This window comes from Oenanthe melanoleuca, chromosome 1A (genome assembly GCF_029582105.1).
Source record: "Oenanthe melanoleuca isolate GR-GAL-2019-014 chromosome 1A, OMel1.0, whole genome shotgun sequence".
NCBI lineage: Eukaryota > Metazoa > Chordata > Aves > Passeriformes > Muscicapidae > Oenanthe > Oenanthe melanoleuca.
In genome coordinates, this window is record NC_079334.1 from 30,182,763 (window position 1) to 30,326,941 (window position 144,179).

At 35.3% G+C, this 144,179-nt stretch overlaps 4 protein-coding genes across 9 annotated transcripts; 2 read left to right on the forward strand and 2 right to left on the reverse strand.

The window, feature by feature from the left end:
* Window positions 1-23,674: 23,674 nt before the first annotated feature.
* Window positions 23,675-51,040, reverse strand: TMTC3 (transmembrane O-mannosyltransferase targeting cadherins 3). Of its 2 annotated transcripts, XM_056508208.1 has the most exons (17): window positions 50,922-51,040; window positions 50,298-50,339; window positions 45,819-45,933; window positions 44,434-44,550; window positions 43,634-43,850; window positions 42,365-42,583; window positions 38,610-38,709; window positions 37,855-37,970; window positions 36,057-36,229; window positions 34,996-35,248; window positions 33,485-33,633; window positions 31,486-31,606; window positions 30,761-30,872; window positions 29,948-30,051; window positions 28,602-28,771; window positions 27,583-27,809; window positions 23,675-25,846 (listed from the first exon to the last, which is right to left on the reverse strand). In XM_056508208.1, the coding sequence occupies exons 5-17, from the start codon at window positions 43,820-43,822 to the stop codon at window positions 25,035-25,037; spliced, it is 2,745 nt and encodes a 914-aa protein (XP_056364183.1). In that variant the 5' UTR covers window positions 43,823-43,850; window positions 44,434-44,550; window positions 45,819-45,933; window positions 50,298-50,339; window positions 50,922-51,040; the 3' UTR covers window positions 23,675-25,034. The 2 variants fall into 2 exon arrangements, with proteins under 2 accessions (XP_056364183.1, XP_056364174.1); XM_056508199.1 differs by lacking the exon at window positions 45,819-45,933.
* Window positions 51,041-51,419: 379 nt separating this feature from the next.
* On the forward strand, window positions 51,420-98,726 carry CEP290 (centrosomal protein 290). The gene is made up of 55 exons (XM_056508223.1): window positions 51,420-51,683; window positions 53,240-53,295; window positions 53,834-53,959; window positions 54,093-54,170; window positions 54,559-54,628; window positions 54,869-54,915; window positions 55,294-55,437; window positions 55,664-55,717; window positions 56,275-56,295; window positions 56,441-56,593; window positions 56,936-57,118; window positions 57,464-57,553; window positions 57,629-57,751; window positions 59,514-59,637; window positions 60,166-60,338; window positions 60,741-60,903; window positions 61,538-61,638; window positions 61,731-61,818; window positions 62,288-62,400; window positions 63,059-63,143; window positions 63,822-63,964; window positions 64,139-64,303; window positions 65,250-65,399; window positions 66,400-66,515; window positions 68,064-68,166; window positions 69,842-70,072; window positions 71,201-71,374; window positions 72,499-72,610; window positions 73,404-73,609; window positions 75,685-75,836; window positions 76,821-76,932; window positions 77,709-78,164; window positions 79,225-79,389; window positions 79,609-79,716; window positions 79,795-79,929; window positions 80,548-80,811; window positions 81,937-82,044; window positions 82,574-82,764; window positions 83,407-83,620; window positions 83,811-83,948; window positions 84,039-84,260; window positions 84,802-84,918; window positions 86,274-86,419; window positions 87,270-87,425; window positions 88,032-88,155; window positions 90,424-90,558; window positions 90,841-90,927; window positions 92,614-92,778; window positions 93,098-93,220; window positions 93,526-93,686; window positions 95,290-95,431; window positions 96,408-96,481; window positions 96,620-96,723; window positions 97,550-97,653; window positions 97,950-98,726. The coding sequence occupies exons 3-55, from the start codon at window positions 53,858-53,860 to the stop codon at window positions 98,133-98,135; spliced, it is 7,401 nt and encodes a 2,466-aa protein (XP_056364198.1). The 5' UTR covers window positions 51,420-51,683; window positions 53,240-53,295; window positions 53,834-53,857; the 3' UTR covers window positions 98,136-98,726.
* On the reverse strand, window positions 98,723-104,839 carry RLIG1 (RNA 5'-phosphate and 3'-OH ligase 1). 2 transcript variants are annotated; one of them, XM_056508235.1, is made up of 7 exons: window positions 104,716-104,839; window positions 102,701-102,818; window positions 101,999-102,094; window positions 101,486-101,602; window positions 100,921-101,115; window positions 100,181-100,350; window positions 98,723-99,639 (listed from the first exon to the last, which is right to left on the reverse strand). In XM_056508235.1, exons 1-7 carry the CDS (start codon window positions 104,803-104,805, stop codon window positions 99,451-99,453), a joined length of 975 nt encoding a protein of 324 aa, XP_056364210.1. In that variant the 5' UTR covers window positions 104,806-104,839; the 3' UTR covers window positions 98,723-99,450. The 2 variants fall into 2 exon arrangements, with proteins under 2 accessions (XP_056364210.1, XP_056364219.1); XM_056508244.1 differs by lacking the exon at window positions 104,716-104,839 and adding an exon at window positions 103,907-104,144.
* Window positions 104,840-104,882: 43 nt separating this feature from the next.
* C1AH12orf50 (chromosome 1A C12orf50 homolog) lies at window positions 104,883-119,066 on the forward strand. Of its 4 annotated transcripts, none has more exons than XM_056513443.1 (12): window positions 104,883-105,631; window positions 107,018-107,141; window positions 109,052-109,228; window positions 110,421-110,498; window positions 110,603-110,716; window positions 112,069-112,188; window positions 113,379-113,486; window positions 114,744-114,851; window positions 115,077-115,274; window positions 116,709-116,798; window positions 117,344-117,435; window positions 118,028-118,657. In XM_056513443.1, exons 1-12 carry the CDS (start codon window positions 105,623-105,625, stop codon window positions 118,088-118,090), a joined length of 1,281 nt encoding a protein of 426 aa, XP_056369418.1. In that variant the 5' UTR covers window positions 104,883-105,622; the 3' UTR covers window positions 118,091-118,657. The 4 variants fall into 4 exon arrangements, with proteins under 4 accessions (XP_056369418.1, XP_056369435.1, XP_056369444.1 ...); XM_056513460.1 differs by having other exon boundaries at window positions 105,401-105,631; window positions 118,031-119,066; XM_056513469.1 differs by having other exon boundaries at window positions 105,401-105,631; window positions 116,712-116,798; window positions 118,031-119,066.
* Window positions 119,067-144,179: the final 25,113 nt, after the last annotated feature.

Sequence of the window (144,179 nt, forward strand, 5' to 3'; positions counted from 1 at the left end):
CATTAACTTGGCTGTGAGATGGACATATTCTCATCCTCTACCCCTGAGGATTTCAAATTCCAATTTATACTTTTGGGAAGTGAAGGTGACACTGTAGTCAAATATTCTGTTACTGCCATCATAAATGTTGGAAAGATTAGAAGAATAAATATTACAAAGGCTGTGGGTCTTGTGCAAGTGTGGAACAGAACTGTGACATCTTAGTGTCACTGACTCTTCCAGCTGGCTGATTACATTGCAAGTATTGTCCAGTCTCTACCTGGTAACCTCTCAGGCCCCCAGCATGCCACCATGTCCATGGGAATCCTATCACCACAGCATATCACATGGCTGTAGGTCCCATTCCCACAAGGTTCTGGAGTGCCTACCTCCATTTTACAACATGCTGCTGTAAAAAAAACTACCTTTGTACTTTGTTCAATTGAATTTTTTGCTAGTTTTTAAGATGTGTCTGCTACACACATTTACTTCTGCCCATTTTTAAACAACAGCAGCAATTGGTTTATAATCAGATTCATACAGACTTAAAGACATGAAAACTTCTCATATGTATGAGTTATCTGTTCAAACCAACTATATATATATACATATATATACTTGGAGGTATTTCAGGTAGGAGTAATATGACCAAATCCTAATAAACAATATATAAAGAAGGTTAATCTGTTCGTTTCCATTTTCTCAAAGATCATCTTGTTCAACATATATAGAAGCATTTTCAATGGAGGTTTCAAAGTACAATAATAAATATCTTAGGATTAATTATACTTTCAATTGTCATTAGTGTTCAAAATTCCTAAATCTCTACATTTGCTCCTAATTCTTTAGAAGAGAGCTATATCTCTCCATGGAAGTATCTGTGGAGAACTAAATTTCATATTTCTCTCTGACTGAGAATTGGAGCCTTTTTTGTAAGTTGTCATTTTCTCAGTCTTTATCTTCACTGCATGTCTGTGGAGAAACATTGCTCAACAGCATATGCAGAATACTGGGTTAAGGAACAAAACTGAATAAAAATTTTCAAGAATAATCTGTTTCATGGACAGTCTCCTCACCAGTAAAGGCAGACACTGTTGGTGATTTCAGCTTGCTGTGGTCAACACATGTCCTCTCTTAATTTCTTTCAGATCCCTTTTGTCTTTATTGAGAGTTTCTCTGTTCTCTGGGAGACATTTTTAATTGTCCTGGACCTCTGAACCCACAGTGAGGATATCCTTCTGACAATAGCATATGCCTTGATGCATGGCCAGTCCAATAACAGCAGCTCTTTTCCTTTGCACTACAATATATCTCTTTAAATGTGTTATTCACCAATGTACATATTCCACATACTCCTTTAGGAGGAATGTGCATATTTCAGCTTCTATTGTTTTCATCTTTAAATACACCAATAACTCAAGGTGCTGTATTCATTCACTCATTATGATTTCCATAGTTTGAAAACTTTATTTTTTATTCTAAGAATTAGTTCCAAGTCTTGCAGCAATCCTCCCCTCTCTAAATTTGTCTACAGTGTCAGATGTCAAGAAAAACAAAAACAGGACAAACTAAGCCTCTCTGGGAAAGATTGAGATTTAATTCCAATTAAATCAGTGTTGGTGTTTAAGTCTTAATATGCCACAATTCATATAAATTACTCCTTTTTTGTTCTTAAAAAGTTTCTGTATCTATTTTCACAGTTCACAAACATTCATACACACATATAAATATATACACATATATATTTATATATATATAAAATATTTCCATACATATAAATAAATACACATATGTATAAAACCAGATTATGCTTCACTAGGAGAAAAGCTTTTACACAAGATAATTATAATATATATGTATATATATTTTTATATATATACATATGGTGAATTAGTTCTTGCTTAGCCTTAAGCTCTTTAGAAATTGAACACATTTTAAAAGAAGTGTTAAGTATATGGCCAAAGTATGAAATAAGTGTGTGAATTAACTCACACATCCCAGACAAATTCTAACTCAGTCAATTATCTTCTATTGCACCTTCTCTTTCAGCTCCATCTTTTTATGCCTGAGTGAATGATTATGGAAAAGGTAAAGAAGTATTTGCAAAGTTAATTGTAAACACATCTTAAGGGCTAAAAATAGAATTAAAATTGTAAGGTACAAAAGGGGGCTGACATAATATTGCAAAGACAAATTTATTTCCAGTGATTACTAAATTTTAAGAGCATCCCTTTGCAACCTAATGATGATGTGTGAACAGAGCTGCATATAGGTGGACAAAATATAAAGATGACCCTTTGATGCAGTTAGACATGAAAGACCTACTTGTCCAACAATTCAAATGGGTTTAATTCTCTGACTTAAACTTAAACTGAAATTGGAAGTGACAACAGGGGCATGTTTTGCGTTTATAGAACAAAGGCAATGTTAACTTTTAGAACAGAGAACAAGGGACTGACTACACTAACTGCGTCTTTAAAGATGCCAGACAATTCTAGGAAGTTTATCAAAAGTATCCATTTTTAAAGAACAATAATATACAGAGCATCAAAGAAAAAAATCTTGCCAAGATTTTAATTAACTTCTGGAAATAATGAAACCTGCATTTAATTCAGATATTTTTAATTTGCCTGGTCTGGTATTGCACCTAACAAATATATTCACATATATACACTTGCCTGTGTAACTGCTTCTGCATAAATAATGTAGTCATGGCATATGTGTGTGTATTTTCAAAATGCCTACCATCTCCATTATTTGGATTAATTTTCACATGAGAGCTATACTTGCTTTTCAGTTGTCCCATAAGTAGAAATTTGTTCTTTAAAGGGGAAATCATTTGAAATGTTTCAATTTCTGCAGTTAGTCTGTTTTCCATTCTCTAAAGATGTACTTTCCTGTTGACAGTAATGGGATTATGCTAACAAAGCTTCAAGACAACTCTGTGAAAGAAAATTAGTGTTCTATTTGACATAATCAAAGAATGATGAATCATAGAATGGTCTGTGTGACTTGATGACAGGTCACTTGTAGTTGTGTGTTCTTAGCACAGAACATTGAGGGGAAAATTACTTTTCTTGAACTGAAGTTTAGAAAACTGTTAACTTTAAAACAAACAGACACATGGGCAATAATGTTTATTCACTAAATTTTGCCTCATTCAGGTGAACTGCAGGCTTTGATCACTTCTCAAATAACATCTGTCTGATAGAACTTTAGACTGGAAGATTTAATTGCTTTGACATATCTCACCTGCACATTGCTTCTAACATTCAAAACATGTCAGATCTACCATCCACTTCTCATACCAGCTTCCCATTAAAAAACCCAAACATCAAGCAGAGGTTCAGAGAATAGCTTGGATTGAAAAAGACCTTAAATGTAATCTATTTCCAACCCCTCTGCCATGGGCAGGGACACCTTCCACTAGACCAGGTTACTCAAAGCCCCATCCAACCTGGCCTTGCACACTGTGAAGAATGGGGGATCCATGGCTTCTCCAGGCTGAGGAACCCCAACTCTCTCAGCCTGTCCTTGTAGGAGAGGCTCTCCAGCCTTTTGATCATCTGCATGGCTCTCCTCTGCACTTGCTCAGCAGGTCCATGTCCTCCTGAAGCTGAGGGCCTGGGACCTGGACACTATTCCAGGTAGGGACTCATAAGAGCAGAGAAGAAGGGGAGAATTACCTGCCTTGCCCTACTGATCACTAATACTAGTTCTACTACTTAGTAGTAACACTGTTCCAAAACATGGCTGTCATATTAAGTTCTATTTTCTGTTTTTTTCTGAGTGAAGCAGAGCTTTAATTTTGTTTAAAGGCTGACCCAGTAACCAAATTATAAACCAGTACAACAAATAACTACAGGTTAATACAAGTATTAAATTGTCATTTATTAAATTAAATATTAATTTAATTTAAATAATGTTTTCTAAGAAGAGGATCAAATTGTAATTCTTAGGCAAAGGTCATTTAAAAATCAAATATTTTGAAGGAGAAAAGATAAAGCTTTCATTAGCAGGGCTAATGCACTCTGACTCAGCCATGGCCGTGCATTTTCATCCATCAAATCCTCTGCAAAATCTTTCACAGTAACACCTATGTGAAAAGCAGTGATGAACCTTTAAGTTTACAAATTCTTCATTTCATAGGATCATATTGTTTTTGGTCTTCAATAATTCTTGTTTTTTTAAAAAACAAAGTCTTAATTTTTCTTTTCCTGGAAAACATATAAACAAACAGAAGAACTGCTATGTGTCTTCATGCAGAAACATTTGTTATTATAAAGGAAAGTGCATGTTTTCTTAAAAAAATTAATAAAGGCCTCTGAGGGCAAGAGATAAGAATTTAGTAGTGTCAGAAACAGGAATTAATTTCCTTTCTTAAAATTTACTCAATAATATGCAAAGAGGGTATAGGCTTTTAAAGGATTTTCAAATTATTTTGTGTTGGCAATAATTAGTGAAACTCCTGAAAAGGATTTTTTTTTCTCACATCTCTTCCATATTATTTCTATTTATTCTGTTCTCGTAATATTCATTAAGCTGGCACTTTAATGTGAAAAGGTAATTTAAAGTGTTGTGCTTCCTCTCATCTGCACAGCTACCTATGAATTTTTTTTGTGTCAATAAAGGAGTATGTCAGAGTGCAGATCTTCCAAAAAAGTCATATATGTTCTCTGTGTTCAGGAGAATGGAGCCCATGTGATAACTGTCCTATAATTTTAAATTAATTCAGAATACTGTTCAGAAAAACAAATACTCCATTTTTAAAAAGTATTAATAATTTACAGCATAGGATTTTTTTAACAAGATCATCAGATACAATTCTGATTAAATCCATAATATTTCATGTGATTACTTCTTTTTCCAACACATCAAGTCATCAATAGAGGAGCAGCAGGCAAGAATAAGGTAAAATATATAGGAAATGAAAGGAAAAATAAAATCATAAGACCCTAAAATAAGAAATTGTGTCTCAGTGTTTAATGTAGCACAGTGTTTAAGACCAGAAATATAAACCCCATTTTTATTTCAAAGCATGGAAAAGCAAAATTTATCTTTGATTTTCTAAAAATAGGAAACAACCATCAACTGCAGAGTTAACATGTAATGCAAAGCAGTCTCATCTCTGTTGTCAATCTGCTCATCTCTGGAAGGTTGTTGTGTGCAAGCCCACTGCAGTCTGCTGTAAGAATTTAGTCTCAACATATTGGAAGTACTGAAGTTCCCACATTTTCTTAGTGAATAAAATTATTAATCTGAAGTATTGTTCATTATGCAGTCACAGTGCCAGTCTTTGGCCCAGCTTATGCTTAGTTAGTGAGGGTTTTTATGTACCTTCTGAAATTATGGCTGACAGGAAATAGCTCTCATTAGAACTGCATAGCAGATTACTCCTTTATTTTTTTCATCCAGGCCTAGTTAATAATTTTTTAAAATAAGCTCTCTTCAATGGACTTTCTAAGAATCAGATGAATTTCTGATTCCTCTAGAATATAGAATTCATACAAATTGGTTAGTTTTGTAATACTGCTTTTCATTAAAATTTCCTAGAAACTAACTTATCCTAACGATCTTAACACAATTTGGTGATAATGTGCTGCATTATTGGACTCCTTATTGACAGCTGATTGTGAAATGTGATTTCTGATCACTTTTCCAATAATTGCTTCTGATGAAGTACTCAAGCATTCCCTAGAAGCAAGCATTGGTGTAGATCATGGTAAGTGAATGCACTGACCAGTGGAACCACCACAATTCAACTAAAACTGTCACACAGGACAAGCAATGCAAGATAGACATTCTTTGCCTATGCCATCTAATCCCTCAGTTTGCAGGCTCTAATGTTTTAAATCTTCCAGGGCTGAAATTTAGGTTTGTTGGTGAAAGGGGAAAAGGCCACGACAGGTTGAAGTCCAGCTGGAGTGAGGATGTCCATGTGTTGGCCATAGCACTGGAGCAGAGCAAGCCACCAAAAGAAGCTGGCTCTGAACTGGCTTGAGGACTGGAGGAAATCAGATATTTATTCCTCTTTGTCCCTTGCACACAGACACAATCCTTGGAACATGACCTCAAAGGATCTTGAATTAGCATCTGTACAAGGTTTAATATTGTTTGGACTTGACTGAGAATTTTTGTTTGCATCCTTCATACCAGATGACTGTGGAACACTGAAATAATCTGCTTACTTTAACTTTTATTATTTTGAACATTATTTTCTGATATCAGAAAATTATGCATGCTGGACTTATATCATTAATTTAGATTTTACAGAGAAATTATTTTGTTTCCCTAAAAATATGATCATCTTGCAAAAAATACTTGTCATGATTAAAAGCATGATTGAAATGCTGCCAGGAAAAATCAGGCAATTTAGATTTCTAGCAAGATGAGGTATAGAGTTCATGGCATTAAAAAAGTTACCTAAACTCTATCTGAACTTCTTAGATCAGTAAGATAGATTTGACATATGGACAAACCACAAATAGTAAGTGGATGAAATTTATAATTACTGCTATTGTTAATAACCTAAGGATTTTCAGTTAGAACTTCTGATCTGTATTTCAGTCAGATCACAAAGTCTGTTAACAGAAAATTAGGAAATGCTTTGTAATAAATGCAAATACTATATTCAGATCCTGTTTAGCATCAATATAAATTGCATAGTTTGATTTAATGGGCTGTGCAGGAAGGCCACCTTATCTCAAAAGTCTATCAAACTCACTGTCTATTTGAAGTAGGAATTATTAGCTTCACTCAATAATAATCAATACACCTAATATATGTTGCAAAAGTTTTAAAACTGCACAGAATTAAAACTGTACAGAGCACAGAGAACAGAGCAGAATCCAGATGGATGACTTCTGATGTTTGGTATACTTTGCTCAGTGCCCAAAACCCAAATACATTAAAATAAATAAAAGTTCAAGGATATTGAAAAGGACATCTGGAAATTAAAACAGATCAGGACATTTAAGACAGAAGCAGAATTAAATTAAATATACCACATCTGGAATTTGTAGAAAAAGCAAGATCTGAAACCAAAACAAGTATTTGCTCAACTAAGACATAGAATTCTCACCAAAAAAAATTATAGTTAGTTAAAAGAAAGGTTGCTCTATACAGAAGCTGAGATAGGATAAGCATAGCCAAAGATATGGACATGTTTCAAATTCATATAATAAAAATTTTTGAAGAATGAAACTGAAGTTCTATCATTTCTGAATTTCTGCTGAAAGAGGGTAGCAATACATGGCCTAAAGTGACTCAAAAGATAAATATTTATCGAAAAAGAGCTTCATCTGCAAAGCTTGGGATTTTGCATCTGTTGGGAGATGAATCAAAACAAATCCTGTCATGCTCTAAGTGTTTCCTGTAAAAGTGCAGTATGAGCCAGTTTTTCTGTTGCAAATAGTATCACTATGTGCTGTGTTTGGATACAGCTTCTTCTCATGTCCTCCTTATCAGAAAGTGCCATAGAAAGAGACATTTTGCTGATAAGCACCAGGTAATTTTGTCCCCCAGATTAGTACTAATGTATAACCTACAGGAAAAGGCACACCATAAAAACTAAAAACCAAAAAAACACCCCAAAAAAACCAAAACCAAAACAAAAAAAAATAAATAAAAAACCACCAAAACAAAAACCAAAAGCCTCACCTACACAGATTTAAGAGATGCAGCACAAAGACAAGTAAACTACACACACCTCTTAAAAATAATACCTTACTAATAAAAATAATTTTAAAAAGGAAACAATCTAAATAGATGCTATAAAATTGGAACATAGAAGAAAATTTCCCAAATTCTTATTTATCACTTCTATGATATTTTCTGATTTTCCAATTCACAGAGATATTCTAATAGACATTACAGTTTCAGGATGTTAGAACAAGAATTAATCTGATGTCCTACAGAAAAGAGAAGACCAAAGTTTATTTCTCCATAACATATAGAAAATCTTGCTTAAGTGCAGCAGTTAAAAGGTTGGAGCATTAAAAGCTAACTTCATTCTTGTTTAACAGTTATTGACAGAAAAATTAAAATTAGTATCTCTAATTAGTAGCAGTTCTAAGCTGAACATTATATCACTAATAAGTTGATTTTTGGTACTGTACCGTGGCTTCTTTCTTCCTCTCTGTTGTTTTGCTACTGCTTATAGCTAGCTAATGAGGACTGATCTCAGTGCTAAAACAGCATGAGAAACAATTGTGTAGTACAGAAAATTGGAAATCAGGAAGCAAAACCAGATGAATTATTCATTTTCCTCCAAGGTCTCACCGAAGATGGAAGAGGTTTCTCAGCTTAGTTGTACACAGCTAATAGCCTTCAATGTTTTTCAGTTTTTGAAACTGTAATCAGAATAAGCTTTAGTGTATTCTTGACTTCAGTTTTCCTAATACAAAATCCTCCACTTCATTGCTCTTATTTTTTTATTGTTTTGTTTTGCAGTGGGATTTAATAAATTATCCCTAATGTTAATGTTCTAGCTTTATTTGTTTCATTGATGCTCTTGTAAATCTGTTGGGAAGTAATACCAATAACTTTCTTTGGACCAAGAAATAAATATATTTTAATGTAAAAAAACGTAAAAGTCTTTCTTTGTTTACCTTTTTCTTAGTGATAATTAATTAGAGTACCTAAGTGTCTTCCTATATTTGTATATCAACCACTAATTTTAAAATAAGCATTAGGCTTGCATTGCACAAAGTTTTACATTTAAATGCTTGTAAATAAATATAATAACATCAATTTGAAGAGAGGGATAATCAAATACTGGTAAATGCCATGATCTTTGACTCAGTACTTAGCTAGTACTGCTGGATACTAAGGGTTAATTTCAGAATAAACTGGGCCATAATTTCTTGTGACTACTAAAATCAAAACATCATTAACAGAACAAGAAAAGTTATGCATCAGTTTCCTACCCACACTCGCAGACAGGAATTTGTTTATCCATTAAACCCTAGTTTCTGAAATGGAAGTATTTCCCAAATATTTCTTAATCCTTACTAGCTACACAATTGAGGCTTTTTTCCTTCTTCTTTTATTTTATTTTTTTTCCAGATTTGGGTCACAATAATGCATCACTATATATATATATATATATATATATATATATATATATATATATATATATATATATATATATATATATATATTCATATCATACTTAACTGATTACTAGCTAAACCTTGCAAATGGCCCTTTTCAGTGTAACTCAAAATAACTCAAACTTACTGCTTTGGGGTTTTTGCAGGCTAACATCTTTTAGAAGAAGAAGGTAGAATGTAACCCAAACTAATGAACCTTTTACAAAGACAATAAGTATTTTCATCTGCAAGCAGAAGGTGGGCTTGGCATTACCAAGATGCCATGTAAAATACTTCAGTCATGAATGTTTTACTGCACAGTATTGAGAACCTGTGTGCACTGAGAAGCACATGTGCCTTCAAAGTACCTTTAGAATTCAGATTTATAACTAAAGGCTCTCTCTCAGTGAAGGCAAAAAATATTCACACATGGTATTTCTAATAAACACACAACGCCCCTGTAGACTGGGATTCTGCTTTGACAGAATTTGTTTACTTTTTGAAAATACTTTCCAGTAAAATGGAAGATCTTGTCCCTGACTCTCCTCCTATGTTCTTGGCTACCTCACTGCTAAGAGAATTAGCAAATCTCCAAAGAAGCTCTAATTTACAAGGTCATTTACAAGATTACTCACAAGGTCAATTACCAGGTCATTACAAGATTGGTGGCCACCCTGCTTCCAGCAGTTCAGCTTTTCTCAACCTGCTGCTCATCCACCAAACATCCTGGCAGATCTTCCCTATCCCAAAGAGACTGCTGTGTCAACATTGCCTGGAATTTATTGAATCTTCAAAAGTTCATTTGAGCAATACACAACAAAGCTCTTTAAATTCTCTTTTTTAAGAATATTTATTATCCAGGATACTGTTGAATCACTCAAATATGACTCTTAGGAATAGCATAAATCATTTTCCTATGACCCTTGATGTAATTAACTCCCATTTTAATCATAAATTTTCTGAAGCATGGGAGTAATTATTAAACAATTTATATACACATATCTCTTTTAAATGAGAATATTTGTTACAATTGAGATTGTTTATTTTTATTTACTGATTTTCCTAATATTATCTGCCAGTATGATGGCAGTGGTCCAGTAAGAATGTTGGTGTCTTGGGTTTGAAACAGAGTATTTTAAAACCTGCCTTTAGAATGCATGCATTGTATCCATTCTCTGAGCTAGAAACACGCATCACTACCACCAAGAAAGAAAGACAGACCAGTGGCCATTGACACTACAGAGATTTCTTTGGAATTTCATTATTTGATCCTTAGCTTCATCGTGAGTTGAAAATTTCTATCTCTGAAAATTCATTGAAGCAAAAGTCACAACAACTTCAATTTTTGTACAAGTTTTAAAGTCTTCAATGCAAGTTACACACACAATAAGTATGTGGAATTCAGTTTTGCTCAGAATATATAGATAATTTGGACTTCATACCGTTCACTAGCCAGCATTTCGAGGATAAGTCTACTGGAAAAGATTCCATCAAAGTTTTCATGGAGGGCAGTATTTCATACTATTTTTTTTTATATATTTTTGACCTTAAAAGCTAAGAATTTTTATTTTAGTCATATAAAAATGAAAAAAGAAAGAAAACCAAAGGTCAGATCTTCAGTGTTTTCCTCTAATCATTAAAAAGAAAAGCCTAGATTTTATTCTAACTTGAGGTCTTATAGACCTATTAGAATAATGGTCTGGTAGAAAATCAGAAGTTCTGACCTCTACTAATGCAAAATAAAAACTGAATCTCCAGTAAGGCCAAATAAACATAGGGATATGTTTATCAAGATTAAAATACTCTGAGAGTTTAACATTTTGCATACTGTTTAATACCTGCTATTAGCAGAATTAATTATTAACAGGCTAACTGCAACAAATTAATAATCAACAGATTTTCAGGATTCACCTTTCAGGTCGCTTTGAAAACTATCTGTCAGATTGTCAGTGTGTTAGGTCTGATTTCTGATATGTACCTTCTAATACATAGAAAATTATATAAATTATTATTAAAGGCTTTACAAATATTCTCCTTTTAAAGTATTGCTGTCGTCAAAGATCCCACATCCTGAAGTACAGGTCTACAGATCTTGTGATTAGCCTTATCAAAATTATATTCCCTCTACCACATTACCCATGTTTATTAAAATCTCATGACAAATTTAATCTTTAAGTAGTGTTTTACATCAAAGTTAAATGAATTCATTGTTGACTGTAATGCTCAAGTACCTGCATAGTCAGAATGCAATAAACCCACACAAATTTCTTGAGAGTTAATGTGTTTTTTCATGTATGTAATTCATTAAAGACTAAAAAATCCAAACAAATAATATTATTTAAGAGCAGAACTGTTTATATGCATGTCAGAGTCATGCAAGAAGAGATTTAACCCCAGAACCTCCTTTTCTTTCAAGCCTTCTTGCTCTAGATCCCACATTTATCTCTCTGTGTGACATACTTACACAGATTACCTGAAAATGTGTGTAAAAATTTCTATTATTAAAGGAGTTATTCTACTATAGCATTATTTTCAAATGTATTTACTCAAGAGGAATAAAAGAGCAACCAAAGTGTAAGTAGAAGCACAATTTCCATTTTGAATGTTTTCAATGTGTTTACACAATAAAATAATCTGTGGGAATAGCTGTGATCATGATTTAAGAAATCTTTTTGGAGATACTATTTGAATAGGGAATACAGTGAAAATTCCACATTCATTATACAAAATTCCACATAATCAAAGTCATATCTTGCACAACATATCTACTGAAATATTAGGACAACATTTTTCATAGTTTATTTACTTACTAATTTCAGAGATATGGCAGGCTGACAATACTATAACCAATGCTTTTATTGGCTCTCATTCCTGTATTGTGAGAAAAAGGCAGAGTATGAATCTGTAATGTGTCAGTTGATTGGAAACTGCCACCTTCAGCCTGGTGTTACACTCCTTTCATTTGCTGTGGATTGAAGACATGGGCACAATTGTGATTCAGTGAATATGCTGCAAAAACTTCTTTGGTCACACTAGACTTCCTGCTTCAGTCAAACAATAGCTTAGCCATGTAGCCAATACAAATCTTTCTGAAAATTTAAATCCCTGCAGGATCTGATCAAATGTGCTTTTTGCCTTAAAAGGAAAGGATATAGAAAAGGAAGAAAAAGATAAACTAGCTGAGCTTTGAAAAATAACATACAGGCATAGAATCTCCTAAGAAACTCATTAAAATGTATTAATAACTATGTGGGAAAACAGCCAGAAAACTTTTAAGTACATATATATTATATAATCTCTACTAGACAATGTCATATATATGTAATAGTATATGTAGGTGCATATAAATACTGCATATACATATGTAATATATATGTATATATGTATAATTTCCCCTCTTTCTGACCTCCATGGGTTTTTTCAATATACTGTTTTTGAATTACGTTCCAATCATATTCTGGAAGTAAAAATGACTCAACAGATTAACGAGAGTTCCTTTTGTCTGATAATTATTTGCCTTATTATCATTATCCTTGTATTATCTTTAACATTTCACATTAATGCTAATCTCAATAAAATGTGTTCGGTGATTACGGCTGTGACATCTAATCCATTTCTTTCTCTATCTAATATGTTCTTCTATAATTATAGAACACAAGATCTTCTTCACAAATTGGATCTTTTTTTCCTGGATTAATTAAGTATGTCTTCTACATTATGAGATAACTTACAAGCATTGATTTAAACGGACAGTTTTCCCAAAAAGAAAATTAGAGCAAAACAGTTTTTCTTCTGTAGATTCACAGTACAGAACAAAGAAACAAAAAAACATACTCTGGAACAGAAGTGACAGGAGAAGAAAGAAACACTATTTCCACAACTAGCCTTATTTATCCCACATTGGGGAAAATCTAATCAAGATTCTTTTCATCTATGAGACATATCTGGGGTCTGAGTTCAAAACAGAATGATTAAGCACTTAGTGGTTGTAGGTCAGAACCCAGAGATATTCAAAAAACAAAATCCTTACAGTTTTCCACTAGATTGTTTAAAAACTATTTTTTTTTTCCCCTTTACAAAACACATCATTCCAGCCAGGGTAAAAAAAACCCAATCCACACAAACAAGCTCTTCTCTATGAATACAGGAGAGAATTAAAAAACAAACAAACCAACACTGTCCTTTTCAATAAAGATGAGATAAAGCAGTATGAAAGATGATGCAAGTTCTCAGATGTGATGTGAATAGGTCCAGTGTCAGGGGGATTCCTGACTCCTAACAGCTTGTGGTCTAATGAAGAACTAAATCCCTATTGCTCTCAATGGAATATTTTCATGCAGAGAGTATGAGAAGCTTGCCTTAGAATGTAGCTCCTCTGCAGACTGAGGCCAGTCTCAAATCAAGAGGCTGCCTTTATATCCCAAACTTCTGCATACAAAACAAACCTGTGCTAACAGTTGCTAGACAAAAAAAAACAAAAAAACAAAACCAGCACCCCAAACAACATAAAACCCCAAACCAAAGAAAGAAACAAGCAACCCAAAACCATAAAAAAAATTAAATGTATCTTTCTTGACATATGTTTTGGGCAAAACTGAATCTTCCCAATGCATTTTAAAGATGGCAAAGGGAATAAGTGTCCATAAGAACACATAGGAGCTCGTGTGTTTCCACCTCCTGAAGGCTGAGAACTGAGCACCTGGTGCCTTTAATGGCTTGGGAACACATATGACAGCAACTTCACCCCACAAGATCTCGACAAGCAGGAGCTGAGGGTGCTGTTGAAGGGTGTGCACCAGGAAACCAGAGCAGGGTCACTGAGAACTGGCACTTCAGCCTTGCATCCCTCACCCCAGACATCTGAGCACCCCACAGGTCTAGCATGGGAATGTACAGAATTGTTCAGACACAGATGAAGCCATGCATCTTCTAAGAAATAAAAGTTTTGAAGGCAGCCAAGGCTTTCTGGAAAGATTGCAAGTAAGAGAAGAATATGATCCTTAAGGGAGGAAAAAAGTGGGAAAAGCTATAATATCATAGTAAACACACACAAAAGAAGCCTCTTTGGATTGTTAGATTAACTGTCTTTTTGTGTAATGTAAGCCTGAAATGAAGCTGTATTTACTTTTAAGAGTTTGTTGAGTAGGGATGGATGACAAAGTGCCTGTATCCTTTTTATAAAAAACAGATGCACAAGGATTTGGCTCTAGCACAGCAGGTAGAGACACAGAGGGACCTGTGCCCAGAGGGAACTCTGGGAAATAGGTTTTTATACACCAAAAAGGCACCAAGGGGTGAATATTGGGACACATTCCTAGGTTTTAGATTAAACTTTTCCTGTTCAGAAAGATTATTTTAAATTAGGCACAAATTTTATATTTAAGGATACATTTTCTATGTTCTTTGGGATTGTCATTCCTGATTTCTGAACTTAGATTTGTTTTCACTGCTCTTTTTCTTCTCCTGTTTATTTTGGTTTTGAAATTTAACAAATTACTTCAGAAACTATTTCATCCATATTTATTGAATATTGAATATTTAATTTATTGAATAACAGAATACAGTATATTCTACTATTGCATTGAAATTACTTTTTACCTTGACTAATTAATATGTTTCTGGGAAACAATTCTGTGCCTATAATTTACTTTTCATAAACACATAAAGTCAGAATTGCATATTATACTAAAAAATGAAAATATCACCCAGTACTAACAATATACTTTAATTTTGTTCAAAATTTACAACCAGTTTTTCATCATCATATTCATGTTATTATTGCTATTATTATTTTTATTATTATTGCTATTATTTAGAATAAATACCTTTTATTATATAAAACTGGCCTACCAGGTAGAAGGCATGGAAGCAAAAAAAGGAATATAGAGAACTGAATATTCTTCCCTACCTACACAATACTGGATTAGTAGATAAATAGATAAGTACTCCAGTGTTTTGTAAGGCTTTCACTACCATCTCCAATGCATATAAAAAAAGTAATTATTTGCATATTCAGAAAAAGTGAATTCTACTTCACATTTTCAGTTAACTTCATGTACTACTCCATGAAATGCACCAGTAACTTGGCACACATAACTGTGGAGTTGTACATCAAGGGATTTGTCTCAACATCATTGACTTGGTTCCTTAAAAGGTCATTTTTTCAGCCTGTATTGAGAGCATCTCAGTACAAAGGAGCAAGACGGCAAAATAATTCCAGAAGAAAATAAACATGCAAGTTTAGACAATTTTCACTGCTACATTAAGATTTCAGTAAATCATAAGCACTGAAAACAAGACATTTTAATGTGATCTATTTCTGTATTGTTCTGTGCAAAATGATTTCACATGTCAAATACATCAGTTTGCAATAGGCATTGCTGCTTTCACAAGAGTACCTCCTATTTAAACATATGCTCTAAAATAAACAGAGGATAGGATGCAAATTCCTATCATTTCTTAGCTTAGAGTGTTTCAAGGAAGCACAAAATTAGAATAAACTTCCTGGATCACAAAATTTACTTCTTTACTATTACAGGTAGCATTTAATGAATTCACTTTCAAAACTGTTCATAGTCTTAGCTTAAAATAACTTTTTTTCCTCCCCCCACCATTCTCCTTCAAAGATAGTCCCAAAATACATTGTTCCAGTAGACTGGGTCTTGCCTCATTTCCAGTTTGAGTGTATTTATAATTGTTTTCTCCCTTTTTGTTCTTGTACAAACATTGGCTTTTAGCCTAAATGGCAATATTTCTCCCAGTTTTAACTCTCCTACTGAGTATCTTAACAAAGACATGCCCTTTTGACTTGTTTAGCCTCAGATAACAAGCTCTGGCTCTTTGCAGAGAAGACATTCCTCCTGCTTTACTTATCCATTCAGCAGAGATTTTGTGTAACCATTTTAGTTTTAATTTACTGATCTCAGATATAGGCAATCAAAACAAAGAAAGCATTTCAGATAAGCATCACCAGTGTCTTTATTTCTACTGGAGTTGCCTTTTCAATACAGTCATATCATTTTCTGGCTAAATGAATTCACTAATTTGCAATCCTGCTGTTATGTAGGACAGCCAAGTACATTTCCACCTTATTTCTTTGCTGAATTCCAACTTTCAACAGAAGTGGGATACCAGTAGCAGGGTTGTGATGACCCACCCTTTAAGGGAAGGGTGCATCACTTTATATTATATATTATTGAATTTAATCTGATTTCTATTAATCCGGTTAAATAAGAGATTTTTATACAATAACACCCTGTATTGACAATGCTTATTTATTTGTATTGTCAACAAATACAATCAGAATTTTTATTGTATTTCTACCACAGTCATGACTGTCTTACTAAAGTCATGACTGCATTATTAAAGAAGTTCAGTGCCAAGTTATTTTAGGAGCATCACTGGTAACTACTGTGCTACCAGATATTGCAAACTGTCTCTCCCTGTTGGAAAGCTTATATCAATCCTCCAGTAATTCCACTAATTCTTGTCATTTGAAGTTTAGCTATTAGCTTCTCCTGAGCTGAATTTCAGAAAGATTGTATCAAGTGTTTTATTCATCTGTTAAATCAGCCAAAAAATAGCATCTCCATTTACATAGATTGAGAACATTATGGTATTTTACTTCCACGTTTTTCTGTGGTGCATTGAATTGTCTTAGTATATCTGTGCATAAAATCTGCCTTTTGCAGATCCAGACATGGATTACAGCCATTTAATTCCATTTAATTTTAAATAAATTTAAATAATTTTTTTTTCCTTTTTCATGAAAGCCCAGTTTTGATATGCTGGGTTTTCTACAGCTGTAACCTCATAAATACTCCACTTTTATCAAAAACCATGCATGATTCTTCCCTGGAAAATACTTGCATAAGTAATGCATGACTGTGCAATGCCTCTGCACTGATTTAGTTGCTGTTACCTTTCTCTGTATGTTTTTGAATCCTAACACATGTGCCAGGAGTTAGCCCCAGTGGTATCTGTCATGACAACCTCTCACTGGCTCTGCTGAGGTGGCTGGCCAGCAGAGTCCTGTCCTGGACTCGGGGGTGTGACTGCTGAGGAGCCTGAAGGAGGCAAAATGCCAAGGGGGTGATGAGCCCCTGGACAGCAGGATCAGCTGCAAGTGGGAATACTGTCCCAGAGCTGAAGATGGCAGTAAGAAGCCCCCAAAAGTCCTGTCTCTTCAGGCAAAAACGAATCAGCTGCTTCAGCCTCTCTTTACACATCACATGCTGCAGCCCTGGCCCCCTTGGATGCACTGCAGAATTCCTTCTCAGACGGCCACACCGAATGAAACCATGGTCTATGTAACCCACTTTCAGTATCTGAAAGCAAATACTTAGAAAAAGTGGAAGTGATATTAATCTAGTGTACAGTCAAGCATCCAGCAATCAGTGGAGTATACATGTCTTGACTCACTGGTGGTACTTTTGTGTGCAAAAATCTTACTCATTTTTTATTATTCCTCTTAAGCCTTTCCAGTCACATTGTACCTGCAATATTCCAAACATGGTCTTCACAGCACTTTCACTATTTGGTGCTACTATATGTATATGAGCTTCAAGATCTATGCATAATCATCTTGAATTAAAACTGAAAACATTTGATATGGAATTTGACTGTAACATTTAAAAGCAAATTAGTATTTTTTCTTTAATTATGCAGCTTCAGAAAAGCAATAAATTCTTCAAAAGAAAATCACAGGCTTTGAGCAAGGTTAACAAGCAATATCTTGAAGGCTGTCATATTTCAGAAGAATTAAGAAGCTTTGTAAGACCCTAGATGCCTTTTTGCTTGTCCCAAATATACAATGAAAATGCCATTTTTATTTATTTCCAAGTTTAGATCATCACATTCTTCCATGATGATAAGCTTCTCAGGTCAGAGGCCACATCTTACAGTGGTGTTATTTAGAGCACTGCAATTTATCCTGTAACATGGAGAACATGGGTTGGATTGTTGCTTAAGATTTATAGTTACTGGCCTAAGGTATACAAAAGTTGCTACCAGTACTGTGAGAAAAACATTTTGTAAGTAGCTGAATGCAGGACAAAAATTAAGAACAGTTCTGGCTAGTTTTGTCCTCATCCATAGATTGATACAATCACGATCTTCTGCAAATCGTGTTCTACTTTAGCCTGTTGAATGAACCCTCTGTTTAACATTTTAATGAGGTACTTACCAAGAGGTGAAGTACAAAGATAGCAGCCTCCACCTCTGAAGTGATAATGAACAGCAGTTCCAATGCCCTTGGAAGCAGGAGCTCCCACCTTCTTTCTCTCTGCCAGATCAGGAGCAAAATAAATCCAATCACAATGCACAACAGCAAAAATCAGCCACACTGTGCTATGCTCTATGTATTACACAGCTATACTGATTTATTTATGTGAGTCTCTACTTTTAGTTGATCATTTATGTGATTTATGTAGCTGCCTCACAATGGGTTACTTGGTCATCGGTTCCTGTAGGTATTTTTCTACATTGCTGTTCCAAGGACAATAATGAAAGTTTTGAATAATAGTGCAAAAGGAACACTTTTCATAGTGAATGTTGAAATAATTGTATTCCACTTATTTTTAGCAATGACTTATATATGAAATTTATATACATATATAAATACATATATTCATATGTATTAAATCAAAAGGAAAGAGCAGAACACCAGAGATGATTACATATATTTCATATTATATATTATATATTATATATTATATATTATATATTATATATTATATATTATATATTATATATAGATATGTAGACTTTAATCCTTCAGATAGCTCCTCTTTTCAGCTCTCTGTACTGGAACACTGGCAGTGTGAGAAAGTACCACTGCCACAGAAACAAAAAAAGACGAGAAAAGAAATTAAAGAGAACCTAAAGGCATTAAAAACAATACAGAGACTGTACCATTGAAATTCGATCTCACCCCCAATTCCTTTATGTAAGTTCATCTCGAGCTGAAGAGGGAACAGCTAAATACTAAAAACAGCTTTTAGGCTCTGAAGATTGAGACTGTCAGTAACTGATGAGTTAAAAGTTTGCTTTATTTCCTCATAAGCCAGAAGGCTCTTGAGACACTCAGACACAAAACAGCCCAAGATAACAGTGTTTGTCATTTTGTTACTCATTTTTAAACTAAGCCCTCGTATTTGCTTTCTTGCATTTCAGTTGCTTTCTGTTTTCTGTGGTTTTCTGCTTTTCTAGTCACAGTATATCTTGTGTTTGTAAGATGAAGCATCATTTATACTCAGTTTTATACTCAGAATTTTTTGAAAAGTTGTCCTTTAGGGGAAAAGGTCTTACAGTCAGTAAAATAATCAAAATATAAAGGATGTCAATAGAAAGAAGGATTCTTTAAAGTACAAGATAAACCACTGAAGATAATTGGAAAATCTTTGAAAAATCTTTATGCATCTTTGTAATTTCACTAGTGCTTTTATTTTTATGCAATACATCTACTTTTTGATCAAATATATAATTTTTCATGTGCATTGATCAGAAGGAAAAAACACCCTAAACACAATTATACTTATCATGCAAATTAGCTCCTTTACAACACCTGTTAAGCTGTCTGAAGGATTATTCTTGGAATGCTAAATTTAAACCTAAATATTTGTACTAAAACTCTGACTATATTCACCCAAGTAAGGGGCAGAAATACAGTGTGAATTATACAAATAATAATCAGCGTTACACATCATACTGTAACTTCATGAAAACCCTCTCAATAAATATGTCTAAAGAATTAGTACAGAATTCAGCTTCTTTTATGTTTTTGCCCAGTATTTTGAATTTCATGAGATTTAAGCTGTCACATTTCTTTCCATTCTTTTTATTTATTCATTTGTAGTTATTTATACTGGAAAATTGATAAATATAAACACACAGAGTTGAAGAGAACCCAGCATTCCAGACCTGTTTAAAATTTCAAGGGGTAGAAAGAGTGTTCAGAAGCTCTTTAAGCTGCTTTTATCAACAGAGAAAACAATTGCTGTATCTTGCAAACTGAGATAATCATCCATAATGTCTGACATTCCTGTAGATGAAACGAGCAGTGCACCCAAAAAACAAACAAGCTTGATAATTCAGCTTGAGGCTAAGGAGCAGCAACAACTGATACCCCATTCTGTCAGCTCCCTTTGTCACATCTCCTTCCAGCTCTCGGTACCGGGAGTCGGTGCCACGGATTGTGCTCGGATGATGCTCACGTACAACTGAAGGGCAGGGCTGGGTTAGCAACTGCAAATGAAATCAAGGTGAGCCCATGTTCTTGTTGGTATTTTAAAAAATCAAGATTTATGACTTCTACTTTTGGTAAGACATCCTGCGATTGTTGTATTTTCCTCCTCCACCTACTCTCATTGTGAGCAGATGAATACTCATGTAATTAAAAATACCTTGCCATGCCTATTTAAAAAGACAATACTCTGATAATTACTTGTAAGGAACAAGCATATATGCTAAATAGGCATAGGATATCAGAACAACATGCTTTATTCCAAAGCATTATTCCAATTCTTAGAGTACTATGTGGAGCTCTTAAAGGCCTCACATTCACTACAGTTACAAAATTCATAGCCTCATGAATCTTCTAAGTTGTATCACCCTCCAAAATTGCATCAAATATTTCAAATTGCCTGCCACAGTGATCTATGAGTAATTAAAATTTTGGCAAGTATATATACGTTTTTCTACAATGCCAAGGTGTAGTCTTGCATGCAACACCCCACCAAGCCAAGCTTTTAATTTCTTGGTTTCTGTCCATAACCACAAAAGACTAAGATCACCCATGCAAACAGGTAGCCCCTAAATTTGCTGCAATGTTACTGCCTCTGTATGGACATTTAGCAAAAGACATTTATAGCTCTGTAAGCATTGGAGGAAACACAAGCTGAACAAGGATTTTTTACTCCCTTTTATTGAGTAGTGTCTTATATGTGTAAAGATGTAGCAGGTAACAGTTGCTTGCATTATGCTGGAGTAATAACATGGTAATAATTTTATTCTAAACAGAATTCGTTAGTTGACAGTCAATGTATCCATAAAGTCCAATTCTCTTTCCAGGAATCTTTTAAACTATGACTGTGCCAGAGAATGTTAAATGTGATTTTCTGGGATGTTTTCCTAGCCCAGGAAAATTATGCAGTTTATTATGTTGTTCCCAAACCAGGATAATTATGCATAGAGTTCTCTGATTTTTTTTTTTTTTTCCCCGTTTTGGTTTTGTCACTGTTGCTTTTTGTTAGTTGATATGTGTATGTGATTTCCTCTGGCTGTTTATGCCAGGGACATAGTTTGTAGACAGGCACTAGACTGTAGAAAGCAGTTTTAAAATTTTTCGAAGACTATTTACTGCACTAGCAATCACTCAGAGCTATAAAAATGTCATATCTAAGATAGTTTAAAACAAAAAGTAGCATTGTAATACTTGTAACATAGTAATCTATGTTATTTTGATTTCAAGAAAGAAAGTCTAAGTTTTTATAAGCTCTGCTGGAGGTTTGGGGGACAGGCTCTTCTTGCAGTAGTTGAAATACAGCAGAGTGCTGCATTTTTGCATGGAAAGAAAGTGAGGCAAAGGGTGGGTGGAAGACGTTTACAGCCTTCCCATTGTCAAGGTTTCTAAGCAAAGCAGGATTCCTAGGCTCAAAGTGGAAGCATAGGTTTGGTTACATGGCAGTAGCTGAAGCAGGACTTTCCTGGAGCAGCAGGTTCTGCTGCAATTCTAGACATTATGCCAGGCACAAGTGAATTACAGAATTTGCAAGGAAAAGCCAATCCACACTCACCCAAACCACGACCCTTCCTGGAGCTTTTGTGCAATGCAAAGTTTGTGAGAGACAGGGACGGGCTGAAAACTTCCCAGAATTGTTTTGATCTTCATTGAGTCTTTCCATAAGAAAGTTCAGGAAGGCACAGATGCCTGCATTTTTAGCCCAAAGGTCCACACCCCTGAAGAAGGCATGTGAGCTACAAGGCACAGGCTAGGTCCTGCAAAAGCCTCCTCTGACAACAAAGTGGCAGCTGCATGAAGAGCTGTCTGCCTTCAGGTTAGTCTACAATTGTACACTGTCCCTCTGCAACTGCACAACCTCTAGGTGTCCAAGTGTCTCAACTATATGCATGCATATCCATTAATCCATATGAGTCTATGTATATACTCACCTGCAATAGACCCAAAAAAATAATCTGACAAATGCATGCATCTGTACTGAATCCACATGCACAAATACGTGTAATACTTAAAATGCTTGCTCTACAGCTGTATGTGCAAGCTGGAAAAATTTTGTGTATGGATGCAAAGATGATGTAAGACATCCATTTCACTTTTTCAGCAATCACAGCAATTGCAGTGTATGATTAGAGAGCTACCAATTATTTTATTATGCCTGTCCCACTCCTAGAAATTCCTACTTCTTGCGCATTTAGTGAAATTAGGGAATTCTGAAATGGGATGATATTCATAGTATTTTGCACATGATGTTGGCAGAGAGAGAAAAGATGGCTTGAACTGGAAAGGAAAAAATACCTGTTTTACCTGCAAGCAGAAAACACCAATTTTATTCTCTTTTTGATAGTTTTCCCATGTGCAAATGTTATTTTCACAGCTTTTCACAAGCTATGTCACTTCAATTTACTGAACAATTTTTCTTGTAAAAGCCTAATTTTAAAATGGCTGACCCATCGTAACAGGATAAATACAATTTGTTAGTCAGAATACTTGTTTTTACTAACATTTCTTTGAGAGAGATAAAGGGGGAATAGAACTTGAGAACAGACTGGAAGACATCCAGCAACCTTCAGATTATTTCCATCTGATGATTTTAGTTAAACCTGATGGCATTTCTTAGCATCAATAAAGCTAACAGCTCTTGCCAGTACCTAAAGAGCTATTTGGGTGGTCAAGATGAGACATGACAGAGGCTCAGATGCAGAAATTGAGACCGTGTCTATACTCCCCTCTTTAATTTTCACACCAAGTAAAAATGGTGTGTGTGGCAATGGCAATAATAGGAGCTCTTCATATGGAAGAGAGGAGAATCCTGACCTTCTCTATCAGAATACTTTTACATACTACTTAGTTCCTGCCATTTTCAAATGAATGCTCCTTCATCTTGCCCAGAACAATGGCTAATCCTTTTGTCAAACAAAGATTTGGATGAAGACTTAATATGGAAGTTAAAGTTTCTATTAAAGTCAACATACTTGCTATTTTAGGTGCAAGTATCTGAGTTACTCACAGACAAGTGATTTTCAAGGTGTGGTCAACAGATTCCTGTGAGCACTTCTTTACAAGTAGCACTTAAATATTCTTTTGTATGACAAACAGCTGCACACCATATACTTGCTCCTGTCAGCTGCTTGTAAATCATGTTTTTTTAAACATATTCCCCCCCCCACCCCGATCATTACCATGCAAGCAAAGGTCTTTTCAAGGAAGCCCTTTACCCATTTAAGATCTCTCCCACAGAGATAATTATTACATCTTACAGCTGGATTACTGCCTGAGGCAGAAAGTTGAGCAGGTACGGAAAGGATTAAGTTTGAACGGTAGAATTGTTATGGAATACTTGCACATCATGAAATAAGACAAAACATGAAGAGTAAGAGTTAGATTTAATGATCAGTGAAAATTACGACTGAACTCAGCTCTTACACCTTTTTTCTTTCTGAGAATCAAGGAAAACATCAGGTTTAGGTAATTGGTAGCATATTTGAACAAAAATATATGCATTGCACAAGGATAAAAGCAATACTGAAATTGCAGAGATTTTTTGTTTCCTGTAAGAAATTAAAATGATGCACTAGTGAAAAAGTGTAAATGGGAATATTTTAGTAGTCAAAATAAATATTTAATAAAAACCACATACCCAAGACAAAGTATCAAAACAACAGAACTTAGTATTTGAAAGGATACTACCTACATTGTCTTGTGTTAAACATGACTAAATTCAGTGATTTAATTATTACCACATTGCCTTGAGGAAACATTGCTTATATTAGTGTTGTAAAAAGTCATGAGAATAGAAATACTGTTGCAATGACAGAAATAGTAAAACCAGCTTGCTATAAACAAGGAAGAATTTACTACACCAAGGAGTCAATCCACAGCCATTGATACAAAGTCAACAAAATGGACTACTGCATAGCATACGGTACCAAAGTGCATTTATCAGCATTCAATGAACTGGGGAAGAAACCACCCTTTTTAATATAATTTTTAAAAACAACCAGATGATTGACAGGTGAAGAAACCCCACACATTTCCTTGAAAATAAAAAGCAGAGTCTAAAGATCTTAGGAGCACCGTAAGATTTCTTACCAGATAAAAGAGTACAAACCATTAGCATGGTAAAAGAGAACACCTAAAAGTTAATATATCATTCCATATTTAGATTGCAACTGAAAATTGTAAGTGCATTGTTGCATCCTCCTATACTACATCCAGTGGCATTTTGATGACTTTGTTAAGTTCTGGAAACAAATAATCAAAGAAAAGCTTTTTCTTGTACAGTAGTGGTCTAGAAAAAATTCAGTTGATGTGTAAACTGAAATGTAGATAATGAGAATACAAACAGATTGTTGGGGGAAAGGACTGTCTGGCTTATCCCAGTAATTCACCATTCAGTTCTTCCACTGAGTCTTTGAAAGTAGCATTACTTAATATCCCTGACTACCAACGAATTTTATGAGTGCTATTTTCTCACTATTAACAATTCTGCATTGAAGATTTTTCTCAACCCTTCATCCTTCAATTCCCACCCATCCCTCCATCATATTTAAAAGTTGTGGTTTTCTCACATAGAGCATTGTAATGCCTTTTGCTGCCTGATAAGTGATATGCAGTCAACATTATTTCTATTTTCAAAGCACTGAGAACACTTTCCAGTTGGCTTACAAATTAAACAATAATTAAAAATAGTATTCTCCCCTTTTTCTTTCGTTACATGGTAAAGACTATTCACCATTTAATATACGTTCAATTTCTTCTAGTCTTTTCAATGCAGCAACTCTCTTTTTCTCAATGTCTTTGATTTCTTTTGTAGATTTTTTTGGAGTCTCTTTGTCCACACTGCTTTTATCTGTTGCTTTCTTATTTTTTGAGTGCTCTTTATTATCAACTGTTGATTGGGAGGTTGTCTTCTCACTTTTTGCCTCTTTCAAATTCTGAAACGATTTTTTTTTTGCTTCTGTAGCTGCAGTCCCATCTGATGAAAGTGATGACTGTTCCACAGCACCGAGTGATGCAATTTTACTTCTAACTATGTTTAGATGACGCTGAATATACTCTTCATGAGGTGCCAGTGCTAGTGTTTCAACCAGACATTTTTCTGCTTTTATTAAATCTTTTTCTTCAAAATAAACCACACAAAGATTATGCTTTCCTTGCACATTGTTGGGATCCAGTTCCAAAATTTTTTCAAAACACTTTTTTGCTCCGACAATATCCTTCTTTTGGTTCATAAGGATATCTCCTTTCAAAATCAGACCTTTGGTATGATCAGGGTAATATCTCAGTAGGTCTTCCAAGACAGGCAAAGCCATCAATTCTTTTCCTGTCTGAGAATAAAGCAGGGCCAAATTGAACAAAGCACTTCGGAAGTTTGGCTGTAACCTTATAGCTTTCTTCATCCATGCCTCTGCTTCTGTGTCTTTTTTGTCATCCATTGCTAGCATACCCAAATTGAAATATCCATTTGAATCCTGAGGCTCTTCTTTCACATAATGTAGCAGCCTTTGTTTAGCTTCAGGTCTAAGTCGAGCATCACCTAAGTGACAGAAAATGCGTTTAATTCTCAAGGTATCATGGAGCATTTACTCTGAAGGATTTTTAGACTGTAAAATGCTGATCTTCATACAAATTAAAATGCAACTGTAAAAGGGAAAGGGTTTAAAATGCTACTTTTTTATCATGACTGTGTAACAGCAAAAGCAAATGCTATCTATCATCTTTATAGATAAAACTACATACAGTTGACTTCTAGCCAAAGTCAGCATCTTTACTCTATCAGCTGTTGAATGATATTTGGGTTTGGTATAACAGATACAAGAGGTTTCTCTACAAGCTTAAGAGAAATTATTTTCATGCACAGTTGAACAAACGGAATGCAGAGCAGACATAAATTGACAAACCAGCTTTTACAGAGGCAAACTCTGAGTGGAAGTTCTCATTATATTAAAGATAGATTAAAACAGTTTAGACACAGAGCACATAGGGTGGGTGACTTCTAATGTAGCCAGGCTAAGCTGCCTTCTAACACTAAAGCAATAAAACCTGTAACCCCAATTTTTCAATCTGCATCAAAGTTTTAAAAAGACTTAGTAAAACAATTTTATCTGACAATACCAGGATTAGCTAGACATGCTTGTGGTCTGTGCTGTTTTACTGAATAATACAGTGAATGTATTTTAGTAATGAATTCCAGACACAGACTTACTGAAGGATAGGGGAACTGCTTTCATCTGCCCTCTTTCCCCCTCTTGAAGCAACGCTGCACCTTCTAGAATGAATAAGTGAGTGCTAAATAGTTAATACTTCTACTTGTAATTCTACAGATAAGGAACATGGCGTGTCTTAAACTACACAACATGTGAGAAGAGATAGAAAATTATCAAGTATCCTCAGCTTCAATCAACTCTGTTCTTTCTTAGGTATGAGAAATGGATTTGCAAAGGATTCTAAAAGCCTGACTAAAAGCTCACACAGTTTTGTACATCTGTATGCAAACTCTGAGATAAGGTGCTGACTTAGAAAGGCCATGGAATAGAAAAGACATTGTTGAGAGAGAGATTGAACTAGAAACAAGTTTCAAACCATGGCCTTGCAAAAATACCAGATATTTTGAAGAATTAGAACTGTGAAAGATGCCTTTTGGTAAGACAATCCACTGTCCAACACTTAGGGGAAGTTTACCATCTCAACAAAAAGGAAACAAATCTTAGCAGTTCACTTGCCAAATAGTCTTTGTAACAGCCTTAATTCACTAAGGGCTCACCCTTACCCAGAGAGCTATACATATAAAAAAACAAACTCAGGAAAATCCAACTGAATTCATCCTAAATAGCAGTATCACAGAAAAACCTATGAAATTATTCACATTTCTAGAGCTGGATTTAAGCCCAGAGATGTAAGCTAGATTTTTGAGTTGATAATTAAATCAATCACTATAAATGCAAACCAAGTATTTAAAATATTTTACTAGATATTATCTTTAAAGATTATATAAGGCATTATTTTGAAGATGTTTGAGTAACATTATTCTTGTACATGTAAGGTATTATATTGTAAAGTAGCACTTGTATTAAAGATGCTGACCAGCTAAGGTGTATGTACACTTTGCACAAATTCCATACACTACAAATTACAAAGCTATAATAAACAGTTTCTTTTTTGATGATGCTATGTATTTCTCCTTTCCAAAAACAAAACAGTCAATAAAAAAAACCATAAATAATATAGATAAATTCAAATATGCAACATGCATAGAAGGGACAATTAACGTACCAGATTCCTGCATTAGCAGTGCTGAGTTGAATAATGCCAGTTTATGCGCTGGGTTGAGTTCCAGGGCTCGGTTGAAATTCTTCAGGGCTTCTGTTGGATCTTTCAGCTCAATGTAAACAATTGCCAAGTTGTACCACAGGTCTGCATTGGTTCTGTCTAGTTCTAGAGCTCTAAGGTAAGCTTCCTTAGCTTTCAGAGGTTTGTTCATTTTTAAAAGTAATTCTCCCCTGTTGAAGAACCATACTTTTATTGTTACCCAAATGAAAATTGACAGGTTTTTTGAAAGTTTGTCCTCCTACAGACAGTAGATGTCAGATAACAAGTGTTTTTTTAATTTTGTTAGTTTTAAGCACAAAACAATACAAGACCCTCTTTTACATTCCATTCCTAAAGTTTTAAGCTCTCAAAAACCTGTATACAACAAATGTATAAAGAAAGAGGACAAGAACAAAAAAAAGAAGTGATCAAGGGTGCCTGATTTTGCTCTGTAATTGGACTGCAAAGCTATAGTTCAGGCATCTTTAAACCTTCTTAAGTCCCAGTGGGAATCACAACAAACAAAATAGTGGACAGAAGCCTCAACACCTCATCCACATTACTCTTAACTAAAATGCAGTTAATGTCAACTAAATAGTTAGGACTTGCATTTTCTGGACCACCTTTAACAAAAGGTACACAGAAAGCTTCATGATTCACACTAACCAAAAGCTTTTTAGTTCAAAACTAAACTATGAGGTTAGAAATTTGAGGTAGAGATTCATAAATAAATCTAACAGAAGTGTCTTTTTATACCATGTTTGAATACAGAATCTACATGGAAATATACTATTTGAAGGAGGAATTTAAAAGAACAGGACTTCTAACGAATAATTATTGTCCCAAATCTTCAACTTCTCACTTGGAAACAAAACAATTTCAGCGGCTAATTGAACTGTACAAACTAATACTGCTCATACTACTGCAAATACAAAATACTAAGTTTATTCAAGAACATGGATCTCTGAAATTAGAAAATGTACCTGCTGATGTAAGCCTGCTTGAAATCTGGCCTCATACTAATCGCTTGTCGATATAACTGATCCGCTTCTTCGAGGCGAGATTCGTTTGCTCGAATTAAGTTTGCAAGATTGATATAAACATTTAGATGGTTAGGAGCAACTCTTGCTGCATACTTTTTCCCTGGAATAATCTGTCAAAGAGAATATATGCACCAAATACAGATGAGCAAAAATAGGAAAGATGATCAGTATAGAACTTCTTTTCACTCTGCCACATTTGTTTTAGGGTGCTACTGGACATTAGTGTGTAAGCTCTTAATAATGCCAAAGAGCAGTAAGTCTTTTCCAGAAAAATTATACTGAAAACTAAAGAATATTTTTTATTCTTTATGTCTGTGAAAACATAAATAACTTGTACAATGTTTAAGATACCAGTTAATTAAGCTCTGCTACTACTTTATTTAGCTCATGTAGATAGTTATTGGAAACAAAACAGACCTTGCAAAATTTCCTCAGTCAGACAAAAATATTTCCTAAAGCCTAAACTGACATTCTGTGAGGCATTTTCATTCATTTTTATAACCCTTCAGACTAAGAACAGTGTAAATAAGATTTTACAGCCCATGATTTGCCAACTGATATAGAAGATGAAGTGTAATGAGGATAGATGAAAATGCTATGACATTGCAACTACTGTACTGTTTATACTTTATCCATTTAGAATCCTTACTCTGTTTCACTGAACAAACTTTTAAATGCCATGCTTCTACTCAAAGGGCTGCTCATTTTTGTTGCCAATCTCATTTTCACCACAGTTTTTATTAGCTTCACACATTCTTCAAAATACTACTCTCTTTTTCTCTAAAGGGCTTGAACAAGTGTAATTTCCTAGGTATAAATAGAACTTAAATAGGAAAGGTAACAAAACATATGTTTATTAAAGCACGTTCAAGAAATTTTTTTTGTTGCTGCTGCGGCTACCTTCTCCAACCTCCAATAAGGCTGTATTTAAGCCTTCTCTAAAGGGCTCCAACTCAGCCACCATCAATTTATTATTACCCATTGTGACTAGAAACTGTAGGTTTTTGGCTGCTGCTTGCTTTTATAACCTCAATTTCAGGAGAAAAAAATCAAACCACAACACAGCAGTATAAAAAGTAAATTAAAACAGTTGTAGGGGAGTACCAAGTTAGCATTTTTTTAACAGCCATCAGTGTATACAGCCACTTTTTTCACAGATAGCTTTTAAATGAACACTGATAAACTCTAAAGTATACAGCCACACTGAGCAACAGGAAAAATACAAAAAAGTATCACAAATAAAGGTTCTGTCCTACAGTGGCAGATAAAATAAAGTTACCAATTACCTGTGGCATCAATGATTTAGCAATCATATATGATTCTTCAGCTTCTTTAGTTTTGTTTAGGTTCTTGTAAGTTCTTCCTACATTCATGTGGGCACCAATATCATCTTAATAAAGAAAAGAATGAAATTTTAAATATTTCCATGCACTGAGTATCCCAAAATTAAACACCTCTGCATTCAAAGCAGCGTGAAATTCAGGTACTCTGATAGAAATCCCCATCACCAAAAGAAGAAAGCAATTCTATCGTTTTTCTTCTTAATTATGAAGCTAATAATTTAACCATGAAACATGAGAGGGATTATAAAATTACGTGGGAAACCTAAAGTTTGAGGTCCTATCATACTTCCCTGTATCTAATTTCTTGCTATAATAGAGGCATATAAATTGAAGGTTATTTATTAATCTTCTAAAAGGAAAGATTATCCAGTACTACCTAGAACGTCTTTTTCAACAATATGTAAATTGGATTAAATGTGCACTTTGATATTATCAAGATTTTTTTTTATTTTCTTCCTTGGTTTTGAATAAAGAAATAAAGCAATATTTATACACCATAAGAAATCACAGTTTAAATTAATTCATAAAGAAGGTCGCACATGGAATAGTTTTGAAAGTGTTTGCAGCTTTTCATAAATAGAAACTGTTAGTGGAAGGCATTTTTAGTTTATCTCCAAAAACTCCAGATCAATTAACTTAGTATATGACATTGTTTGATGTTCAGTTGAAGCAAAACAGTCCATTGAGAAGCTGTTATGTAAGCTAAGTACACTGAAATACCAGGAGTGCAGAGACAGCAACTAGTCAAAGCTTTACCTGGTTGCACTTGTGTGGCCTGTATGAAAAACTGCAGAGCTCTTTCAAAATTTTTTTCATTTTCTAACGCATGCCCCACATTGTTCCATAGCTTTGCGTTGTTCTTATTTACCTAAAACCAGAAAAAGATAGCAAAGCAGAAGGTATTAAGCAGAAATTATGTAACAATCGAGTTTCTCTCAACAATATCTTAAGACAAAAATGTACTGCAAATGACAGATTTCATCAAGCTTCTATATGCAAAGAATAACAAAACACTACATACAGAATGATTATATTGATCTTGTTGTGCAACATAAATTTGTCTGAGTTATTTTCCCTTACAAATACCCAACATCTTAAAATTCATTGTATCTGTTATGGATGTTTTGCAAACTGCCTTATCATGCCATATGAACTTAGAAGAAATAATTCTATGCATCAAACTTTTTGTAGATTTTTGTACTGAAATGTATCTTGCTTTCATCCAGACAAGAGAATAAATTCAACTGCTTTGACACAAGAAAAATTACCATATATTTTCTGCATATGAAGTGCTATGTGTGCATCACACTGCTTTTTAAGCATTCCCAAAAGCAACTAATTAAGATGCCAATACTCTCAATATAGAAATTAATGTGCCGAAACAAGAATATTTTTTCCTCCATTTTTATCATGTTCCACTGCAGCTTCTTAAGAACAGCAACAAGAACTTCCCATTATCCTTTCCAAACAGAATACAGTACCTTTAAAGCTGACATAAACAAAGTGTACTCCGACTCCCAATCCCAGTTTCTGTGCAGTGTTTTTAAGGCATGAGTGAATAGCACCGCAGCCAAACAAACCCAAGAAATTTTTCTTAGCACACTATTAAATAAAACAAACAAAGACTTGTTGTAAGCACACCAACAATTCTAATTATTCTAATAAATATCTCATACGCTAAAAGGCAAACAAAGAACCATATTTGTGATAAGCACACTCCACAGCTTGAAAAAAAATAAAGTGTAATTTAAAATAAATTTTTTTTACCTCCTTTTGTTGTTATGCCCATGCAACTCCCTTAATAAGAACAAGTCCAATTCACATACCACAACACAAATTGTATAGAATGTTTACAGAAATTATACTTCTCTTAAAACTTATCTGTAATTTAGGACAACAAATATGATGTCAAAAAGTGAGGTTTTCCAAAACACTATGCAAAATATTAGAAAATGAAAAAAAAAAAAAATCTAAAAAAATCAGCTCATACTTCTGTTTCACATCAGACAATTCCATACATATTCTTTACTGCACACATCACCAATCTTTCCCACACTGTAGAACACATCTTAATGGAGGGCTCTGTGGAGACTACCCAATCATTGATAAGCAAATGTAATCCTAGTGCTACTGTAATATCTAAGTAGGAGAAAGGTTTAGTGTCTTTCTAGCAATTTCACATTTAAAGCTGCAAACTGGGGAAATACCACTCTCTGTTACAAGTTTGTCAAGAATAATCTTCATTTTGTGCAGTTTTTATTATTCTAGAGTTTAAACACAACAGATATAGAACATACACTTGAACATGCTGATCATTTGGTTTCTGGACTCTAATTCAATTATGAAAAAGATGTCACACAGCTTTCCCACAACTATGAATATAATTTGTTTAAAAAAAAACACCCAAAAATTCTCATTCTTGAGTGGACATACAGGTTTTCACCCTTAACAGCTATTTCTTACACTTGACTTATGGAACATTTGTTCACTCTGCTACCAAATTCACAGAGGTTTACTAAAAACTGCAAAGCTTTTCCCCCTCTACTTCTAAAATCAACAAAATACATGTTTTGACTACCATGTTTGGTTTTAAAAATATTTAAAAAGTGGAACTGTAAAATTAAGAGTAATTCTAAAACACTACCAAAGTGATTAATGAGAACTGGCAATCTTTGTGCCCATCAGGCTTATAAGCAAGCTTTTCTCTTTCCACATATTTCTAAAGCAAGGAGACCTTTCTTTCTCATTTTAGAGAACTGATTTCCTATATTTCTGTATATTAGAAATATTGTATTTTGTATTAAATGACACCTGCTGCCTAATTTTGCTCCCCAGCCATCCTCTCCTGGTTCCTTGCTTTCTTTAATATCACTTCTATTTCTACTGCCTCATAGTGGGATTTGTGAGAAATCCACACTCCTACAATACATCACTAATTTCACATTATCCAGATGCTGTCAGCTTCAGCAGCACCAGGTTAGTGTCAATTTTACTGCCAGGCCTCATCTCTAACAATAGCAGACAAAAGAGACTGCAAATTGCTGTCTTTTCATTTGTCTAACTGACATTAGGATGCCACTGGGCTAAGAAGGGTAAACCATCCAAGTCTGTGGGAGGTACATCCAGAGAAATGCAGAAGATATCAGAAAACACAAAAGCGTGTGCAAAAATGCTTTTAGAGGACAATTTTAAAGGAGAAATTGCTAACCAGAGAATTCTTTTGTTTAACAAATACTGAATAGCTTTGATATGCATTCCTAGCGTGGAACTTCTAAAAAGTTTTATCTTTTACTGATTAAATTTTCAGGAATTTTAATTTGCTGACACACATGCATTGTATAAACTTCAGTCAGTAATCAACTTTGAATAAAGTTAAACCAGTTTTGATTTATACTCATCTCTTATTTTCACAGAAGATAACCATATTTATGGCTATACAAGCTTTCCCATTAGGGTTTGAATCAGTATGAATTTATTTACCTTTTATTTGATAATTTCTTCCATCCATGTGCTACTAAAATGCAGAATCCCATGCTAGGAACATATAACACCCTTTCTGCTACTACAAATCCAACAGGAAAAAACAGGTTTGATGCAGGAATGAATGGTAGCACTATTAAGCAGAGTGCCTAGAAAGGAAATACAAATAACATTAGTAATCAAGATATTGGCAGTGACAAACAGCAGCCAAGAAAAGAGTTACAAATGACAAATACAGTTCCATAAAACCAAACATACATAGTAGATATTTGGTCTTTTTCAATTTTTAATATTCCTACTTAATATTTTCCTACTAACAGTGCAGTGGAGAAAAACTAATGTCTCAGTTTATGTCCTCAGAAGGAAAATGCAACTACTCCCTTTGTGTATTGGAAGTGTGGTAAAACTCTTTTTCCAAGCATGTCACTTTGCACATTTATGATATCAATAAGCTATCTAAATTACTTCTCTTCATACACTATTTCCAAATTCAGGACAAGAGATTTCATCAGCAATACTAGGTATCATTTTCACTGGTTTTCTAGTGAAATATACTGCCTCACTCCAGTGACAAGACAAGAAAAATATATGAGTCATAATTATAATGCTAGGTCTTTTAGAAGTGAAGCAAAATTTGTCAGCTGCTTAGCAAAGAACTACTTAAATCTTAGGTTATGCATAAATATTTCCACCCATCTGAAACTTTTGTTGCCTTATTAACATACTAAAAAAACTACACTATTTCTGAAGCAGACTAAGATAAATGCATGCAGATTTGTTGTATACATAACTGCACCACTGAACTAATAAAAAGTATGGTATCAGGTTATCATGCAGCTTGTAAAAATTTGTAATGGAATCAATAATTGATGACTGTTTTCTTTTTCAAGATCTTTGATCCTTCCCATTTTTTCCAAAATATTCTTTTCTGTTAATCCATCTCAGTTTTAAGATCATATATAACAATGAATAGACAGACAGGAATTGATCTTACAGCTAGACAAAATTAGCTTTTCCTAATATGAAAACAACTTACAGAAGAAAAACAAAACAACAACAACAAAAGTGGAAACCTTATTTCTAAATGCAAAAATGTCCTTTCTTTTACACCTATGAGAAAGAAAATCAAATCTCTTGCTAAATACACATCACGACTACTGACATTTAAATAAAGTAGACAGCTTGCAGGATGAAAATGCATTCTGGTCCTTGAAACACATTTAAATTCTATTGAAAGCCCCCATGTGCCAGTTGAGCTCTGACTAGCTGAGAAAGGCTGCAATATAGTTTACAAATACATAACAAGGGGCATACTTACTCTAATCCCTGATAGAAGCACATACTTAATTGTAATTTAGCAGTTTTTCTAGAAAATTTTCCTCTTGTATGTTCATTTTAGCCCAAACGGAGATGCACATAATATCTCTGGGTCACAGCAGATCACATATGGGGCCATGCAACCTGAACCACTTACTCTTAACAAAAGGACAAAAACAGTGCATCATTCATACCATCAATACTGTCTTGGAGGAATCCCCAGGGTATCGGAGACTGAAGACCATCAAAGATCCCAGAAAGCAAAAGAAGGTAAGGGTGGCAACATTTCTAACATCTAACAAAGACTCCACAAGAGGAATAGTTCCCATTGTCCAGTCACAGCATAATTCTGAAGGATTGAGAAGAAGCCAAGCATTTACAGGGAGGAGGTAGTTGAAAGTCAGCTGTCTTGCTGGGGATGGACTAACAGCAGCTGGGTTATCAAACCTAAAGCAAAAGAGAGGAGAAAAAGGAGCTTTTAATGAAGAAGAATATGGTCTTGATTCACTTTGCAGCAAACTTTAGAGTCATAGCTAGAACTACTAATTATAGACATGTAAAATATCCTAATCTTCCTGCATTTGTCAGGTGTGAAACCATGCACAATGATTCACTGAAGAGAGGGACAGAGCCTCCTCCATGTTCATGAAACCGTTCTGGGATATCATCAACATAAGTTTGAAGAAACAGAATGATTTACACCTTGAGTTCAGTGATCCTTGCTCATGTTTTTAGTAGTTTGTCTCATTTTCAGGGACAGTATTAGACCCTTGTATTTCTTCATTACTTAAACTTAAGATAAATTAGTCTTTCAGCTCTAATGTCATTGATATATACTTATCTTCAAGTAGTCTCTCTGAAGACAACCATGTTTTCTGCATAGTACATACTTAAAACGCAAAATACATTCTGTATGCAGAAGAGGAAAGATTTAAGAGATTTGGAGAATTCAGCCAAGGTTCAAATAGAGAGACAATAAAAAACACTTAAGCAATAAGACATTTAATTTCTGAATTCTTAAGATAAACTATCAACTGAAAACTTTTTTAAATGGCTGCCTGCTCAGATACCTCAATATTTTGGACATTTTAGTCAAGTTGCTGAAATATATCATTCAGCAATTTCACAAAAAATGCAATACATTAAAATATGCGAGTAGCAGTTAAGTTCATATATTTTTGGCAATTTCATTCCAACTTCATTAACTCACATCTTATCTATAAACAACAGTAGATAAAAACCACTTTACTATTACCTTGTAAACACTGGAAGCTGAGACTGGATAACCTGGACTCTGACAACTACAAGCAGCAGTGTACTGAACATTAGGACTATGAGCTTCAGCAATGTTTGGAGCATAGAGAAAGGAATACTGCCCTTCCCTCGAAGAATCTGTACAGCTGTGTCCAATAATGCTGGCAACGTGTACTGCAAATTAAAAAAATTGTTTATAATCAGACAGGGTACTCATTACTCCCTTAAATAAATATGGGCTACCTAATACTTTTTTCCTTTTTTTTTTTCTCTATCTGCTCCCAATAATTATTTAATTCAGCTTCTTAGTGCCTTCATGAAAGGTCCCCAAAATAAGGTCTCTATTCTAATAAACTATTCAAGTATTCCTGCTAACACTATCACAGGTGAACCTGTACACCTGTAGCTATTTTGTGCTGGCAGATCAAAAAATTTTGCCATCTTCAGAGGCTTGAACAAATGAATCAAAACCACGAAATAAACTCTCAAGAAGAAAAATCACTATTTTCAGAATTATCAACCCCTCTGAAAACTTGCCCTATAAAGAAAATTCCTTACAAATGACAGAAATACTATTCACTTCCTGATTAGCCTATTTTAGGTCTCTACTACAGTAAGGCATCACTCCTTGCCTCATGAACATCATGACCTTGCACAGTTCCCCATTAATAAGCTAATTTCCTCTCTGTGTACCTCCTTCCCTTTGTTGTCGTGACTTCTGCTGGTGATGATCTATTGCTTCACATATACTGGTTGGCTAAACCACAGAAACTGAAAGGTTTTTGAGGACTGGTAAAGCTCTAAGTTCATCTGACACCTGTGCTTTCAGAAGAAGCCTCAGTTTGCATTTTATTTTTCCTACTCAACTGACTTACACAATCTTGTCAAACTTTAGTGAAATTGAAGAAGAGATCAAAAGTTACTAAAAGAAAGGAAGACTGGGCTGAAAACCAGTGACGTACTGGTGATTTCCTTAAAAATCCAGCTAGAAAATTGTACTTTAATTCACTAGATCTGCAAAGGCAATAGTTACAAAGACATCTATGTGATTTTGGTTTTTTGGCCTGGATTATGCATCCCCAGGATAGACAGTCTTTCACCTTTTATTGGTGCATTTCTTGCAAAATTTTCCTGCAAGCAACTAAGGAATAATAACTACAAAATTTTCTTAAAATATGCAATGCTACATTTTAAATAGCATTTATTTTAATTATTTAAAAATTTAGAATTATTTAATTGCAGGAAAATCTTGTTTCTGTAAGGAAAAGTCAGTATTAGTTTAAAGGCTTATCAAAGCTTAAAAGGAAATATGTCATAATGGTATTCTTAGAACAACAAATTTTTTTAAGAATATTTCTTATTTAAATGAGACTGCTCTAAAACATCTGGTTACTCAATAGAAAACAACGAAATGAATTTGCATATAATATGTTTCCTATTTTTACTTCAGGGATTAAAACAAATTATCTCCCACCTTTATGCACCTCAAACTTTAATCAAGACTGTTACACATTAGGATTTGCAAATCTCAGCAGCTAAAACCATAGGTTTCCATTAAGACCTGTTAAGTCTTTACTGAGTATTTTGCTAACATCTCTGCATGGCATGTAAAGGACAACTTAGAAGTAATTTGATTCCCTCACTGTGTACCATCAAACATGAACTGACTTAAAAAAATCTGAAAAATGTAACAGAACTATTGAGTTAACCTGAACTGAGAAAGATCAGTGCTGAAATGTGATCCTTCGAAGTACTTAATGTCTCACAACAGAAATCCACTTTATTTTTTACCAGCTTACCCCTTGAGCAATAAAGACTTCATACACACAGCATATCCCCACCACAGTTATTCCTTGTTCTTTACACAGTGTTGCAACAGCTACTAGAAATACAGTCACTGCAATTGGAGTCCACACTGCAAATAAAGAAGATGTTATTGAAAACGTTCCATCTTACAAAAAACACAAACATTTAATAAAGTAAATTAACCAAAAAAGTGAAGGCTTTGGCACCTCATGTTTGAATATACCATGTTTTGTTTACTGTGTAATTTCTTATGAAAGACGACCAGTTTTACTCTACAAAAAATGTATCAATTTTAACACTGCCTCCCTTAAATAGAAAAAAATAAACGAAGTGAAAAAGATTAATTTATAATAAGTAAAACAAAATATCTCAGTATTTCCTAGATCAACAAAGCACTTTTCCAAACAGAATACTTTATAGGGAGTCATGACTTCTCACTCTGGCAAAGAGGAAACCCTCCTTCATCTGCACTCAAACTTTGCAGTTTACTTGTGACTGACCATCTCAGGTACCTCAGCAAACTTCCACTTAAATTGCAAAAATAAGAGTCAGTGCAATTTTAAAACTAATTTAAAAAAAGCCTTAATCTTGGGGAAAAAATGCAATTTATAATGTAAAGTAGTATTACATGAGTATCTTTGCTCTGAAGGGGCTTTGGTACACACTTGCTGAATAACCAGTACACCTCTATGATGGTCTTAAGAGAAAAAGAAATTAAAACATATCTCTATTTGTCAATCATATATACCTATGGTATTATCTGGCCCTTTAGACTTCGTATATGACAAAAAAGCAGCTAGGAAAAAAATAGATGATAAAAGCTCTGCTCTGCCCACAACTCCAGTTACCTGAAAAAAAAGAAGAAAAACCTTAATTATTATTAAATATTTATTGTTATTTGATATTTTAAGATAGTATTGATTTTTTATTAGTAATCTAAGTATGCTATTTATACATTATTAGGTACTCATTATTATATAAAGCTAAGAAATCTTTAAGGAAGTATTTCATAGAGCACAGGAGTCACCAATCCCCCAGGACCAAGAAATTGGATAAGGAAAGCAAGAGATCAGTGTTGCTGAGTAGAGAACTGCTGGTCAAACTAAAGTGAAAGAAGCAATAGCCCAGGCAGCAGAAACAAGGACAGGTAACCTAGGAAGAATAACCTGGGACAAAGCTCAGTTGTGCAGAGATGGGATGAAGAAGGCTAAGGTAAAACTGGAACTGAACATGGCAAGGGACATAAAGAACAATAAGAAAGGCTTCTACAGAAAAGGGATGTCAGAGGTGTACCTCCCCTCACCAAGAGCTGAAATACTGGCAACAATGGACAAAGAGAAAGGTGACGTTTCTGCCTCACTGTTCAATGGCAACCTCTCTTTTCTTGATGAGACATAGAAGAGTGGATTTTAAGAAATTCAGGGAAGCATTAAAATGCATATGGCAGAGGGCTGTTCCAGAATCCCCAAAGAAATACAGATTCATTCCTATTTCAAGAACTGTTTTAAAAAGCGCTAAGGTGAAACCAACAACCTGATATGGAAGACAGGTCATTATGCTCATGACTACTGCAGCAGCCACTGCATTGATAACAGTACCTTCTAGGATTACCATTCTTCCTCACTTGTTCACTTCTGTAATGCCTGATTGCTATCAAATGTTTACAAATAACATGGCTAAAAAATAGCATGCTGTCCTGAGGCAGATGGTCATATTTAGCTAAGAAAACTGCAAAGCTCATGATTTAAGTATGATGATGCTGAAAACTGAGTTTTTACCATCTGGACCCAGCTAGAAAGTTTTATTGCTAGTACATTCTTGGCCAAGCATGACTGATCCAGCACAGCATAAAATGAGAAAGTAACTCAGTACCCAAGGTCACAGTATAAAGAAAAGCATTCTAATCTGAGTCTGAAATCATACTTTAGTACTTCTCTTGGGACTACTGTATGTTTACCAAAGGATTCACTGAATCACACACACAAAGCATGTTTCACAATTAGTAAGACACCACAGTTTGTCTTAATATTTTGAAGAGCATCTAAGTATTTGTTTCCAAAATATCTTAAGATGTTTCAAAGACTTCTGGTCTAGATTCCAAAATTGTCTAGCATTAAGACATTAAAGAGAACTTTATCTGTAGATCAGTTGAAAGAGAACATTAATAAAGCACGTTGGTGCCTCCACAGTTGACTGCCAACAGAGAGGTTCTATTTCTGGATACAAACGTGACTTATGAGAGAAAATTCCAGCACTCACAAGGTTAGTTGGACATCCTGTGGTTATAGAGGTTTTACATACTTCTGGCCAGAAGAGTAGCAAAGTAGCTAGGAAGCCTGAACTGGAATCGTAAAGACAAGGACAGATGAAACTATGATGCTGTTATTCAATCAATTTCCTAAAAATTTCTTCCTCAGAAAAACAAGTATTACCACTGCAAGAGCCTAGCTTCTTTCTGAACTCAAGCAGAAAATTATCTTCTACTTCTCGTACTCTGATAATTTTTCCAGGAAAAATCTGTTTATTGTAAGACAGGAAAAGGGTTGAAATATTTACGTACTGTACCTGCTGTTTCAAACTCTTGTGCAGGTGACTAATAACTAGATTAATTTCAAGGAATTAAGACCAGATACCTTTCAAGTATAAAAGATATAAAAATCCCTGGTCCTAACATACATCTCATTCTTACCTCCTGTTTTCTGTGTAAGGAAACTTCCACTTGTTCTTCTTTTTACACACTAAAAAAGGCAGGGTAAGAAGAACCCCAGCCTTATCTGACTCTTCACTGAGTACCTAAGCACAACAGCAGGGGGATTCAGCCAGAATTGCAGCTCGCAGTTTCCAGGCCAGCACCAAGTGGCAGCGATCCCTGTGTTACAGCGCCCTCGCGTGGCCGACACCAGCCCTTACACACCCTTTGCCAAACCGCTGTCACACAGCGGGGTCTCGGTTGTGCGGTACTTTTTACTAACCCTGATGGACAGTACTAAAAGCATCTCTGCTACTTATTTCGGAAAGAGTCTGCAAATTCAGGCATAATAAAGAATCACTGGAATTTGGACTGCAAGTGATAAAATTACACCAGCTAATTCAACCTGTAAGCCACTAACATCAGTCACCGCCAACTTGCAAACGCTCCTGCAAAAATCCTAACACATTTACTACGAAGACAAAGCCAAATCTGGCAATTTAAAACATGTTTTTCAAAGAACAAGAAAGCCAAATGAAATAAAGAATTTTATTTTTTTAACCCATATTTTATCCAAATTTTTATGGGGGTTTGTGCTTCGGAGTAAGCAGAAATTTTTAGGTGCTTAACTTCTGCATTTTAAACATTCCATTAACTTCTAGCAAGGACATATTAGTAGCTTAATTAACAGTCAACTTTATCAACTCAATTCCTGTAAAACTTGCTCAAAATACATAGATGCAGGCAGGCTTCATAATTATTGCTTAAAGGGATCTGTACTATTAGGGAATAAGAGAGATGAAAACTCTTTACCAAACAAATCAGGACCAAAAAAATACAATAAAGTAAGAGCAAACCCCTCTCATTTTATTAAAATTGAAAGACTCTACTCTTCCCTTCCCCACCCAAAAAAACCTCCTTCACACAATAAAGTGGTATCACCTCCAAAGCAGCAAAAGATCCAAACATTTTCAGTTTTCTAAAAAAAAGCTAATACTATTAAAAAAAAAAAAGATAGAGCTTTGCAACACCTGTGTAGTCGAATCCAGGAGAGTAAATCGAAGGGGAGCAGAAATAACAGCAAATCTACTTTATCAGATTTTCTGGCAGAAATAAATCTAATGAATGTTGATCACAAGACTTCATTTCCTCCACAACACTGAAAGCCTGGCTGGCCACTAAAAACTATATAATCAGAAAACTTGTACAAAAAAAGTTTTGGTTTTTTTTTTTTTTTTAATTGAAGAATTGCTTCAGAATCAAAGAAAAGAGGAGAGAAATGTGTTTCTTCTTCCTTACATACTATATGTTAAAAAAGTGGAAGGTTCAAACAGAATTGGACCTAGCTAGCTATAGCATAGCAACAACAATCCTAGAAGAAGTCCCACTGAGACAGACACATTGACATAAAAGAAAGCAGACAGGACAGACATGGTGATTAGCCACAAGGGATTCTGGAAATGAATTAAGAGGCATTCATAGTATTTGCAAAATAGGATACTGGATGAATCATCATAGAATGCAAATGTCTATGTAAACTGAAGTCATAAAAGCCACTGTGCATAGCAGAGGCCTAAATTATTTAGTAACTAAATTCCTGTTTCTTTAATTATTTTCCAGTAGCTGCATGTAATGTAAAACAAATCTGAGCATGAGAATTTGTCACCTCCACCACTCACTGCAAAGGAAAAGTAAGTACAAGTAAAATCATACTTTCTGGAGTTATATATATATAGAAGCAGATATAAATACCATGAAATTTAAGTTTAATTAACACACCTTGAACAAATTAGGCACATCACAGCTGTACCTACCGCTTCAGTATGTATTGGGTGCACTGCAAAGAGCAAGCATGCAACTATGCTGCTCCTGTTGTCCAGGAAGAGCTTACAGACCTTGAGGAAGACTATGCAAACTACCACATGAAAGACCAGATTTAGAAAGTGGTACGAAACCGCATTTAACTCGCTGAACAAGTAGTTTAAGCGAAACGTTAGAACTGTGAGGGGACGATAAGATTTATGACTCCTCTCCTGAAAGAAAACAAATAAATCAATCAGTTGCCACTAATGTACAAAGTGACTTTCACTCCAAAATACCTTTCTAAACACCTATCCATACATGAATTCCCATCCACTATCAGCCTATCTACCTTCAAAATAAAGATATAAAAATAAGTAGAGACCCACCTCCTCTCCCCCCGCCCCAAAAAAAACAAAAAACCAAAACAACAAAACAAAAAGGCTTTTCCCACTAGACAAGGTTAAGGATTCTTTTTCACTACTTAAGCCTCAATGAATACACAACTAAATGGCAACTGGAAGCTTGGGTTACAGGCTTATATGAAAATTAGGTATCATAGTCTATTTGTAGAGCTAGCAAATATTATGTCACAAGGAACTAACCCCGTAGTTTATGAACATATAGAATTATAAAATGGAATGCCTTGATAAGCAGAGAACGTATGAATGGAAGAGAATTTTTTTCATTTGCTCAGTAATAACACCATGTGTGACTTTTAAAACTAGATCAAAAACCTTTAGCCTTTGCCATTTAACAATGTTTACCAAGAGCTGCAATGCCAAGTCAGCTTTTCAGATAATACATAGCCACTCTATATGGGCTACAAACCAGAAACCCTGAATCCATATCTATATATCTATATATATACACACTTAAATAAATTTAAAAGATTCAATGTCCTAATTCCAAGCTGTGTTGCTTAAATATTATCTTTCCTTCCAGATTGCATTTAGAAATAAGCATCCTTATATGTCAATATCAAACTTTTGCTGGAGAAAATAAATTGGTCAGTTGTTAAATTCTGATATTGCAATTACATAGGAAATAACATGTTGCAGCTGTGTGCTGTCAGTACAACTTTTCTTACCAGTTCTTTTATTGAACAAAGAATATAAGCTACGTGTGTTATTGATATTACTGTACAAAACACTAACACCACCAAATTCCATCAAATCCAAGCTATTCTGTTAAAACCACATCAGGAAAAAGAAGTGTAATAACACCCAGCAAGGTTTTTTTCAATTTCCAAAACATTTCAAAGTGTTTCACGAACCATTTACCTCAGACATTGGAGTGCCCCAGAAGTCATTCTGGAACAGATTTTTCAGCGGAGTAGTAGGATGCAAGTCTTTATTGTCCAAAATTGCTGAAACATCATCAAAAACAAACCCACAGAAGAGACTGTTCCAGTAGCAGGCTGCCACCACACCAACTATTAGTGCTGCTTCCTTCAGGCTTACGTCAGCCATCTTCTCTAGGAGGTTTCATGGACAAAAGCTGAAATATATGTAGAGAAACTTGAGTAGTTTTACTTACTAAACTTTAAAAAGAAAGTCAAATTAAGACATCTAAAGACAAATACTTTAGAAGTTAATGACACTCAATACCGAAAAATCCGTAAGACAGAAAAGTTTCCTTATGTCACACGTGTAACATAGTGTTTAGAGTAAATACTGTCATTAAAATATCTTACTCTTAAAAAGCCTTACAAAAGGTGAATACTCTGCTTCTTTTCAGTTTTTACTTGGGGGAAAGAAAAAAAAAGCACTGATAATAAATTGTGATGTAGTTTTCGCCAGTTATGCAGTTCAAGTGAGTGCTGCAAACTCAAACTACGAAAAATAAATTCTCTGGAATCCTGAGTAATTTAATATACACAAAATTTTAAGTTAGCAGAGGCAGAAAGTGCGTCAATTACTTATGGGGTTTAGGTTTAAAGGTGTTTCTCAAAATATTTCAAAAGCAATTAAAACTAAAACAAACTTCAAACATTCTGATGAAAAAGCTGGAAACTTGTAGAACTTCATAAATACAGGGGTTCAATGACAGGTATAGGACATTATTAATAAGTTAAACTTACCATTGAAGGTCACACTAGGCTCATCTGCATTCTTGGTAGAAGTTCACTAAAAGGTCATTTTTTCCCCTCAACTCTGCCAGCTGCTCTGATGTCATTGATTGTTCATGAGACTACTATCTAAAAAATAGCATGTAGAAAACCCAAAGTGAACTTTATCTTATTTTCTCTCATCTCGCATAAACTTCCTAGAAATTATTATTCAGCAGTTTTATAATTATTTACAAAATACTATATGGGTGAACTGATCAAAAGATGAAATTACTATGTATTGGGTTGTTCAAAAATACTGCTTTGCCTTGGAAGAATAAGAAGGTAACTACAGGTCATTTCTTTTGACCACTGGTTGGCAATGCATAGACCACTGCCAACTTTGGGGACCAAAGATACTGGAAAGTTACAGACAGTTAAACACTGACTTAATTTTCAGAAAATGGACATGACTGAATGAGACTATTTTCCCCAAGAGGGGGAGCATCTGTGAGGACACGAAGCAGCTAATATAAGCCAGATAATGTGGATCCACAAATACGTAATGACTGCAGCCTTATGTTTATCACAGCTCACACATTTATTTAAATTCAACCTTTAAGAAAAGGCATTGTTAGGTCAGTAGGGTTTTGGTGACTTCTAAATTCTTTAACAACAGTTATTCAGAAACATCTACTGTTACCCAACTAGCAAAAAACCAAAATTGATTCCTAAGTATTGCATCTTATCAAAATGAAAGGCTTAACCAGCCTTATTAGCTCTTTGAACTTTTAGTAATTTTCACTTTTTCACACGTGAAAAATATGTCAAAACATCTACTTTACTTCTCCCTTAGTCCTAGGTAATTCTGATGCTTTTACAAGTCCTTAATTTTGCTCTGAATTTCTAGTATTCCTTCCACTCAGAACTCCACACTCTACATCTCTACTGACCATGCTGCTCCCTGACAGAGCTCCACTTACCTACATGCCAGCTGTAAGGAAAAACAGTTTTCATCTGAACTAAAGGGAACTCTTAAGCATAAATAAAGTCAGATATTAGATAAATCCAAAGTTCATGTTTAAGTGGCTAGCTCACCATCAGAGAAACTTTTCAGAGAACTCTAGAAAATATTCACTTTTAACATGGAAATTTTTTATTGCAATTCACCTTCTCCTTCACATACACATTTCAATCACAGATAGAATTACACCTATATGCCAATACATGGTCTTTGGTCTTTCAAGACAAGTATTTGAATCACAGACACTCCAGGCAATCCTGAAGAGTTTTACTAAATTTACTATAAGCAACGAATATACACAACAAAAGGCCCAATTCTGGTTTTAGCAGTAAGTCACACTATGTACTGCTTGAACTGTACCAAACTTGGTAATTTCTGAAGAATCACACCATACCTCTATCAAATTCTAGTTGTGTGCTGAAGTACTAAGTCTTGCAAACGTAGTGAGAGACCTAGAGGCATAATGGACATCTGATAAAGCCCCCATATTCAAGCACTCTGCTTCCAGGCTAAGCACAAAAAGAAAAATGGGGAATGTAAGGCCACATACAACCTGTAGATTGCACAAGACTGTAGCACAGGTACTTCACTACTTCTGATTTGTATTCTGGCATTCTAAGGTCTATTTTCCTGAAATGTACTGTAAAGATACACAGAGTTAGGAAAATTACTTTCTTCCATCTGGTCTGATTACAGGGTACTTTTAATGCTCTTGCTAACTTAAAACATAAGTATGGAAAAAAAAATTGTGGCCCTTTATGTTACCATAACAATGCAGATTTTGAGGAAGTCTTGCCATCAGAACTACTATCTACAACTGTAGCTGGGTTCAGCTTCACATTCCAAGCTCCAAACCTGAGATGATCATCAAAATGTTGAGAATGCAGAACTAAAGCAGAGGTTTATAAAAGATCATCTGTATTTGGTAAGCGAGGCAAAAGTATGCCTCCCAATTAACTCAGTGGAAAACAGCAACTGCCTCTAGGCAACCAAAACTGCTTCCATGTCAACTAATATATTATCAGCTTGATGTTGGAAAGTAAGAAGCCATCTAGGGAGTGTATAACACTAAGAACCTTGGGAATCACAGATGTGCAAGAGGCTGCGGAAGCCTTGGTACGACTGGGCTGCTCATGTGAGTGGATATATGGTCCTTCTTACCCAACTGACACGTTCATCAACCCAAGTACAGTCTTGCAAGTGCCAGTACTTCACCCCCAGTGATGGATGTATTTGATAAATACCTGCAAAACACAGCCTAACAACTTTTCTGCTAAAACAGACTTGCTGCAAGGGAGAACCAAATCACTGTCTAGTTCTAAATATGAAAAAACAGACCGACCATCCCTCAAGTTATTTTTCCATCTCACCTACCAGCTACTTTCACAGCTGCTAAGACTGCCCTCAGATACCTTAACCACTCCTTGGGCTGTATGACTGCCAGCTCGTGGTCTAGTGCACAGCCACAGAGCTACCATTTGACTGGATGAAATCCAGGCAGACGTCTACTTCACATACTTTATTACACAGACTTCTGCTGGATGCTTTAATTTACAACAGTATCTGACCACATCATGAAGAATATACAGTTGAAAACAATAAACAGCAAGGTAAGTCTTGAGAGTCAGAAATTGCACAGTAGTCATGATGACCAACTGTAAAAAAAAGAATACCCAGGCTGTGAAAAACAGCCTATCATTGGACTAAATTTCTTAGGTTGTTTGGCACAGAAATCTGCACTTTGCACTGCACCATTTTCACATCTGTACAGAGACATTAAGTGGAAAGGACAGAAGAGAATCAGAACTCTCAAGCCCATTTGGCTCATAAGGCACAGTTTTCCTCTTCCAGTTTCTTGAGATCCCTCTAATAGTTCATCCAGTCTTCAAGAATAACAGACAAAAGTAAAATGTAAGAAAGTTTCACAAAACTAAAAAAATGCACTGACAAAAAACCAAATAACAACCACCAAAAGAGCCAAAGCACTTTCAAAAGGTAAGAAAACAAAATATTTCTCAACAATCGCTACTAAATCCATGACACTACAGATGGTTTAACACACCACATGCTGCAAGATGCAGTAGTCTGAATAAGAAAACCTCTGCCACAAATAAAAAATGCATAATTATGTTCTAAGAGTATCCTCAGTTGGGAAATTTGGGAGTGCAGAAGCCATTTTCTGTCCATTAGAATTTAGAAAAAATTGGCAAGTGTGCCTTGTCAAGAATACAGCTGCAATCCTGAAAACATGCAAAAGCTATTTAGCACCCCATAATTAGCTATCTGACACCTTACATTAAAAGACCCTTACAGGAACAAATATTTTTTTGTCCATTAGATACATCTATCAAACTTCAGAAACTTAAACATATATTTAAATTTTTTCTTCTACTGAGTAATGGCACTCTCACAGATTGAAAGGCATTAATAACGATGTGTTATGCTAATTTATTAAAAAAATAATCAGGCAATACTGGAGATTTATTTACTGTAGAGACACAAACTCTATTAATCGCTGAAGGTTCCAAACTGTTTAGAACACTACAGTTCACACAGAAAACCTTCAAATTATCAAAGGTGGAAGAAAATGAAGAGCTGTTAAAACAACTCCTAGGGTTATTTTTATTATTAAACATGTGAACAACTAGCTCAGCTAAGAGCTGGTAGCTGAACTGATGAATATCACCAGAAATATATAGAAACCAGTAGCACAATCACTTAAAAACAGCATTTTAATTCAGCTTCTGAGGCTCTGCTAATGTCCTGATTTGTATTGTCTACTTGCTAACCTTTGTTTTATTTTGAGTTAAGCTGAACATTCTTTCTGCTGATTTACTACAAGTGTTTACTAACAGAGATATCATAACTTTGTTTCTGCTTGCCTTTCCAACACAGCCTTAAACTTTATCTGCTCGTAAAAATCCCACTCCAAGGTACAACTCCAATATGAAAAAACTGAGATTTAAATGATTTGGCTTGATTCTGGTCTAGAAAGCAAGTATTTGTGAAGATGAGAGAAGAAATAATACAAAACAAGCCTGGATTCTCCTTTCACCTTGCTGAGATCCTAAAACAGGATAAATACAACAAGAAAAATTCTATTGTGAAAATCTGCTTTTTGCAAGATCAAGAGGTATGGGACTACTGGGAAATACTCTTCACTATGCAGGAAGGTAATGGCCTCCAGCCTTCTCTTCAGAAAGTTCTGAACAATTAATTAGAAGAGCATTGGCAGTTCTGATACAAACTCAGAACACGTGTTGCAGGCCAGATAAAAGATCTCCCATGGGGAAAGAACTTGCTGTCAACCAAGCAGCTGAACTAACACTCAGGACATTTTAGGTTACTCTGGTACAAACAAGGACCAAAATGTAATACAGTTTAAAATGGGTGAGATGAAGATACTGGTTTAGCTGGTGGTTTAGTTTCAATTTCTTCAATGCAACTGGTAAAAGTCAGTTAAAAGAAACAAACCACACAGGTCTAGCTTGTATTTTATAACTTGAAAACTTAAAACACTAGCAGAACCTCACATTTCAATGTCAAACCTTTAGGGGTTTTTGCTACATGAAAACAGTAACAAACTAATAGCTGTTTATTTAGTGTAACTACATAAAACATCTTCTGTGGCCTCACTGATGCAAAACTAGAGTTTCTAAAATAATTCTTATCACCACTCTCAATGTTCCAGAAAGCTTGTTTACTCCAAAGAATAAATGAACAAAATCTGCATGTGAGGTATAAGCTGAAAACACAGCCTTTAGACTCTACTACTCTGTCCTCACTTAATATGCTGGGTCTGTATACTATTTCTTGTGCTTTTTAAATAACATTCCATTAGGCTTTTCACGGTGCAGTTTTTCTATTAGGTCTTTGCAAGGGCACACTGTTATCAAAGCTGTGATTTAACATGTATGCCTAAATCTTCTATCAAGAGTAGGTCAAACCCTTCACTATGGAACTGAAATGGTTTCTTGGCTCCAGAACTGTAAATATCTATTCCCATTAAAAGAAGATTCACTTACACAAAGTTCATTGCATGAGGTGATGCAAAACATAAGAAAAATTAATTTACTTGGTCCAAGCCATGCTGTATTTTAAATGTTTTCTCATTTTGTACAGGGTTAATACTTCAATTTGCTTTACTTTATTTTCACTTTTGGAGTCTCCATGCCCACCTCAAATCCAAATACCTTTTACTTCTGCACCAATGGTCTTCACTAGCTGCACTACCCAATTACAATCCAGAAATGGATTCACTACGAGTAAATGAAATAATGTGTTCTCTGCTGATTCTGCAACAGAACATTCAAAAATGCTGATACAAATAAAGCACATTAAATAGCTATACTGGCATTAGCAGTTTGTAAAGATGATGAAGATGATTAAAAACAAAGCTCCTATACAGAAGCATTCTGGCATCAATGGATTATTTTCTCTGCCATAGAAAGATTCATTTCCTGAAGGCTAGTTTGTGGCTAAGGTGCCATTATTTTCTGTGCCACTTCAAGCACCTATAAAAGTCCTTGCTACTAAGAAATCATTGTTCTACACATAACCATAATAATTTTATTTTTAGTAACATTACCCATTCATTAAATATAACCCAGTCTCCTTCTCTTACTACAGTATGCTTTTTGCATCCAACATAGAACTATAATTACCCAACCCCTGGCTGAGATATTGAAGTCTTTGGAGTTGTGCTGTGACTGGAACAAGCTGCATAACTATAAGGAGCACAAGGAATCTTGCATCTTGTCAGTCTTCATTAAATACCAACACTGATCAAGAGATAGCAAAAAAATCGAAAACAATTATTGATCCAAAAAAGAACAAAAGCACAAAAATAATTTTATAATCACTTTTCTCTTACCATCAAAACAAAACAGAACAAATCCACTTCAGCTCTCCACAGCTGTTGAATAAACAAATACAAAGAGATAAATATGCCTGGAATGGTTACTAGTTTTCTTTATTTCAAAATATGCCTTCCCACCCATTTAACTAAAACATGGGATCCTAAACTTCCTCGGTTATCAGACCACTACCAAAACTCAGACTTGCTGGCCAGCAGTACCCAATGGATTCCAGCAGTTTATAGTGTGATTTCTCCCGTGCCCTCTGGTCCTCACTATTCCCTACCTACCCCGAAGGCCACACGCACCCGGGCAGTTCCGCAGCCTCCGCCGGCCGGGCAGGAGCCAGCACGCTGCCCGAAACCTAGGGCAAGGCAAGCTAGGGGCAGGCTGGGCGGCGCCGAGCCAGGGCGCGGCCCCGGGCACCGCTCAAGCGGCGGAGCCCGGGGCCGAGGCCGCACCGCAGCCCGGCAGGCGCGGGGGGCTCACCGACGGCACGGCCAGCGGACCGAAACTACCGGGGGCAGCAGCTACAGAGGGCTCACTCGCTTACTCCTTGCTCGCTCGGCTCGCTCCCTCCCGCCCACCCCCAGCAAGGCCCGTCGCGGGGGCGCGGCCGCAGCGCGCCGGGCCCGCCCTACCTGAGGCCGGGACAAGCACCGGGGCCGCGGCCCCGCCACCGGAGCCGCCACCCACCGCGCGCTCCGCCGCCGCCGCACACGGCGCACGCGCGCCGTCCCGCTCTCCGCTCGCAGAGGCCGTCGGGAACAGGTGGGCGGTGCCGCCGCCCAGAGGCATGCCGGGAGCTGTAGTCCCGGGGAGGCCGCCCGGTGGCGGGGGCGGTGCTCGGGGCCGTTGCCCCGGCGAAGCGGCGCGGTCGGGCGGGATCGCGCCCTGCGCACCTGGCTGCCCCTCCGGACTGGGAGAGCTCGCTTGGCACCGTGGGGCTTGTCTGCGGGTGCTACGGGAGCGCTGACTTTCCCTGCGCACACGAGTATCCGGGTCCGCGGGAGCGTCTGATGGCGTCGCCTGGCAGCGGCCACCGTCACCCTCCGGGAGCGGTGAGGCCGCGGGGCGGGAGCCAAAAGCGGCGGGGCTGGGGGCGGCGGGGCCGCTCGCTGCTGCGGGCCGGGCCGGGGGAGCGCCTGCCGGGTCTGCTCTCGGCTGCTGCTGCTGCTGCGCCTCGCCGGGAAGGCGGCTGCGAAATAAGGCAGTTTGTTTATTCGGTAGAGCTGGAATGAAACGGGACAAAATTGTCTCAGCAGCATCGTGGAGGGATCCTGGGCTGTCACTGCGTCCTGTGGCTGGGGAATGTCAAACAGGAGAGAATGGGAACCGTGCAAAGAATCTCTCTTGGCTGGGGATTTGTAATTAAAATCTCGTGCTTCGCAGAGCTGCTCCGGGTAAATGCAATTTGAAAGTCCAAAGCACCTTAAACAGGATTACCCCATGTAAACAAGCGCGGAGTTAGCGGAGCACATCTCCGCGTGACTGGCGCTTCTTGGTACCAAGTCCCCCTGGAGTGCCGGTGACTGCGCTGCCCATTGTGCATACACTCCTTGGTGGGAAAAGAACAACCCTTCCTAGTGGTGCTTGGTCTCACTGTGATGGTAAGGTATCACCATGAGATTTTGGCTACCTCTGCCTGGTTTCCCAGAGTCAGAAATCAGGACACTGTTGTTCTGATAGTACTTGAATAGAGACTCCAGACTTTTTTATGTGACTCTGCTGAACTTCACAACATCTGGCCGTTTGATTCCCCGAGTAAGTCCAGGAAATCACAGGTTTTAGTTAAGGGCAACGGATGAGCAAAGTAATGAAAAACTCTTCATTTAAATAAATTCTCTCACAGTGTTTGTGTACTGTGGAACTGTGGTGGTTTGGCACTAGAGACAGCTCACAGGGGTGATTTACTCTGTGCAGAGGTTGTGCCCCCTACTTTACTACAGCTGGTCTTCCAACAAGTTGGATTTGGTTGTTTATGTACAGATATCTCTCCTTTTTGGATAAAATTTTAGGGCTGATATTTTCTTAGGACATTATTTTGTAAGTTAAGGGGAAAATATGTATGAGAGATGGGAGGTAGGAAAGGATTGAGAGTGGTAGGTTTGTGTATTTGCTTTCAGAATAGTTTTGATTGTTGAGCATTTAAAACTCCTAAGTTCTACATGTCATTGTTTAAGAAAAAATGGATATGTTTAAGAACTCTGATCCTTAGACAAGTATATTGCTGAAATCAAGCAGTATTCAATTAATTGAATAAGTCAAAGTGGCAGTATTCTCCTTGTACTATCCTTTGCCATTACAACAAAACAGAAAAGCAATAATGTATATAAGATGTCATCCTTGTCAAGTCATGGATTGAGTGTAATGGATATTTTATGTTTAGCAAACATTGAAGAAATATAGTAAATACAGGGGACCTTTCAAGTAGTTCACATATTTAGAAAAGATGAAGGTCATTTTTATCCTCCCTTAAGTGTACAGATGTATTTCTGGATCTGGCAGCTCTTTTTTCAGAATGCTTAGGTATATTCTTTTGGAAAGTAATACCAGTTTTAGCCTTTTATTAAGGAAGGAGTTTTCCGTTGTTGAGTCTTTAAACTGCTGAATGAGGATCAGGGTGTTTGATGGATCAGATCTTGAAATACTGTGCTCAGCAGACAGCATTGCTGCAGTTATTGATTGAGCTTGATTTTTTTTTCTATAAAATACATATTCCTGCTGTGTCATTAGTTTTCTGAATAATGCTGCATTTACTATTCTAGTTAGCTTTATTTCTTTCTTAATTTTTCTTAACCATTTGAGCTATATTCATCATTTAGGGCAATAAGTAGATTAAAAATGTTCTGTTCTAAACTTAGCAGAATTTACTTTTTGAGATACTAATCAGAAAGTCTAGAGACAGCTCTAAATAACAGAATAATTCAAGATTTCCAATCCCTTCTGCCTTTTTCAGATACTGCATTGACTTTCAGGTATGTGAGAATCACTGTGGCCCACAGCAACCAGTAGGTAAGCAATATAAAAAAACTTTCCACCACTTTCTGATGAGATTTTTCTTATTTTCCAGGTTGATTAGTGTCCTTTGTCAATTCAAGTATTCTAAAAAGAAATTATGTTTAATAAAATGTCAAGAAGTCAGTGCTTTCGTATCAAACTAAAGAAGATGTTGGTTGTTTTAAATATTAGAAATAATTATTTTTGTGTTTGTTCATTGGCATAAAAATACTACATTAAGAGATGGGGGAAAAATAAAGGGTATTGAAGTTAAACTACAGGTTTTTTGTGTCTCCTGATCTTCACTGACAGTTTTATAGTTTTAAGAATTCATTGAGTATGCATGCTGTAATTTTTAACATAAAGAAAAAAACAGTTTTGTTACAGCCTCCTAGTTTGCAATAGATCAAAATGTGAACAGAATGTTAATCAGCTTTACAGTTATTATAATCATCTGGTGTGTTCAGTGGCCAGCCTCCATTAAATAATTTGACCTAAAATTGGTTTGCACTGAGATTATACCTGATAACTGTTATTTTAATCTTTGTTCTAGGGAAAAAAAGGTCACACCTTCAATATGGCACCCATTTTAGATTGGAAGAAGCTCATGAAAGTTGATCCAGACACTCTGCCTCGTCAAGAGGAACTAGCGGACAAATTGCTGGATATCACCTTCAAGGTGCTTGAGAAAAAGGGAATGTGAGGGTTTTGTTATACCTGTTCCCTAAACTCTGGTCCTTCACATACATTAAAGATTTATTTTGTGGATTTCATTGATATTAGTGTAAAGCCACTTTTGTCTCTTTCCTTAGGTTGATGGGAAAGACTTAAAAACTGAGACTCCAGAAAAAGTGATACACCTTTTTAAAATTACTCAGTCACTACTAAAGGTTTGTATTAAGGCTTACTTTCTTCAATTCTGCAGATGCATTTGTTTATATTTTTGTTTAAATGGAAGCATCATAATTCTTTTTTCCCCTGTTCCTGAAAATACTGCTTAAGGTAATTTATATGCTAAATGTGTGCTTGCACCAGAGTACCTTCTTGTGTAGCTGTTGGAATTTAGTAGTAGGAAGTGAGGTGAATTGGAATAACATAGATGTTATTATATGTATATATATGTATATATATTATATATACATATATTTATTATTATATAATGCATTAAAAATGCAAATAAACTTCTAAAAAAAATATGTTTTAAACATGAGGTCTATGGAACAATCTTTTAATTCGTAGTAAATATTTCTTCTTTGCTTGCTCTGCTACTTTTCTCAGATGAAAGCTCAAGAGGTAGAACTGGCACTAGAAGAAGTTGAAAAAGCTGGGGAAGAGCAAGCCAAATGTGGTAAGGAAGCTTTTTTTATGCTGTTCCTAAATGATTTGTTAAATATGTTTTTTAAGTTTTTGTTCTTGCTGTTTTGTGGCTTTTTTTAAGGTTTAGAGAACTGAACAAAATACCAGCTAAAAGTGCTGAAGTCAGTTGCTTCAATGGAGCAAAAAAATTTAAAGTCTAAGGTTAGCTACTGTTGTTTTATATGTTTTTAACCTTATTGGGTAATTCACTATATCTGTTCTATTTTAACAGAGAATAATTTTAAAACCAAGCTGATGAAACTTCAGAAAGAATTAGAGGTATGTTTTGAAATTTTGTTAGTGTATAGAGTGCTCTGAAGGGGTCTTTTAATTATTTTATTTTAAACTAGCATTTAGACTTGTGGAGTGATGAAATGGCTCTACATTTTAGTAATGCTTTTTATTGTTTTTTGAATATGTACCAGTCTTGGGTGAATAATTACTTGACTTCTTGTATTATTGAAATGCATTTATTTATATATTTATATATATATATATTTATATATATATATTTATATATGTTCATATTTATGCATTTATATATATTTTTATATATTTATATACATTTATTTTAGTCTTAGCATCTGCTTTGGTTTTTTTAGTTCCTTCTACTTTGAAGTTCTACTCTATTTATAATGTTATTTTAATTCTCATCAGGTGGCACAAAAATCTGCTGGTGGTCGTGATACTCGTTTTTTGCGTGATGAGATCCGCCAACTGGAAAAACAATTGGAACAAAAAGAGAGACAGTTAACAGATACAGAGAAAGAGTTGGAGAAGGAGAAAAAGGAGAATGAGCAGGTAAGAAGGACTTGAGCTTGACGTCTCTAGAAGCTGTTCTGTCAAATATTTTGTAAAGTTGATGTTCTGAAAAAAGCATCTGAAATTTAAAAATAAAAAAGAAAAAAGAAACCACTAATGAAATAGGATTGCTGTACATTTGTTTTCTTTTTTTTTTTTTTTTTTTTTTTTTTTCTGGAGTTTTTTGTGGTATCAGTGATACATATAAAGATTTTCTGTCTTGTAGCTTGCTCTTCGAATTGAAGATGCTGAAAATGAAAACATCAGATTCAGGAGAGAGGTTAGCAAAAATTATTGCTGACGTACTGTATTTTCGACTTTTTTAATAAATATATTACTATATTTCTGTATTTATAATTTTTTATGTGATGTTTAATTCTGTAACATTTCCCGTTTACTAGTGCAAAGTAAATTTGTAGTATTTCTGCTCCAATGAAACATAGTTAATTGTGGTCAGGAAGTCTCTACATTTCAGTTTTGTATTCCTATTGAATATAAAATATTCCTAAATAAAATATTGGAATATAGAATATTCCTATTGTCCATTTGCTTGGCCTGCATTTTGAGTTTTGAATTTTTAGCATTTTTCTTAGATATTATTGCCATGTAGACTTTCTTAGTTATTTTCCTGGGGTAAAACCTTGATAAACATTTGTCAAAATTCCCTTTTATGTATGTGTGTATATGTATATATATATATACATGCAGAGGTATAGCAAAATCTATTTTATTTTGTCTCTATATTGATCAATATTTAGGCTTCCAAAAGCAAAGCTAATGCCTAATATTTTTCATGCTTTGTTCTCTTGGTCTTGCTTTCTCCTTTTTAATATGAAGAAAAAGCGCATAAAGAAAAAGGTGAGGCTTCTAAAACATTTAAAAGCAGACTGTAGGAATTTGAATGAGTTTTGTGTGCCTTAGCTCTTTGTGTTAGCTCGCTAGAAATATAACTTTGTCTTCAGCTCTTAGAAATGGATTTGAGTTTGGATTGCTTTTTGTGCAGAATGAACAATTGCGTCAGGATGTGGTTGACTATCAGAGGCAAATAGATTCTCAAAAAGAAGCAATTCCATTACGAAGAGGAGAGGTTTCTGATTACACATCACGGCTGTCCAGAAGAAGCTCTGAGCTTGTCCAGTATTTGGATGAAATTCAGGTAAAAATCTGTGCATTCTATCAAGTAGCTATTGGCGTTTTACTGACCATGGTGTCTTTCATGATGTTATGTCAATTTACAGATAAAGTCACGTGGAGTAAGGGAATTTATAATATGATAGGGTTCTCTCATATATACAATCTGCATCTATGAATTTGGCAGAGGTAATGAAGTTACTGACAGAGAGAAAGATATGTCTTATGTGCTGTTTGGATTTGTTGAAATTGATAACCTAGAGGAGAAATACTCTATTCTGTGCTGATTTCATGTAACACTTAAAAGGTCTTATTCAGGTATTAAGATTGGCACTTTCTAAAAGCATTTTTTTCATTATTTCTGCAGAATTTGACTGAAGCTAATGAGAAGTTAGAGATTCAAAACCAAGAAATGAGGAAAAACCTTGAGGAATCAGTGCAAGAAATGGAGAAGATGACTGATGAATATAGCAAAATGAAACTAATTGTGCAACAGTCTGATATTATTATGGATGAGTTAAGAAAAGAGAAAGATCGGTACAAATTTCAAGTAAGAAATGACTCATTACTTAGTTTAATTTTTTTTTAGATTTCTACTCTTTTCATATCTTAGCTGAAGTTAAAACCTCTCTATGCAATTAAAACCACACACTCCTCTAAAGTAATGCTTTTTAAAAGTAGTATGATCATTGAATGTGGTACAGATTTTAAAATTTACTGTAGATCACAAAAAGTTTTTGTGTAGAATGTTAGTCATGCACTGTTCTCAAAAGTAATTTTCTTGCTGTTATAATACTAATCAGTTAAATATTATGTACTTGATATAGTGTGTTATATGTACTGGTTAGACACAAACCTTTTTGTAACGTGATGTTCATCCACATGGCTTGTCTAGGTTCAGGATCTTTCAGACCAGCTGAAAGCAAAGAATGAGGAAGATGATCCACTCATGGCAGCTGTAAACGAAAAAGTTGAAGAATGGAAGGTATTTTTTAGTACTTCTAAAATCCTTTTTAGGAATTACTTGAAGTGTTCTGATGATGTTTTATCTTCTTTCCAGAAAATCTTAGCTTCAAAAGACGATGAACTGCTAGAGTATCAGCAAATGTTATTTAACTTGGAAGAGAAAATGAAAATGGTCCAACTTGATGTAGACAGAAACAGTATACTGTCCCTTCAGCAGGTACAGTTCATGTGAGACACTGCACACATAGAAATCACCATTAACCAAATATATATTTAGTCTTTTATAGTTTGCAAATACAAAATACTTAATTTTGAGAATTATGATATAGGTTGATTCATTCCACTGCAAAGTTAGCTAAATAGACAATCTGTAAAGGTCACTTCTCTGTATGTATGTATGTATGACCTGAGCTCTTGGTAGGTGGCTCTGCTACTTTCATATTTATCTTTTCTAAGATTATGTAGTGTTTCTAAAATATGGCTTAGCTTCTCTCCTTTAAATTTGTAAGTTAAGGTACAGTCTTACCTAGTACGTAATTTTCTGTGTTCGTCTCATCTGATTAACTCTGTGGTTCATTGCATGACAGAGCTAGCTGAATTTGTGTATCTCTTATATTCATGTAAAATTACACAGTTCTTCATGATTTTGAATGTCTCCATTTCCTTAAGAAAACAAAAAGGAAAGCATACTCTTTGATTCCAGGATGATTTCCTGCCTTGCTTCAAGTTTTTTAAGTAAAGGTGTAATGACATTTATGTTACATTTTGGGTTCTTGTAAACTGAGCAGTATGGTGAGATATATTTATGCAGTCTTCCAAACCTGGTGACAGATAGCTTCTCAAGAGAAAAACACCCTAAAGTACAAGTCAGCCTTAGGTGTCAGAAGAGGAAAACAGCTGAAAGTAACTTTGATAAGCAGTTGTTTGGTTTTAGCTGATTAGATGGCTGTAGAGATTACTTTTTTAGGGGCTTGGGGGAGGAAGGGGGCATTATTAGCATGGCATTTTTAAATGTTTTGTAAAAATTAGCATGTATTTTATTCATACAGTTAAAAATTAAATCAAGTTACTGCTCAGGTTTTTTACTCAACCTTCAATGTATGTTTATATTGCTGTCCTTCAATGTATGTTTATATTCTAAAGGGTTTTTACTACTTTGCTAAGCTCTGTACTTTTAGGTTTCAAATGTGATTATATTTGTAAGAAAGACTGTAAGTTGTTTTTCAGAATATTAGTATAAAGTAAGGACCTTGAGATTCTTACATTTTTAATATTACTATTATTTTTATTTTAAGTTTTATTATTTTTAATGCCTGTAACTTTTTAAAAGTCTTTTATCTTTTACCACTTCTTTTATTCATCACAGAAAAAAATAACTTTAAGCTTTCTATGTTGGTTCTAAAGTTCATGTACATGTACAGAAATAGGATAATATACATACAAGTCACTTCCACAGTCTGTGTGTAGCTATGCACATGTATATGCATCCAAAACAAGACACAATATGAATTTTTAAAAGTTAGAAGGCTTGTTGAAAGGCTGTCTGCAATTCACTTGTCATGTATGATGGATTGTTAGTCCTTGCAATCTTGAACTTGTATCTCTCAGTTCCCAATGGCAAGTATTTATGAGGAAACTTCAAAACTCTGCATCATCTGAAACTTTTCATCTAACATTGGCAAACTCTGAGAATACTGTTTCCATTTAAAATCATTATACTAAAGTGCTGCTTATTCTTCTGTGTTCGAGTGCCTTATTTTTATTTTCTTTTTTATTTTTCCTGCTTTGCGTATATATACCAAACTTCTAGATAATATCTGAACTCTCTGTTGTAAGTATAGTATATTTGGTGTTTTATGAATTGTTTTGTATTGGCTATGTGTAATTTCTTCGTTTCTGATGTGGTGTTCTGTATTGGTAGTTTGCCTGTCAGTGAAGAAGGATCCTTTAATGGAGTTTATTTTTTTTTGTATGCATAGGGTATGCAAGAGCGAGATGCTCAGATAAGATTGCTCACTGAACAAGTTGAACAGTATACCAAAGATATGGAGAAAAATGCATTCATTATTGAGAAATTAAAATATGATCTCCAAAAAGATAAAGGTAACATGACTGCTTTGTATTAATCTCAAAATCTGGAAAATCAGAAACCAGACATTTACTGTGCATTCTTTATTTTTTTAGAAATACAGGAAACACAATTGCAGTATTTGAGAATTTTAGTCTTTAATCTTTTTTTCTTAATTTTCTTATATTAAACATTCATGATGAGCTTAATTTTATCCAGATTACCTCAGTGCCTTTTATGGGTAATAAAACTCTATCTGATCGGTAAAAGTTAAAGCATAACATATAAGGTCTCAGCTCCATCAAGAACTGAAAAGAAGTAATAGCATGCAATTCCAAGTGAATTCTGATGTCCCTTTCTGCACCCACGATAAATATTGTTTGAAGGAAATCACGGGTGCAGGAAAACCCAACCTCTTTTATGTAGTGTCTTGTAATTTCCTAATTAAGAAAAGCAGGAAATTAAAATCTTTATAATGTTTTCTGAAGTTTTTTCTGATTTGATTAATGGCAGATAGCAAGAATTCCTAGTTGAATTATTAACACCAAGGTTTTTCTTTCCAGGTCACTCATCTGTTCCTCAGCAGAACCAAAGTGGGGATATGCAAGAAAAGTTAAAAATGCTGGAAGAGAGAACTATGGAGGCGGAGAAATCAGCAGAATTGGCAGAAGCACATGCTAGAGAAAAAGACAAAGAGCTTGTTGAGACATTGAAAAGAATGAGAGACTATGAACTGGTAAACAGTTTGTCGGAGTGGAGAGGGTATTAATTACATTTTTAGGAGAGTGTTTTGCCCTCCCATATTGATTTAATTGTTCTAATTAAAAATTAAACATATTACTTTGATGCCTTTCCCCTTCCTTCTTCCCTTTCCTATTGAACAGTTATTGTGTGCTCACAATATGATTCTCCAAAGGATGATGTAGTTGGACATTCACTTTTGAAATACGCAGGCTCCTCTGTAGTCAAGGACAGATTTATAGGATCTGCTTTTTATTCAGTAACTTTTTTCACTAAGCATAGTGCAGAAGAGTGATAGAGGTTTAAAAACATTTTTTCTTGTCTGTGTAATGATGAAAGACAGATTCATGATCTATTTTAGTAAGTCTTCTATTGGTTGTTTTGTTCTTACTTACAGGGAATATATGGTTTGGAAGAAGCTGTTGCTGAAATCAAAGATTTAAGAAAGCAAGTCAAAATACGAGAACATGAGATTGAGTCATTAATTAAGGAAGTCAATAAACTTGAACTTAAAATAAATGACTTTCTTGATGAAAATGAAGTACTCAGAGAGCGCTTAGGTATGCTGCATCCAGTGCATGATCAATTATTTGTTGTCTAAGAATTGAAATAGGATTCTATAAAGGAATTTTTTTACTATACCAAGTCACTGGAAATAATTTGTTATATTTTGCTAATATTTCCATGGACAAACTGCATGAATGAACTTGGCTTACAGGTTCCTTTGACTGGAGAAAGCAGGAGAATTGGTTCTCTACTCTTTTTTGGTTTTGATTCCTCTTTGGCCACACGCTGCCTAATTAACTTCATAATATGGTATTTGGAAACCACATCATCATGAAGTTGTAATGCTAGATGAAACCCACAGAGAAAACTTCAGATTGGCTAATTTTTAAATAGAAGAATTTAAATGTAAATAAGGTTAATTTTAGGTGCTACTTTATTTCATTTTGGGTTTTGAGTAATTGAGGTAAAATTAAGCTTTCCTAACGCTTCTGCTCTTAATACATGGAGTGCAAGATATGTGTTTATGTTATATAGATAGTTATATATTTTTATAGATGAAGTATATTCAACTATCAACAAATTACTTTTTAAATTCTGCTTCTAGAGTTATGTTCTTACATAAACTAACTGCATTAACTAATATAAATGTTCATACTTAATGAATAACTGTAATATACTTTGTTTTAGGTCTTGAGCCAAAGATAATGATTGATTTAAATGAATTCAGAAACAGTAAAGCACTGAAGCAGCAGCAATTTAGAGCTGAAAACCAGATTCTTTTGCAAGAGGTAAGTGATAAATCCTATTTTTGTGTAAGAGCTACATAATGAAAATGCATTTGAAGAAAATGGAATGCTGACCTATGAATAATAATATGCAGATTGAAAGACTAGAAGAGGAAAGAATTGAACTGAAAAAACACATTCGGAAGTTGGCTCAGGAGAAAGGAAGAAGAGTTGCAGCAATAGGTAGGACGTTTTTAATGCAAACTGTCCTTTCAAAAATTCTGTTTATACTTAAGCATAAGCATTCTGTTTATGTAGTTATGTAGCTATGTTATATTTACTAATTTGTTTAAATTAAAAGGCAAAATATATTGCATTGAATCTGTAGGAAGAGGTGAGTGGTTTTGGATTTCCTAACATTATAGCCCAGTATCTTCTTGAGTTGTGATGACTTGTAATGCATCACTGAGCCTTGTGTTACTGCTTTGCAATAGGTGCAGGATGATCTCCCTAAAATTTCCAGTAAATCTACTTAATTCATGTGTTTCAAAATTTTTCAAATTTCAATTCCATACCACTCAGGGTACCATAATGCTCAGATGGAAAGGTAGAAAACTAGAACTGAGATATAATAAATGAGGTGTATTCTTTTGATCGGAGACCAGTTACAATTTCATAATAATTTTTTACTTGTACATCTACTTGCACTTAGGACTGGATGCTGATAATATGCAGATGACTGATAGCTTTACTGAAGAGAAGGAAAAGAATATGAGGAAGTTGGATTTCTTGAGCAGACATGACATTGCTGAAGTGGAAGCAAAGGTGGGTTCATAAAGCAAGTTTATGAACATTTCATGTATTTCTCTTTCAAAAATTAAAGCCACCTATTTTGTAAATATTTGTTTAAGTACTTATCTAAGGGCTTTTATTCACTGCTTTTAGGAAATTCCCAAATTAATAATTTTTAATATTTTTAGAAGACTAGTGAATATTCTATATTTTTTGTAAATACATCCTAGCAGTTCATGTCATGTGGAATGCAGAAACATACTTGCAGATAGAATAGCACCAACCGAATTTCTGAAGATAGAGAAAAATATAGCTGAAAACTTAAAGGCTCTGGGAAGTCTACCTAGAAGAACTTCTGGCATACATGAGAATTCAGATCACTTGGAAAAAAAAAAGAAATACTTTTTTGGTTCATATAAGTTCTAAGCCTATGTCAGATCACTTGGAAAAAAAAAAGAAATACTTTTTTGGTTCATCTAAGTTCTAAGCCTGTGTCATAGGCTCATGTAACTATTCCAGTGAATCCATTTCAGTTCCTATTTAGGCAAGAAATCAATATGTAGATGGGAAGATTTTTCTTGAATGAGTATTTCAAGTTTAAAAAACTCTAACACTAAAATATTAAGCTGCTAAAATTAGAAGCTGCATATTTTTTTGTTTAGGAAAAACTATTTTGATTTTTATTCTTTAGAATGAGTATCTTGCAACTGAATTACGTGAGAGAGAGAGAGATTTGGAGAAGAACAGGACTGTAATGGCCAAATTTCAATCTAAATGTAAGTTGCAACCTCTTAAAACTAGGGAATATTATCAGGTACCTGTAGACGGTTTGCTTATTTAGTTGTTCTGTTTCTATAATTGTGATCATAAATATCTGACTTGCAAAAAAAAAAATCTTGTCTTTATTGTATGTATGTGTAAATATACATATATAGTGTTACCAAACTAGTGATAGTACATGAAGCATATAGTTTATTCACACTACATGCATTAAAATTTTACCTCTCATGTTTTTCCTTCTTGATTCAGACCTAGTAAAGGCTTTAAGTGTGTGAATAATCCCACTTGTAACAATTATACAACTCGTGTGATTTTAGGGCTTTTCTGGCTCATAGCAAGTGTTGGGGAATTAGAGCCACTTGCTGCTTACATATCTATATCTATCTATCTATCTATCTGTCTATCTGTCTATCTGTCTGTCTATCTATCTATCTGTGTTAGCTGAACTGTGCAGCTTGAAAACTCAGAAATAATTCTAATTTCTCTGGACAAGAGGTTTATTTTTTTTCCCAGAAAATGTGAATTGTTAAAATTTCATAATTGGTCGTGTTTATGTATGTATAATAGGAACATTATTTTAATTTATCAAATAACAAGTATCATGATGAAATGTCCTAAGAAACCTTAAATCATTTTTTCAGTGCTTCTTAACAGATTTTCAACTTTTATTACAGTGAAAGAGTTATCAGAAGAGAATAAACAACTTGAACAAGGAATGAAAGAAATATTGCAAGCCATCAAGGAAATGCAGAAGGATTCTAGTACGAAGGGAGGAGAAACAGCCTTGATAATCCCTAGTCTGGATCGCTTAGTTCATGTAAGCTTGCTTTCTAAATTATTATTTAGTTTTGTAGGATTTACAGGGGCAAAATGTCATGCTTTTTGCTAGTTTCATGTAGTCTAAACTTGAGGGCTCTGTTTTACACTGAAAAAATTTAAGCCTTTCTGCACTTTTTCTTTCTTATGTTAAAAAAACTGTTTACTGCATTAGGCAATGGAGTCAAAGAATTCAGATGGGATCTTTGATGCTAGTGTACACTTGAAAGCCCAGGTTGACCAGCTTACAGGACGAAATGAGGAATTGAGACAGGAGCTAAAAGAGACTCAGAAGGAGGCAACAAGTTTGTCTAATCAGCTGGCAAGTGCCAATGAAAAGGTATATAATTTATTTTCTACTTTTTTAGTTTTCTCTTTTTTTTTTCAAAAGTGGCTGTCCTGATAATTTAGAGCAATCCACATGATCTATAAGACACTGAATTTAGCTTATATGAGCAGTGTCATTGTACAAATCTCACTGAAATTTATGTAGTGATCCTACTAATTTGTCTTTTTTAACTTCAGATCTTAATCTTAATGTTACTTTATCCTTGCAATATTCCATCATGTTAAATACCAAGCATGCCTATCTTCTGGGGAGAGCTGTGTCCAAAAAAGCTCACAGATGTATTTCTTTGAAAAAGCCAGGAATTTTATATTTTTTATTTATAAATATGTAACAGAAATGAAGTGTTTGAAACAATGAGTAGTTCTGTAAAATCCCATATCTTGTTTTAAGTTGTATAATTTATTCTGTGGAAGAAATGAATAATGAAATGTTACCTTACAAGAAGCCAAGTTTAGATTTGCCTGTTAGGACAGCTTTGGTGATGCAAAAAGGTTTGCCAGAAACTAATTTTCTAAAATAGTGTCTTTACATGCTGTTAGAGAACCAGAGAGCTTTTAAATTAAATGAAAAGGCAAAGATTTGTTTAGAAAAAACTATTAAATAACCACTGCAATAATTCTTTCCAAAACTTAATCTTACTAAAGGAGTAGGAATGCACTGTGTTTTAAACAATTGGGTATAAAACTGTGATGATAAGTGTAATTGCCCTGATTGCTGGGGTAATTTGATAAATTTAGATGAATTTATTATGCTTTTAATGATTTATAAAATCATAGCATTTTTAAAAGGCTGTTTTAAGAAGTGTTGGAATGTTTTAGAATATAAGTAAAAATTAAGTATGTTAATAATAACTGATGTAGCAATATATGTTTCATCATTTTTTAAAATCTAATAGCAAGAGCTACTTCTTTTTGATAGTTTTGTGTTCTGTCTTTAGATTGAACAAATGAAAAATGAAATTTGCTTACTACATCAGTCAGAAGGTGCCAATATTGTCTTCCAAACAGTGAATCTTCCAGAAGGAATGGCTCCTTCAAGTGTTAATACAATTAATTCTCTGAATGAATATTTAATACATCTTACACAGGTAACTTATATATTCCTTGAAATAAAGAGTGTTTGTAACATGTATCTAATTCCTGTAAAATCTAGTAGTATGCCATGTATGGGCATGAGAGATCTCTCTGAAATTATTTTGGTGTTCTAACTTCTACTAAACTCTTTGGGATGTAATTTAAAGCTGTAGATATTTTATTGTGCTGTAAGCCTGAAAGGTAATAGCTAACTAAATTTTGGACAGCAATTCAGATTTTTGTTTTAAATCTGAATTTTGATCTAAATATTTGCACACTCTTCCTTCTGCTTCCACAGTTGCACTGTTTCTATGAGAAATTCTCTCTTACTGCTGTCTGGATTCCGCACCTGAGTCTGCATATGCAAATCCTACTTGAACAGTTTTTCCCTATAGAGCCAAGGTCTCTATTAATTTACTATATGAATTTTCATTCCATTATTTGTCAAAAATACATGAAAAATTGTAAATAAATGCATAAATATATTGAAACAGATTCCAGTGATTCCCTTGGGAAGCATAACAAAGGGGCATAGAGTACTGAAGAACTGTTTCAGAGTTGGAGTAAAAAAAAATTCATATTAATTTATCGTTTTCTGTCTTTGCTAATATTTTAATTTTTTCATTGGAGAATATTTTTTCAGCTCTGTATGCTTATGAAATAGAAGAGTATTTGAGAAACTGAGAAGAAAATGCCACTTGCCAGTTAGACATTCAGTTAGTATTCTTTGTGGGCTAGCTACAGGTCATAGTGTTTTGAACATTGAGGACTGTAACCTGCAGTGCAATTGTGCTCTGTTTGACACCAATTAATGTGAATGCTGAAGCTCACTGGATGTTTTTCATCTGTTGCTTCTAGAGAAAATGCATATTTCATATTTGTAGTTCACACAGTTCATGGCAAAAGCATCTATCATGAAAGCACAAAGGACTGCCATTTTGATTAAATTTCTAGCTTTGTGTTTAAAACCTCCATTAATATTTTCTGAATTTTTATTTGGATGATAATAATTAGGAACTGGAAAACAAAGAAAAGTTACTTAAACAATTCGAAGATGCAGTGGAGGACTACAAGCGAAAATTTGCAGTAATTCGTCATCAACAAGGCTTGCTGTATAAAGAATATCAAAGGTATCACTCTCTTTTCTGAATTATGAAAGTTCAATTAGCTAAATATTTAACAGTCTTGAAGCAAGATTTGCTGCTGTGTTGAAGTAGTTCTTTGGCGTTCGTAAGCGCTGCCTGATGCCGTGTTTGGATATGGACTCCATACATTTTCTTTAGTCCTGTAAAGATTCAGAAAACTCCTGCAAAACCGTCTTCTGCTGGACCCTTCTCATGTTTATCATGAGGATTTCATTCTGCTTTCAGTGTGTGATATTTTGCATTTACTAGAACCTGGTATGATGGACTTACTAGCCTAATTTTCTTTTGCTTTCAAGTATGGGTTCTGATAAGTTTTTGGGAGTGGGGAGGAGGAGAGGGGAAAAAAGCAAACTGCTGTCCAAATACAGTCAGAGATCTCTGAAAATTTCAGGTTGTTGGGATTTTATGGTTGGTTTTTCTTTTGGTCTTCTATATGCTTCAGTGAACCTAAATGCTATAAAATTATTCTTATGTTCAAAAAAAATTAAAAAGTGTTTTCATATTTTGGGAGGATAGGAATGAATATGATGATTTTGACTTTTCAATTAACAAACTATTAGTTGAATACTGTCTGGATTGGAATGAACAGTTACCTGGATGGCTTCTGGATAAGGGTTTAACCTTTCAGAAACATCTGTTTATTCTTTGAATCAATTAAGATTCCCAGACAATTTTATCTCTTTTTTAGGCATTAAAGAGACAGCTTTTTTTTATTGAAGGCTATAATATGCTGTCTCATTTACTACTAGGTGAGATATCTCCAATGACAGAGATAAAATGATGATTCATAAAATGATGATTCTCTAAATCTGGTACAGATTGAAGTTACAGGAGGAAATTCTTTGACTTGGCATCCCATTAAAAGTCACTTTCTTTAATTCTCATCCATTTTACTACATTATTTAAGAAACTTAGATACCTCTTTGAAGAGAAAATACCACTTCTAAAATACCATTGATGAACCATTTTTTAAACAAGCCTGAACAATGCCATATAGTGTATAGGAACTTCCTTATTAGACATGTATGAAGGATCATAGCTTTTTCTTTTCTCAAATAAATAAATAAAAATGGATAAAGGAGAGTAGTTTAGGCCAAAGTGAAGCTAAGTAAGCTGAATCTTTTTATGTTTTGGATGTGGTTTTCACTGAATTAACTAAACAGGTGTGGTAAGTTATGTCCTTTACCATCTGAAATAAAAGGAAATGCAATAAAAGGAAAGATTTGCAGGCAAAAAATAGGAAAGTAAGGCATATATATCTCTGCATTATAGTATGCATTTCTTGAAGAAAATGTTCTATGAAGAACAAGTAAGACGCTGAAGAATTATTTTCATCATTTAACCAGCTGTAGGCTAAACAGAGGATATTGTTTTTCAGTAATCCATGTACAATTTATCATGTGCTTTTCAAACTTTAGTACTACTAAAAGTAAGTACCTTGGTTTGCAGTATTTCAGAATTGCTGTTGAAGTAACAGTTTTTAAAATAATCAAGTCTTTCATTAAAATAAATTAAAATTCATTACTGTTTTAGTCAAAAGGAAAGCTGGCAAAAAGAATCAGAAAATATCAAAGAGGAAATGAAAAAACTAGAAGAGCAAAAAGAACAAGATGCTACGAAAATAAAGGCATATTCTGTAAGTCGTTTTGTTACTCTCATTTTTCAAAACGATTTTAGGACATAGGAGAGAGGTTTAATACTCTGCTGTAGTTTGTTTGATAGGGAAAATGTGTACACACACCTCTTGTGCGTGCCCCGGGGTGCTATGTATGCATGGGGGTGCTCCAGGGTTGTGTGTGCCCGTTGGCCTTCCTGCAGTCTGCTGATCCATTCCCTGGGGAGAAACCACCCCAAGAGGTCACATCACACACCCAAGGTGTGGGTCCCTAATTGTTGCACTTAGTACCTCCAGACCATTATCTGGAGTGCTGAGAAGTGATGTCCAGCAGGGAAGAATCACTCACAAATGCACAGAAGATGCAGGGAGAGTGGAGAAGCTTCTGAATCTGAACTAGGTTATGACTCCTGCATTATAACCCTTTCTGCCCCTACTGCTAGAAGTTTTTATGCATTTTTTATGCCAGTTTTCAAGGTGACAACATTTGAAGTCTCTCGTTTTATGGTTACTATTCTTACTATGGTTACTAATGGTGATCTTTCTCTTTAAGATTATCAGTTTCAAGCAGATGCCTTCTAAGGCAGTCTTGGGTATTCTTTTCACACACACTATTTACACTCACACTACTCTCTGAACAGAAGTTGTTTCCCAGGCTGTTTGACTGGGAGGAGGAACACACAAACAAGCCCTTGGAAAACACGTTCATTTACACTAACGTTATTACTTTCAGTTGCATCTTGTTATACATAACTGTTAATGAATAACTGTATATGAATCAGTGTTTCAGAAAAAAAGGAAACAGAATTCATCTTTCTATTTTGATTTACTTCCACCAAGTCTGAATTCAATATTACATTAAGGAAACTGAAAACTGTTGGTGGTATTTAGAAGTTCCTGGGATTGATGCAGATGTCTAAGCACAGACATAGTGCAATTTTAAATGGCTGTGGTTGTCTTTGGGCACAAACTTGCCGAAGGCATATCAGCCACATACATCCTTTTAAAGAAGCAGACACAGGGCAAGAATACCACAGGGTATTGGAAGTTACTGTGTGTTTAGACAGCTGAGTTCTAACAGCTCATATTTCTACCTGTCTCCTTAGCAAGCTGATGTGTGTGAGAGCAAAGCTAAAGCTCACATGATTTCTGTGACCATAATTACCTTAGTTTGCTCTCCCCACCACTGCCCCTCCTGGGATTTACACATGCATGCAAAGACGTGTTCACACAAACACATAAATGTTACTATAGAGGGGATCCTGTGGTTACTTTACTAGTACAGGTTTGGTCTTCAAAGCAGGATATTATTAGGGTTTGTTTGGAACCACAGGACTTCTATTTTGTTTAGAAAATTGTTCCAATGCATTGTTTTTATTCTAGGACAAATGGGAAGACTGATGACAGTGAATGCAGAGAACCATTCTTGATCTAAATTTTAAAAGTGTCAGCATTAATTAAAATTCCAGTTAATCAAATGTACTTAGTTTCTGGTTTTGAAGAGTTATCTTTTTCTTAGAATATTGCATGTTTGAGCATATGTTGAGTGTGTGCATATATTTTATTAGAAAAAAGAAAGTATTTCAGATTAATAGAATTTTTCCACCTAGATTAAAAAATACACTAGAAATCTTGTGTATGTAGTTGTGCTTTGCCATATTTATGTACAAGGGTCTTGTTAAAAAATGTTTTACAGAATTTACTCGATGCACTTCAGATGGATCCTGATGAAACAAAGAAAGCACTTGCAGAAAATAATAGAAAAATAACTGTTTTACGAGTTAATGAAAAATCACTAACAAGACAGTGTACCACTTTACTTGAAATGGAACAGCACCTCAGAAAAGAAAATGAGAAACTGAAAGGTGAAATAACACATATGGAGACTGCAGTTACAGAGAAGATTGGAAACTTGCAGCGATTCAAGGTATAGTTTATAGTAGTAATAGCACACATTTTTATTTTTACAGCTTGGAAAGAAATACCCTTTTGTTTTTAAATGGAGTTGTTACTAGTTTCTTGAATACATTTCCCAAAAGCTTGCTAATTGCTGTTATAAATCTTATAGAAATATTCTTTGTATTTCTGTAAGTACTGTGACCTGGACAAACTCAAGAAGTTGGTCCATGGGAATCTCATGTGATTTAACAAGACCGAGTGCAAGGTGCTGCACCTGGATCAAGGCAACCCCTGGTACCAATCCAGGCTGAGGGATGAACAGATGGAGAAGATACCTGCTGAGGACTTGAGGGTGCAGGTGGATGAGGGGCTGGACATGAGCCAGCCATGTGCACTCACAGCTCAGAAACCAAACGTGTCCTGGGCTGCATCCAGAGCAGTGTGGATGGTATGAGGAAAGGCTGAGGGAATTGGGATTATTCAGACTGGAAATGAGGAAGACTCTGGGGTGACCTAAACCTCTCCTTCCAGTATCTGGAGCTAGCCTACAAGAAGTATAGAGGGAGACTTTTGACAAGGGTGTATGGTGACAGGACAAGGGAGACTGGCTTCAAACCCAGAGAGAGTAGATTTAGATTAGATATTAGGAAGAAATTCTTAGCTATGAGGGTGGTGAGGCACTGGCACAGGTTGCCTGGATCAGTTTTGGATGCCCCATCCCTGGAAGTGTTCAAAGCCAGGTGGATGGGGCTCTGAATAACCTGGTCTAATAGAGGGTGTCCCTGCCCATGGCAGGGTGGTTTGGAACTAGATGGTCTTCAAGGTGCCCTTCCAACCCAGATAATTCTATGATCATTGTATGAAACCAAATCTTACCTTTTGGTCTTGCAGGTTGCTAGAGCCTGTATTAATTTTATAAGATACTTTTTGACTGTGCCTTGAGAGGCAGCTATTGATAAAATTACCCGGAGGGTTTAAATATTAAAGAAGTTTTGTCAGTGTTTATTGCAGGTGTTTTTTAAAGATGAACATTAATTTAGAAAAATAAACTAATGTCTAAAGCACTATATTAAGTATTACTCTTTTTACATGGACTAATTTTATATTTCAATTTCTAGCTGACCTTAGTAACCTATTGTGTTGATTATTTTCATAGGAAATGGCTTGCTTTAAGATGGCAGCTCTGCAGAAAGTGCTGGACAGTAGTGTGCCATTGTCTGAGCTAGAAGTGGCCAATAAGCAGTACAATGCATTAACTGCTAAATACAGAGAGATGTTACAAAAAGATAATTTGCTTGTGCAACGGACAACAAACATGGAACACATGGAGGTAATGTTTATGTTGTGTAACCCTAAGGGGAAAAAAATGGGCAGACAGAAAAGCATTTAGTTTTGGTTCTTTGGTGTTTTTTTGTTTGTTTGCTCTTTAAACTAAGCTTTGGATATGTTCTCTCAGAAATTGTTTTTAGTTCTTTGATTCCTAAAACAAGGCTGGCAGAAGGAATATTTGGTACCATCTTTAGTTTTGGAGGTCATAAGGAAAGTAGAATGAATATAACACTTTCAAAGCTTTCTCTCAAAGTATGTGCTCTTACTAATTCCTAGCTTTCACAGGAATGAAATATTTGGTTCTAAAAAGAGTAAAGCTTTGGAATTTTACTTCCATAAAAGAAGCCTTTATAATGTGCTTGCAAAATATTGTAGGAACTGTGAATGTTTAATTCCTGTGAACTTTTATTCTGAAGTACAAGGGAGTTTCTTCTCAAGAAACTTTTCATGGGCGGTAAAGAATTAAGAACAACTATTTCTATTTTATGGAATTTTATGGGTATGAAAACTTGCATTGCTTATTTCAGCAAATTCATACAGCTAGAGAATAATTTGTGAACTAAAAACGTGTCCAGAAAACTGAAAATTGAAAATTAATATGAAGTATTAAATTAATTTTTTTAGGTTAATGTGGAAATTTGTGTTTCTATTTGGAGGAGTGAAGGAACATTTACAAAAGTAACATTTGGCATCATACTAGATACCTAAAAGAACTGCAAGAAATGTGTGATCTGTCTCAAATAGGTATTTATGTGCAAGATGAAGTATTTGTGGGATGAAGTCATCCTCCAGAAGTACTTCTTTCCCACTCTTAATGAGGTGCTAAGTATGACAAACAAAGATTTTCTCATCTAATTCAAGATGCTGTAGGAATCACAGTCGCTGGTAATAAATATTCACAGTATTACTAGCTGTGACAGTAATATACAGAGGACAAAAACTAACATTTTTAAAGTTATAAAACATATGCACTTTAAAAACATATACTCTTCTGTTGCAATATATATAGATTATGGGTCCCACACAGGTAAAGTCTTTTAATCTGAAAGATTTCATAGATACTAGACATGAAATCTGCTGCAATTAAATAGTTTGCTGTTACATTGCAACTTTTCTGTCATATAGCATGAGAATGAATCCTTGAAAGCACAGATAAATTCATTGAATAAGGAGCTGGAGATCACAAAAGAAAAACTTCACACTGTGGAGCAAGCTTGGGAACAGATGACTGAACTGGGCAAGTATGAAAGTTATATTGCAAGATTAAACTCTAAATGGTAGATCCTGTATTTAAATATTTTAAAATTGATGTATCTTAAAATAATGAAAATACATTTAAAAAATCATAACTATATTATGTCTTTCAGTAACAATCTCCATTTTTGTGCTGAATTTTTTTGTTTGGATGTTTCATTTGACTAAAACCAAGTTTGGTATTTTTCTCTGGAAACTCTTCTCACTTGACTTTCTTGGGTTACTGGGTCAAGGGTTTAAAAGCTTTAAATGCAACATCACCTGAAATTTTTTTTCTTAATATGCTCTAACTTGATTGTCAGTCATAGTGTTTCAGAGGTTGTCAAGACAGTGGTTTCTTTTTGCAGGTTTCATGCCTTGTAACTAAGTATTCTTTCATAATAGCTGGTGTTTTTTGTATAGATTTCATTCCCATTATTCAGGAAAAGCTCATTTACCCTGTTTCTTTTACAGAATTTAAATTAAATTTCCTGAAGATTTGCCAGTTGTATTAAGCATAAGGTGAAAGGCTACAAGGAAAATAGTTTTCAGTCTCAATAACCATGGTTGCAGATACATGCATGCATAATTGATGCTAGTATTTTATTCAAATTACATACTTTTAAAACATGTAGTAAGGCAAGATAACTAAGCCTCCAGTTTAAAAAAAAATAGTAGAGATGATAAAGTTTACTTGACACAGATAAAGCAAAACTCATATTTGGTTTCATGGTGGAAATAATTTTCATAGTTGAATCAGTTTGTGTATTTCTTAATTTAAGTATTTTTTCTTGTAGGGGGTGACAATGGTGTGGACAAAGCCACAAAAGCAATAACCAACAGTGAGATTTTGTCCATTTCTAAGAAAATCACAATGTTGGAAATGAAGGAACTAAATGAAAGACAAAGAGCAGAACATTCACAACGAATGTATGAACACTTAAAGTGTGCTGTAAAGCAAATAGAAGAACGTAATTTTGAATTGGAAACAAAATTTGCTGAGGTAAATCTGCTGAGATTTAACAATCTAAATTGATACATCTTGAAAGCATATTTTTGAGCTTTTCAAAAATTGTTTATATCAATAATATCAATCTGTGTCAGTAAATAAGTGTATAAATAAGCTTATGATGCCAAAAATAGTTTTATAGCCTTTAGGAGCTGCAGTTTTGCATATAGAAGACATTGAAGAAAGATAAAACTTAAAGATAAAACTTAATTTGTCAGTAGTTTATTTTATAAGTTAGTTAATAGTAAAACACATAATGAGTATCTTGACAGTTTCCTAGTTTTGTCAGCAGACTGCAAAAAAAAGTCTGTTCCAAACTTGTTATTTCTTTTGTCTAATCCACATGATCTCTTTTCCTTATGATTTTTTCCTCATAATTTACCAATTATTGAAAAAAAGGTTAGAACTTTACATCCCTTGTACAAATGATAGTGTCATGATTCTGTTACAGATTGGATATATCCTGTGCCACATGTTGTCTATACTACAGAAATAGTGTCTATACTACAGAAGTAGTGTCATTGAAGCTGATGAACCTTAGTATTCCAGTCCTGTCAGTCTTAAAATTCTTAGATTTTTTTGTCCACACTATTTGTAGTTTAATTTTTCATAGAAATTCATTTTTTACCAGCAAGAGACTTTATTACAATCTCTACAATAAATTTATTTATAGGAATATACAGATTTACACAAGGGCAGGAAGAGAATAATTGATAGGAATGCTGATAAGATTGTATTAATTTCTACTTCTTGTCCTTTGCTAGTATGTAGTCTGACTGTTTTGGATTCCTACTATGTGACTTCCTGTTTCTCTGTTGTTTTTGTAGTTTGTTACATTGTTTTGATTTAATTTAATCTGGGAGATGGAGTAACTGAAAGCGTATAAAGCTTTTCAGCAGCAGTATTGCTAAAGCCTTATCTGATGAGATGAGTTCTTTTATTTCTATAAGAAGTGCTTTAGATGATGCACCCTAGTGTCACATTTTTCATATTCCTTTTTGTATATATTATTTGTCTTGTGATACTTTTAGGTCTGATGGTGTTCCTTCATTATGGGTTGATGAACTGCTAAAAACCATTTTTTCTTGCTAGCACCTCTGCATCCCTTTTTTGCCCCATTTCTTTAGTTCCAGGACATACATTTTCTGTTTCTTATACTCCAGTTGTCAGTATCTCCTAACCTGGTATAATTGCTTTTTTTTTGTTTGAGAAAGAGATAACAAATTTTGCAGATGTAATTAATGAAGGTTGTAAGTGATATCAGTTTAAGAACTGATAACTAGAAGTCTAGTATACATCTTTTCAAGTCATAAATCAACTTCAGCATTCTACTTTTAGTTTTCCAGTTCTGTGAGGATACCTTGCACTTCTTTTTGTCTGTTTAGGAAATCAGATATTTTGTTAAGAAGAAGTGGTATGAGAATAATGGGTCACAACTCTATATACTGATTAAATCCTGGGATTTCTCTGTGTTAGGATTAAGAAAGATTAAGATTATCTAATTTAATGCTTTTTGGTTTGAATTGAAATATTGGTTACTTAGTATTTGATAATCCACGTGAAAAATCAGACTGTTTGAAAGAATATCACTTAATTAAGAAAGTTTTTTTAGGAAGGATCAAAAAACAGTATTATTGTCAGTCTTGGAATTTATAATCTCTATTTGTGTTACCAATGCCAATGTAAAAGGCACTATATAAATTTGTAAGACTTTTATTTCCTAAAACGTTTACATTTAAGTTTTTTTGTCATTTGTGTTTAGGAGCAAGTTATTGCAGTAATGGTTGTAAGAAAATTCACTAATAAGAACTGTGTTTAGTTTAGAATCCTTTTCTGTGACAAATTGTTTATCCATTCCTATGTGCATGGAATCCTGCAAACAAAAAATTGTTTAAGCAGAGAGTAAGGGAAGCTGCTTTTTGAACACAGCCTCATCCCAGCTGAACTGTGTTTTGTAATGACTGATAAAGAAAAAAATATTTTTGGTGCTGCTGTTTCATTGTGAATTTTGAGTGGTTATGTGCTTAGGATACCATTTTGTTTGTTTGTTTCTGATTTTATTTTTTAAGCTTACCAAAATCAATCTTGAGGCACAGAAAGTGGAACAGGAATTAAGAGATGAACTGTCAAAGAGTGTAAGTAAGGCAGTAAGTGATGCAGATAGACGACAAATCATGGACCTAGAGAAGCGTGAGATGGAGCTCAAAATCGAAGTATCAAAGTAAGTCTTGAAGTTACAAATTTTGAATTCAGTATGTTCAGAAATGTGTGAAAATTGAGGCATGCTAGTCTTGCATATACACTACTTGTGTATCACTAGCATCCAATTTTCAATGCCTGTTTTTTTGAGCATATATACATGACAAATTTGGCATTGAAAATGAAGCATTTAATTCCTGACTATAAAGAATGCAATTTGTTTCATTTTAATATGAACAAGGAATTAAATGTTGGCCTGGATAGATAGGTTAAAGTGCAATTAGATACTTACAGTAGTATTTGTACACTAATTAAGGTTGATTTTGTTTCTGTGCCACAACCCCCATTATGTGCATAAAATTCTCATAGAACAAATTGGAAAGCAGTTCTTTCTTTGAAAGACTTCTATCTCAAAGATTAAGGGTACAGTAGGTGGGAGGTTTTCCATTTTTTTAGAAGAGATTAACTTTGCATAAATTGGAAAATGAAGCTTTTTAGATATGTTGATATGAACATTTGTCTTTGAGTAATTAATGCAATCCTATTATATGCCTAAAGCAGCAAAATCTATAGGGATACTTGCAGTGGATTTTGGCAGTGCAGATAAGTTATTAAATCTGGGGAAGCAGAGAAGGGAATTGAGAATGAAACATTTTGAACATTTAGGAAATGCTGAGTATTTATGTGCTGAAGTAAGAGAGAGATAGGGGACATAGATGCTTAGTTCAGGTAAAAAACCCATGACATTGTTTTCCTGGGTTAGGTTAGTGCTAGCAAACTTCTGTATAGTATATAGGAAAATGTCCTGTGAAAAAGATGAGAGGCAATACAGAAGAATTTTCTTAACCAGAGCTCTAAGTTGTAGAGTATGCTGAAAAGAATGAAGTCCAAATGTTTTGGTATGAAGAAACATACTAAATATCTTTTCTTAGTATATTCTATGTAAAAAAACATATTAAGTTATTCAGTGTTTCAAGTGACACAATACTCTTGTTTTCCCTGGAAGGTTAAGAGAACTGTCTGATGTAGCACAAACACAAGTTGAAGCTCTGGAGGCACGTCAGCAATACAGAGATAAAGAAGTGGAGTATCTCAGAATGCAAATTTTAGATTATCAGGTAAAGTTCACCCGTTATTAAAAAGGCAGTTTGGATTCTTTTTTCCCTGGAGTGAGAAGAAATGAAATAATTCTGCAGTGAATTAGAAAACTGCAAAAGTATTTCAGAAGAATCTTAGCAAGCTAGTCCTTGTAGTGTCTATACCCTTTCAAAAGTTCTGTATTATGTTAATTATTTCCTTCTCCATTTATTCCAATTCTAGCTGTGCAGCTATTACAGATGCTGACCTTTTCCCATGTTGTTTACATACAATTAATTCCTGTATCATTAATACATGGTCAAGGAAAAACACAATTTTCCTTGAGGAAAGTCTGTTCATTTTTTTACAAGGTGACAAATTACTTGCAAATATTGAAGATTTACAATTTTTACTACTAGGTTTAGTATTTTGTTTTGTTATTAGCTAAAACAATTTATTGGAATTTGGTTTCATGTTATAGAAAGATTTGAGGACTTAAATCCAACACTTGTGTCAGCTTTTATATTTTCTAAGTTTAGATGCATATTTCTTCCTCAATTTCTGGTATTTTGGGAGGAGACCATTTTTAAGATCAGTATCTGAAAAGGTGTACTTCTAAAATGTGGCTGTAGGAAAAATAGTGGAAAAACTAAAAGCCTATTGGAGGCTGATTCTTACTTTTCTCTGTGAAATAAAATGTATCAATATATAATACATATCTATTAAAAACCAGCTTGTTTATATTTGCTTATAAACTGTGTTAACATATTTTATGCTAAAATGAAAAGCAAATTTGTTCTGCCAATTTTGTTCTTAGGCACAGTCAGATGACAAAGCAATTATTGCAAAACTGCATCAAGATATTGTAGCCCTTCAAGGTAGTGAATCTGTTGCTGTAAGCAAATTGGAGAAGTTTAAATTGAAACTGCAGAAGATGGAGATCCATAATCTACGTTTAGAGCAGAAGCTTGATGAGAGAGATCAAGCCTTATATTTTGCCCGACTTGAAGGAAGAAATAGAGCCAAACATCTACAACAGACAGTTCAGTCTTTGCGGCGACAGTTTAGTGGTGCTCTGCCTCTAGCACAGCAAGAAAAATTCTCTAAAACAATGATTCAGCTGCAGAATGACAAACTGAAGATCTTGGAAGAAGTTCAGCATGCCCAGCAGGAGCGTCGAAATGCAGAAAACAGAGCATTAGAGCTGGAGTTGAAACTGAAAAGTTTAGAAGAATTAGTAAGTGCATTGAAGGACACAAGAGGAGCTCAAAAGGTTTGTGATTTTATAGCTTTAAATAGCTTTGCTTATCTGATCTGCATTTAAATTAAGTTTCAATTCAGTTTGTTATCTAAATATATGTTTTAATGTTAAACTTACTGATTTCAAAATACAGTTAGAATATGGCAGATATCATATTTTGTTTTCTGTAAAAGTCAGTGCAGTTATATGTACTAATTACCTTCTTTTGTGCCCAATTAAGGCACATAGGAACTAGACACTAACTATAAATGCAGTTATATTAAATTGATTTAAATTACGAATCTAATTAAATAAGGAATTAAATTAAATACAGATTAGCATTCTGAAGTTTTGTTCCATGAGATTGCAGTGAAATCTTCGCTCCAGATCCATGTCTTTTTTAAAAAAAAATCCAGGGGCAGTAATTTAGGCAGCAGGGTTAGAAATGTTGCTATACTCATGTAATTCTGCTTAAGCATATTTTGCAACCATAAGCAATGTCTCCCTGAAATCTTGAGAAGGCTTTCTCACTTCTCTTCAAGATCACTATATGTTACATAATATGATTGTATCTGTTGTGACTGAAGTTGTCTGCATGTAAGCAATGGTTGTAATGCTCTGGGAATGTTTTAATTTAAAGTCAGTTTTCAAATATTTTTCTAGAGTATTTTGACATATGTCTGTTATTCTTAGGACATATGCATTTTTTTAATACATACAGTGTTTAATGGTTTTGAATTCTCTTGCTCTTTTAGAAAATACAAATCAAACTTCTTGCATACTTCTTTTTTTAAGTCTGGACAAATACATAAGGTATAACTTTGGTCATTTTAAAATTGCGTGCAATGCACTTTTGTCAGTGTAAGGGAAACCTGTTGCCTCTCCAGTTGGCTTCTGCACTTATCCATCATTCCCTTTGCAATTTCATATTCTTGTCATGATTCCTCACTCAAGAAAGTGAAGAGCATAAAAAGGCAGAACATCTGTCTTCCAATTAGTTTAAGAAGTTCCACCTGCCTCAAAACCAAAGAGTGAAGCTGCATCTAGTTGGCCTGTGGTAAATTGTAATATATTGTATGTTATTTATTGCAAGGTAATTGAATGGCACATAAAAATGGAGGAACTGCATCTGCAGGAACTTAAACTCAGTCGAGAATTAGTCAAGCAAAGAGAAGAGGTGAAGTATTTGCATAATATAATTTCTGAATATGAATGTACAATCAGTAACCTGGAAGAAGAAATTGTACAGCAGAACAAGGTATGTATTCCTGCATGCTATTGAGAAAATACCCTATTCTTTATTTAACTAATGACTTTCTAAAACTTTTTAACACAGATATTTATATCTTGGTTTCATAGTCCTTTTTAATAGCTTGTTTGAGTGTTTTTCTTTTTGGTAGTTGTATTTTCAGTTCAAGTTGTCTATAAAATTCCCATTGCCTTCCATAAATAAACTACTATCAAACATTTTTTATAGTCTCATGAAGAAAGGCAAATGGCTTGGGACCAGAGAGAAGTAGAACTCCAGCGCCAGTTAGACCAATATGATCATCAACAAACTGAAATACTCAGTACAGCTTTAAAGGTATGTGCAGTAAAAGTAGACATATAAGCATGTTTTTCAGAGCTGTCAGATTACATTAATATGAATCTTTCTGTGCAGTTAGAAGAGGCTACAGGCTCAGTTCCAGACCCTAGTTTGCCAATCGCACAACAACTTGAGTTGGCTTTACAAAAGATTCAGGAACATATTCGAACAATCCTGGAAACTAGGGCAACCTGCAGATCACTGGAGGAGGTAATTGAATGTATAAATTATAATTTAAAGTGACAAAGTTTGTGTTTCCATGCTCTTTTACTTTTTTTTTTCCCCATGAAAAATACTCTTTTTTAAATGTTACTTTGACATATTTAACACTCAGAAAATGTAAATAATGTAATCACGCCGTGAATAAAATGAAGTATTTTTTCCATTGGAACAAATTATAGAGGAGGATTTTCTAGTGTTTTTATTAATCCATTTAGTAGGGTAATACACCTCTTGCTGTAGAAAATTAACTATACCTAGTTAAATTTAGCAAGTGCTTTTATCTTGAGTTGTTAAATTGCTACTCTGCTACAGAAGATTTTTTGTGGCTCTTAAATAATTTGTAAAACACCAGCTTTTTCATTTGGTAGGACAAAATTAATTGTTTAAGTGTCTTGTGCCAAGCAAATAATACATAAAGACACAGTTATGATATTCAGGTGTATATTGATACTGATCTAATAGTAATCCCATACAGACAGAACCCAGTACAAAGTGTTTTGTGTTTATAAGTACCTTTAGGGAAATCGTTTTGGTACATTTCTGGAAAAGTAAGATCTTTTTGCAGTGTTTGAATTCTGGAAATTCAGAAATTGCCTTTTGTTGCAGAAATTAAAAGAAAAGGAGACCGCTCTGTGGAAAGCTGAACAAAATGTTATATCAAGAGATAAAGTTATAAATGAATTAAGACTTCGATTACCTGCAGCATCAGAGGAAATGATAATGGCTGAATTAAGCAAGCAAGAAGATGACTCAGAGTACCATCATGCCATGAAAATTGCTCATCAAACCATTGCAAATATGCAAGCAAGATTAAATCAAAAGGAGGAAGTGTTAAAAAGATACCAACATATGCTTGCTAAAGCAAGAGAGGTAGTTAAACTTTTTTCCTGAAATTTCTTCAATTTTGAAGTTGTTTTAGTTGATTCTTTGTTTTCTCATTGCTAGTGAAATCTAAAATAAAAGTTCCTGATCTCACCCAGAACAGAGACAATTGCTTACTTTATATGTGGAAAGTTCATGTAGAATTTTTTAACCTTTTAGAATATTAGGTTTGCATAATCAAGAAGTTATGTATATAATGTCTAGGAACTAAAGTAGTGTGACATGAAGAAAATTTAAATTCTGCTGAAGTGGTCTTGGTATGTTTTGTATATTTCTTTGGGATTTTTCAGTATTTGCAGCAGATCTCTGGATTGCATCTGGTAGTGAAATTGGAAAGTAAAAGGAAGATGCACATTTATGGATAACATTCTTCTCAAAGCATATTTTAAACGAAAGCATTTTTAAAAGCATAAACTGTGTGTCTAAGCATTCTTTATATTATTTAAGCATAATTCATACTGTTTTTTCTTTATATCCATAAAGCATATTTTACAGCATAAAATCAAACAGGTACTTCAAGACCAAACATGCATTGGTTTTTGTTTGCATCAGAAGTACATTTCCAAATCATGCTTTCTATCATCTTCACTTAGTGTCCTTTGCTTTACACATGTAGCTATTTCTTTTGGGAGAAATCAAGGGGTTTCCTTTGGAAAACACCCAGAAGATGCAGTCTTAAAGTGAGCCTGTTGTGCTCTGTGTGCTACCATTCTATCCATGGGATCACACTATAGGCCAAAGTATAAGGTTGATTTTGTTTCTGTGCTCTAATTTTATCTGGTATGGATATTACCGTCCTTACTGATAGTCACACTTTGTGAAGAGCACACTTTGTTCTCCAGCTTCTGTGCTGTTACACCATACTACTTGCTACATAGCTTAAAACTGCAAGAGTTGTTTGTTTTTTTTTTTTTTTGTTCCCCAATAGTGTAGAAAGGAAAAAAGAAAATCATTGATTATAGCTAGAAGAAAAGAATTAAAAAAACTTACAGAATTAGTGGAAAATTTGGACAGTAATATTGAGCAATGAGTGAGCAAACAATGTGAAGACACTGTAGTTTCATGACTTTCTGTGATAGTGTACATCACTGGAGTTTTATTTTCAACTAACAGGAACAAGAGGAAATAGCAAAGAAGCATGAGGAAGACATAAGAGTTCTACACCAGAAGTTAGATTTGTACACTGACAATTCCCTAAATAAATTCAAAGAGACTGCTTTGGTGAGTCATCTATTTGTAGAATTAGTGAAGTTGTTCCTATATTTTTTACTTTCTTGGTGGAAAGAACAGTTTTGCAGTCAAAAGTAAATAATAGCTGATGACAGGAAAAATGAAATGGTGATTGATATATAATTGTTGTATTGTTTTTTAGAGATTGCACATGAGAGGCATTAGAAGACAAGTGTAAAAAACCAGAATCAGCACCTCAGCATATATGGGCATTTTGCATATCATCCTAATTTACAGAGAATTCTAAGGAAGAGAGTTATATTTCAATTCAAAATTTCTCTCTGCACCTTATGATAAGATGAAACCTGTATTCTGCTGTATGTTGATCAGTAGATGTACAAAGTTTTTTTTCAAACCAGCCTAACTTGTTTCTCTGTGAACTAAGAATCTTATCTCAGTAAATAAATGGTAGCTATTAATGCTTGATTATATTTATGAATGAGTTAAACATGCATCAGTAATGCTTATCTTTTGATTAAAGTTAAAAATGTTTGTCACTTGCATTTGTTGTGTTTTGCAGGAGTTAGGGAAACAGACTTCTATGTCCCTATCCAACAGCAAATATTTTCATCACTTAGAGCAAATGGTAGCAGAACAGGATAATTCTCTTGCTTCACTTGTTGGAAGATTAAAGAAAACCTCATCTGATTTGGAGAAACAAAAAGAAATTACTATATTGAAAATCAATGAGTTTGAGACAATCAAAGCCCAGTAAGTTTTTAAACTATTAACATAAGTCACAATTGGAGTGGTTCAAGTCAATTATGTATTGTTGCTACAGGACTGATCTATCAAATTGAACGTGTTTTTGCTGACTTTAAGATTTAGGTGAAAAAAATCTCAAAAGCATTAGTACAATTGGCAATTGTAATTTATTTTTGATCTGTAGCACTTCACTGGGGCTAAAACTGTGGCTTGGAAAAATGCTGTTTAATTGTTAGCTTTTTGCCATTTAGTGAAAAAGTTATTTTTAGGTTACTGTATTACTTGCTGGCTTGTGTTCTGTCATTTTTCTACCCATGACACATCTGTCTGGGTTTGCTGGGGAACAAGTCTGAATTCATGAAAGTTTGACGCATGTTTAAAAGGAAAAACTATGATGCTTTCTTTACTTGTAAAGGCCAGGAATGAAAATGAAAAATACTGTAATGTAATTTTGCTGACTTTCATGAGTAATTCTCTTATTAAATGGGGGCTGCCCTTGTTGAGTCAGTATTTCTTTGCTGTTTCCAAATCTAAGTGTCTTTTTCTTCAGTAATAATAAGAATGAAATATTGTATTCTTTGTGATTTATTTAGAGTTTGCTGACTTAATTGTTACACTGTACCCTATTAATGCTTTTTTTAAAATTAGGCTTCAAGAAAAGCACACAATTGATGTGGAACAAATAAAAGAAGAAGCAAATGAGCTGAGGAAAATAATATCTCAGAAGGAGAAGGAATTAGCAAATGTTAAAGCTGAACTAGAGGTCCAAAAAGAAGCAAATAATAGAGCACCCACAGCAACACTGAAAAACCTGGTGGAACAGCTGAAGAGCCAGTTAGCCATAAAAGAGAACCAACACAAAGTTAGTCAACAAAAATTAATCTCTATGTCGCTTAAATACTAAATCTTTTGTAATGCTTAAGAATTCTTTGTATAGCTGAGCAGGAGGTACAATATAACTGCATAATATGCCAAAGTAAAATATAACTGCCTTTTCTTGTTTTGTAGCAGCATCTTCACTTACGAAAAAAAATTTAATTAATTATTTTCAGGCTTTGAGTAAAGCACTTCTAGAACTCCGAGCAGAAATGACTGCCAGTGCTGAACAGCAAATTATTTCTGCTGCATCACAAAAAGAGGCTTATATGAACGTCCAGGAGATTGTTGACAGAGAAACAAAGGGGCTTACGGTGAGTACCAGGTAATGTCTTTGTATTGCTGTGTTCTGTTGTTGATCAACCTGATTTGAGGCCTTTGCTGACTTTTTCGTTTTCTTTTAGACACAGATAGAGGAATTGAATAATCAGATTACAAAACTTACAGATAACCTTAAAATAAGTAAAAACAAGGAAACTTCGTTGACTGATGAAAGGAATGAGTTAAACCAAGAGCTTCAGAAAAAAGAAAAAGCCTTTGCTAAAATATCGAGGGAAAAAAATGAAATAGAAAAAGAAAATGAAGAACTGAAGAACCGGATTAGGAGGCTAAGCAGTAGCATTCAGGTAGAAGTGACTTCTCAAACTATGTTTGATCTTGGTCAAGTTTCTCTATAGAATGAGCTGGTTTGGAGAGATGGAAGATTTAAGTATCTTACACTTGATTAAATTTTTTTTTTCCTCATCAGCGGGAAAACAAGCTACGAGCTTGTTTCTTTGCCTCAGCTAAACAAAAAATAAATTACGTACTTCTTGAAATATGTTTGAAAGAGTCTGAGTAGTTGAATAACCACTTTCATAGCTTCTTGGAAAAATGGTATTTTGTCTTCTTCCTGGCTGTCCTTATTTCCCCTTTTAGAAGAAAAGTAAGGGATTTATATAAAAATCATCTATCTATTTTTTAAAATTCAGCTGCTTGCAGCTGATTACTCAGTTCAGAGGGAAAAGTTACATTCCAATACTACAATAATTTAAAGAGAATTTTAAAAATATCCTTTAGGTTTTAAACTAATTTTACCAATTTAGAATTAAAATCCTTATTTTTTGACTGGAGAAAAAAATCTCAGTAGTCACTAAACTTGAACTGTAAAAATTTGTAATTTTTCAGAGTAAAGCTGATGAACAAAATCTGATAGATGTGCTTCAGAAAAAAATTAAAAAGTTGGAAAGTGAACTTGAGAAAAAGTGTGAAGAAACAGAAAAAAAGGGTCTAAGAGAAGACAAGGTATGTGATATTTATATCATGGCTTTGAAAGTCCTCATCAGCTGAAGCCAAGGTTGTTCACCTCTCCCTATTTCTTCTAAAATTTAACCAGCCAAACTTGATCAGAAAAATCATGGCTGCAACTTCTCATGTTTCTGGTGCTCTTTGTTACTGCTTTTGTTACTTTGTAGAGTATTGTAATGTTTCCTGCCTTTTTCTAATTGATGTTTAATTCTACAAAATCTTAGAAAACAATGATTTTTTAGGTTAAAAAAAAAAAAGGCTTTTGTGAAGTCAATGCAGTAGTAAAAGCACAAAATACTGAGGAGCAAATGAGTGAAACTTTAAAGGGATTATATCTCTATAAATGATTATTCTTGACAGTTGTGATCTTCACATACAAAAAGTTCTGAGTGATTAGATTTTTGTTAATTTATAAGTTTTGTGCTGGTTTCATGTTTGTTACTATGTCAGTAACTAATTAGTAACTTCTCATATTAATTATAAAGTATACTGGAATATTACAGCATTTTGAGTAATGAGAGTCAGTAATGAGAGTCAGACTATTTATGTATGATGTTAAGTACTATTCTAGGACTGCACCTGTGCTTTCAGTTAATTTGAAATGTTTTAAATGCTGTTGCTTTGTTTCTAAAGGTATTTTTTCACACTTGGCATGCATTTTTCCTGTTTTCCAAGATTTTCCTTTCATTCCATCACTTCATAGCAGTAACTGTTTAGAACAAAAACAGAAAATGAAGTACAGGGACTAACCAGCAAAGGAAAAATTCCAACTAAAAATAAAGAAAGAAAACCTGAAACTAAACCAAAAATTTCTTACAGGAATATTGACTGTGATTTTTCAGTAGCCATTTGTGATCCTATTGATACAGGTTTTAACCAATGTATAATTTATAGTTACTGAGTTATTAAATAAAAGTAGAGATTCCATTTCTTGTAGGAAAAGCTGTGCAGCAGGGGTATGCAAGCCCCTGGTAAGGTGTAAAAGACAGATCTATTGTAAATTGTCATATGAAAAATCTACTTTGTCATAAATCCTGATGTGTGTTTTGAAGTAAAAAGATACAGTGCACTAGCACCTCTAATTTCATAAAATGCTTCAGTCCTTTTAGTGTAAAATGAATATTAAAAACTAAGGAAGAATTTGGTAGGAGCAATCAACTGCATTAGCTTTATTCACCAATCACAGCAGAGTATCCAGCTGAACCTACTACTTAGCTATGGCAAATAAAATATGCCTGCTATGTCTTTCTAATAAATGAAAAATAAATCAGTCTTAGTTTTCTAATGTGTTTGCTTGTTTTGCTTTAAGAGAAGTTAAAGGGAAGTACAAAATCTATTTATGTTCTTCACAGACTTCCAAGGAGGAAATAATTAGATGGGATGAAGGTAAAAAATGGCAAATCAAAATGGAAGGATTGCGGAACAAACTAAGGGAAAAGGAAAAAGAAGCAGATGCTTTATCCAAACAGTTGAGTACATTGAAGGAAGTTTATACAAAGTGAGTCGGTTTTAATTGATTCAGCTACAAAATGATGACTAAAGGGAATTCCAGATATGTTTGACACATAGTAATTATTGCAGTTTGTTATGTTTATAAGATTGATGCCAAGAATTTCACGTTGTTGAGTTTAAAAGGATTAGTTAATTTTCAAGCAGCGGGCTACTAACTCCTCTAGTATCCTTTGCCTTGTGGAAGCCAACCACCTTTATTAAAAGAAAGTGTCTCAAGATAAAATTAATTCAAGTCCTTTATTATGCTTCCTGGTTTAGCTTTCTATTATTCTCATGAAGCAAAAATGCCTTTATGAAGACAGGCTGTTTCTCACAGTGGTAGTATTTAATCAGGTTGCTACGACTGGATACTTGATATGTTACTGCAGTAATGACAGTTCTAGGATTATGAGTTGCAAGCCTTTTCAGAAAACAACCATATGTCCATACCCTCTGCAGATGTTATGCTTACTTCAGTGAAGTAACAGCAAGATTTTACTAATAAAATGTATGGTGGTGATTGTACCTGTTATTAAATTATGATTTGAAACTGCTTCAGAATGGCTTTTATTCTTAGCAAGCCTTGTCTGAATTTCACCTAGAACACAGGCGAGACCAAAAAGTGGTTTATGACGTGCATGATGCTGACTTAATGTCCATTGGTTTTTTTTGGGCTTTGAGTTGTGATTTTGGCAAGGCTTTACTGTCTATACAGTAACCTTATTAAACAGAAAAGGGAGTGTGGTTCAGTGAGCAGATAAAATGCAAATGTGGATTCTTTAAGACAGAAAATATCTCCTCCTCAAGAAAGCAAGTTACAAACAAGCTTTAAAAAGTAAATTTACTGGATGTTGCAGGACTGAAAAAGAGAAAATTGCTCTACAGAAGAAACTGAAAACTACTGGTGTCACTGTTGACCGTGTTGTTGGAGTAAGAGCCACAGAAACTGAAAAAGAAGTGGAAGAACTAAGAAAACGGAATCTAGAGTTAGAAAATGAAGTTGCACACATGAGGTGAGAGACTTCTTAAAAGAGCATAAAAAAGTGAGAAATCTAAATTAGTAAACAAATACATGGAATGAGATGGTCCCTAATAGGCAAACTATAATTCAAGAAGGAAAAAAAGAAACAGGAATTTTCTTATTAGAGTTTGTGATGAGCAAACTTAAAAGTATTTGGGAGCAGTTGTGCACGTTCAGAGAATATGCAGCATTGGTTCATTATTCTAAAAAGCTAAATAATACAAAAAACATTTTAACTGAAAAATTTTAACTAGTTTAGAGTTGGTGAAAGTTACTGGGACTGCTAAATGCAGTTAGGAAGTGTATTCTTAACCAGTGAATCCACTATCACAGTAGATAATGTACCTGAGTAATAGAAACTGTACACATCTGAAAAGAGTGGATTCCTTTTGCCAATGCAAGTGTCTTCCATTCATTGTGATTAATTGAAATATGGAACATATAATGGAATATATGAAACATTGATTTAGAGTAACTAGCTGAGAAACACTGGGAAAATCCAGTGTAGAAATACAGAATTTCACAGTGCTTTTACCTTAAGGAATGTTTTTCTGCATTAATAGCCATTTGTTTTGGCTTGATTCTTTTTTTAATGTAGAACACTGCAAGCAATCCCACGAGACTCTGTTGTAGAAGATTTGCACTTCAAAAATCAATACCTCCAGGAAAAGCTTCATGCATTGCAGAGACAATGTTCAAGAGAGACGTTTCTGAGACCCTTGGTAAGTGAATAATGTAATGATATTGCCTGGAATACTACTTATGAAATGTATTTGTTTTCTATTTGGTATCCTAAGTCACTTAGCTGGTTTTATTTACATGACAGTATTCTACAACAGGATATTAAATATTCAGCTTTTAGTAGTTAAAAAAAAACCCCAACAAACCAAACACAAAAAACCTCCAAATCCCCAAAACTTAAAGTTTCTGTGTCCTACAGATAGAAGCTAGAATATTCATCATCCTAGCATATGTGAAGAAATAAGGAAAATGTATTTTTAAATATGAGTCAGCAACTGACAGACTACTTTTATATTATATATTGATTAATAATTTAAGACACACACAGTTTGGGGCAATCATTTCAGGCCTTCATTTCAGTTACATTAGGTGTTTTTGTTGCACTTTGATTTTTACAAGGTTGATTATATTGCAAATTTTGAATTACTAAGTTTTCTTAAACTTTCAAGAATAGACTTAACATTACATTCTAGTCTCCTTTATTTCCTGTGTTCTTTTACTGTGTTCTGCTTTTCTTTCATGCTTCACTCTATCTTCAACTTGACTCAGAATACATGTGACCAAACTGAACTGACCAAGTCTGTTCCTATCACTGTCAGTAAAAAAAAGTATCTGAATTTCCTTCACAAGAAATCTATTTCAAATAGGGATGAAATCAAACATCAGACTAATAATAGAGTTATTGATGGCAGTGAAGTAGATGAGGACACAGACCTGCAAACATGCATCATGCATAATGAAGGCCAGGAGGCTGCTGCAGATATAAGCAGAGAAGTGTCTCCTGAACAGCACCCTGAAGATAGTGAGAAATGCAAGGACACAGATAATTCTAGGGAAGGACTGAACAACAAAATTATAGCTGAGGCTGGTACAGAGAACTGCAGTGAAAAAGAAGAAAATTTCACTCAACCTGAAAATGGAACAGTTAATGAGAAATGTGAAGAAGAAGAAGAGAATAAGCAAGAAATCTTCAAGCAGTCAAATGTAGATGAAGAAGGATGTGTAGAAGAGCCTGATACTGACAAACTGAGTGGCAATCAGTCTGAGGAATCCCCTAATCAAGCTAATGACTGTGAAGCAGAGAAAATAAATAAGAATAATGAAATGAATCAACACACTGCAGAGAATAAACAGGAAGATGACCAAAGCTGTACAGAAGGGGTTGAAACTACCCCAGAATTTTGTGAAATGCCCGAGGTTTGATACTGTAGTGGCCCTCTAGCATTTCTTCAGTACAAATGATGTAGAAATAGTAGAATAGTTTGATCTTGATAAAGCAGTGCTTTCCTATGCATGGTCTGCAGGGATATCGAAATAATTACCAAGTGGTCCATAAAGCAAACATTATACTTTCATGATAGACATGCATCTCAGCTCATAAGTAAGCTACTGTCAATTCTGAAATTTTAATCCAGAGAGTTTACAAATAAACCCAAAGATACATGGAGCTAATTGATGTCCTTCATCCTTTAAGAGACTTATGATATATTATTATTATTTGCACTAAAAAAAACCATGCTTTAATGAAGCAAATACTTGATTCCTCTAATAAAAGTAGTGAATAAAGTAGGATAAAGTAGTGAATCATACAGTTAATTCCCAAATTACATAAGTAAAAAACACTGATTATTAAATTATTAAAAGGCTTTACTCTGTACTAGTCAGGCATAGTAATTAACTGTATCACTATGATTTCAATTGGCACTATAAAGTATGCAAAACCATCTTTGTATAGTTGAAATCACTATCCACCATGATTAAAGACTTATGATTTTGGGAACTAACAGATTAAATGAGAGTTACATACTACATACTTCTCCTGGCTTGCTCTCTGATCCGTTTGACATAATTGAAATTTCTTATGATGTATGTGCTACTTAGAAAACTATCAGAGTATGCCCTTAAAATTAGATGCTGTTCTCAGGTACAGTGTCACAGCTTACTTCATCCAGTATCTTCTTTAGCTTTTAGTCTTTGAGGTTTACTTCTACAGAATAGTTTGAGAAGTAATTTTGGTTTGACAATTTATACTGATTTGTAAACTTTCCTTCAAGGTTAAGCAAGTTAAAGATATGTAAGAGAAGGTGTTAAAATCAAAGCAGATTAGATCAAAACTGGTAATAATATTGTCTTGTTTAATTTCTGTGAAAAATACTAGTTTTCTATTGCTCTTAACCAACTACAACTGAAAATTGTATTGAATTAGAGTATTACCACTTAATAATAATGTTTTCCGCTCTTTTCTCAAGACATCAGGAGCAGGATCAAATGATCAGTATCGAAGAGAACAAGAAGTTTTAAAGGAAAATTTAAGATTGTCATCTGAAAACATTGAGCTGAGATTCCAACTAGAGCAGGCCAATAAAGATTTGCCAAGACTAAAGGTAACATCATCTTACTTTAGTCCTCTTTACCCTCACACAGGTCAGGGAATTACTTAAAAAGAAATGGATATTTTTCCTGTACATACTGTAAATTTTCCATGTTTTTACAGAAGATGAGAAGGTTGAATAGCTGGTAGAAATAATGGAAAATGTCATTGAGATGGGAAATTGCTTTCTCTTAAATTTTTCAAAGTAAAACCACTGTAATTTTGTTCACCAGTTTTTCACCTCGATTTGAGATCTAAGTTGCTTACTGCTTTTTTTTTTTTTTCTTGTTTGTAGGACCAAGTAGATGACTTGAAAGAAATGTGTGAACTTCTCAAAAAAGAGAAAGCAGAAGCTGAAAGAAAGCTGGGCAGTATTAGAGGGGTGAGTATTCTAACTTTGCATCATAGATAAATGAAAACAAAACACAAAAAAGTGCCAAGTATTAATGAAGTGAAATCATTTGGAATCAATCAAAACCAGGTATGAATATTGTTCTTGTTTATTTTATTGAAAAAATACTATAATGAGTTAATGACATTAAGTTCACATGACCCTTAGAAGGACTAGAGCTAAACTATTAAATATTTACACTATCATGGTCTTATTTTGTCATTTGGATTAGTTTCCTTCAGAAGCATATTTGTACAATAAATAGCAGTTGCAGTCATAATAATGACAATTGTATCATGTATTTATGTAAATGATTTGATACAGATGTTGAAAGGGTAAATTACTGTTAGTGAAGGTTTTTCTTTGTTGTACTATGGAAGGTGACACTACTAAATTTTACCCTAACTACTGTCAACTACTTTAATAGAACAATGTTTCCAAAATTAAAGGGAAAAAAGTAATCAGCAGTATGTCTCCTACTGCTCACTTATCAAACTATTTGTGTTACCTTCTAAAGAAAGATGAATTAATAAAAGCTCTTAAGTGCCTTTGTAGCTCAGTATACAAGGAGAATGAGTTCTGCTTCTGGGTACTTGGAAAAGATCAGATGTTTTTTATTCTTTTACTCATGCTTTGCATGGACTGCTTGTGTACCTGTCTCTCTTATGAAGTAGAATTATTGGACAAGAAAATTCAGTTTATACAACTGTTTCATGCAAAGGTTCTGAGGAGACAGCAACTTGTGCATCTTTCTCCATTCACAGGCAGCAAGATGTGACAGGTTTTTCTTTAACTCTGCTGTGTACTAATACAAACTTCCTAATCCCTCCAGTTGTTTTAGAAAAGAAAAATAAGTAGGTTTTTTTTCTGAAATTTGATTGCTATATACATTTTTGTAGAAGTCCTGTGAGTAAAATCCTCCCCGTTTTCCTTATGAAGTACCTTATGGCCAGAACTAGAATCAGCAGCATCTTTAAATTATGATTGCTGAGGAAATTGCTACAAATAGGATGAGAAAATAAATGGATTTGAAGACTCTCTAACAGATTTTCTAACTCATTAATTAATGTAGTGAAAGAAGAAAAATAGAGAAATTACACTATTTCTCCCCGCTGATATATTTATCATTTGCAAGAATATATGCCTTTGGAAAAGGAGATCTACTTATACTTTAATATGTAGTTCTTCTGTCACTTCAATTCAGCAGAAGAAGGGTTGCTAAAAAAGGGCCCTCTTTTCTTCCCTCAAGCTCCCAGCCATTTTTCCCCCATGTCCCCACCAGTATTAGCATTTAAGCAATTGCATGGTATGTTGGATTGGGGAATTTTTCTACAAGAAAAGCTAAATAAAGTAAGTAGTTCTTTGATTCATTTTCCTAATGTTTCAGTTTAGTTTACACGTACAGCAGATTTTGAGACTTAACTGCAGCTCTTTAGGGTAACTTAGAAAATGAAGGAGTTAATTTGTTAACTTAGGGGATTAATAAATCATTAGATGTTTTGGAGAGGTAAGTATGCAAGAAATTCTAGTGTTCAAGTCATATCAAAATAAAGCATTTTTTTTCTATAAATATGAGATTCAATGGGAAAATAAGCAATAAAGTACGTTTTGTTATATCTCATAATGTTAAGATGAACTATTTGCTCATTTTTACTTTTTTCCTTTGCTCCTCTTTAGGCTGGTAGAAGTGGAAAGACAGTCCCAGAACTGGAAAAAACAATTGGCTTGATGAAAAAAGTTGTAGAGAGAGTCCAAAGAGAAAACGAAGAACTGAAAAAAGCTCCAGCTGTGGTTTCTAATGAGAAATTACTTGGTCTCGAGCAGGAAAATGAGAGGCTAAAGGTAGAGATTTTTCTCCAAAAACTATATTTAGGTAACAATTTATATGCAAGTAAGTAACAAAGTGGAGTAGCAAGCTTCTTGATACTGATTGGCACAAAACTATTTTGAAAATGCCAGATATGAAATATATAGAACAGAAAGGCAAAACTTCATTTAGCACAACATACTGCACGGTTTAAGGTGTTTTGTACCTTAGGGATATATTTAACTATGTGATGAAAGTTCACTGTGCTGTAACTATGCTGTACTTTAGAAATGGAGATCTGAAATCTTCTACTAAGCAATGTAAATGTGTTTTAACCAACTGTTTGATCTTTAGTCTGAAATGGAAAAAATGAAACTTGATCTGGAGGGCCAGCTGAGTGTGCGTTATGAATCTAAAACCAAAGGAGTGGAAAAACTCATTACTGAAAATGAGAGACTGCGTAAAGAACTGAAAAAGGTATGATCATTTTAATGCATCCCTTTATTTCCACTAGGCACTGGTTGTGGTTAAGTATATGGTTTTTATTTTTCTTAATGGTTGATATAACACTGATATTGCCATGACAGATTTATTTCACTGTGTGGGGAGAGGAGATATCCAAGGACTAGCCCAAGATCAAATTTGGAAGTTGTAGTGCTAGTAGTCTTGGATGTAGTTCTCATCTGCATCAGCCCTGACCCTATCTCACCATCGTTTGAGAAAATTCCATGCTTCATGTGAGGTTAAGTATTCCATAAAGCTTTGCTTTTATTGAACAATAGGAAGCTGACAGTGGAGAGAAGCTACGAATAGAGAAGAATAGCTTGGAGATACTGAATGAAAAGTTAAATGTACAGCTGGAGGAAACCATTAAGAAGCTAAATTTGGCTGAGAGTCAACTTGATGGAGCTGACAGCAGAAGCTGGAAGTCCATTGTAACAAGGTAGGAATTGTGAATGTAATAAAAGCACAGAAAAATGATATAATGCTTATGCTATTAAGATAACTAGACAACCTTCCTATGGAAGGATGGCTGGCAGCAGATTTTTGGTAAGAAATACTTAGTCTTGGACTCCTGGATGACCTCAGAGTGAAACAGGTTGATGTGTTGCAAACAGAAATTGAAGGTATCTACAAAATCAGAACCTCTGACAGTAAACTTATTAGGGCAGAAAATCAGCTGGGCAGGAGAGAGACTTGTCTGCTTTCATCTTAGGTCAGATCACTGTTGATGTCCAAGATTTTACTCTCTTCCTGGTCCTGCTCTCCCACAGGATCTCTTGGGGAGTCTAGTGCTACTTTGACATATTGCTGAGCCATTTCTTCACTGAGACTTCAAAAAGCCATTTGGGTTTTTTTTAACCTTCCCCTGAGCCATCCAGTGAGGTAAAATGTCTCTATGCAAGGCCAGATGACAACCATAATTTGTCTAAGAAAGGAGGGCAAAACTGACCGCAGGACAGGACAGAAGTAGCTGATGGCCACAGCAGAGAGAGGATAGGAGCATGCAGTGAAGATGGTAGGCCTTTAACAGATGGCATATTGGCTCAGCAGTATTCATACATTTATTCTTTTTGTTCCTCACCTCTTCTGAAAAACATTTCTACTCGGTTCTATTCAGTTGAGAGAGATACAAAATACATAGTCATGTTTAATTGTACTTTCCTATTTCAACTTATGTGAATAAAGCCTTCTATTTGCATTTACTTTAACATGAATTTAAAGTTAATAACATAATGACCTTACTATGCTAAAGAAGCTGCTTAGGGAACTTTAACATGCAACCCACCTCACCAGCACATCCATCAATGCATGAACATGGTAACAGGAAGTGTTTCATAGGACAGACAAAGGGGTGCCATCCCAGTTCAGAAGACTCTTTAGCAGGTAGCAAGGTGTTAGACACTGTATTGCTATCTGAAAATCCAGATGGATTCAGATGGGAAACTCAGCTATGTGGCCTCCAGAGGCACCTTCCAACATTTTATATTCTACACAAACCTTTTTGTAGCCTTGTAAAGCTCAAAGCAAAATGGAATCTTCATCAGGGTAAACAGTTTACTGCACAATAGTTTTGGCCTCGGAGTCTTCATCTTCTGCATCTGCATTAGCCCTTTTCTCAGTACATTATTTTCCATAAATTAATAAGTCATTAGAAAAATACTTTCAAATATACAACACTGAAGTAAGATCCAGCTGGTGTACATACTGCATCAGTAACATGGATCCTTTCAGCAGCAGGTATTTGTGGTTTATATGCAGTAGCATGAAAAGATTTCTGTCCTGTTTTAATAAAAAGTGTAGAAACAGAAAGAAAACTACAGAAGTGTAATATCTAGCTAAGCCATTATTCTAAGATTAAAGATGGGTTTCTCATTATGCTTCTTTCAGCAAACTGTATTTTTAAGGCTAGTGGTAATTTCAAGGCAAGTGCCTCAAACATAGGGTGTATTTACAGCATTTATTCTCCTGAAGATATTTTAATCTCTGTTTCTGCATAAGTATTAACTTTTGCTCATATTTTTTCTAAATAAAAATACTGCCAGAATGCAAGAAACTAAGTTGAAGGAAATGGAAATAGATATTGCCAAAAAAACCCAAAGCATTGCTAACCTTAAACGGCTGCTTCAGGAAGCAACAGAACGTGAACACAAAGCTGATAAAAATTTACAAGACCTGAAAGAACAGGTAAGTAAAATTTAGCTACATAACTTTTAAAATAGAATGTTTATTTTGTGTTTGTAATGTCTGTAGTGGCAGAATACTTGGTGTTAGTTTTTCCTTGTTTTTCCTTTTCTAACATCGGTGTTACTAACATGAAATATATACCAGCAGCAAATTTAACACAGAGAAGGAAGTATTTAATTTTGTGATATTACTGTGGGAGCAACACACTTTTTAGTTTCTTTTCATGTCTCGAGTACTGATGAACGGATGAGATCAAAGTTAACTATGTTTCAAAAAACAGAGCCTGGTTGTGTAAAAAATAACTCAAATCCTTACAATATTAGGTAGTAACAGAACAAAAACCTATCATTGCCAGTAGCCTCATGAGCTGTCACTGCATTCATTAACTGTATATAATCACATATTTAAACCACTGTTGTGCTCCTGCATCTTTACCAGGAGTCAATTTCAGAGGCTTCCTCCCTCTCTGGTCAGGGAACTCTTCTAACTTAACTGCAGGTCACCCCTAGTCAGTGTACCCTCATTGGGGTTGTCACTGCAAAATCACAGGGTTTTCATACAATCTTTCAAAATTAACTGGGACACCCAAGTATGCTGATAAGCCATCAGTACTATTTTTAAAGCACTTAAATGATTGAGGTATATCAATTCCTTAAGCATATGTATGCAGTGTGTTGGTATAGCTATGTATCCAACTTTTTTGTAAATCTAACTTCTAAATACTTTTTTCTTCACCCTTCATGAAACATGTAGCAATGATCTTTACTAACTTCGGAAAGGCTGTCAAGACTAAGCTTTGTGTCTGGAAACTGTAAATGAACAGGATTGGGTTTTTTTTCTGATAGCTTAATGTTTGGTTACATCCTTAGTATTATTTTCATTCTTTTTTTAATCTTGTAACCAAGAGAACTCTGTCTGAACTGCATTGCCATGATACTGTTTTTAAGAATAAAACTTCCTTAATTTTTCTTTTAAGATTGAGCATCTTAAACATCTTCCTGAAGGTGCAGAGACAGAGCAAAACATAACCAAGGAGCTTCAGCTTTTAAGGTAATGTACTTCCAAACTAACTAAATACCTCAGTCTATGTACATGAAATAAGATCAGGAAATGGCCACTGCAATTTTTAGTTAGATATTTTCTGTTTTAATAGGTTAAAAAAAATTCTAAAATTTGTTTATATTCCAGATTAACCAATAACCGATTAGAGAAAGAAAAAGCAGAACTAGTGCACGAGATGGAGAATTATAAGCACCAAAGAGACACCTCTAAAAATGGAGGTCCTGCAGCTGGTAATAATTTTCAATACCTAAAGATCTTCTTGTATTTAGGGTCTAAAAGTACTTTTACTTAATATGTGTGTGCAAAGTGATAATAAATCTACAGAATTATTTGAAGTAGATCAATGCCAAAGTAGTGTACACTGAAGTAGGTTAAGGTATTGGATTTTTTACTACATAAACAAGGTTTTTGAAGAGAATTTTCAGTAAAAATCTCCATCATCAATTATTTTGAGCAAGAGCCTGTAAATTTTGTATGATTTTCCCATCACAATTAAGTGTATAATTCCTGCCCCCACTTGCTTTATTCATTGTTAGTCATTCATTGAAATCCTCTTTTGCTGTGGGTTCCAAGATGCTAGAGAATGAGTGTTTATTTCCAGTTACCAGCTCTTTGAAGGATTTAAAACCTAGCAGGCATCAGTCCCACAGGAAAAGCAGAGCACTATGGGGCAGCATGCTGCCATAGGACTGGAGGAAAAAAAACAAAATTAACCCTACTGACGTTCTGAATACGTGCAACAAGATCCTTATGGCTTTTCCAAACTTCCTACATTTAATTCAGAGGAAGTGTATATGTATATATGTGTATATTTCTCAAAAGGTGTGCTAACAGACTGGCCACTGGGCTACTGCATTCAATCACAGGAATTAAACACCACTGCCTAACTGCTACAAGAACTAAGGAAAAGCCCAGGTGACTTCAGGGTTTGGTGATCCCAGTTGGTTTTATTTAACTGTTTCAGCTTTCAGGAGATGCAGAATTATTGAAACAAGATGATTTTGTGCCATGGGTTTTCACTACATAAAATTTCATAAAAAATCATTATTTTTGCAGGACATCATGAAACTGTAGAGGATAAAACTGACAAACTAATGACAGAAATAGATGACCTCCGGTCACAGCTGCAAGTTTCAGACCTCGAAAAACAGCAGTTAAAGGTAAGCTGCAAGGATCATCCTTGTTAAGGTAATAAGCAAAATTATGGTTAGCTAGAAAAAGTTGTTTAACAGCTAAGTGAATATTTAATGCCAAAGTCAATTTCTAAACATTGTTTACAAAGCCTATTTTGTTTTAGTGGAGGTGCTGTTTATGGGTAGAGTTTTTTGCTTCTAGATAAGATCCTTATTCTCTTATCATATAATCCCTCAAAAAAAAAAAAAAAAAGCAAAAAAGGTGTTGTGTGGTATTAACAAAGTTCTGGATAAAGGGGGCACTCCTTCATTCTTTTCAATAGGAAGAGACAAAAGAGCTGAGAAGAGAACTAGAAACCTATAACCCTTCCTTTTTTGAAGAACTTGAGGATCTAAAATATAACTACAAGGAAGAAGTAAAAAAAAATATTATCTTAGAAGAGAGATTGAAGCAGCTTTATGAAGAGTTTGGCATTCAGGATAGTCCAGGTAACATTTCTGTTGATTAGGGTAGTATTCAGTATCCTCATCATTGATGCAATAAAATTGTCTGTCTAGGAATTATACGAATCTCAAAGTTATGTTAGTTCGCACACACCTAAGAGTGCAGAATTGAACTATTCAACAGTTAGTGGTCAGTATTTATATACAACAGGCAAAATAGAAGTGAGTTTTGCCTCTCCCAGCTCCTGTGCAATAATATATTTTAATTTAGAACAGTTAATTTGGGTAATAAGGTGTCAGGTGAAATTGAAACCTTGGGCTTCTCTTGAAAGTTAATAAACCTTTAAACTGTGTCAGCATACTAAGTATGCTAAGTCCCAAACCAGTAAGAATGTGTAATTTGCTCTTGTTGTCTTGTGCAACCATAATGTTTAACTCTGAATTTGGGGTGAGTATGCTGGATGTCTGTTCTTACGTCCCTGGTTATTTTTACCTCAATATTGAAAAACTCAAGAACAAAGAACTGAAAATGAAGCTACAGTATTTCACCCAAACCACTGGTATTTTTGTACATAATTGATTTTTCATTTTGTTCATTTTATATTGCTGTATGTATACTTTTATAGCAGAGATGAAATAAAGCCAACTCAAATGATCATTCAGTCTCACCTTTATTATATCTTATATACCTTATCTTAATATACCCTTGAAGAAGTTTCCTAATTGAGACACAGTTGTAAATGGGAATTACTAAGCCAAGACAAGGCTCTCCAAAATAAAACTAGCATATTTTGTACTATTTACTCTTTTTGTCCCAAAATAGTGCAAGTAGCTGTAGAATATAGGTTAATTGGATTTTTAAATAATAGCATAATGCTGCAGATGTACAGTTAAATGATACCAGGAAATTTTCCCCCATAAGAAACTGTTACAACTATAAAAAAATTGTCAAATTTTAGGACTAATTCTGGTCCCACCTGAAGTCTGTCCTTTTACTGTTAAGAAACTTGATGCTAAATCTCAAACCTACATACAGAATTGTCATAATAATTACATTTGTAGAAGTGCAACCTATGTAACTTTTCCAGTTGATTGCATTCCTCAGTAAAGCTTTTAGGATCAGCCAGTGGAAGAAAACATACTTCCTACACTTAATGCTAACAGTTTCCCATTCCAGGAATGGGTACAGAAGTTAAGGATTTTTCATTAAATAAACATCCTAGAAGCTAGATCTCTGCTATTTAGAATTAGTCAAACTTATAATGATACAGTAGTACCTGGGCTGTTGCCTAAGACAGGAGAGTATTCATGAAGAATTCTGTGGTAGATACAAGTAAGAGGAATGCAGGACATAAAACAACTTAAAATTAAAAAATAATTTCAAGCATCAAACTTGATATCTTTGAGTCTGTCAAATCTTTGTCCATCCAACATTGAAAAATGGTGAAACAAACTCTTTGGTTCAAAGTCATAGTCAGATTTAGTTCTATTAAAAGAAATTACAACAGGCTGAGAATTCAGGTACGTCTCTGCAAGTGGCCAAGGTAAACCAAGATGATGGCGATGGAGCTAAAAGAAAAGGAAAGAAGATCAATTCAGCCATTTTGATAAAGCAGCGCAACAATTCCCAACTTGGGAAGCGTGTGGGTGTTAGTGGATTCTAGGATCCTCTGCATCAGGGCACTTAAAACCATTCATAAGTTATCTCTATAACATGAACGACAAAGTGCAAAAGGCAAGACAGAACCAAGGTGTCCTCCAGTTTCAGAACTAATACAAACCTGGTAATTAATAAAAAAATCACATTCTTATTAATAATACTTGTTCTATTAGTCAACATTACAAGAACTTAAATTTTAAATGAAAGAATTAAGCTTTAAAACTAAATACAGAGAGGCAATAAAATATGTTCTCAATTACTGTATTAGCATGTTGGGAATGAAAAAGTTCATTATATTATGTTGTCATTATACTAATTCAGTGGCTTTACTAATTCTACTGTCATCTCATTTGTTGGAGAACACTTGGAAAAAAAGACAAAAAATTAATATAGTACTTCACATTTTATGAATTATTACAGTGCTTTCCACATGTCCATCCACATACTTACCTTGATTAAACACCCATCACTGCAGTGCCATACAATTCCTTCAACTTTACCCTCCGTGCAGCTTTCAAACCATGACAGTATGTCATTTTGCTTCAAAGCAGGTGGATTCTTTATTTCAAATGCTCCATGTGGGACCAGAAGATGTATAGGTTGCTTCTTGCTTCCTAATCCTATGTTTAAAGAAAAAATAAGTTACTGTGTTTCCTCAATTTTGTTATTGCAGACATCTTAAAAGCACTCTATAAAGGTAAACTTCTATAAGATACAATAATTTAAAAATTGCAACTTGTGACTAACTTTAGGGGCTCCAAAAAATGGTTGAATAAAGTTTTCTACTTCAATTCATCAAAAGAGCATGTAAAAAAAGTGAAGGCTCCAAGAAACAAACTTTAAAAGTTTTACTAGTATTTTAATAGCAGGAAAATACTAATAAAACCTTTACTAGTATTTTAATAGCAAAATTTACAAGAGTTTTTCCAGTCAAAATATTTTTGAGAGACCAGAACAATGCATTTTTATAGTAACTGGGGTTTAATAGACATAACTAGTCCCATGACAACTCGGCTTTCTACAGTGAGTATTTCTGGGTGAGAGTTCCTTCAGCCAGCCTTTTCTCTCCTTTCTAAGAAGGTTGCTACTGGAAAATTCTTTTAAAAATCTTACACAAAGAAAATGCACTGATTTCAGTCAAAAATATCACTAGAGAAAAAAGTATTTAAGAACAGACCATACAAACCTACCATATGGATTTGCATTGATATTAGTCCCAATAAGCTCCAATGTTTGTTCTAAAATTTCTGATAATGGCACAGGACTGATTTCCAGAAGCCCTGGGTCAGCATGGTGTTTCAATACCAGTGCTATTCCAGCCTCATAATTTACAACAGATGAGTGCCAGCAATACTGCTTACTATTCTTCTCCACGGGCACCCAGCCTATGAGAAAACACCACATTTTACCAAAGTAAATACCTGACATTATTAAATGCATACTAGAACCTGTTACACACATTTAAAAAAACCCTACAGTTAACTACAAACAGAAAGAGTAAAAAGAAAAACTGATGTATCTCAGAAGATTGCAAACGTGACAATTATATCTTCAGCTGAAGGTTTGTACAGCAAACTGCAATTATTTCCATGTGTAAGAAGAACAAAACCTTTCTGGATAGTGAATGAATGACATTTCAATTTTATTTTTTCTGAATATGCTAATTACTATTTTTAACTCTGGAACTAATTCTAATTCACTTCAGAAATTCACACACACCATTCCCCAGTTTTACCTGTGCTGCATCATAGGTACCTGGCATATGTCCATTTTCATCAGGCAAAGGATTGCCATTAGAGAATTCTATGTCCTTTGCTGGAATCCAGGTATCTGGAACAGGCTTGAAATCCTCTTCAACATTCCAAACAAATTCTAGACATAGAAATGTAACACTTCGTTTTTGGGAAACTGTTAACCAATTTTGCTTCAGTTGCCTTTCAATGCAATTATTAAAATACCCTTGATCTAAACTTTGTTTTACAGACAGTAGTCCCAGTTACTTTTTACAAACACCAACATCTGTGGTGTTGGTGACCACACTTAAGTGGTCTACAGTTAGGATAGTTTAAAGATGCATTTGGCCTTTAAGAAGTTCAAAGGTTCAAAAATTAAAATTAAAAAATTAGCTACCTATTCCAGTTTAAAGTTCTTCAATGTAAAGGGTGATTTAAAAAAAAAACTGGAGCAGGACAACTGGTTATTTCCCTAGTTGTTTTTCTAACTGGATAACTTTCATTGTCAAAAAGAAGGAAAGAAATCTTCACTAACCTTTGCAGTCTTCCAATGAATATAAGAATCGTTTAAACCTTTTTTCACCTTGTTTGGTGGGTTTTCGGTCCAATCTGGCCCATAGGTAGGGTAGTCCTAGGAGACAAAAGATAAAACTAGCACTTTACTGAGGTGACCAAACCGCACAGAGTGCTGAAATCAACTAAATAACAGGCAAGATAGGAATTCCCATCTGCCATAAGAGAAATTTTATAAGCAAAGCCACCACTATTTAAATTCAAAGTACACTATGTGAATTTCCAAATCTATGTACAGTCTTGCTTAGTGTAATTACAACATCCTTACAACTGCAGGTGAAGGCATGAGCCCCAGTAAGTCAACGAACCACAGTATTCTCACTTCCTCCCAACCTCTGTACTTCTATAAATCTCCCCAAGGAAATTAGACACTCTATTATACATGACCCAGTTTGCAAGGAAGACTTACTAATAGCACGTTTAAAAACTGGAATAGTTCCTGGATGTTCATATTCACTTAAATCATACTGCATGTATTTTAGAGAGTAAATGCTAGAACAACTTTAGAAACACCTTCTAAGTCTATGGTAACTATTATTTTGTGTTGAAGATGCTTAATGACACTTTAATTCACAACAGCTGTAAATAAATAGTGCAAAAAAAGTGAAAGATAAGTAAATCAAGTTCTAGTATGAGAAATCTGCAAATGGATTGTCCTTATTACCTTTATATGTTGTTACATAACAGCAGGTTCCATCCACCTTTTCAGTAGGAACTGCATTGTGTACATCTGCCTCTAATGCCTTTCCAGTTATAGTGTCAGTTGCCAAAACTTTAAATGGCTGAAAAGAAGACAAGTGGCTATGTTATTGCCTTGCTCTCTCATACAGATTCTTCCTCCTTGAAGTTGGCCTCCATAAATCCAGCTTTATAAGTATTAGACATTATGGAGCTGATTTCTAATAGTTTCTTCAAAACTTGATAGTTTGCAAAGTACTCTAAGAAAGAAGAACCAGGGCAATCTGCTTGTAAAGTCTCTCCCTCTTTCCCTTTCTTGATTATTATTTAGAGATGCCAGTGATTTCCACTTTAAGCAGGGCATATAAACTAGAAGGGTTGCAGTCCAACACTACAGCATTTTGAGATTTGCCTTCCTTGCATTCGGGTGGCAATAGAAATTCCTCATGACTGGCTTTCCCCAGCTTTCAGATGAAAGTCAATAGTGCAGTGTTAGTGCAATACACAGAGCAGGTGTGCTTTTGCAAGGTGGCAAAAGCATCCTGGTATTAAACACTTAGTATCAGCAATGTATAAACTCTTTTGTGTAAGAAATACATGATCTGTGGATCTTAACAGCCAACTAGTACAATTTCTAGGACTTCTGTACAGCTTCTCTAACAGTTTCACTGCAAACATGCAATCAGTTGTGTTTGGATTCAAATATTTTTCTCTATAATCATAATACATCTCTCTTCTCTCCCCAGTCAACTTTGTCATTTAATCTGGACTCTTTCTACTAGCAAAACACAAAGCAAGTCCTTGTCTCAGAAGTCTTGAAACAGAATGTGAAATTCATAAAAAGAGAACCTGTGTTACATGACGTGACTGTTTCACATTATAATTATAAGATGTGTAACCATAACAAACAGCTTGTATAAAGATGACATTAAAAATTTCAGGGCAGTGAGAAAACATTCCCATTGGTTTTACCACCAGTATCACCCCCTTTCTTCCCTACCAGTCATAACCACGTTTTATCCCTGCCTGAACTTTAAAAAACCAAAACGAAAACCAAATCAAAGTAACAAGAAAAAAATTAAAAAATAAAAACCAATCAAGCAAAAATAGCATGTGCCAGTTCCAGATCTAATACCCTGGTCAGTTTTTCTGTGTGAAGAATCACTAGTGTAGAGTGGTACCCTTACATTACCATTATTGAGATGGTTTAACTCTGAGTTGAACAATTATGTTATTGTCGTTTTGGCAACCATTTCAGCTCTTTCATTTAGAAGCCTATCACCAATGGGAGAAGGCCACCCAGAGCTGTATTCAAGTTCACTACACAGCTGTTACTGAAATCAGGGAACACAAGCTGGAGGACTGCAGCTAGATAGGCGAGTGCTGCCCCAATGTGTCCACATCTCACAGCCTCATTTTTCTTCTGTCATTAAGCCTGATATTCCAAAAAGAAAACAACAACAGAGGAAAACAAAACAAAACTAAACTAAAAAAAAAAAAAACAAAAAAACAAAAAAAACAAAAAAACAAAACAAAACAAAACAAAAAAAAAAAACCAAAAAAAACAAACAAACAAACAAAAAAAACCACCACAAAAGGGATACAAGCTCATTTTTCTTCCTACGAGACTCACAGGTGGGAATGGCAGGATGGTTTCACACAGGCTCCCCGTGCTGTCATGCTGGAGTGGCCTTCACTTAGAAAAAGCAAACACAGCATCAGAGCGAACACCTGTATGCACCTGTCTGGAAAAGCCTGAGCTGGCACGGCACTCAGACGGCCCTTCTTCCCTGCACTTCAGCGGGAAAACCCTATGCAAACCCCTCCCGAGAGGCTCCCTTAAATCCACAGCCGACCTTCTTGCCACTGGGCTGTGGCCGGGGGCTCTGACACGGTCCGCGCTGGTGCAAGCCGCGGCCCAGTGATTTCTCCTGGGCTCGGTACAGGCCCAGCCCCACCTGCCCGCCCCCCGCCCTCCCGTCCCGGTGCTGCCCCAGCCACCTGTCGCTCCCGCTTGGCCGAGGGCTCGTCCTTCACCTCGGTGACGAACAGACACGGCACCTTGCGCTGCACCGCGCCCCGCCGCCTCATGGCCCCGGCCGCCCGCGCCCGCCGCCGCCGCCGCGCCTGCGCCGCCCGCCCGCGCTGCCCCACGGGAAATGGAGTCCGCCGCGGCCTCGCCTGCGCCGCCGCCGCTGCTGCTGCGCGGGGCGGGGCCGCCTCCAGCATCGGGCCCGGCGGCGCGGTGGCTGCGCTCGGCCCGCCCGGCCCTGCTGTGCAGCTGTGCTTTCCCCGGCACCGCCTCCTGCGAGAGTACACCGCTATAGACTCCTGGGTCTATAGGTCCTGCTGGGAGCCTGCTGCAGCGCGGCCTTTCATGGGGTCACAGCCTCCTCGGGGTGCACCCCCCTGCGCTGGCCTGGGCCCTCCGCCGGTGCGGGGCCATCTGTGCTGCGCCGTGGCACCATGGCCTTCACCGCGGGCTGCAGGGCAATCTCTGCCCCGGCGTCTGGAGCACCTCTCACCCTGCTTCCCTTGGTGCCGAGGTTTCTTTCTCTCACACGTGTTCTCACTCCTCCCCCTGACTGTTGTTGCCCAGCAGGCTGTAGTGTCAAAGATTTAAGACCACGGTGCATCAGCAAGAAGTTGGGTATTATTTAAGCTTCACTAAATCGATTTGTTCCATTTCACATTAAAAAAGCACCAGAATGGATGACTCTCTGAAACAGTCTGATATTCTACATTTTACTTGGATGCAGTAGAGAGAAAGGAAGATGTTCAGCCTGGAGAGGTCATGTAGCAGCATCATGCTGATGTCCCAAGCTGGAGGAGCAGTTGGCAACTGTTAAGATGTAACATTCCATCCTGGCTAACAACTGCTCTCCGTTCAGTTCAACAGTTCAACCACATGGAGAAGGTACCACATGCTTCATTCAACTATCTCTTCTTTTAGCTGCACTATCCACTGAGTTTTATTTCATCTGAAGGTGTGGTATTTGGAAGAAAACTGCTTTCAGGATAAGATGGTTTGCCTGACTGCTGATAGCTTTAATTCAAAGCAGTACTTATATTCCACCTGGTAAAAATCGAGGGATGGGTTTAGGGCTCTTGGTTATTCCATCCATTTTAAGGGTCAGGGAGTTAAGTGTTAATGCCTGGGAGATGGGCTTTGTGTCTCAGGGGGTGGGCAATTGTATTGACTACAATCCAAAAGTTTTTGGAGATGCTGCTCTTAGACATAGCTGTCAATGTCTGGACTGGGAGAAACCTACTTCCAAATATTCCAATATTTTCAAGTGTGGCCTTGTTTTCATTTAAAAAATTACTCAGAAGCTCATTCAGAAATAACCCCCAACCTGGCATTTACAGTTCTCAGGTGGGATGCCTCTTTGGGATTGCAAGATTATCATATGCTTGAGAAAGATACCTCAGGTTATAAGGATAAGTGAATTGCATCATCAGAGATGATGCTAAAATCTGTGAACTCTGATAAGGCAGAGATGCAGAACAATATGTATGACTAACAGAAGTGACTTGTGTGATGAAAATACTTACTGTCTCTAAAATATTGTGCAGACTTTTTAGCTGTTGCCATATTGATCAATAGAGGGACAGCAGCAGTATGAGTGTATGTATGAGTAAAAAAACAATAATGAAACAAAACCATGTAGACAGTGTATTTTTCTCATTAGGTTTTTGTTTGTCATCTTTAAAAACAGCTGAAGCTGAGAGATGGTGCAAGCAGTGTAATAGCAACAGTGCCAACATTAAGTCCCAAATTTTTTTCAGTTTTTGTTGGGAATCTTTCTGGGTTTTGTTTCTTACCCCATCTTTTCCCATAGATTTATGTCCTTTAATAATAAGGCAGTACTAGCACAAGATTTGCACTTGTACAGCACATTTCATTGGAGATTAACCTGATTTTTCCATTGTACAGAAAAGTAAACTCAGTCACCTCAGTTAAATTACTTAAGAGATTTTTTTTTCTTCCAAGCAGCTCATGAAAAGTCTGCAGTAAACTAAGTAGATTGTCTTACCCCTCTTCTATTCTAGAAACAATTTTACATCAGCATTGACCTAACTCTATCACTTTAGAGCTATCTAGAGCTTATGATAAAAGTAATAAAAGATAATTTGAAATATTGTAAACTATAAGAATGTGGTCCCACAAAATCTTGGTCATATGTTTATAGCAGTGTGAACCTATCATATGTTCAATCCTTTGTTCACACAGCATGTACTAATCCATTTTTCCATTTTGACTGTTATATTTACAACACCTGAAAACTGTTTTCTCCTGCAGCAAAACTACAGCAAGTTCTCCTGTTTCTGGGAGACAGAGCCCGTAGGCTGTAGGAGGATAAGCTGTGACTTCTTTCACAGAAAACCCCGTAATATAAATGGACTTTATTTGCCACCTAGTAACAGTGAGTAAAAATATTTTCTCAACCATTTGTTCATTAGAGTAATGAAATAGACAAAAACGTCCTTCCTGTGCTTATGTAATATATAGTAAGGTCAAGAAATGAACCATGCTGAATCAATCAGGTATGAATCTGCTATCCCAGGAAGTTTGAGGGAAAGAAAGGAATAAGATTGCCACATGAATAATTTTAACTGTTGTATTATGAATCTTCATACCTATTAGTGATATAAAAGATGAAGTCACATTTAGGTTTCTGAGATCCACAAAATAAAAATGTTGTTGAACTTGAATTTCTGATAGATTAAATCTCTCTAGTAGTTTAAATGGTTAGTACGCAGGTAATAATTTAAGAGAAATCAAAAGTAGTGTGGTGAAGGAGGAGGTTGGTAGGAATGCTGATAACTGTTGACAGAGCACAACATGTATGGATGAGGTGCATTGTGTAGAGATAACATCAGATTATGGAGCTGTTTGTAGAGATATATTTCCAGCTTGTTGTTTTGAATAAAAATTTCAGGCTTGAACATTGGTTCCATGTTACTGAAACAGAGTAATAGTGTGTAAGGCAGCACTCTTATTTGTGGAAACTCCATCATTACAAGTTGGGTTTTTTCCCTCATCCATTTCTAAGAGGAGCTCTTGACTACCAGAAATCCTGGTAAACAGCTGGAATCCAGAAACAGGATAAGATCCAGGGCAAACCACAGATGTTAGAAGCAGGAGTGAGGAGAGCAAGTCACTTACACAGCACAGGCATGTTTTTCGTTGTGGTGCAAGCCAGAGACCCAAAAGACACCGTGGGCAAGTGTATCCTGTCTAAGAGCCATGTCCAACAATCACAGCTAGAAAATATACCAAACCCTTTTAATCTTTGCTGAAATATGTACAATTTCAAAGCCTGTGTGCACCACATTAGCATTGCAAATACTAAACCTGTTTTTTTGTTTGTTTGTTTGTTTGTTTGTTTGTTTGTTCTTATACTTAAAAATCTTGTTAAACTAACTTAAGTTTGATTTGGCTTATTCTACCTGGAGCTAAAAATAGCCTTTTCTGAACAGTGAAAAAGGCTCCATCAGGTTAGTGTTGTATATTACACATCTCTTACATGAGATACAGCAAATCTGATTTGCAATCATGTTATAAGAAAAGGTTTAATGTGATATACCTTCTGCTCATAAGCAAGCAAGAGATGCAAAAGAATAAAAACAACTGGAATAATAGAAAAACACGCACACTTACTTTTAGACTGGAAAATATATAAAACTTCAATATTTTTAATGTAATTCACAGAGTACTATGGTTGCAAATCAGTCAGCTTGAAAAATACCCATAGGCTCATAATTTTTTATCGTTTTTCTTTAGTCCATTGTATTTCCTGGCTCTTGGAATGTGTTATCCCAGTACTAAAAGCAATTTTGCTGAAAATATAATGTATGGGGATAAAATACTTAGGAAAATAATATATTTTCTGATTTTTTTTCTGATTATTTTTGTGAACTTCACATTCCCTCACAAAATCTATATTTTGTGCCTAGTAATGAATTCTGAGATTTAGTTTGATGTAAGAAAAGGTCTTCAAATTTAAAATGAGCAATCCTGTGCTTATTGCTAAATTCTTCAAAATGGATGCTGTAGGGGTTGATACAGCATGTCTTCAACTTTTTGAAATAGTGCAGAGATGAAAATGTTCCACTTTTCAAAAGTCTGTATTCAGCAGTGCCTGTGTCTGTTCAGAGGAGCTGGCACCTGTGTTTTTCATACTTTCTGTGTTGGAGGTTCTCTCTTGCCAACCTCTGCTCAAGATAATGCCTAATCCTGATAATGTTTTTAGAAGTATGCCTGCTGGTGTCAACCTGGATGTGATATTCGAGTTTCCTTCTAACAAAATAAATCTAATGTGCTTGTCTGCAGATGTCCCATTGAAACAGGATGTCCAAGGAGGCATTCTGCATCCAGCCCATCGTCAGGACTCACTCAGGAATCAAGATAATGTTTTAGTACCTATTCACCCTCCACTGATTATAAACCTCAGCGATGAAGAGGATGATGAAGAGGATGATTTAGAGAATGATGATGAGGAAGACAACTGTAACCAGTTTTTTTCTTTTATAAGCAAGTTGAATGGGTTTTGTCAGCTCTTGCAATGTACTTCACAACTGATTTGTTATCATAACCATTACATTTTTTAGGAAAGAGTTGTTGAAAAGTTTTTTGAAATAGTTTTCAACTAATCTTCAAATTGTTGGAACTGATAGCCACTGATCACTCCTGTGATCCAATTCAAATGGCCATCAAAAACTCTTCAAAATTTTGAGATGAAATTACAAGTTTAGGAGTACTTCATTTTGGGGAAAAAAAAATTTAACAGGGGCTGTATGCGCTCATCAGTGAAGATGAAGTCGCAAGTTTTTTACAAAAGATAGTTTTGTGCCTTTACCTTAAGTAATTTTTTCAGCTGATGTACCTACAGGCAGTCCTTTTAGAGAAAACTCTTCTTAAATCTAGCAAAGAGAATTGATGCAAAACTCTCCACTAGTTGAACTGAATGTTTTTTATGGATATATTTACATATATATATATATATATATATATATACATATATGCTAGTACAGTTAAACCATTGACTGTCTCACAGATAAGAGATTTGTAGGGATGGAACAAATGGCACTTTCCTGGAGAGTGAAAAGTGAGAGAATGACCTCCTTTCAGGCATGCATTCAGCAAATTACTCTGCTGCCCCAACCCAGTTTTCACTTTCCCACTGCCCATCAGGTTGGCTAGTAGACCAGCCTGTTAGTTTTTCCTAACTTGGTTTCAGCCTGAGTATGACACTCAAACAATATAGAAAGTAGGGCTTTGCTAATCTTCATAGCCTTATCTGAGAGAGATCTGGAGCAGTCACTTCACCAGCTCTGCCAACAGGCAGTACAGGATAGTACAGGGCAGAGGTTTTGTGACAAGCACTCTCTGGTGACATGCTGAATCTGATTTCCTTGTGGGTATAAACAAAAGATTTTTTTGAAAATGAATGTTGGAGATATTTTTTAATCCTTTTGAATTAACAAACATTTGCTCATTAAAATGTGCTTTAACAGCAATCCCATTGCACTTCAAAATACCTAATATTAAGTAATCATTTTTCAGTCCAGCAGCACAGGTTGCAGACAAGACCAAAAATAGCCAAGGGCAAAAATTAAAGTCATTATCATATTTTGTTATTAAGAATTATTGAAGGTCTTTGTATAGTTATCTTGTAATCTTTTACAAATATTTCCTGCAGATGTTTCTAACTGGATGCCTAAGACTGTTATAGATATTGAAGAGGAAAGAGCAATAAGGGATATATGCTATAAATCTGGTAAATATGAAATTGATCATTCTTTCCTTAAAAGCAGTGCTTCCAATACAGTAAACTTTGGGGCTTTTTTTTTTTTTTTTTTTCCCCTACTGGGGCATGTGTAGGAGAGTATTATGGGATTCAGAACCCTTACAAACACCAATCAACAAAAACTGTATCTTCACCATGGCAAGATGAGTTCTTACCCTTGGAAACTACTGAGCAAAACTTGCAGAAAGGCAAGTATTTTGATTTCTTTGGACTGTATTTGCCCTTGGAAACTACTGAGCAAAACTTGCAGAAAGGCAAGTATTTTGATTTCTTTGGACTGTATTTGCCACTGAAATTGCTGTAACTGGGAGAAACTATTACATAGTTTGCACTTCCTCCTCATTTCTTAAATTTAGTGAAAAATAGATATTACAAAAAACATATTTGTATTTGTCAGCAAATTACAAAAACACTTCATTCTTTTAGTCCAAATATATAGTCACACTCCTGCTGATGACCTGCATCAATTGTGGATGGAAAAGGTAGAAATGGGCTATTAACCCAATCTGCACTTTCCTGACATACACAGCATAGGTATTTCATATAATTTCATGATAAAGATTTATGTAGTCTAATTTTAACCATTCTAAGTTTAGGAATGTAGTTTAAATTTCTCATCTCGGCTCTCTGGTGAAAATGGAGAGGCACAGGAACTCCAGCGAATCTCTTTTCTATTGAATCACCAGGCAGTGCCAAAGGGTGAGATGATATTTTTCCAGAGGTGCTCCATGATGTCTACTGGCTATTTTGAGTTTCTTGGTGTCAAAATGCAGTGTTAAGTCAAACTTTTCCATAATAAAATTTAGATTAAATACGTCCTTTAATTGTCTTATAAAAGAGAAGAACAAAAGTGTTACATTTTGTTGGGAATTCTCATCTATCCAACATAATAAAGGTCAAAAGATTGCAGGTTTATAAACACTGACCCCAGTTCTTATGCTTTTTCATTTATTATTATTTTCTAATTTCTAAATTTGAAATGTTTGTTATTAAAATAGTTCTGATAAATTATTTCTAACAAATACATAGGTATATTTAGTCTACAGATGAGAGACTCAGTGACAAATGTGTGTGCATACCTTTAAAGAAGTGTCTCTATTTATCATTAGATACATTAGAAGACAAGATAGATATGTTTCCCCAAAACAATTTTTCAATTGAGTTCTCTGAGGCTTTAGGTACTATGATGATATGCATCCTGAAAATGCCATAAATTGAATTAGATAGGATTAATAAATATAATTCATGGGTAGTGAGAAGCTTGTGAATAAGCAGGTAGTTTATAGCTGGGTCTTTACTTGGAAGCCAGTCTTCTTTAGTCTATGAATTATGATATTTTCTTACAGAGCGTGAAAGATAGGCACCAGTTACACTAGACAGGATTCAAATAATTAATAAAAGAGAAAGAAGTTTATGAAATGAGAGGTTAAGAGAAGTTGCACTAAACTAATCAATGGCTCATAGGGGTGGGAGGAAGAGAATGTAAGTGCTATTTCCTGTGCTTACACAGAACTAAACATTCTTTCTGTTGGTTTTCCAGGTGATGGTAACACAATTCCTACAAGATTTAATAATACAAGAAGAGAAAAAGAGAGTTCAGAAAGGAGAGTATCAATAGAAAGCATTCCCAGAGCAGATCTTAAATCCTTTGACAATGGAGGTAATATACTGTAGCATCAGCTCCTCATTGCTGAACGTCATGTGGTAAATAAAATAACTAAATATGCATGCATTAAACTTCCCCATTCTGCATTTGAGTTATTGTAAGTTCTTTATGTTTTAGACACTCTTTCTCCTGCTAAACCATTAATTGTAACAATAAAACTCATTGTTTATGGTATATATTATGCTTATTTTAGGATTGCACTGGAAAAAATGGTTTATGCAGATACAATTGATTTTGGGAAAGAAAGGGTCCTGTGGAGTTGTGAAAAAGCAAGGGTAGAGATGCAGACAAGTTGGTTAAAGCCTGGTGCTAGTAACACCAAGGACATGGATTTGATCCCTGTATGGGCCATTCATTTAAGAGCTGGACTTGATGATCCTTGTGAGTCTCTTCCAACTCAGGATATTCTGTGACTGTGATTCTGTGACTGTCTGAAGCCAAAATGCTTTTAAAAAATGTTACTTTTATGAGATTATCCATAGTTAAGATGAATAAGCTTTTTATTTTTCCATTACCCTACAGAAAAATAACAAAACTGCAATCCCTGCAGCCTGTGTAACAGGATCCATCCCTCTGCATAAACTTGGTTGACCTTAAAGAAGACACACTGCCTTGACCAATTGAGTTCCTTATTAAATATGATTAAAGTTGAAGAATGCCCCATTCTTCTTGAATTTACTTAATAGTGGTATTCAATCCTTTTTTCATAAATGTTTATTAATTATAAAAATAGTAATAATTGTAATATTCTTTTCCCCCCTTACTTTGATAATGCAAAATAGTGCAATACCATGCTAGGGCTGCTTGCTTTAGCTTGGAGCAAACTGGTGTGTGTCTTCTAGCTCCAGAACTATTGAGCAGTAGAAATGTATCTTACATTCTACATCTTTTCCTGTGATCTTTATGTACAAAAGTATCTTTCTTTTTAGATATTCTTTATGTCTGTATAAACAGTTACCACTGAGCCACAATTCAACGCTTGAATCTCTGTTCACAATTATATGTTCAGAATTGTATGTATTTAATACTATTTTCTCTAATTTTTGTGGGCGTTATCCAAATCAGCTATTTGGTTTCTACTCACTTCAGGTAAAAACATGCCATTTAAAAAGCAGACTGCATTTTTTCACCTCTCCCAGGTTGCTCTTGAATACAGATAACTTTGTGAGACTCCTTTCCTATAGGAGGTGGTGGTTCTGTGATACAGAGGAGCACATATGTTGATGGGAACAGATTTGAGGCACTACCTCGGGAAAAAGGACCAATTACATCAAAGTATTCCAATGTGAAAGGTACTTCATTATTATATATTTGCAGACTTTTAGATTAGATTACTTTTTTTTCCTCTGCAGGTGTGTTGAACATTATATATTTTGTGTAAAACCAAGTGAAATTTACATTAACAGTGTGATTTATTTCACTGAAAGATGACAGGAGTTGTTGTATGTTATATTTAATTCTGCTTCTTTCTGCCCAGAAAGATTCAATTATGAGTCCTTGAGTTACTAAATTCTTTGATGCTCCCATTAGATCATGGGGAGTGCTGTGCACTCTCCACTTTGGGCAAGTAAAACAGATTTGATTGTAGGTAGTATCTCACAGAACACAGGGCTTCATATAACCAGTAAAAATATAGTTAAAGAAAGAACATAACACTTGTGATAAAGTGTGTTTTTCAAAAACTAGTCTCATATAGCAAACTAAAATACCTACACCAAAGTACATTACTGATAAGTTTAATCCTTTTCACAGGAGAGTTCCAGAATATACTTGTCAATGTTGAAAATGTAATTATGAGTAGATTGTTATCCAGTTATTTCTTTGCAGTTTTAGAATAAAAGGGGGAAAAAGGACAGATTTTTGTCTTTAAACTACCCCATAAACTGAAGCAGAAGTACAGCAGTTCTGCTGCATTTTGGCCTGAAAAGCCTGAGAGAAACCAAAAGTGCTTATTTACAGTAGCAGGAAAAAGGAGAACAAAGCCCCATCTTCCCAAAGAGTAGCAGGGCCAGAAGAAGAGCTCTGTGCTTACTTTAAAATACAGCTTTCCCTGTGAAGTTCTGTTTCTAGTTTGACATGGACTTACTTATGGCACAGTGCTGTTGCAAATTTCTCTCCATCATTTGTAGTGTTTTGTTGTGTTCATGCACTGCACATGTCCAGGGTGTATCTGGATGCTACAGGCAGAAGTCATTCACAGTTCAGCCAGGCATCCTTTGAAGTGCTTGGATTGGTCTCCACGGGCTCAGCCATGGGTGTTCCAGAGGTCCTCTCCCATAGTGTAGAGAAAAGATGATCTGATTTTTGCATTTAGAATTAATTTTTGAGTTGGCCTTCAGGATTTCTTCTGCTAGAGGAAGTACAGACACTTTTGCTTTCCTTCTGGAGAATGATATTTTTAGAATAATTTACATGTGAAACCATGTTCCACCTATAAGGACCTATTTATGAAGTAGGAGATTATGTTTTCAGAACACCACATTATTTTTGGCTATAAACATTTTTTGTGCCTTCTAAAAAAATGAGTACATGTTATTTTAATCCCTCAGAAACAAGCCACACTGAACTGATAAAAAACCATCATTGTAAAGAAGTAAAGGAAAATAAAAGGATTTCTGAGGAGCGAAGAAATTCAGCTAATGCAATAACTGGCAAAGGTATTTTGAAAAAATCATCAGCTTATTCATTTCTATTTACTAAATTGTGAGATTATTTAGCACTATCAAGTAAATTTCTTTTGTTAGTGTCCAGTATGGACAGCCCATACTTGGTTTGGTCTCTCTACAAAGAACATTTTAAAAATCTTGTTCAGTCTCCAGTTGCCTGTACTATGTGAGATTTTGAATAATAGGACAACCTTTTGGTTGTATTTTCAATTTTAGGAATTCACACTCCAGACCCCAAATTAAAACCAAATTATCAACAAAGGGGTCAAAGTAAGGATGATGAAACTGCTTCTTCCAGTCCATATGGGAGAGAAACTGGAAGATACACTCATTTAAATTCTCCAGAACCTCGACGATCAGCTTATGTAGTGTATCGGACTGTCACTCAAAAACCAAAATTCAATGGATCTACAGGTGGGTTCTTGTGTACACAGAGTTCTTATAATGCCTGTCTGTATTGTGCTGCATTCAGTTGGGTCTCTGCAGGTGAATAATAAGTTATTTATGCTGAAATACAGGCATGAATAAATTTGATCAAGCAGAATTTTCACAAGTAGATTTCAGCCATATCCATAGACAGAAATGTAAAGGTTTATAAAGCTTACAATTTGACAGACAGAATATTCATGAGCAATAATTGAGCCATCTTTACAGCAGGAATTAATGGGTGCAATGAATTGATGATGTGCACAAATATAATGATCTCCACTTTTTAAAGCATGTCTTATGTGACTTATTCAAGTATTTAATAAACCTTGAAAATTCCACCTTTAAGCCCTTATTTTATTCTAACTACTTTTGGTAGAGGTATTTTTTGCAGCATAATTTCAGTCGTGTCTCAAGAAATGTTCCTAGTTCAACCTTATTTTTCCCAGTAGGATATGAAAGAATGACCTTGCTTTTCAGCATATATTTCCATAACTGGGATTTCACTGGAGTTTTCATTGTTATGAATTTGTATTTATTTTCATTATTTAGGATTATTTTTTGACTTGAACAAGCATTTGGGTGTTATTCACACTTCTGTTATGAGTTTAAATGCAGTGTAAATCTTTGTGTTTAACATTGATATTATTTTTTTTACATTAATTGTGTTGGACAGAGGACTGAATCTATTCTTTCTGCTGTTCATGAAGGATGGTACTTTCCTTCCTCTTACTCTGCTGTCTTCTTGATGGTACATGCTATGTCATTAATTTGACAAGAAACTTACAGGTGGGATTCTGAGTATTGCATCTTTCTTTCTGGCAATCTGCTTTAGATTGATTACACTTTTGCTTTATTTTTATATGTCTGAAATATATATAGCCTCACCCAATCTAGTATATCATTTGGGCTTTATTTGAATTTTCAGTTTCTGTGTCCATGGTTTCTCGGAGTAATTTGTTTTTTCATTTGTCACTTTGTCAAGAGATTTAATGGTAAATAATTTAAATAATCAGAAATCAAAAAAGTAGTTTCATCTTGCTAGTTTCAGTCATCTCTCTTAAGCTGAATTCATTCTCTCATTTTGAGGTGCCTCCCTGTCTTAATTTCTAATAACAAGGACCTCCTTCAGACAGAGTTATGCCTACTTCAAGGTGAAAAAAGTAAAATGAAACAAATTCCAGCATTGATGCTTTGTCTTGAGGACAAATATTTGTGTCTTTTCTCTTTTTTTCATTGAATGTTTGCTTTTGTTAGATGGGAACAAGGTCGTACAGGGATTATAGAGAGAACATGCTTTATGTGAAGAATACATTTTATTAAATTTCGAGGTTAAAAAAGGATAGGACATTTTTGAAAAATGGGAATCAGCATTTTTGTCTTAAAAAAAATCATTAACATTTTTTCTGCCTTTCTTTCCAGCAGTACCTGAGTCCTATGGTCAGAAAGGCTCCAAACAAAAAAATCAGCCTGACACTAATAGGAGATTTTGGACACAAACAGAAAACTATGGTAATATTTATACATTGTGTATAAACTGAAAATTATAGGATTATTGCAACACTAATAATTTTAATTAATCATATTAAGATAGAAGAATATTAATAATATTAATTTTAAATCAATTTTTTTAGAAAATGGTTTGTGATTAGGCAGCATATTCTGAGACACAATCAACTGTCTAGCACAAAAGCATAATGTAGCCTTGTACATAGGGCTTTCAGAAGCAGGGATAAAACAGAAGCTATTGATGTCTTTGGGAAGCTCTTCAGCTCAGAAACATTCCCTTGGTTAAAACCAAGATGTCCATAGCTGAATCTGCTCATTTGGAAGATGAAATGAGCCTCATGGAAATGCTACAATAGTGCAAATTATCTTAAAGTTCTAGAGAGAGTCTGCCTTTAATACTAGCTTGTGTTTCAAAGCAATGTCTGACTCGTCTGATGCATTCATTGGAACTTCAGCCAATGTAATATTTCATTTATTTATCAGACTAAGGGAGTCTTTCCTGAAATTTTGGCTGAAATTAGGAAACAATGTGCATGTTTTTCTTACAGGCAAATATACTTCAGGATCTTCTAATTCACCAGCTTGGAGGAAAAGAAATCCTCAAGCAAAACCATTCTCTAAATTTAAAATAACCACTCAGGTAACTGATAAAAATGGTTACAATTCAGCCTTTTTAAGAGAATAGACATGTCTGTTCCCACCTAGAAAATGTAAAAGTACTTGTAAAGCTTCCTCATTCAAAACCTACAAGATTCTGATCAATGCCGAGTAGCTGAAAGAGGAGTTTAATAGTTTTATTTGTTTTCAGTCATGTACCTTTGCCTGAATAACTAACCTGTGATTTCTAATTTTTTTTAGCAATAATACTTATATGAAAGCAAAATGTGTAATCTAAAGTAAAGTGCTACAGAAGGCAGATTTTGGATTCTGGTATCAGACAAACACAATAGAGACCACATGAGTTTGATCTGTCTGTTTCTCTGCTGGTTTGTTCATGAAGCTTCAGGAATGGCTGAACAATAATCAGCTGAGGTCTGAATCCATGAAAGGACTCAGGCTATAAAATGTTTGCAAGATACCCTAAAGACCCTTAATACATTTTGAAAGCAGAGATTAGAACTTTTATCTGGTCTTTCATGTTGAAATTTTACTCCTTAAAATATTTCTGAAGGAGCATGTAGTTATACTCTAAGAAATTATGCACAGAATTTTTTGTATATCTGTTTTGACAGCAGAGTAAAGAAGACATGGAAGTGAATAAAAAAGGAGATAAAGAAACATCTAAAGGGAAATAAAGAAATTATCAACTGAGTATCTAAAGATGAAGAAACCGCAAATTCCAAAAAGAAGATTCAGGAAGGAAGCACACTATAGTGTTTCAAAACTGGTTAAAAACTCTTAAAAGTATGCTCTGCATGGTGACATATAAAGATCTATATGCACTAAGTTTAATCTGCTATAAAAATTTGGCAGTTGAAGTTATTTTTGCAGACTACGGCTCTACACCATAGACAGATAGTAATAGTTCATAGGGAAAAAAATCCCTAAGCAGAGTCTTCCCCAATTTTATTTGATAGACGTTTTAAGGCATAATTCCTAATATGAATAAATACTACTAGTTATACTTAGCAGTTTCAGAGGACTTTTAATGTAAACAGCAATAGTGTAATGCATTCTAGAGTGTGGTTTGCTGGTACAAAAGCCAGATTCCTAGATGGTTTAGCTGTTTTGCCAATTGTTTAGGGACTCAATCTGAATTCGATCTTGAGATTTTGCAATTTTACAGGAGCAGCAGAACTGTGTTATGAACTAAATGAAATTCACAAGAAAACTCTCTGAATTAACTGAGATATGTATTTACATGCGTTTCAAACTAAAATATGAAGAGTTGTATAAGGACTGAGAGGAGGACTGATAAGAAGGATACTTTAATATTGCTTTCTGGGGAAACAAACCTCATACTGAAGTGTTACTTGTACCTGACTTCATATCTTTTTCTCAGATGTTTTTTGCATTTACCTAACCTTTGGTCATTCTCAGAACACAATCAGTTTTTTAAGAGAGTTCTTCAAACTTCTTTCTGTAACACTAGGATCCAGTAATAGTCTCTGTGGCATCTCTGACTGTGAGAATGAAAGCATTTTGCCACCTTGGAGCCTTTTCTTCTGTGACTGCTTATATCATGAGGCTGGATCAGTTACCTTCCAAGGTACTTCTAGCTGAAGTTGTTCTATTGCTCTGTGAGAAATATAGTCATATGTTTCTCTGCCTACTTGATTATGTCAATAGTGGTGTAATATTTATTTTATTTTGAAATCAGTTTTTAACCATTTAAGTTAGAACATGCTGTACTGATCATAGACATATGCAGTTATGCATCACTTTTCTTAACTGGGAGAAGAATAGAAAAACTTAGAGGATCTGGTTTAGCTAAGTAAAAATGTACAAAACAAGAAGCATCTTTTTAAAATCAAAGAGTAGGTGTGTTGGAAATGTTCCCTCCACCTCTAATTAGACATTGATGTTTCAAATTGTAGCACATGATGCCTTGCAGCCACATTTCACATTTTCTGCCTGAGGTAATTTAAAATCTCAAGTCAGAGGGCTGTTGTATGAAGTTATTTTTTAATATCTTGATAAAGACTTTTAATTCCCCTTTTTCACATTAAAAAATATTGAATTTTACATTTGCTATTTATCCAATGTCTCAACAATTTAGAGTATTAAATTTGATAAGACTATAAATGGGCATGGGCAAATGTTCATATGCTGGTCTGATTTTAGCATTCTGTTGAAAAGGATTACAATCTTTAATTTGTGCAAGTGGTTAATATTTTTACTTTAGGGATGTGTAAGTGCAGGCTGTGCTGTGCTGCATCTGCTGCCTGCTGGCTTGTGCTACACAGATCCCTTACCACAGGAGAAAATCAGCAGTTCCTGCTTGGTATAGGTGATTAAACTCCCTGCTGGGCCTCACCTTTATTTAGCAGGGCAGCAAGTTCTCAGGTGGCTGTCCTTTCTGTTTGTTAGTAGAAATGAGGAATAGAGTTGTCTTCTTAGGGAAAAATCTTGTAAGAGTTCCAGTGACCAAAATGGGGTAATTTCCCATGGATGGAATCTATAGGATGTGCAGGGCTGTGGTCAGAGGCCCATTTGGCTTGGGGCTCCCAGCATCTGTAGGGTCATATGGGTAGCTCTACTACCTTCCTTTTCTTTTTAGTCTGGTCTCAAAATATCAGGATCTTAAAAGGTCCTTTATAGAATCTGAACACCTTTCTGACTGGGATCATAGAGAACAAGGCACCTCCTGATACAATTTAGCCCACCTCCTCACCCTGAAAAACCAACTCAACAAAGCAAAGCCAAAAGAAAATAAATTTTTATCATCTTAAAATGTGAATATCCCAGCAGACAGTTGGGCTAAATGTCAAGCTCTTCTCAAGGGAAGGACAAGGAAATACAGGAAGAAAATGATGTGGCCATGAGGGTAATACTGGGCTGATCCTCAGTTTTTGTATAATCACACCTTCAATACTTTTTCACTGGAGCTTACTGTAGAGAAATTACAAATTCTGTTCTTTTAGTCATCACTTGCTCAACCCAGGAATTCAGAGATACCAAAAAATACCTAAGCATTGCACATTAAATATATGGGTCAACAAGATATTTACAGTTCCTGTGTGGTATTAGCTGCTCTTGACAGAAATCAGGAACATTTAGGGATCAAGTGCTTTGTATGATCAAATCCTTAATTAAGATTTCCCTTTAACAGCTTCAAAGACACCAAGATTCTCTAAAATAATAAAAATACCTGTTTGTTTTCCAGATCACAGACACTGTCTCTGTTATACTTTTTAATCTTGTCTGGTTTTCTCTGTCATTAAAGCCCCAGAGAGGAGTCAAAGGAAACTGAGAGTATTCAGCATTTCATGCAGATTGATTACATTTCTGCACTTTCACATAATCATTGCATGACAGACCTTGCCATTGATTTACACTTACAGTAGTTGAAAATAAGCTCTGAGATAATGAGCCAAAGATCAGAAGCAAAAGGCCACTGAAGCAGAGTTGAACTTGCCATGGTATTAAGTATGTGTGGCCATAATCTGCTTCTGAATTGGAAGGCCCAGGGGAAATAAGTGATTTATTGCTTTCACCATACACATGTTAAAATGTGCTAATGTTTTTCCAGATGGTACTTCTGAAAGCACATCAGAAATCTAATCTAGGTGAATCATATTCTTTGGTAAATAGAATAAAAGTGCTACTACCATTATTTTGACAAAAATTTGCAAAGCTTCTAGTCTGAGATCCTGCATTTCTCAACAAACCTGTATGGCTAAAAAATTAATATTATTAACTCTCAGCATCTCAGCAGCAATGATATTTTAAATATCCTGTTTATTAACTAAGATAGGAAAGTCCATCTCAAGTTAGCACCTGAACAAGAAAAACATTGCTTTTTGTAAAATTAAAATGGAGTAAAATGTCCCTGGCAAGTGTAGACATTATTTAAAAAGAATTATTTTGACAGTTTTCCCCTAATAAAGATATTTTCTGATAAAAGCTCCCTTGTACAGCAATATGTTATGTAAATATATAAATTTTGGAAAAGGAACGGAGTCTGTCAATTATTTAACTGTGTGTGAGGCCACCGGGGGGCGGTGCAGTTTTAGGAATGGGTTTGAACGACGCCCAGCAGGAACCTTCCTCGGCGTGCGCTCGGTTCCCGCTCTCCGGGTCTTTGTAAAGCCTTTCGGGAGTGTTCTGCACAGGCTTTATGTTCAGAGAAAAAGCACAATGGTCTTCTTATGGTCAGCTCAGGGGAGAGCTACAACCGAAATTCAAAATTGCTAAGTAGCTTTTTTTTTTTTTTTTTTTTTTTTAATAATAATCCTACTTCTCTCTCATTCTACACATTTTCCAAAAGGTGTTTTCTGTTATCTCCTGTTCTGGACAGTTCTCACCATAAGTTTCTTCTTAGAGAAGCTGAGAAGTCTTTGAAAAATATGTTCCCAGACTGAGAGTTTTCTTTAGTCTTTCCAGTCTGGAAACATTTTAGGTGTTTTTAAATGCATTTGCTTTTAATATTTGGGGTATTTTACAAGTGGAAATAACAATAGAAACCTGTTACCATGACATGTAAGATTCACATAGGTGAGAGCACAACTATTATTCTTAAAATCCTGCTCCATCTTTCCTTTTTTTACTTCCTAGAGAAAAGGTTGTTAGGCAAGACTAGATATTAAATTGACAGGGCCATTTGGAAAGGTAAGGTGACATCCAAAACTCCTTAGTTTGTTTAAGAACATACACAAAACACACTTTTGGGGGTTTTATGGCACTTTTTGCTTTCCCTGGCCAAAAGTAATATCTTCAGAGATTGGTATCCTTGTTGTTGCTGTTCATCCATGATCCTAGAATAATAAGGGTTCTAAAAGACCACAAAGATCACGGAGGTCAAGGTTTGTTAATGAATTTCCAATCTAAGGATAGAATGTGCTTCTGATGTCTTCACAGCTCATTCTGCCCCTGAGACAATCTTCAGGGCACCTTTTAGAGATTGTAGTGCCTCGCTGAATATGCTCCAAGTGCAACACACTCTAACAACCCACAGTAATCCTTATGACTTCCCTACAATTACTGATATTCTTAGATTCAAGTGTATCGTAATTGATCACAACAGAGTGGCTTTCAAGCTTTTCATTGCAATATGCATTGCAGCCTGCCAAATTAATATTTCCCTTGGAAACAGATGAGGATGTAAAATGCTGCAAGACTTTAACTTCAGAAGGAAAATTTGGAAACTGGGCAAATACAGTGGAGAACTGTAGAAAGAACAATAAATTATGGAAATGCAACTATCAGTTGCGAGTTATGTAAAACATGATTTGCACCAGCTCTTTTATGTGTCCAGTGCCAATCAAAACCTTTGTTCTGTTTGGCATTGGGAGTACCTGATGATGAAGAGAGGACAGAAGCCTTAAATAGCTTGTGCTCATAAGTACCAGACCATTAACATTCAAAAATTTATTTTTTGAGGGATTATTAGTTTTATTCCATTATGTTTACATCTGTAGGTTTTTCATAGGCCAAAGCACATGTCAGCAAGAACAATGGCAGTAAAGTTTGGATGAATGGACTGCTGAACTACTCACTGATACTGCCAGCTGTCAAGAGAAGTCTTGAGTCTGTTAAAAAGTAAAACTGAATTATGTACTGCTGTATTTTTGTGTCCAATATAAGGAATTGAAAAATAAGATAATTAAAATATTTTGTAAATTACTTAAAACTTTTGGGAGGGAACTGTTGAACATTTTGTGAAATTATAATGATGTATTTCATAGTGAAAATGCCACATCACAATAGCACTGAGATTCCTGGTGCACTAACAGTAAAATATCCTTCAGGTAAGGCAGCTGCAATGTTTCAAGTCTGGAAACTGGCAGATGTTTAGCATTTCTAAACTTCAGGCCACAGGTACCTGCTGTTTGATTTAAGGCAATAGAAAACCACCAGCATGGCTTGAACCGAAGTTGCTGTAGAATAAGTAGCCACAATAGATGAACTCTTTTGATTTACTGTTGTTTTATTTGCCCTAGAGTGCTCTGCACTATTTTAAAGTGACACACTTCAGGGTTTCACAGCAGACTCTCCTCCCTTTATTCTAACACGGCTGATCCAACATTTGGTTTGCTAAAAAAAGCTGTTTTAAAGCCATTATTTTAAAGTCCCTAGGATGGTGCACACTATTTAAAAGCCAAGGAATAGCAGCATCTAATATTTATTTTAATAGACTAGTAGCCACTTTTTAGATTACATAATGGAAATAGGCTTTTACCAGATCATATTATGCTTCTCTGAAGAATTTGAGATGTGCTTCTTAACAGAACAGGTCTTGACAAAACCCCCTCTTTCCTAAGTGAACTCCAGGCAGGGGGTAGCAAAGAGCTAATGTCCTGAAAAGACTGCTTCCTGATAGTGTGTGTGTGTGTGTATGTATGTGTGTGTGTGGGTGGCCTTGTCTGTATTAGATGGGACAGAATGTATTGAACCCACAGCTGGCAATGGCACAGTTGGGATCCTGTGGGTAAGAATCAAGGAGCAAATAAATAATGGAGATTTCACTGCGATAGACCTCCCAGCCAGGACAATGACACCTACAATGATTCTTTGAACAACTAAGGGACACTTCCAAAGCAACTGCCCCTGTCCTTATGGACGATTAGCTGGGAGCATATTCTGGGCCAGAAGATTCCTAAAACACCTGGATGACAACTTTATGGCACAGGTCCTAAGGGAGCTGACTCAGAAAGATGCCATTCTTCATCTACTGCTTGCCAACAAAGTGGGTCTTATAAACAATGTGGACATTGGCCACAGCAACCACAAAGTGATTGAGATTAAAATCTCTGTTGACAGGAGGAAAAGTGTCAGCAAAACTTCAACCCTGGACATGGACATGAGGAGAACTGACTTCAGGCTGCTCAGGGAATTAGTGAATGAAAAATGTTTTTTCAGGTGTTGGGATCCATTAGTGCTGCTCGTTTTTTAAACATCACTTCTTAAGAGCACAGGAACAGGTAATTCCCAAATGCTGCAAGTCAGGCAGATGAGGTAGAAGGCCACCTTGGCTGAACAGAGATTTCATTTGGAAATAAAAGAAGGTGTACACTCAGGGGAAGCCAGGTCAGTTGACATGGGAACAATACAGAGATGCTGCCTGCCACTGTAGAGGAAAAAATCATGTAGCCAGAGTTCAGTTGGAGATGAAGCTGGACTGTGCGGGACAATAAAAAGAGGATTTTTTGCAAATATATTAGTGGCAAAGGGCAGTGTGAAAATAACATCATCCTGTTATGGAATAGGGATGATTTTCTTACAAATAGGGACAGAGACAATGCAGAGGTGTTTAATGCATTCTTTGCCTCTGTCTTCAACATGGATGATAGACCAAGGGAATCTCAGTGCCCTGAGCTGGAAGACTAATGACTTTTGATTAGTCTTGGAAATCCAGAGAGATCCCACCTGACATGAAGCTGGAGAATGTTGTCCTGATTTTCAGGAGGGGCAAGAAGAAGGACCTCAGAAATGACAGGCCTGTTAGTTTCATTTCAGTGCCTGGTAAAACCAGGTAAATTGTAGAGATTATTCTGGGAAGTATTGAAAAAACACTTGAAGGACAACACAGTCATTGGTCACAGCCAGCACAGCTTCATGAGGTGGAAGTCCTGCCTGTTGAACCTGGTTTTGTCCTGTGGCAGGGTATCTAACCTAGTTGAACATGTTTAGGATATGATGCAATGTCCAACTTGTGGGGCAACATTTTCCTAAGGACAGGGGATGACCTGCAATGAATACAGGAAGGCCTCTGGAGGTGGAAGGGCACAGTGGAGGCCTTCTGCCAAAATTTAGCCCCATGACTTTATCACTGTTCAACTGAAATGCTTTTCAGGAGTGACTGTTTGGGAAAATAGCCCAGTGCCCTTATACTTGGCTCCCCTTGGATTATGGTCTGTGTGTGCCTCCTGATTTCCTTTATGAAGAGAAGCATGCTGAATAAAAAATGGAGGATATTGTGAGGTCAACTCATACTCATGAAATCCAGAGCCATTCAACTTGGGGGAATTTAGGATTTTCTGCCTTTCTACAAGCCCAGTGTTAATGCATCTAGAACTTCCAGAACACTGGAAATGCTGAGTTTTAAATTCTTGGTTGTCCCTACAAAGTGGCTTTGCTCTAGAGTCTTGAAGGTAAATTATCACTTGCTCTCTGTCTGATGAGGTCTGTGATACACATCTGCCACAGAAAGTTGGGATCCCAGATAGCCCACTTGGAGGAAACAAATCAGTTTTCTAAAGGGAGAAAAGTCCTTGACAAGGAGTAACCTTGGCTGTAATTTCTTTGAAATGTTTTTTTGAAATGGTACATTCTGACAGAATACTTCTGTTTTGACAAATTCATATTTTCTACTGGAACCAGATTGCTAGAAAATTCCCAGCTCTCCCTAAGTTCAAATTAGTGAATGTATTATTCATGGCACCCTAAATAGTACCTCTCAAAGCTGAACTGTCCCAGTCATTTAATTCACTACATAATTGATGTTTATTCAAGCATCTCTTCATTTTTCTTGTCTGTTTGTAAACTGTTTGCCACATCCCTTTTTGATGAAGTGGTCAGCACTGAACAGTGGTTCAGAGGAAGCTCTCTCATTGATTTTTAACAATGGTGTTCACTTTCAATATAATTTTTAACATCACTCTGGTTGCATCCTAACATTGTTCTTTTGATCAATGCCATGTATTGAGCAGAGACTGTTATTGACTTGTTCACAGGAGTACCCAAGTCCTTTATTCCCCTCTGCAATTGCAGATAATTTAGAGCCTTGTAAGTTGCATTAGTAGGTCAGATTATTCTTCCCAATGCATATCACTAGCTTTTCTTTCTGAGCCCTGCAAGGCAGGCAGGCAGTGGTGCTGCAATCAGGCTTCCCCCCAGGGTGCACAGCTTGAAATTTGGTCTGGGACTCTGTAAGCACACTGCACCAGCCACTGTCCAGCACAGGCACGGAAAGAATGTCTCTGTCTCCCCCAGAGTCCTGTCCTCTTTACCATCAGTGTGACCCTCCCTCCGGCTCTCACAATTATTCATTCCAGCTGCAGGTTATCAGAGGAGAAAATACTAAGGAGAAGGTGACATGTCCTTAGTTCTCTCAGAGAATTGTGCCTCAGAAGCCTAGCTTTTGCTGCAGATATATGAAGAAATTATTACATGAAGTATTACTCTAAAAATCATCAATTACATAGCTGGTGAGTATTATGATTTCAGATGAGAACTGGCAAGATAATTGCCTTAATTTAAGTTGCTAATCTCAGTCCTATAAAACTGTATGTGGCCTTTGCTTAAATATTCTATTTTTAAGGGAACTGGAGGCTTTCTGAAAAACTAACCTCATGGCTGTTGTCAAAATGCTCAGTGTTTTGGGACTTTTTTATTCTTTAATATATACTTTTATATATACTTTTAACTGGCATTTCTCTCTGCAAACTACCCTGGGAGCTGAGCACACCATGCTGGGGAGCCAAGCACACTGAACAACCAAGACAGGCTGTCTGGTACAGGCAAACACAAAGAGCAAATAACACACAGGGGAAAAAAAAATGCAAAATGTATATGGTAGCATGGAGATTTTTAATTTTTTTTTTCTACCAAACGGAGAGAAAGTTTTATATTAGAGTAGTCAGCTTGGAAAGATATTTAAATTAATAAATTATCCAGATTTAATGGATGAAGATTTTATACCTTTAGTAGGCAACTGCTAAGAGATCAGTTTACCCTCTTGGGCTTTTGCAGTGTAACATTTTGCTGCTTGTAAAACAAATAACAGGGATTAAACTAGATTCATTTTTTTTCTGGCAGATTAAGCACCTGTCTTCTGTCAGGCTCCCTGCTCGATACTTCTTGCCAGTGCTTGCTCATAGAAAAAATTTGTCAGCTAGTAAAGCATTGAACTAGAAATGATTCTTTGCATACATTAATAACTCAATAGTAGCACAAGCTATATTTGCAATTTAACTTTCAATTACTTCCTGGAGGAGTACTGTCCAGGAGAGAGCCTGCTCATCATAACTTGCTCAGTCATGCCCTGTAAAGATGATTAAAAGCAAATGTCACAAGACACTTCCTCCTGATTATACATCCTGCTGGTTACTCTTGCAAAAGGATGTAAATCAGAATAACTGTTACCACTAAATAATCTAATAATAATGGTCAACTCATTTAAAAAACATAAACCCAGACCCCCTCCCCCATTCCCCCCATTTTACAAGTTGTTGGCACTAAAATGTCAGCCAGGCCAGAATATGATTTTTTTTTTTTTTTTTTTGTTTTATTTTACTTTCCCAAGGAATGATCAATATTAAAAAATGAGAAGGGATCAAATTAACTTCTCTACTGTTCCTGTGCAAACTCCACTCTTCTGATTAATTTATTGACAGCACCATGGCTAATCCAGGGCATACAGTCAGGATTGTTGAGGTATACTTTAGCAGAGTTTAAAAAACAAGCTTGTTAATGGAGCATGAGAACTGGCAGCATCCTGCTCAGCCTCTCTGCTGTGTTGGGGGTAAATGCACAAGACTTCCTTATTTTGCAGAAGGCTTTCTTTGTCTAATGGAATTTAGCTGTAGTAATATGAAGCTGATAGGGTAAATGGCACCTTCCCTGTTAGGTGACACTTGACTCTGTGCTTCTCCTCTCTCACCTGGCCCCAGGAATTTCCATTAGAATTGTAGAGCAGCTATACCACTCTCAGGGGCATCAGTTGTTTTTGCCCAGGTCTGAAGAGTTTTCTTTAGAGTGTGAGCTGTAAATCAGACAAAGAGAAAACTGAAGGTAGGGCAAAAGGCTCAGCAGCTGACAGTCACTCTCTGAGGGATGATCCAAGGATGGTGATGTGGAGGTGCCCTGCAGGGCTGCTCAGGCAGATGGGAAAGAAGTGATGTCTCAGTGTCATCTCCCACAAGCTATGAGGAGTGAGAAGTCAGGAAAATGCAGCCTCATTTCTGAAACAAAACTGCAATGTATTCCTGTTAATGGCAGTGTAACCAAGACAACCAAAATGCCAGGTGTGGGCTAGGTAGAGACCAAGCATGAAGCACAGAAGTTATTTGGGAAATGTTGGAGTCAAAATGGCTGAAGCAGATTCACCTTGGGAGAAAAATCACAGGATAACTCAAATCGTATCAAGCTGAGTACTGCCTGACCCTTTGGCAATATCTGCTTTATACATACCCCAAGAAGGAACAGGCATATGAGATGTCATGTGGATGCAGTGAAAATTTATTGGGGAAAGTCCTCAGGACCAGCTGGACGGGAATCTGGTTAGGCATGAAATGTCCAGAAAGCAGCAGAGCTTCTGTGCCTGTTACAGAAGCTGGAAGTACCTTCTCTTTCTTGATACTGTGGATTGCCTTTTGTATTCAGCTTTCAGATCAACTTGAGGTTTTAAAGAGCTTTTCCTGGAAGTGCATTCTGAGATTGAGGAGCTCTGTGAGTTCTTTGAAAGTAGTAAGTACTTATTGTGACTTAGGAACAAGAGACAGAATTAGACAAAGGAGTTTGGGTCTTTTTCCCTTGTAGTTGCTTGCCTGTTTTTTCACAGCATGTATAGGAACTTTGATATTTTATCAGACTCTTGTTCTTCCCTTGTTCTTCTTGTTCTACAAGTTTCTTGGCAGTCAAAATGGTATTTTACACAAGATGGTAGCAAAAATCCAAAAAGATATGGATCCATTTCTTTTGGGAGCTGGTTTCTTTCTGAAAGAAGATTAAAAGCTAGGGCAAATTATAGAGAGTAGCTATAAAATGAAACAGAATAAACAGAATATAACTATTTTTTATAATCTGTGGTCATTGAATTAAAACAAATCCTGCTATTATAATCACTTATTTTGAGATGCTAAATAGTGGTTGAAGTTTTTCTCACTATCCTCTGCCCTTGATACTCTGTACTGAAGTAGAGATAGCATTATTATACCCAACTTTTGGTGAATTTCTGCGGTCAACATCACTTCAGAACTTAAAAAATGAGAAATAATCTTCATTTTGCCGAAAGGAAACTGTTCAACAACAATCAGGATATTTCTCTTGTGGCCAGTCCTCTCTGGCCTTGCCTGATCTTCTCCTGTGAGACTCAGCTGTAACTTTTATGAGTTTAAAATCTCAGGTCTTGTGAGGTTCTGCCTCTTGGGGTCTCACAGGCAATCATTCCAATTATATTACTTTCTGTCCAGCCAGCCTTTGCTCTGTGAATGAATCACTCATGAGCAGAATGCTGTTATATAATGTCAGCTTGAGAGTTTAAGAAGATTAAGGCTCTAATTTTCATTGCATGGTATTCACAATGGGCAAGAGAATGCTCTGGAAATAAAAGTGTTAGCATAAATGAATTATGGGGAAATAAAAAAGTAGGATGCTTGTGTTTGACCTATAGCAAAATACAGATGGAGAGAGAATGGAAGTGGAAATAGGTCAGAGTGAAGAAAGCCAAAACCATCTAGTGAACAGGTGATTAACACAATACATCCTCTTTGGTGAAATAGAAACAGTTCAGGCAAGGGATTTGGTTCACACTACTCCAGGTAGGGACAGCTCACATATTCCTGTCAGCCAGGATGTAGATCTACAACAGGGTGACCTTTCCTCTTCTAGAAATAGTAGCTGTGGGGGAACACCAGCAGGAACTCCACTCTTAAGTGCATTGATGCAGTGAACATCTTAGTGTGCTCTTTTCTCCATCAGTGAATTAGGGTAGGCCACAGACTGTGACTTTCCTGAATAATCAGAGTTAGAGCCATCCTGTACTGCTGCTGTAGTATGACCAGGATTGATTTTTCTTTCTATCCAGCCACTTTAGTTCAGCTCTATTTTCTCTTCTCCTTCCTCCTCCTAATAAATACACAGGATGAATCTGTGCCAGATACTATAGTTAATTGCATTCTCTTCTTAACTAAACATGGCAGACTACAGCATGCAGTCTAAATTATATAGCCATTTATTAACACCTTATAAATTTTGCATGAAGAAATGTAGATAAAGTCCAAATACTGGGTGTAAATTGAAAGTACTGAGGTGTAAAGGTATGTGGTAGATAAAAATGCTTTTGCCTTCTCCTCTTGCAAGCAAAGAAGTAATATATAATTGCAGGCTTTTGTAACAAGATATGTTTGGATAGTAATGAGGGTTTTTGGCAACTGAATAAAGGGATAAATAGACTGAATTGTCCAGGTTGGAATAAATGCCCAGACTTCTGTATCTCTGCACCTCACTTCACTTGTTGCCAGTCCCTTTCTGTTCCCCCAGCTGTTTTAATCCTTTTGACTACTGACTGGAGGTGTTTATATGCTGGGATAGATATACTGCTCAGTTTCTGAGAGATCCTTTATTGCATGCTGAGTATGTCTGATGTTTCAGGTTTGCTAAGTATGCACAGATCAAAGGTGAACTTAGCGCTGAACTTACTGCCATGTATGATTTATCTGAGGAATACCTGTCTTTTCAGAAGTCTCATAGCTTATGCTGTTGGATGTCTGAATAAAATGCAAGTATCACAAAACACTCAGCAAGTTATATCTTTGTGTTTTGTTTGCCTTGAGATGGAGCATAGGATTTTAAGGTCTTCTGAGGTATAGTTGATGATAATGCCTGGTTCTTCAGGATCTGTTTGTCATCTGGTTCTTGGGCAAATCAATCTGTTACACATTCCTGCCCTTACAGCTTCACAGGAATTTTTCATATCTATATTATATTAGAAATCACATACTCAATGAACTGATTATTTGCAATTTATTCTCTGTCTCTGCCAGTGAGAGAGTAATGGGGCTATACACGCTTATCTTTCATATAGACATGGAAGGGTTTGGGTTGGGGACCTTAAAGATTGTTTAGTTTAGGCTTTTAATAAAATTGTTAAAGCTTGGACAAGATTTTCTACTCCAATGTTTGGGGATTTTTGTTTTCTAATATGTAAACATCAGTATCAAGAATTGCAACAGAAAATTTTACAGGACATTTACAGGAGTTGAATTAAAAGGAAAATTCCTATTTTTGCATAGAGTTAAAAAAAATCCTCATAGATATACTGTGCTTGCAGGACAGTTGTCAGAACTAGGGAAACAGTAATATTGTCTAATTTAAATGCCTTTTAAATTCCATTTTTTTTCATAGTGAGAAGTGGCCAACATTGACTCTTAAGCTGAAACATGGGCTTTTCTTTCAAAAGACATGGTGAGGTTTATTGTGGTTTTTTTCAGTCTCCTGGGATGGAGTGGGAAGGATTTTGTCTTTTAGAGTTGAACTTAACTCTCTAGAGTTTTATTAATTTGCTCACATAAAGTGGTACTTTGGAAATCATTAATGCATTTTCTAGTAAGACACAAAAGCAAGTTTACTTTCTTATGGCAACCACTGGGTTCCTTTCTTTGAAGTGCTATTATTGATACTTGAACTCTATATGATCGATACTGTGACATTTCTATGGGTCTGGTTCTGGATCATTAAAGCTGGAAAAGCTTTGTTGTTAATTGCAGAGAGCATCAAAAGATCCATGCTGGATCATGCTTTTAGTATTAATCTCCACCCTAACAAGGCTACAGCATAAGATCAAAAAGTATTTGATTAATTTTTGATAATTTTTATAGTTCTCAACTTCTTAGCTTGTTTCCACCTCCCACAATGTTTAAAGCCTTCATGATTTCTGCTGATCTGGATTTGTAAACTAATTATTAAAAGCCTTTGATATTTATGAGATATCTGAAACATTTCTACTAATTAATTATTGATTCCCCAAGTGATTAAATCTTACCAATTTGTAATAAATATTTAAGATTTCTATGAAATAAAGAGGGTTGACTTGGTTTTTGTTTTGGTTTGGTTTGGTTTTTTTGCAGGTGTTTTTTTTGTTAATTTTACCTTCATGGTTTTGTAATTTGAAGCAAAAGACTTGTAATACTACTAGAGACATTTTTATCTATGTGTGTTTTAATGTGCACTGAATATATTTGTCTTAGTGTTAATAGCTTGTCCTTAAAACTAGCGAAACCTATCAGTTGTTCTATGTCAAAAAGAATCACAGAATTGCACAATATACCAAGTTTGATTTCTGTTTAAATTTCAGAAAGTAAAATCTTATCTAGAGAGTAATCCACTTACATTTTTCAGCACTCTCTGAAAAGACTGAAAAGAGCTAATCAATCAATTTTCAAAGCCTGGCCTGCTGTAGGAGGATAATGACCTGCTGTAATGACAGATTATTTCCCAACATCTGAGAAAAAAAGGACAATATGGCCTTGTTATCTCACATTTTTTTTTAAATAATGCAGAATTAACTTAGCTTGTGAGGAAAAAAATAGAAGAAGGTGACTGCTGAGAGTTCTTTTTCCACTCCCTTTGAGTCAATTTGGGATCTTTTACCAGTCACAAAGGGGATCTGCAGCAATTGCTTACTGATGGATCAACAAGAGCTGGATAGCTAAGATTAATTGGCTAGGAGGCTGAGTATTAATATACTCACCACATCCAATGAAGAGAGTCTGCTAATCCAGCACTTGCCTCCCAAGTGGGGGAGGTATAGGCCCTTTTGGATAGCCTAATTCTTCACATTGAATTGCTGTCTTTTTCTCTGCTTTTACTTTTTTCTCCCCTTGAAGATTTCACCCTTTTATCTCAGTATTTTTCTCATAAATTGCTGGGTTCCTTGTTATCCCATCTCTGCACTTTTGGAAATTCCTTCATAAGAAATTCTTTCTAGCTCACTTCTAAGTCACTTTTTGAATTCAAAGGTTGGAGAGTTTGAATTTTGGTTCGTTTGCACTTTCAAAGCTTCTTGACAAAATCAAGTATGTCAACCAAGGTTTTTTGACCAAAATATGAAATATTCTCTCCTGCCATATGGGGTCACCTAAACGTTGTTTGGGCTGTTATCATTGTGAGCTGAAGCTTCTGGCATGTTGTTTTGGCTTTTGGAAAATAATATACAGATGTATTTCAAACTTGGATAAAAAATCCTCTTTATTTCAGACAGTTAAGGCATTTTCAATGTAATTTTCTTTCATACCACCATCAAGCACAATCCTGTATTTCACAGCATTTATTCACAAAGCTGTTCTTTGTCCTCTGCTGCATGGTCCTTGACAGGCTAGGCAAGATGCTGCTTTTAGCATTGTGGCATTTTAATGTTATTAGTGCTACTCTTTAAAAATCAAAGCTATCCTTTCCTTGAGAGAGAACTTAATTTATGAATATAATCTCAAAAAGGATGTCTGAATCATGTAGCCTTACCTCCTCAGTATAACAGGATATCAGATTTTACATTTGGCTTACATCAAACCCAAGTACTTACTAAGTCTTGAAGTCCTACACCACTTGTGTTAGGATTTTATCTGTAATACAACTCACTAGGTCACTTTTGTTTGAAGTCTTTTACTATGCACAATGAAAACAGGAGAAACACAGCTGAAAAGCTTTAAATCCTTTCATGTGAGTATTTTTCCTCCTGAATCCTTGAGCCACTCACTGTCTCAATGAGTATACTCCTTTTTTAATTTTATGATCCGAAGTGACTTTAGCTCACTAACTTTCTTTCCTCGTAGCAGCAGTGCTCCTGTCAGATCTGAGCCTTGGCCGTGTAGCTGTGCTCTATCAGCTGAAGCTCTGTGCAGAGCTGCAGGGTCAGAGCTCTCCCAGGAGGAGCTTCCTGTGTGAGACAAGGTGGAGAACCCGAGTAGTGTCTGATCCTGTAGAGACATGCTGATGTCCCACTTGAACTCGATATTCTTTTTGTTAGATTTTATACTGCTGTTTCTACCTCTTTTAGAAGATGTTCTGGTGAGTCATGAGAAAGGTGCTTCTAAGATTATTGAAACCCCTCTGAGTAAATAGTCTTGTATACTAAGCACATAACCTGCATCTGAAGTTTTGGACACAGATCTCCAGTATTTCTCTCTACTGTAACAAACATTGTAGCACTGTGATAATTTATTCAATGATTCATGTTCTTTTTTAACAATAACTTTCTAACTATTTACTGCTGTCTTGTGAAGTTACTGTGTGATTAACATTTGTTTCTGGGATGGTATTGAATACATTTGCTGTATAATTATTTGTATATACTCTCCTTTGATATTTTCCATAAAGACATATCCATAATTAATGTCACAGGTCTCTATTTATTTCCAGAGATAAAAAAAAGTATTAATTCCCATAGCTCATTTGAACCTGCAGGGGAATAGCAATTCTTAGATCTAAATAAGCTATTCAGCATTCCCCTTTGGTATTATTAATTTTGTTTTTTCAGAGCAACTGCTTGAATGTGTACCAAATTAACATATTTAGCACTAAAATTAACTACATTCAGATAACTCATCTGTTTAAAAAACCCCTGAGAAACACATGCACGTAGATCTTTGCAACTCTGAATGTAAGCAAAAACAAGGGAAATACAATCACAGAGTATAATATTGTAATAAAACATCAAAACATGTAAAAAAACCTGTCACCAAGTTATTGGCTTCATATGGACTCATAATTAATTCATAGTCTGCTTCTAATGTGGCTGGGAGAAAGGACATAAACCAAGAATGTGGGGATTTGTTATTTTCCCCTCTGTGACTTCTTTCCTGCCAGATTCCAAATGAAATGAAACCAAGGCTGGCATTACACAAAATTTAATTCAGATGAAACTTCAGACACTAAAGTCATTAAGCATACATTGCCTAAATAAAAAATGGGATGTTTGCAAGCTGCTTTGACGTGGTCTACAAAGTCTAGTACATAAAGAAGCAGCCCAGTGAATTGTCAAATGCTACTGAAGAAAATAAAAAGAAACCTCTTCTGGCCCTTTTTTCCTCCTTTGTTCTCTTGCAATTACTTCACGGATACAATACTCCAGATAAAATAGACAGTTATAAACCAGCACACTGGTTTAAAGCAGAATGACTTCTTATTCTTATGCCACTAAGTCACTGCAATACAATTTGGGAAGGAAAAAAAAAAAAAAAAAAAAAAAAAAAAAGTGAGAGAGAGAGAAGTAATAATATACTATTTTCGAAGTGTTTACACCATTTCAATTTTTCATATAGCAAATTAAGAACTATGACCCCTTTTTCCCTGCAGATTCTAGTAGTAAACAGAACTTCTTAGAGATTAAGTCTCTTCATTATGTCCAAGTTGGCCAAACTATGAGGCTGAGAAAATAACACTGACTCTTGGATGTCTTCTTGTTTGGGCATTAGCAGTGCTTTCTAACTGGCATCAGAGACAATGTTCAAAGCATATAAAGAGCATCTTACAGAGCAAGACAACTGTCAGTTCATTTCAATTTGCTATATTTCAGCCTGAATATGTACTGAAAATAATTAGACATATATAAATCAAAGCTCTGGAGAACTACTGATATGACTGTGAATAGTGCTACTATGACTGCTCACCTTGTTGGGAGTGAATTTCAGCTGTTCTTACTCAGCTGTAGTTTATGCCCAGATCCCACAGTGTATGTGAAATAAACATCTATTTATCATTATGTTGTAGCCTGATCTCGACCAAAACTCACTGCAGCTGTTCAAATTCCTAAAAATCGATTAACTGATTGATTAAAATCAATTTAGCTGATACTGTCAAGAGATCCATTGCAGTGGTTGAGGGCAGTTACAGTAACATCCATGGTGCTGCCTGACTTTCCTTATCTATAAGTAACCCACAAAGAATGTTAATAAGACAAATGGCTGGGGAACAGACCTTCTCTTAAAAGTTTTCACTGGCAGAAATGACTCAGTTATAGTATCCCTTCTTTCTCAAAGAGGATTATGTGCTCCAGAAATGGCTCGTTGTTCATGAAATAAAATACAAAAGAAGAAAACATCTTTATCTAAGTAGAAGACAAATCCAACTATTTGTGTGCATCTCTGGGGTGGTGTTATTACTGTTGTGTAGATGCTTGAATGATGAGAAGATAAGATACAGAATGATACCTTGAATAGCAAAGAATACAAGAGGTATCATAATATAAAATCTGGTTTTATTTTCAACTGCTTGCATTTTTGTACTGGCCCTTTAAGAACTAGACAAAAAGTAGTCTCAATACAGAAATGGTAAAAAGTCTCTAAATGGAACTTCAATAGGGAAATAATGATCATAATTTTGATCTTGTACATTTAAAGAGATAATATTTTGTCTGTCTTATCTATTCTGTACGAGGAATTTTGTGTACTGTGCATGAAAAATAAGGAATTTTCATATCAGACAAAAAATTAGAAAAAAATAGAAATGGAGAGCCAAGGAATGCACTAAGTTGGAAGGAATCCATCAGGATCATTGAGTCCAGCTCCAGGCCATGGGCCTGAAAGCGTTGTTCAAACACTTCTTGAAATCCAATCTTCTTAATCTAGTCTTAATTGATTTGATTAAAATTGAACTAAAATATACTAGTATAAATGAGGTATATATACATATATATAAGGTATTATATAGAAGTATATATAATGTATATATATGGTCTATAAGGTATATTTTATAAGGTATATAAAATAGATATATTTAATTAATATAGATATATATCTTACTGCAAAAGTCAGGACAAAAATCTTTGTGTTTGGTTTTGTAGTTGTTTTATAAATAACGAAGGAGATTGCAGCTTTTGGTCTGTGACAGAATGATTAGGCTGCTGAATTTACTCACAAAGGCATTGTTTAGTCCTGCAGGTATTGCTAGCAGTATTTTTGGATCATTGTCAGTGTTAGAGAAATTATCTTTTGTTTGTCTGCTACTTGTCTGATTTACATTAGTTCTTCTGGAAATGTTTTAGGGGGCAGGAAAAAAAAGTGATGCACAGACTTATCCAGCTTCAGAATTGGAAAGATTAACTTTGGAGAGAGGCAGAAAGTTTAAAAATGTAGGAAGAGGAAGTTTACATTCACACACCAAAATATAAATTGTGTGTAGACACAGAAAATCCTGGATATTGAAAAGGTTTATCAAAGTCAATGAGGATAGCCAAATATTGTAACCTTAAGCATGAACATAAATCTTGGCTGGATCCAGGGCTTTGTTAATAAGTTTTGTCTCATGATGAAATTATATATTTGAACAAAATAAACCATAAGACTTTGATAATCAATCAATTTCAAAATCAGTTAAAAAAAAATGAAGCAATCTTTTTTTACTGTTTTTTTTTTTTTTTTTTTTTTTTTTTTAAAAAGCCTAACTTAAACCTGGTTGGTTTATTTTTCCTCAAAAACGTAATGTTTACTGGAAAAAACAAACACCTTTTTTTATTCACTTCCTACTCCTCTCTTCACCTAAATTAGTGAAAAATATATTAAGATGACACATTTTTTTTCCTAAAGCATTTCCAAATTAAGGCCATGTGTTTCTCTTTCAATATTGATGAATAATACAATTTCAATTACGCTTTAAATGTTTCAAACAATGGCATAAATCTAATACTGCATCCACATATGCAAGTTTGACTGTATCAGTAGAATTCTCAGTACTACAGTTAGGAAAGCCTGTAGAGATGGAGTTAAATGTCAGCAAATTAAGGACCTAAGGATCAGTATTTTGCCTTTACTTTCTTGTAGCAGGTTTCCTTCCAGTGGGGCAAGAAAATTCAATAGAAGATTTAGTCAACAGTAAAAGTCACATTAATTTTATAAAATGTGCCCTGGGAACACGTCAGATGATTTCAAATTTAGGCAACTCTTGTCCTTTTGTCTTCATTTGCAACCCAGTAACTATCCATCTGAGTGCTTAAGTTTTTGACAAAAACAGATCATATGCTAGAAATTGGAAGCATGTTCTTCCTCTGTCTGACACATACACATCTTTTTAATGGCTGGCTGCAGAATTTCTCCTGTGGGTGTGAATATGTGGTTTGGCCAACCTGATATTTTTAATCCTCTTCTAGTAAGACTTGTCTGTGTCAGTTTTGTAATCTTCCATTGGTCTGCACTTACAAAAACTTCCTTGAGATAGCATCTTTTGTTAGGAGTTTTCATTTTCTGTTCCCAGGCTGCACTGTTGAGAGCAGTTTTCTGTGACCCCAACTATTCTCTGACAATGTGCTTGAATCAAAGGGATCTTAGTGCACATTCTCTACTTCTTCCCTGAAATAATAGTCCTCTATCTTGGAAAATTCACTTTCTGCATCTTACATCCTGGCCTGTTCATACCAGTGCCAGAAGGAAAAGGTGCTACAAGAAGACAATGTGTCTTCTACAGACTTATAGGTTGATGGATTTCAGGTATTTACTGGTTAGCAAAGGTCTGTGTGGAGAAGGGAAGCCAGAAACTGATGGCTGGCCCCTGGTTGACATAAATCCTGAGGAAACTTTCAACACTTATTTTAAGATCACATAGACAAACCTTGCTGGGTGAACCTTGTTAGTCTGAAAGACATTTCAAAGGGGAGGCAGGCTGATTGTGGGCTCTGCTTAACTCAGCCCAGAAAGGAAGATATAGAAACTGAAATGTCAGCTCATCTTCAGGCTGTAGATTGCTTATATCTGTGTTAAGTATGTTAACTGTTGAATAATAATCAGTTTAAATGGCAAAGATGTGATCAATTTTTGGCAGATGTTTAGCTAAGGAGTGATAGCTGGAACTAGGTTCCCCTGTCTCTGAGTTAATGAACCCTCTAAGGGGAAATATTAAGCTTCTCCATACAATGATAAAAAGCAGCAGCTGAGTGATGATGAAACCACAGCTAGTCAGACAGTCTGCACAGCAGCTTTGCTCAGCAGGGACAGAAGGGAGAACTCCCTGAAATACAGGAAAACTCAGGGAGTTAAACCTCCTGGGAGCACAGGATGATTCTTTGGTAGCAGCCCTACACTTTGGAAGAGCAGCTGGCAAATTTGCAAGAGGCAAACATCCGAAGGCTTGCTGTGTGCCTGCCTCTCCAGGCTGTGCAAAAAAGGTGAGAACAGGCTTAGAAAGACCTTTATATATGCCCAGGTGAGAACAAAGATCCACAAAATAGGCAGTTTGCACTGGGAGCATGTATTGGTGAAGGTCCAGAATGAATCAGATTAATCTATTCACATATGTCCCATGTACTAGTAGCTAACCTAATCAGTGTAGAGCTGGGTAAGAGCAATCCTAAGCATAGTTTCAAATGAGAAATTCAATTAATAAGAAATTCCAAAACCTAATGCATTTTAAGCTCATAAACAGTTAAAAGTCCCCCAGCAGAGTGAAGGCTGCTAGATTTATTGTACAGAGTGCAGGAGATACTTTGCTGGACAGCCAAATGCTGTGTCAGTGGCAAGGGCTTCAAGTAAGATGTTACAAAACTGAGAGATTTGACAAAATGTGGTAGGTCAGGTTCACCATGACCTACTTTAAGGTAAGTAATGTAAGAACATATCCAGGCTGGTACAGTATCAAATTTTGAATTGATTACAATTAAGGAAAAATATCTTAGGGTGATTTTGGACAGTCATCTGGAATCATTGCCTTAAAATGCAGCAGCAAGCAAAATGGTCAGCAAGTTATTGAGTATCATCCAGGAGTACATGAAGATCAAGACAAAATTGAAGTCCTGTAAGGGGACAAAAGCAGAAAAAGGCAATGAGGAAAGACAGGGACCTCAGTTTAGAGAAGTTCAGAGAGGGCTGAGAAAGAAGTTGAATTTGGAGATGTTATGCTCTTAGACCCACAATAAAAGAATTAGAGGACACTTAAAATAGAAGAGATTAATTTGAATAGGTAGAAGAAAGCAATTCTTTATACATGAGGTAGTTATCTTCTGAAGTTTTCTACTACAGAAGGCCATAGAAGCAAAGGGTATCATCAGTTAAAAAAAAAAAAAAAAAAAAAAAAAAAAAAAAAAACCACCAAAAAAAAAAAAAAAAAAAAAACCAATGAAAAATGCAGATTTATAGAAAGGTGTTATTCTAATGAAAAATCAGAGATTCGGTAAGGGTGCACCCTATCATAAATATATATTTATGTATCATAAATATAGTAGCTGCAGGTTCTGGGAAAGTAGAGAGGAAGCAGATATAAGAAAGTTTTCAGGCTTTTCTCCTTCCCTGAAATCTGTTTCCATTGTGTGAGACAGAATACTGTGCTAGGTGGACCAGCTCCCTAACCTGAAGAGTACTTATTATGTTCTGATTAGCTGGAGAGAAAAGTGAAGTTCTATTATCTGTTTGAAGGCATTTTAGGACATGACCTGGTCCATGTGTCAATGAATACTCCAGAATAACTCCTCAGTGCTGAAAATAAGTCTTACCAAAATGCTTTTTTTCTCTGTGGTCTTCAAAAAAACATGGTATCCTAGTTTTTGGTGATGAAAGTCAACTTTATCTTGTATGCTTTCTTTATTGAAATGATGAGACTGTAGTATGAGGACAATACAGAGGGTATATAGGAGATATATCACTTAAGGAAAGATGTCTAGATATGGACAAATTAAGATGAAATATGGCAATGACAAAATGCTTTTTAGCAACAATAGAGACCCTGTACCTACATTTGAAATTTTTGTTATGTCAGTAAATTTTCTAAGTTTGTTCATCTGTTTTATAGTTTTCATTTCCTGTGATTTTTCTCACTTACAATCATAGTAGGTAAAAATAATACTTCCCTTTTCTGTTGCCCTTGTGAAAGGGTATCCCTCTGATTCAAATAATCTGGTAAAGAGTTAATTCTAATTCTTTAGTTGTACAACAAGTATTTTTTCAGGTCACTTTGAGAACAATGCTATCTTTTCATCACTATAATACTGATACAATAAAAACAGTTTAATTGTCACTGATGAGGCAATGCAGTGTCTTTATGTATATAAACTATAGCAAAATCTTCACACAAATATTTGTATTTTGTACATTTATGGCCATCCCTCTCTGGATGAGCATATCTTAGTTATTTTATCCATGCATGGAAATTACTGCCTTACAGCTGTATAAACACTGAAAATCAGGTTGACTAATTGACTAACCTCTTCCTGTGTTTGTTTATGTTAATGAGTTTACTCACTTATGTTTACCTAATGTGGGCTGGAAGAGACTGATTTTGTGATGTTAAGCAGTCTTGAATTCAGTTATTTTTTCTAGAAAAGTCCTAGATAAAGTTACACCAGAGATTCAGAGGGCATTTCACTCTGTGCTGTTTTATTCCTACTTTATAATGCTTCAGTGTAACAGTGAGAGATATTTTTGATAGAATAATTTGAACAAAATAATCCATTTTCATATATAAAAAAAATAATTTTGCTAGCTTAAGCAAGACATGTCAAAAGGTGCAGTTTTATGGAGAGAGAAGCATAATACAGCAATAGAGTTGCACAACATTTCTGTATGCTGACAAAAAGATGAACAAGTGATTCCTATCTACTATCTGTAGTGAGTTTAGTGAACTTTCTCAGTAGCTGATAATGAGATCCAGATGATAAGAGTTATTAGTCAAAATGGTGTTGGTGACTGAGCAACGTGAGGTCATCGAGGATAGTAGGATCAGTGGTCTTTTCTTTCTTTTTTTCTTTTCTTTTCTCTTTTCTTTTCTTTTCTTTTCTTTTCTTTTCTTTTCTTTTCTTTTCTTTTCTTTTCTTTTCTTTTCTTTTCTTTTCTTTTCTTTTCTTTTCTTTTCTTTTCTTTTCTTTTCTTTTCTTTTCTTTTCTTTTCTTTTCTTTTCTTTTCTTTTCTTTTCTTTTCTTTTCTTTTCTTTTCTTTTCTTTTCTTTTCTTTTCTTTTCTTTTCTTTTCTTTTCTTTTCTTTTCTTTTCTTTTCTTTTCTTTTCTTTTCTTTTCTTTCTTGGTGCAGGTTTAACAGTCAGAGTTCTGTGGCTGCTGGGAGGTTGTTACTGAGTCCTGGGGAAGGATCTCACTTCTGAAGGTGGACCCCATGAGGCAGCAGTTCAGGATCAAAAGACAGATATGTATTTGGATTTAGACTGTAAATTTACCTTGTCTTTTCTATTCCTAGGAGTGATAAGACTGTGTTGTAGTCCCATGGATAAATCTGCTTTCTTTCTTTGTTTCTCCACGTCTCTAGACAGGAGGTGCAGTGCCTATTACTAGCCTTGGAGACTCTGCTCAGGATCTGCACAGCCCAGTGGAGATGGTGTGGAGATATTGCTTGATGCTGGATATATCTATGTAAAAACAAACTAAAAACCAACAATAAGAAAAAAAACCCAAACCAACCCAACCCAAAAAACCTACTTAAAGCTGTCATTTGTGATTTAGTGCTGTAACTACCAGGCTAGAGCATGAGGCTTCTGAGTAGTAAAATATTAATAATCAGAATGTCCAGAATGTGCCATCAAATAAAGTGCAGGACAAAACTTAGTGCCAAGAATTCTGTGAGGAGCAAGTAAAACATCCTTGTATGGTGCATCTCTGGGAACACAGGGACTTTGCCCTGTAGAATGAAGACTTAGCCAGAGTGTTTGCCTGTTTTTCTTCATATGGGCCTTGGACAGAAGGGAAGAAAGGAAAAACAATATGACAGATGAATCTGCTCAACTGATCAGGGAGAAAGCCTTAAGGAAGACAACTGAGGGAGCTTATTGGAAAGCTGCATGTGGAATTCGAATAGATGAAGCAAACTGTAAAACCTCCATAGAGGCATTAACTCTTCATATAAAATTTTTGATTTTTGAAATGAGGAAATATTTTTAAATATATTTTTCGGTTTGGGTTGGGTTTTTTGTTTGTTTTTGTTTGTCTGTTTATTTTTTTGTTTTGGTTGGGTTTTTTTTGATGGTGGTGGTGGTGTTGTTGGTATTGTTACAGCAGAGGTATCCAGTTTTAGGACATGCAAATGAAAAACTTCTAACCTTTGTACCTATTGCATATATTATGTTGCACGGGGATGAAAACTGTTTTTTCAGGTGATCTGATCTTCTCACTGTACCTGAGCACAGCTTTGACAGAATTGGAAATCTGCCTCTGCATGGTCCCCTCCTGGTGGAGGCAAGGAAGAAGGGATGGTGGTGTGACTGAACAGCAATCATGCTGCTGTGAAAGACTGACCAGACCAGGTGAGTGCAGCCGACTGGCTCATGTAGCTCAGAGAAGAAGCAAGAGGTGACAGCAGCTGTTTCAAAGAAAGCTGATTTAGGTCAGCATGAGGAAGACTGGAGGGTGGACTTTGGTTTAGACCTGCTGGCTGGACCTGTTGAGGAATCAGCTGGTTGTGTAATTAATTATTTTATTTTATTTTCTTCTCAAGTTAATGAAGATTGTGAGTTTTTTCCCAAGCTAGCTTGATTAGCATGGAGAAAGGGTGTAAGTTTCTCAACACACTATAAGAACAGACAGGCAACAAAATGAACTTTGATAGAAACAAGCTTGATCAGGATTCAATATAAATATTCCCTCCTGGTGACTGAGGATACCCAGTGCCATCATAACAAACGTGTAAGGACCAGTAATAGAACTCATATTGCATTGTGATCCTACTGTGTGTTGAATTTCTGTGTTCTGCTTGTATTGTGATTTCACTGCTCTGTCACATCCCTTTGCTAAATCAAATCCAGTGTAGCATGAAATATCTTCAAATAAGTAAGTTTAGCATTAAACTTTAAACCCTTCTCATGTGAAATGTCTAAGAGAAGCTGCTCAGAGAGTAATTAATTCTGACAGGCATAGAGGATAAAAAGGATTTTATTTTCAGAGTCTATTTTTCAGCTCCTGTAGACACATATCAGACAGGAGGAGGGAAGGGAGTGGGAGTCAATGAAATTGCTTTAAGTCCAGCTGTTATTTCTTAATGTTACTTTGTGTTGAAGTTAATCTTACACAAAAAGTGTATTTTATTCAAGCAAGAGAACAGTTTTCTGAAAATAAAACAAGTTTTTGATAATTGATAATCAGCTACTTAT

What these genes read in the sequence shown, in the direction of transcription:
- TMTC3 (XM_056508199.1), bottom strand. Translation starts at nt 43,822, where the DNA reads ATGGCTGACGTAAGCCTGAAGGAAGCAGCACTAATAGTTGGTGTGGTG. An exon ending in AAGTCTTTATTGCTCAAGGG is followed by an intron (nt 36,230 to 37,854) that starts GTAAGCTGGTAA and finishes TTTAATTTGCAG; the next exon opens with TACACGTTGCCAGCATTATT. An exon ending in AAGAAATTATCAAATAAAAG is followed by an intron (nt 31,607 to 33,484) that starts GTAAATAAATTC and finishes TTTATTTAATAG; the next exon opens with TGTGCTAAGAAAAATTTCTT.
- CEP290 (XM_056508223.1), top strand. Translation starts at nt 53,858, where the DNA reads ATGGCACCCATTTTAGATTGGAAGAAGCTCATGAAAGTTGATCCAGAC. An exon ending in AAAAAGTTGAAGAATGGAAG is followed by an intron (nt 57,554 to 57,628) that starts GTATTTTTTAGT and finishes TCTTCTTTCCAG; the next exon opens with AAAATCTTAGCTTCAAAAGA. An exon ending in GGAACAGATGACTGAACTGG is followed by an intron (nt 72,611 to 73,403) that starts GCAAGTATGAAA and finishes TTTTTCTTGTAG; the next exon opens with GGGGTGACAATGGTGTGGAC.
- RLIG1 (XM_056508235.1), bottom strand. Translation starts at nt 104,805, where the DNA reads ATGAGGCGGCGGGGCGCGGTGCAGCGCAAGGTGCCGTGTCTGTTCGTC. An exon ending in TTATGTAACAACATATAAAG is followed by an intron (nt 102,095 to 102,700) that starts GTAATAAGGACA and finishes TTTGTCTCCTAG; the next exon opens with GACTACCCTACCTATGGGCC. An exon ending in TATCAATGCAAATCCATATG is followed by an intron (nt 100,351 to 100,920) that starts GTAGGTTTGTAT and finishes CTTTAAACATAG; the next exon opens with GATTAGGAAGCAAGAAGCAA.
- C1AH12orf50 (XM_056513443.1), top strand. An exon ending in TTATTTGCCACCTAGTAACA is followed by an intron (nt 107,142 to 109,051) that starts GTGAGTAAAAAT and finishes GCTTGTCTGCAG; the next exon opens with ATGTCCCATTGAAACAGGAT. An exon ending in GGATATATGCTATAAATCTG is followed by an intron (nt 110,499 to 110,602) that starts GTAAATATGAAA and finishes GGGCATGTGTAG; the next exon opens with GAGAGTATTATGGGATTCAG.